General features: G+C 30.6%; 11 protein-coding genes across 11 annotated transcripts; 5 read left to right on the top strand and 6 right to left on the bottom strand.

Moving 5' to 3' along the window:
* Positions 1-1,871: 1,871 nt before the first annotated feature.
* Positions 1,872-16,795, top strand: LOC124532550 (putative carbonic anhydrase 3). Its single transcript, XM_047107501.1, has 7 exons — positions 1,872-2,093; positions 14,356-14,400; positions 14,521-14,685; positions 14,795-14,933; positions 15,240-15,345; positions 15,746-15,973; positions 16,112-16,795. The coding sequence occupies exons 1-7, from the start codon at positions 2,048-2,050 to the stop codon at positions 16,355-16,357; spliced, it is 975 nt and encodes a 324-aa protein (XP_046963457.1). The 5' UTR covers positions 1,872-2,047; the 3' UTR covers positions 16,358-16,795.
* Positions 16,796-17,073: 278 nt separating this feature from the next.
* Positions 17,074-18,558, bottom strand: LOC124532551 (coiled-coil domain-containing protein 12). Its single transcript, XM_047107503.1, has 3 exons — positions 18,177-18,558; positions 17,981-18,101; positions 17,074-17,345 (listed from the first exon to the last, which is right to left on the bottom strand). The coding sequence occupies exons 1-3, from the start codon at positions 18,323-18,325 to the stop codon at positions 17,133-17,135; spliced, it is 483 nt and encodes a 160-aa protein (XP_046963459.1). The 5' UTR covers positions 18,326-18,558; the 3' UTR covers positions 17,074-17,132.
* A 3,106-nt stretch (positions 18,559-21,664) lies between these two features.
* Positions 21,665-35,176, bottom strand: LOC124532622 (putative uncharacterized protein DDB_G0271606). Its single transcript, XM_047107610.1, has 2 exons — positions 35,046-35,176; positions 21,665-25,198 (listed from the first exon to the last, which is right to left on the bottom strand). Exons 1-2 carry the CDS (start codon positions 35,052-35,054, stop codon positions 23,459-23,461), a joined length of 1,749 nt encoding a protein of 582 aa, XP_046963566.1. The 5' UTR covers positions 35,055-35,176; the 3' UTR covers positions 21,665-23,458.
* A 7,906-nt stretch (positions 35,177-43,082) lies between these two features.
* LOC124532457 lies at positions 43,083-50,330 on the bottom strand. Its single transcript, XM_047107360.1, has 8 exons — positions 50,163-50,330; positions 48,745-48,867; positions 47,477-47,657; positions 47,204-47,277; positions 47,049-47,141; positions 46,448-46,968; positions 44,686-44,761; positions 43,083-43,360 (listed from the first exon to the last, which is right to left on the bottom strand). Exons 1-8 carry the CDS (start codon positions 50,328-50,330, stop codon positions 43,196-43,198), a joined length of 1,401 nt encoding a protein of 466 aa, XP_046963316.1. The 3' UTR covers positions 43,083-43,195.
* Positions 50,331-55,815: 5,485 nt separating this feature from the next.
* LOC124532272 (all trans-polyprenyl-diphosphate synthase PDSS1) lies at positions 55,816-89,691 on the bottom strand. Its single transcript, XM_047107083.1, has 8 exons — positions 89,460-89,691; positions 79,306-79,494; positions 73,626-73,765; positions 71,331-71,472; positions 60,222-60,311; positions 58,965-59,096; positions 58,490-58,684; positions 55,816-57,241 (listed from the first exon to the last, which is right to left on the bottom strand). The coding sequence occupies exons 1-8, from the start codon at positions 89,607-89,609 to the stop codon at positions 57,020-57,022; spliced, it is 1,260 nt and encodes a 419-aa protein (XP_046963039.1). The 5' UTR covers positions 89,610-89,691; the 3' UTR covers positions 55,816-57,019.
* A 268-nt stretch (positions 89,692-89,959) lies between these two features.
* LOC124532395 (39S ribosomal protein L32, mitochondrial) lies at positions 89,960-93,195 on the top strand. Its single transcript, XM_047107292.1, has 5 exons — positions 89,960-90,115; positions 90,369-90,459; positions 90,549-90,788; positions 91,313-91,443; positions 92,994-93,195. Exons 2-5 carry the CDS (start codon positions 90,375-90,377, stop codon positions 93,129-93,131), a joined length of 594 nt encoding a protein of 197 aa, XP_046963248.1. The 5' UTR covers positions 89,960-90,115; positions 90,369-90,374; the 3' UTR covers positions 93,132-93,195.
* On the bottom strand, positions 93,185-94,879 carry LOC124532394 (protein spindle-F). Its single transcript, XM_047107291.1, has 2 exons — positions 93,998-94,879; positions 93,185-93,773 (listed from the first exon to the last, which is right to left on the bottom strand). Exons 1-2 carry the CDS (start codon positions 94,737-94,739, stop codon positions 93,424-93,426), a joined length of 1,092 nt encoding a protein of 363 aa, XP_046963247.1. The 5' UTR covers positions 94,740-94,879; the 3' UTR covers positions 93,185-93,423.
* A 977-nt stretch (positions 94,880-95,856) lies between these two features.
* On the top strand, positions 95,857-98,183 carry LOC124532417 (major facilitator superfamily domain-containing protein 9-like). Its single transcript, XM_047107319.1, has 5 exons — positions 95,857-96,089; positions 96,374-96,505; positions 96,936-97,065; positions 97,137-97,355; positions 97,419-98,183. The coding sequence occupies exons 1-5, from the start codon at positions 96,048-96,050 to the stop codon at positions 98,117-98,119; spliced, it is 1,224 nt and encodes a 407-aa protein (XP_046963275.1). The 5' UTR covers positions 95,857-96,047; the 3' UTR covers positions 98,120-98,183.
* Positions 98,184-98,621: 438 nt separating this feature from the next.
* Positions 98,622-99,025, bottom strand: LOC124532418 (protein PET100 homolog, mitochondrial). The gene has a single exon (XM_047107320.1). It carries the CDS (start codon positions 98,917-98,919, stop codon positions 98,701-98,703), a length of 219 nt encoding a protein of 72 aa, XP_046963276.1. The 5' UTR covers positions 98,920-99,025; the 3' UTR covers positions 98,622-98,700.
* Positions 99,026-102,455: 3,430 nt separating this feature from the next.
* On the top strand, positions 102,456-104,036 carry LOC124532563 (tRNA-specific adenosine deaminase 1). The gene is made up of 2 exons (XM_047107518.1): positions 102,456-103,558; positions 103,713-104,036. The coding sequence occupies exons 1-2, from the start codon at positions 102,633-102,635 to the stop codon at positions 104,020-104,022; spliced, it is 1,236 nt and encodes a 411-aa protein (XP_046963474.1). The 5' UTR covers positions 102,456-102,632; the 3' UTR covers positions 104,023-104,036.
* Positions 104,037-114,709: 10,673 nt separating this feature from the next.
* Positions 114,710-125,692, top strand: LOC124532548 (ras-related and estrogen-regulated growth inhibitor-like protein). Its single transcript, XM_047107498.1, has 7 exons — positions 114,710-114,876; positions 114,912-115,069; positions 121,961-122,017; positions 122,710-122,786; positions 124,118-124,299; positions 124,422-124,608; positions 124,783-125,692. Exons 2-7 carry the CDS (start codon positions 115,006-115,008, stop codon positions 124,849-124,851), a joined length of 636 nt encoding a protein of 211 aa, XP_046963454.1. The 5' UTR covers positions 114,710-114,876; positions 114,912-115,005; the 3' UTR covers positions 124,852-125,692.
* Positions 125,693-140,335: the final 14,643 nt, after the last annotated feature.

Genomic DNA, 140,335 nt, shown 5'->3' with positions numbered 1-140,335 from the left:
CTTCTCGAGTACAGGCAGTTTTATATAAAGGTCCTATCCAATCGAAGACAAAGAAATTTAGACAGTAAAGTTTAATATTTTTTACTGATATTCCTAATACATAATTTTGTATAAACTATCGCGTAAGAATCATTAAATGAAAATTAATCTCATTAAACATAATTTAATATATAATACCTATCAACCTAAATAATTCATTTTTCTGATTAAACCTGGGTTTAATGATATCTTGCGACTTGTATACCCTACCCAGGTCACTCCCACCTGAGCATTGTGGTGGGTAATCTTTGATGCTGTATCATTTGTACCTTTATGTTTACAAACTTTTTTAAAACGTGTCAGATTTGTCTAACTATTAGCTCTCTTGGATTGGCTGATAATCAACTGTGTTGTTACATTTTTTTTTAAATTTAGTTCATTATGTTTATAGTTATTGTTTACAGTTCATTGATTTTAGTCTTGGCTATTACCTAAATATTAATTATATTTACAAATAAAAAATGTTTCAAATAATGCTATTTCTTAGTAGGTACTATTTTTATGGGTACACTACGCCGAAGTCTCGGGTTCGATTCCCGGCCGAGTCCATGTAGAAAAAGTTCATTACTTTTCTATGTTGTTTTTGGTCTGGGTGTTTGTGGTACTGTCGATTTTTAATAACACAAGTGCTTTAGCTAGCATTCGGATCAGAGTAATGTTAGTGATGTTGTCTTATAATATTTATTTATTTATAGGTATATATGAAGAACGCGTGAAGTTATTATTCTATTTATTTAGTTCATTTTTACATAGTACTTGAATACGAAAATTGCCTTCTGAGCGATTTCTAAAATTAACTAATTGCGCAGAATATTAATATTATATTATAGAGCACGAATGTGTGTGCGCAAACAAATTCTTATTATATTTTTTCACTCATTTATCACTCACAACAACCTGAAACGACCGGAAGAAGTTCAAGTGTACGGCCAATGGATTTATATAGTACGGATTGTAAAACTGCCAACTTTATAACTCTAGGATGGATAGGTCTGTAGAAAATAAAACCTCTCGGCACGACTCGGAATTCGAACCCTCCTCACCAAGCCTATAATACAACTAAGCATCTACGAGACGGACCGGTTACTTAGGACTCTTATAGGTACGTGTTTCAGATAACTTAACCTTTACAATGATAAAGTATATCTATCTACAAGCCCTTCTCAGTGAGTATCACGGTTTCACGGTCTCTGAATATTTTACCGCAACAATACCTTGTATTGTGTTGCGATCACTTCCGAAGGGAGTGAACTAGCTATTTATAGATCCTCAAGAGACCTAACATTTTAGGTTTGGCAGCGTTGAAAATTTAGTACCTAAAGGAATGTTTATAGTATTAATATTATAGCTATGGACAGAAGTGATCGCTATGTATGTATTTTCTTATCATTTAAAATTGGTTCTTAGATAAGTAAGGGGTCGGAGAGATTGTAAATATTTTCGTACCATGATGGACGTTTAAGAAGTGATTTCGGAAACCAACGGAAAATAATGTTACATATATATATATATATATATATATATATATATATATATATATATATATATATATATATATATATACACACATTTATACATATACGCCTTATGTGCCATATCGAATGTAATATTTTTATGGAGGGGCTTTAAATTAAAATGAAAGGAAGTGTAAAAACAACATTAAAAGTATTGAGGTAAATCCAACAAAAAATATCTTCTGAATCGATATACATGTGAACATATTAAATGTTTAATTTTTTCACCTATAAAGCATTTTACAACAAAAATAAATCTAATATTCTTTTCGGAAAATTTCACTTCAATAACATCTGTCGACTGTATAAAGACAGGGCGGTTATAAAGCAGGGACATCGTTCGTCACACACAGTTGTCTGGTCACGTAGTTGAGTGTTGTCTCTTTACCGGGTAATATGTTTTATGCGAAATACGTTTCATAAATAAACAATATAAATCAATTTCAGTGCATCTTGGCCTTTGACGTCAAAATTATTTGTGTAAAAGTGCCGTTATGTGGTTTTTAATAACAATTATTGCCGGTCTTGCACTTTTTCAAGGTATGTTTAAAACATTTCTTATTTTATGTAGCTATAAAAAATATATAACATGTATTACAATTATAATAACAGATCACTGATCTTTCATTGTAATACAAACAATGTTATATGGTATAGTATTTTATAACATGATGTTATTCATCAGTATTCAGTCATTAGTAAAATATTCTCTTAACTGTTTGTATTTATATAAATAATAGTTTTATAAAAATACCATCTGTGTATGATATTTTAAAATTACATAAATATAACTCTTAGAAAATATGTTCTATATGTATATAAATATGTAAAAAGTATGCGTTCAAATAAATTGTTAAAATTTGCGATCGGTAGAATCAAGCAGTGAAAGTTATTATATTTTATATTGCATTTATGATTTCGTTTATGTGATTTGATGTAAAATGTACACAGGTTTTCATGCACTTTTTTAGTAATATATATAGAGTAATTATATATTATTTTTTTATTCGAAACATTTTTTTTTCATTAATTATTAATTTAATTTAATATCTAAAATATAAACTAGTAATAGTCTCCTTTCACTAAAGTATAACATAAGTGAATTCCTGAGTTAGTATAAAATAAAATAAAAACATATAATATGAAGAATGAATTTCGTAATATTAACAACAAAAGAAATATTTTACGTAACATCGTTTTTCTTAATTCTTGGTGGCCATGGTAGAGCCGGAGCTAATTTTTTTTGTTATGTCTTAAGGCCCGTTTCATTTTCTAATTCTCTTGTTAGAAGTTAAATACGAAATCATAGTTAATGATAAATATAATATACTATATTTATCGCTATCAATTATGTTTGAATGTCCAAATCCAAATAAATATTCAAAAATAAATAGATAGATGTTATGGTCCGTTCAAATTTTCCTTTAGAGTAGTTAACAATGATCCCATATTTTTTTAACGTTTAAGGAAAATATTACAATGCATTCCTCTTATTTCAATATTAATTACTAAGAATTATAATATGAGTAACTGTGAAATATGCTTTTATTCTCCTTTGTAACTATTTTTTATAATTTAAGTATATTTCGCCAGTTCTAAGTTTGGTTTATGTATTATGCAGACATTGGGAAATAATGTTAACTTTCTAATTTCCAAAATTAAGTAGTTTGTTTTCAAAGTAAGTTAAGGAAATATCACAATCAACGTTTTATCTCAAAGTAAATTGTCTGTAGCGACTATTACTTAAACAGGATATCTAGGTCTAAGATCGCTGGCGCAACAATACGCCTCTTTAATCTTTATCACAGGTACGAACTAAGCCACTTTCACTCGAATAAGTGGAGAGATATAACCAGAAGTACACTCTATTAAACTCGCTTTAGCGTATCTCGTAATATTATTTGAAAATCATAGGTAAATGAAAAATATACATTAATTCAACAAAAGCGTTATTTTGTAAATTGTATCAATTATAAAATTCTAAATATAACTTTTGACAGTTCGATAATTGAGTCTATTTGAGTTTGTTTGTGTGTCTTTTACATTATACGTCACACGACAGCTCATTGTAATTTATTTAGTTATATATTTGATTGTAATGTATGATTAACACGTGTCTTGATAATTGGAAATTCGTATATTATGTACAAAAAAAACTTGCGTCTTTTCTTATAAATTTCTGTAGCTAGGCATTAGGAAACATGAATTTATAATTACAAAATAAAACGTTCTTTTATATTTCAAACGGTTAACGCAAAAACGATTACTCGTCTTTATAGTAAAGAAAATAAAGATTTGAAGTGTTATGCACACAATTGATTTAAACGTTTAAGTTGTTCACGATTAAGTGGAAATTTTAAGAATTATTGAGTCACTTTTATTGTAGACCACTGTCGAATGTCATGTTAGCTGTCTAGTGGCTAGATAAAAGGTATTGAGTTTTCCGGACAATATACATATTGCCGGGATTTACAAATTGACAGTTCTCACTCTTCCATGCCTCGAAAAGTAAGTCTGTATCGGAACAATTAATTTATCGAGTAGGTATTAAAATATTGGAATATTGAGATTGCCCTTCTTATTGCGCAGCCACTTGTCCTACGTAGTTGGCTAGTCCCTTGAGAATAGGCACAGTGAACGTACTCTATCAGGAGGACAACAATAATACTATGTAAAATTGAGCGACCTTAAAGGCCGCTAACTCTGTGCTAACAAGACTATCTTGTCTTGACCATTCATCCTACAAAAAACAGCTCGAAAAACGACCCAAAAAATCGTAAAATCTTATGCTAAGGCTTAATAATGTTATAAAGAAATTATTATCTTTTTGTAAACATAACAATGTTTACATATTTTATATTCTCTGGTATATAATTGGTCGAGCTAAAATAAAATTTATTTGAACAACGAATTTGAAAATCAATTTAAAGTGGTTATAAGTAGTTAAGTAAAATAGTGTTAGATTTTAGTTATTACACCATAAAAAGGCATAGATTAAAATATAAATTGCCTACACTATATGTTACACTAATCAAGAACTGTTTGTAGTGCTGAATATAGCAAGCTATTCGAAAATTGCGTTGTATACGTAAATCTTAGGTTTGTTTATTCTTCATTCATTGTTACATTGGTCGATAGGTCTGTTACGTTTTCTCTTTTAAGCTTACAATTCCGCCAACTTGCACAAAATAATTGTAGAAATCACCAGCGGAGGACGGACTTTCTACAGTATTTAGGTATTACATTTTGAAAATCACTGGCTAACAGTAAATGATGAACGGAAACACTGCTTTATTAAAAATGTACACTTAAAAAAATCGAATAACGTTATGTTGACATGTACTATGGTATTCTTTTTAAATGGCTATCCTGGTTAGTGTATCAAGACAAAAATATTAAAATATTGTTTTCCTGAAAAATGGCGCAACTATGTACATTGACCAATGAGATAAAAATTATTTAATATTTAATAATATACCTGAAAAATGGACGTATGTCCAGGTAATAAAAGCGTGTTAATAAGAGTAATACCGACATATTTAGTAGATTGTATTTTAGAGTACCGACTGAATAGGAGAATAGTGAATAACGACGACGTCTAACTTCTTAGCTTTATGAAGTATATGTCAATGACCTCTTCTTAAAATTCATCGTAGACTGATTATAACGACAGTCTTTAGTCAATGCTAATTATACCGGATATTGTAGAGAATAACTTTATGAGTAACAAAGCCGTCTTTGTATCGACGAATTCCATCTGTGGCGAGATGCAGTTATGACCTGATCCTCGGTATAGGTATGAGTAATTTGAATGTATCTACTAATGATATGATAACGAGAGTTATAAAGTTATTTCGTCCAGTATTTGTTCAGATACTTGGTCCTACGTTTTTATTCACCATTAAAAGTCGTTTAGTTTCCATAATTAAATGAGTTCCAATTTTATAGAATAATGTATATAACTTACAACAGATTATATGCAAATAACAATCTTTATTCAAATATAGAAGGATAAGAATAACTTATTGAGTGTCAAAAAACTATTATCGGTTCGGTCAGAAATTATTCAGAACTCCCATACTCAACAGGATTATATATTTTTATCCACATAACATAAGTACAATTTTTATTACTTGAAACGGAAGAGGTGATCGTTCTATTTACAAAGTGTGCTATCGTCTATAAAGTCTTTATTATTCGGCAGGACAAAAGTCTTTTTGATATCGATTGCATTACTCCAAAGTAAAATACCGTAAGATTATATTGTAGAAATAACTGTCAAGCGGATCTACATCAGTTACAGTTACAGTCTATTTTTAAAGGGTGAATTTAGAAGCACGTTTTAGCACATCTCACGTTTAGAGCAGTAAAATTGATACATTGTATTTTTACTGTTTAAAAGTAAGTTATTGACACTTAACCAGTGTACTGGATCACCAGATACATCAATGATCACATGCTCATATGTCATCAGCAAACAATACTATCTCATGCAATAAATATTATAATTTACAGTATTGAATTCAAGGCTATCATTATATTGTTTAAGATTCGGCGAGGGTAGGAAAGAATGATTATTTCTGTTATTTAGCATTTGAAATTAGAGTAGCATTTTTAAATCTTCCAGCTCCACAATGAAGAAAAAAATATCTCGTCATTTTCATAATAAAGCACTTAGACAATCATTGCCGGAAGCAATATTTATATTGATATTATATATACTTAGATGTAAATAAAAGTAATCTTAATTACTTATTGTCATGGTAGGAAATAAAATGAAATATAGTCAGTCCGAGTAACGCAGATCGCTTTGGTAAGACTGATAACACAAAGATATAATACAATGTCAGGATAAAGCCTGAAAAAGAATAATTTATTTAAATTTACCTTTAATGATTTCTACGTTTACAGCTTGTTTATTAATAGAATAAATAACTTCTTATGCCTCATGTTATACTTATTATTTGACATAATCTAAGCATACATCCCAAATCTAGCCGTTTGATGATTTTCTGAGAAATACTTTTTTTTTCAAATAGATTTATACGTTAACAACAACGGTCGATAGAAATTCTTGGCTTGGTATTGACGCTTTGTTTGGTTCTAACAAAATTTGGAATAGAACCAAGAACGTGTTTTAATATTATGTAAGTAATATATAATGTAGAGACTGGATTATAATAAAATATCAACATTCGTACTGAGATAAAATCGAAATCGGAAATTTAATCGTAGAAAATCTGCACGAAGTCGACAAGAAAACGCACACGACCATAATTTGCATAATGGAATTTTTTTGTGTAATAATAGAAAAAGTAGCGTAATTCATCGTTATCATGAAGCAGGGGCATGATCGCTCCCTCCGCATACGATACAACGCAGTACGTACATCATTCAAAATATATTATTTAAAACAAACATCTTACCAAATTAGACTTATTAAGTTTTATTATTTTATTTGTATATGTATATGTACTTTTATTAGGATTTGTGAATGCATGGCTATAAATATTACTTTATACAATTGAGTTATTTTTTTAATAATTGTTGAAAGTAAACAGCCCGTAAATAACTCATTGTTGTGTTAAAGTTTTCCCTTCTCTTTTTTACTCTAAGCCGAGAAGGTTTGGAGCTATTTTCAACACAATAAATTTATATTCTACAAATTCTACAATACCTAATATTCATCACCACCAACGCGAGATTTATTCAAATTCTGTGGTGATTGCCTGGATTTTAATCTGCGATCTTTGGTTAAGAACCTACGTTCTATCCACTCGACTCAAACATTGAAAACATAATACTACTTAGTACCTATTTAACATAGTATGATGGAAAAATATACTTTTTTTACTGTCAATTTGTTTAGCCGGATATAGCAACCGATAATAGTGTTAAATATTGACAAGTATTTAATACCTGGTTTATGACTTACTAATTTATTGCTTGCAAGACGTGCTCTACTCCCAGTTTATACAGCACGCTCTATCGACACATTAAGTCGATTATAGTTTAAACATCAATGTCTTACAGATAAGGAGATAATTATCAGCGGAACTGCAACAGTTACCCTAATATACATTTATGACTCAAATAATAAATGAAGGATGTATAAATTGTTAACGGAATATTGTATAAAAATGATATGTAAGTCCGAATTCAAGAATTGCGTTTTATTCAGTCGTAAATAACTATGCGGCTAATTATTAATGAGTCGACTAGTATTCAGTATTAACATCAATAAAATTTCATTTTAACGTAATTTCATCATCAACATCAACAGCCAGTATATTTCCCACAGCTGGGCTAAGGCCTCCTCTCTCTTTGAGAAGAAGGTTTGGAACATATTCCACCACGATGTTCCAATGCGGGTTGGTGGAACATTTACAATAACATTAACATAATTAATTTTACTAAAACTCGCCAGCTTCATGCGCTGCCATTTCCTAACCTAGATTTTTTAAATTATACCGTTCACTATTACGGTTGAAATAATTATAATATGTAGTTGTTAATAATTTGCAAAGTATTTTGTAATATAAAATTTATAACACTTTAAATTGTTTGATTCAGGTATAGCGCAGAAATTGTTGACACAGTTAAATCAAACTATTTTCTGCTTCAAATATTATGATTAAATTTAAAAACTGCATAAAAAAAACTTATGAAAAATAGTCGTTGAATACGACTTACGAAACTAGGACTCCGTAATAAACTGAAATCAACGAGGCCGCGGGTATAAAGGAAAGCATACTTTACCTACTCTCAATATATTCTAATTACGTTCAAATACGGCTTGATATCCGCGAAGGCTATTTATACATAATTTTTTTGCCAGTGAGGTGAATTCATCGGGTTAATTTCATCGTATTTTGTAAAAAGCCTTTCCATGTGATTGTTAAAACAGTGATAAACGTATTGCATTAATATATTATACCTCACCATATTTTCTGTTCGTTTGTTTAAATATAAAACAAGAAAACTAATCTGTATCCACATGCAATTAAATCAGCGCGCTATCCGTGAGAAGCTATCTGATCTTGACAATCTTATCCATTATTATAACATTTGTAGTACCTAACAAAGACTTCATATATCGCTAATTCAGTTTAATAACGGAAACAAAAAATTGTTTCCTTTGCTACAAACGATGTTATATTATACGAGTTAATAAATTTACTGAAGATTTGATAAATGAAAATATTAAATGTAAGAATATTTTTTTTATTTTCTTTTGTAACATATAAAATCTTAATTAACAATGAGTTAATTTATACAAAAATACGCAAAATATTCAGTTTAAGGTTACCATTGAAATGATTTTCCTAACTACATTAATACAATTAATATTTTTGACGTCACATCTTGATTTTATCTTAATAAGTATGTACTCCATGTTTCCATAAAAACATATCAAAGAGAATGAGTTGAAAATTCTAGAAACATTTACTGCTTATACAATAAATACATACATTATCAAATAATATTTTTTACTGGTATTATATATATTGGGAGGTGTTAAATATAGATACAATATATCATTTTATGTATAAATTTTCACGAGAAATCGTTATCGAAGCCGGCCGTTCTCATTATGACGTGAATAATGAATTGTGCAGCGAGTATGTTTCATCGCATGTGCCATTGCTATTTTATTCAGTGCGGCCTTTTTTCCTGATATAATTATAAATAACTATACGTTATAAACCGTATAACTGACTTATAATATTAAATACTATAGGTACTTCTTATGTTTTTATAAGAATCCAATTATTATTGGTAAAGTTAATTGGCACAACGAACGTGATCTTTGCAGAGATCAATGACTAAAGACAATATTGTCATTAAAAAATACGATTATAAAGATCGATAGTGTATATACTCTAGGTACATGATTATAATACAAATTAGATATAGATTATTCATTACTATATGTATTTAAATCGTAAGGGAATTGAAATTAATATTGTAAATGTTAATTTCCGGATACATAGTTAATTACGTATTCTTCTCTTTCTGATATCATTGGTTTTACCTTTGCTCAGCACTGATTAACGAACGCCTAACCATTATAGGTAAGTTTTGAAGCCACTAAAATCCATTATGATAATGATTAAAAATATATACATTAAATAGGTTAGGTGCATGTGTCTAATTTTATCGAAATTCTGCCACATGTGCATTCCAACCCGCATTGGAACAGCGCGGTGGAATATGTTCCAAACCCTCTCCTTAATGGAAGAGGAGGCCTTATCGCAGCAGTGGGAAATGTACAGGCTGTTACTTTACTATATCAAATAGGTGACTAAATAAAAAAATAGTTTAATAAATTAGTCTATCAGTTTCCATTTCAAGGTAGGAATTTTTATAGTTAGCTATTTGTGTCGTGTTTGTTATAATAATTATGATTAAATTAGCTATCCGTACCGACTTCGCCCGTGTATTGTTACGTTACGAACGAGATATTTATAGTCAAACAAATAATTATATAGAAAGAAATATTACAATATTTACCCTGCGATATCTCCGCCTGTAATAATTCAACCTACCTAATTCTAATATACCCAAGCACGGCTTACTTTGTTCTTATTGGTTTTTTTTTCATTAATCTTAGAAAATTGGTACTGCGTAACACAAATTAAGTTACGTTACGATTTTCTAAGATTAAAAATGCCTTCCGTATTATATATCTTTTGTCATAACGTGAAAAATACACTGACAAAGGAGATCGTTTTTATTTCATTATGGTCGGTTTTGTTGAAAAAATGTTAAACGATTATATGTACAATTCGTGGAACTTCTAGTAAGTATTACTAATTACTCTACAACAAAATTAACAATTTTATTTTCAGGGTCGTTTTATTATACTTATATGTGAAAGTATAAATGATTATGTAATACAGCTGAGTAATATTTTCGTGCAAACTGCCAATTAAAACAATTTTAAGGCTTCTAAGGAGTCGAAAGAAAAATTGTAGTTTAACGTCGTGTCGCAAGACTTGATACATTCATTATACGGTCATGGTAAAGTATACAATAAGTACTACAAGTGCTATTGTGTTGTTCTGAGATTGTTCCAAATTAACCTTACTTCCGAATTAAGGTCTTACGTTTATTAAGTACCTAATTTGTTTTCTCATTAATGTCATGGGACCTACTACAAATCGAATCGATTACTAACAACTGTCGAGGCTATTATTGTACACAAAGTTTATGTAAATATTTTATCGACAATATATAGTTCGATGAACAAATTCAACAATTATTAACACGTTAATACGTGGAATTTAAAGAAAATTTTAAATAAGCAAATCTTGATGATTGAAAAATTAATCAATAAAATGTGAGTACTTATCACGATACAGAGCAATTGTATAGGATGTCGTGACCGGCAAATATATTTCTTATAAGATTATGATTTATTTGTTAAACGATATAGATCTTATCACTATTTTAATAGAGATTGTGATGTGATGTATTCAAGCTTATTTTTTAAATTGAAGTTTCATATGACGGTAACTCACAAACTTTAATAGAACATACTTCTGCTTATCAATATGGATTAATAAATCAAAACATAGATATTTGTTGATAAATAAATATTAATTCTCTTATTATTATAATAAACTGATAATACATAGTAGAGCCTTATATAGCATACCGCTGCACACAAGGGAGGGAAAGCGGCGGTGTAGAAGGTGTATAAAGGTAATAAACCTCGTCGTGCCGTTCGCCGGCACGATATACGAATAGATCGTATCCCGGGGCGCACTAATTATAATTTAACTTAAACAAAATAATATAATACATGCTAAATAATAGTCATTAGAACATTATTTTTCATACTATTCAAAATCTTCTCTAAACCATTCAAATATACTAAATAAAACCCTCATTTAAAGTAAATTTGACAAATGCTATACTTAAAAAAAATTGCTCTGTTCCAATAATAATATGTTTAGTTATGTACCAAATTGTTACGCGGTCGTTGGCAAGAAGAGAAGGTCAATGTAAAATTAAATTACTCTTATTATTTTTATCAATGAACTTGATACGCTTCGTTAAAGCGAGATGGCTCAATATTGCTCTACTTTTTTTAAGCTATTGAGCCTTAAAATAAAAACAGCCGATAAAATGCTACACTTAGGTTAACATAAAAAATATTTTTTGTAAATATGAAAACAATTTAAAGTTCTACATAACAATAAATAACATTTTTAATCTTTTTGAACACAGCATGTTTTGATTGATACATGGGAAGGATATGAATAAACCTTTGATATATTAAGTAAATAAATTATAAAAAAAAATTAAAAGCTCTGGAGCATTATATTATCGTATCTCTTCAACTTTCTTCAAAGAGCTCTATTCATAAGTAGGTAGCTATCGACTTGTCTTGTTTTACAATAGAACACAACTTTAGTACTACACCGTATAAAAGAAAAACTAAACTCAATAAAAAATTTACGCCTTGAAATATCGACTCAAGGTGACAATATATTACAAAACCTTAGATTCGAGTAACTTTGTTTCAAGTTTGTCATTAAAATATAGAAGTGTTACAAGTGGAATTGTACCTGCAGACTCGTGAATGATTGCTTAAAGCAAATAAATATGTTGTGTTGAAAATAATAATAAAAATATCGAGTCATCGTGTCATACAATGATAAAAACGCAGAAAAAATACATACAGAGATACAATTTATAGTTAACTTATGAGAGATTACTACGTAAGATAAGTATGCAAGTTATGCAGTAAAGTAGGTATAAAAATATGAATATTTAAAGATAATTGCTTAAGTTATACCATACTACATACCCATACATAAATAAAATCTTAATTTAAAAAAAAAACCTGGGAACAATTTAAACGTTACAGATAGTAGTGAACGCAATGAAAATGAAGTAGGTACTTTAAAAGTTTAGAATTTCAAGATGGACGGAATATACAGCGAGCGAGAAAATGTTATGTGCACAACTTGTTACTATAAAACCAACTATAGTGAATAGAAGACGATAAATAAGGAATAACGTTGAGCAGATGACAAATTTCTTCAAATTAGAGAAATAGAGCTTTTGCTATTTTTGTAAATATTACATTAATATTTTATGCAAATAATTTTTATCATTCGGCATTTTATTGTATTTAAATATATAATTATTATGAATTAAAATAATGAAAATTTAATCAAACGAATGTTTTAAGAATTCCTTACATTAACACGTTTCTCATGGAAATCTCATTTTAATTTGCATATAATTAAAAAAAATGTGTTGGGAATTTCATAAGTAAAAATAACAAGTTTTAGCGTGAGATTATATTATCATGAAAAAATGTTTTTTGTTTTTATGTAAAAAAAAAACACTCAAATATTTTTTTTAAGCAAACCATCACAGATACCTAAGTCAATCTAATATACACATATTTAATAGTTTTATCTGTAACAACGCGTCATACAATTAATATAGAACACGTTTTTCTATTATATATATGTATAGTTGCGTAATTCAAGGGGGAATTTTCCGGTGCTAGTCGAATACAAAAGAACATGACATACTTTGCTAAATTACATGCGATTCACAGACTGGTCAATTCTGCAAGATAACAGTACAATAATGATTGTGATTTGGTAAATGTTAATCATAATATATCGAATCGAATCGAATCATAGTGAGTAAAACTACTTTTATACGACTAATTAATTGTCTGATTCGATCAATATACCGCTTCGGGATAAGCCGGGAGATAAGAGATAGTCGACTAGGTTCGCTGAGAACGTAATTTCACAAATTACGGTCATCATCTCATTACCTTAAAAGATACTATTATCATACGTCTAGTTAAGTAATATGGTCATGATCAGATGTGACGCGAGCCTTACGGTGGCTGAATAACAATTTACACTTAAGAGCATAGATTAAGAGGTAAACTTCTTTGAATTTTACGGTTAGTTGGTCTCTAATATTGTTTAGTTGACTTACTAGTAACTACTGGTCAATAACTATTGGTCATGTTTAGAAAACTGTCTTAGATAGGTAACTTCGTTTTTATTAGAGGCAAACATCGTATTCGAAATTAGAGTAGGACATTAAATAAATCCTGACCAAGAATAAAATTCTGTTTAATATTAGAAATTCGTAATATTAAATATTGCAATAAGGCTTTAGCAATGTCTGTAAACCTACGTATTCAATCAACTATTGGGACATTTGCACTTTCTGAAGGCGGAATTTTGCGTAATATTGACTTTTATTATAAATTCGTCTAATAGGCGGGACGTATTATAAATGTGTTTCTACCTAAAGATAGGCCATGTGGTACGCATATTTATAATATAAGAATGCAAATGCAAACTGCATTCTTATATTATAAATGTCATCGCAACGATGTCCATCCGTTACGCTTCCATGGCTAAGCCATTAAACCGATTTTTATAAAATTTGGTGCGAAGTAAACTTGATCCCCATTAAAGAGGTCATTCACCCCTCGTGCTCTTAATTTTTCTCGTTTCGATATAGTTCTATAAATGTCGTTCGGATAAACCTAGCACTAATAAATACATTAAAGTATTTTTTATTTGTGTTTAATAATTCTGACTGAACTGTACTTTGAAGCTTTTGCTCAACCTCTCATTTTTAATTAATGTCATAAATGGGAAAGTGAGGTACCTAGTGTGTATTGTTACGCTTTCACCTCTTAACTACTCAATCGATAATCGTGAAATTTTTGATGCGTTTTGTCAGCGTTACATAAAAGTCGAACAGAATCGAGTAGTTTATAATGAAACTTATTTATTTACAGTACCCGAGCATGCGTGCGAGGATTTCGGCTACGATGGAGTTATTGGTATGGTATACCTACTTACGAATTTATTTCTTTAAGTAAACAACTGATATTTAAAATTACACAATTTTGACGTCTATTGTATTTGAACTGTGATCTTTAATTTTACTTTATATATTTTAGGTCCCACGTACTGGGGAGATAGGTACCAGGAATGTAGAGGTAAACATCAGAGTCCGATTAATATAAATGTGCTTCGCGTTAAGCAAGTGGCGTTGCCGGATATCGCGTTCGTCGGCTTCGATGACTCCATAGATGACGTACACATCACGAACAATGGACACACAGGTAAAAAACAGTAAATGATCTATATCAAAATAACAATCTACATACACAATTCATATAACCCATAACTATAGTCTTTTAGGTAGGATTTAAAATTGATGTTTATTCCCAGTGTTAATTGAAGTCGAAAACGAGCCTCACCCACGGGTTAGCGGAGGCCCTCTGGACGGTGCCTACGTGTTTAGTCAGATGCATTTCCACTGGGGAGACAACGATACTTTCGGTTCAGAAGACAAAATCAACCATCGAAGGTTTGCAATTTTACTAAAATTATTTTGATTTATTTCTCCAAATTTTTAGAAAACTTTGTTAAATAGAATGTAAATACAAAATGTATTAAAAAGATACGTACGATATTTTTTGAACAGCAATATTACAAGTTCAAATACATTTTGTTAATTCTCTCGATTACGCTTCACGCCCTTTAAAATAGTTCATAACTTTGTTTAATTTATAAAGAAACAAAGTCCATATACTTAGGTAAGTTGTGTATTTTCACTGATAACAAATATTCGCCCACAGATGATCTTAATGACGACATATATTGTATTTTTCAGTTTTCCAATGGAATTGCATATGGTTTTTTACAAAGAAGAATATAAATCCGTGAAACAAGCAATCAAATATTCAGACGGCCTTGCAGTTCTCGCTTTCTTCTATGAGGTGTGTTCTAATAATATTATCTATACATTATATGTAATGTATAACAAACATTTATTATGAAAAAAATGTTTTATTTTCATTTACAAAACAAAAAGATTTCAGAGTTACTGAGTATTAGAGTATAGATAAAGTTATTCGCTTAAATATCATAATAATTAAGCACTTGCCAGTAGTAACGAGTACCAACATAAGTGTTTACACTAGTGAAAGTGTTTGCACTTGACTAATACACTTATGACTCCTCTGATTAATTAAACGTAGGACTTAAATAGAAATATGAGTGATGATTTATCATTTAAAATACATACATTAAAGGTGCAACGAACATTATCAAAGTGTTACAAAGTGTTATTGGAAGTTACGTAAATTATTATTATTTTTTTTATTTAATTTTTGACAGTTGGATCGCCACAAGCACCCAGCTTATGATGATATAACGTCTGCTCTGGGTAATGTGACGGAGCCTCACACAACTATCGTAATGAGTCAGCCATTCTCATTTCTCAACATTTTACCTTTGGACCTGCGGAGATATTTTACTTACAGAGGTTCCTTAACCACTCCACCTTGCTCTGAAGTGGTGATATGGCTCGATTTTGAACAACCAATCAGATTGGCACATGATCAGGCGAGTATTATTATTATGATTAAATATAGATTTTATTTTCCCCTTATTATTTTGGAGTTTTAAAGCCTTCCTTACTTTATATTTTTTTTATATAAAATATGAAATTATATAAATATTTATTTATTTAAAAATTTACAGATTGAAGCATTCAGGGAATTGCGTTCAGCGAATGGAAAAATAAGGCATAACTTCAGACCAATACAACCGATCGGCGATCGAGTAGTGTTCTATAATGTAGACAATAATTACTTTAATTACAATGAGATTGATGATCCTGATGAAGCTAATGCTGGAACTAACCGTAGGAAAAAAGGTCATAATTACGGTAACATTGTAAGAATAAATCTGTACATTTTCGTTTGTACATTGTTAATAATGTGGTGATTTTTAAATGGAATCTTTATTTTGTTAAAATTTTGTGCTTTATAGTAGGTGTAAAACATTGTGTATAGATTCCTGGATTTCCATAGAGGATAATCAACGACATGTTTTTTATAGTGATGTACTGATGGTATTATTATTTGAAATTTATTTTTAAGATGTATATAATATTATAACTTAATTTTTAATGAAATTAGACATTTACTTTGCTATTTCTAAAGCTGATTTGTGAAATGATAAACTGTGATAAAATGAAACTATGTTTTTTCTTGATTTATAGAACAATTATTTAAGTTAATTCTAGATATCATAACATCCATAGTACTGACATATGTTATTATTTTTAAAAATGCTACGCTAATAGCATTTCAATTAATTTTAACTGACTACTAATGTATTTTAATATAAACCAGTGTCATTCATTCATTCATTCATGGCCGATAAAAATCACCAATCATGGCAACATTTTTCATCAATGCTGTAGTAAAATGAAGACTGTCATTAAAATGCTGAAGTTTAATTTACCCTTTCAAATTTTACACATCATACAAAATCTTGATCATGTTTTGTTTCTATTATTTAGTGACTTCTAATTATAAAATATTAAGATGATTTTGCATACTAGTCCCCATATATTCATCTATTTCAGTAGTGTAGAGTTATATATTTGTATGACTGTATGTATTGAATGGTGATGAAAAAGTGAAAAACGAAAATTCTTATAATCTAATTTTATTTCTTATTTATCTCAAAATAAATTTAGTTATAGTAAAAAATTTTAATCATCATCTGTAGGTTTGTTTTCATTCATAGTAACCATAGCACTTAAATTTTCTTCATTACCTTGTTTAAGTCGCTCCCAAATTAATTCAGCTATTGCTTTTTGTGTCCTCCTCTCTAGTTTTTCTAACTTCTTAGCAACATCTCTTTTTAAATCCCAGTCTGGTTTCCGTGGAGCTAAGCTTGATATATCCAAATCTTGTAATATTACCTGGAAAGTTAAATTATATTTTAAAGCATATATAAATACAAACTTAAAGAGTGCTGAAATGTATGGGCTTAATATTTATTGTTTTAAATAGAAAAATAGTTTGCAATAAATATACTGTATAAGTTTTAATTATAATCAACATAGTCAGCCAAATCAAAAAATATGTTGCAAGGGCTCTAAGATCTTAAAGTATTTTTAAAAGAAAAATTTTATTTATCTTAGTCAAGAATTTAAATAAGAAAGTAATCACTATTACCTTCTGTTATATTATTTAAAAATTATACCAGGTATGGAATTTAAATTTAGGTCAGGACAATAAAAATATATTGGCTTTTTCTATCAAAAATTTTCAGTAGTAGCCTAGTCTGGAAGATGGAAGTATACCTTCAAAACATGCTCAATGCCTTAAAAAGCATGTAAATTTGCAGACTCAGCACTAGAACTATTTGTAGTCATGTCAGATTTGCCTTCCCATCTAACTTCTATCTTTTTTCTCTCTCATAATTATTAGATATGAGAGAGAGGGAACAGAGAGTAAGCTTGTGTTTTGAACACTCACTTGTGCAGTATAATACAAAACGCATTTTAGAGTTATGAAATTCAATTTTTTAAATAAATTCTAGTCTTCATTTTACCTTTTCTTTGCCCGCTTCAACTAAATCTTTGACCTCTGCTTCAACTAAAGATGGTTGTGCATCCTCTATTTTTTCTTTTTGTAGAGTTTCATCTTGAGGTTTATAGCTCCTAAACTTTGGCCTGGAAAACATTATTTATTTTATGAGTATTGTGAAATAATATGTTAAGACAATTATGTTACAATTAAGCACTTACTTGGGAAGCACAATTGGTTCATTTTTTGTGGTATTACTTGAAGCATCTTCGTTGGGCAATTTACGTTTAAGGTTCTTTAATCTTTCTTTTCTTTTAAGTGCTTGTTCTTCCAAATTACCTACGCTTTCCATTTTATTTAAAACTACCATAATAGAATTGCTACTAAGTAACTGTAGTAGGGTATTGAAAGATGTTGATAGATCTTTCAATACATTCGCATATTCATCAGAAATGTTACTCAAAATTATATTTTTAGATGATTATGTTTTTAATTATAATTAGCGATGTACCATATTAAGGTTTTATTGAAGAAATTCAATGTATACAAAGCACGCACAATTATTTTTGGGAAGCTTATGATAGAGCTGTCAATGTCAACTGTCAAGTTTCGAGGCATAGATAATACACTTATTTTCGAGGTGCGAGTTCCTTAGAAAACAGAGTATTGTCAACCTATTGACAGAGGCCATAAATATAAAAAATTGAATTGAAACAGAGTATATAGACCTCTCATAAAGGCGCGATCAATGAATAATATACAATCGCAGTCATAATCAAGATCGATTCCCATATGTATTAAATGAGATTTTATTGAAAAAAAAGGAAATACTTATGAGAAATAAATTATGTATAAAGTACAAAATTATTTATAAAAACTTGTTATTGTTGTTGGTATATCATCCAAAAATAACAACAATAGCTTTTTAGTTCTATATAATACAATCACTGCTAAAGTATTTGTTAAGATATACTAAAAATAATATGTTTTTGAAATAAATAAAGACAATTTAATCTATTATGAATAAGATGTTTATTTTCAGTGCTACTTTAAATTTTTCTCAGTTGCAGAATTGTTTTTGAAATTACACATCCACCATGTAACGTATGGCAACAATTGGGTATTATTTGCTGTAGTAAAATAGCTTTTTATTCGAATAAGTAAATAATAATAAAAAATAAGTAAAAAAATAAGCAATTTTTATATCGATTTACCGATGAAATATATCGACATATATTCATAAATAACGATGACATTTCGTCTTGATATTATCACATTTAAAAATATATATTTTAAATATAATTAGCAAGCATCTTTAAATGTTTAATAATAGTATTATTTATTTATTTGAAAAATAAATCTATTTTTAGTGATAGTGATTTAAATATGTTTCATAAAGTTATTCGTATCTTTAATAACTTTTAAATCAAATCCTGTAAATAATTGTAATTTATTAAAGAACTAATCACAATGATTATTAACAAATATATTATCTGTTGTCATTGTTTGTAAATTCGGCAACAATCAACATTATAAAAAAAGAACACAGGCGTCTGGCGCGGGAAACAAAACTCGTTAAAACGTTAGAACCGGGAACATTGTTATAACTTAATTTTTCATTAATATTTACTGTATCTTTTTCTATATTCCTTGCTTAACTTTAATAAAGAAGAACGTTATTAATTAATATCGAGGGTGATCCTTCAACAATTAATTACAAAATAACTTTAACTTACACATGTGTTATTTTAAAGACAAAAATTATATGTAAGGTAATGTTACATACATTGATAAAATAAATATGGATACTACCGAAAATCAAGCATTAAAAGATTCAGGAAAAATGTTGGCATATTGTTCAATTCGATCCAAAATATTGTACACTTCGTTTATTCGGATTATTTATAAAGGTATCATAATTTTGTGTATTTTTTTTATTATTGTCAAACAACGTTTGAATTGTCACTTCCTTCGGTCATGTCATTACTGTAACATCAGGAGAGACTAAGATTTATGAGTTCAGACTTAGTGTGTGTGTCATAGGATAGGAGGCAAACGAGCAGGCGGCTCACCTGATGGAAAGTTACTACCACCGCCCCGTTGTGGGCCTTTACTTTATTTATTATGTTAAACCTAAGCTCTACTATATATTTAGATTAAGCTATTTAGCTTAATTTATTAATTAAGCTACCTATATTTTGACACAAACTTTTAAAATGAAACTCCGAAAGCTGTTGACAACTACACTAAAAAATAAAATATTGTCTAACAGTCTATTTCACAATGCGAAAAATACTGTGATGCGAAAATAATACTTATCTAATTAATTTTTTGAAACGTTTTCAAGTGACACAAAATACTCCTGATTGGTCGGGCTTATTATGAAGTCACTTGCTTGTTAACCTTGCTCGCCTTATATTTGTACCATAGATTAAAATACAGGCAAGTGACGTCACCAACCCCATTAAACTCAAACTCAAATTCCTTTATTCAATATAGAAGCATTACACTTACTTATTGATTGTCAAATAAACACTACCACCGGTTCGGAAAAAGGAACACCTGACCTGAGAAGAACCGGCGAAAGAAACTCAGCGGGTTTTTTTTTGTTATTTTTTTTATCAAATTAATAAGATACATAGTAGTATATGATTAGAAATAGCCAGGAGGCGATCGTTCCATTCGCAAGGTGTGCTATCAAACTTAAACTCGCTAATTGTATAGAAATCTTTTGCACACAAGCGTGCCTTAACAATTTTTTTAAATTTGGCAACAGAAGCATTTTGAATGTTATGAGAGTCACATTTTCTCATAAAAACATTAATATTTTTCCGTACATACAAAACATTACAAAGTATGTATTGAGAAGCGACAGTTAATATCTTAATTTCTTTAAATCTATACCTTAATGATTCCTTGGCGCGAATAGCCCTCTTCTGCAGCACAAATATAGTTTGGATAGCGGCTGCGTTACCCCAAAGCATAATACCGTAGGATATTATACTGTGAAAGTAACTGAAATATACTAGTCGAGCCGTATCAACATCAGTAAATAATCAAATTTTTTTGACCGCGAATGCCGCAGAACTCAGTCTACCCGCCAATCCGTTTATATGGGGGAGTCACTGCAGTGCTATATTGTCCAAGTCGCGAAAACGCGCGAGCTATTTAAATATGATATTTTTCGGCAAATATTTACTAGAAATAAAAAATCAACGTTTACTAGGTTCCTTAACCTCTACTAAATAATATAAAATGGATTTTAAAAACCAGTCAAATAGCCTAATGTAAATCACTTAGTTATATAGGATTTTTGTATAGGTAGTGTAATGTTAGATAGAGTACGTGAAATATTTTTTTTGTCTTGAACTTAATGTTACACAACAAACCATGTTTATATTCAGTAAATTTTAAATTTTAATGCAATTTGAAACGAATATTTAAATAAAACGAATGTCTGTTAAAATGAGCTTTAATGGTTTCTAAAAATTTTTTCAAACTTTGTAAATTTACTCCTATATATGATTATAATATTGATACAAAGTACAAATACAAAAGTACTAGACTATTCTTACTATATAAATATATAACTATAAAAATATGCCAAAAAATAAAACTAAACTACTAAACTTGCTATTAACATGCTAAATGTTTGTTTCATATAAGATTATTGACTAAGTATAAAGACGACAATTTTTTTTATGGAAGCTAAGTAGAGTCGAAATTTTGTATACATTATGCTTTCAGTATATTAATTTTACATAATATAAAATTGATATGTATATAAATCTAAACATTAATAATTGAAATTATTAATTATATATTTATTCTTACTCTTACAATCGAGTTCTTATTTTATACTTGGTACAATTTTAAGATTTACAACAATTAACAATTAAAATCTGATAATTATGTTTATATATACCAAATTCAATCGGACCTTTTTGCGTTCTCATATTCTAGTATTTTTTATTTTTGTTTTTATTAGACGGAAAGCTGGAAAACACCCGGACTAACCGATATGTTACCTCAGTCCACAAGCAATTTGATAGCAAAAACTATAGTCTATTAAACGTTCCAACCTTAAGAGGAATATGGAAGAGTTAAAACATTTGACACTGAATTAACGCAATTTTACTTTTGAATTAAAATAACAGTGACAAAAAGTAGTTAAGTGGCACAGTGACGATTATAAATAAAGACATATTAATCAAGAATAGGGAGCCAATTTAACTAACTTATAATGATTACGTTCCCGATTTTGTTCCAATCCACATTCGAACCGTGACTGGATCTTAGTAGAATAGGAAAACGACAACGACTAGGTTTTGATTGCGATAAAGTGATTTTTGTTTCGAATTACCAAATCAACAAAATCAAGCAATACAATTTAGCAAATAACATAAAATTCGCAAATCTTCTTCGATCAGAATACGCTTTATATATTATACAGATGGCTAGTGCACTTCTATAATAACTAATGTAAAACATTAATTTAAAACTATGACTATATGGTTACTTACTTAAATTTGACATTGTTAAAATCAATATTTACTGCAGTATGCAGTATTATAAGCTTCTGTTACAGTTACTTATGGCAAAAATTACTATTATAAAATAAATAAATTCTTAACTTAAACAATTATATAATAATTTGCTTTTATTTCAAAAATTATCTTATGTATAGTTCAATCCACTAAACACGCCGGTCTTTTCGCAAGGTGAAAGCGTAGTTTGCGGAGAGTTCAGCTTGAACATAAGCTTCGGACAGAGCCGCCAACTGTCGGGGCAGTTTAGGACCGTAATGAGCAGACATTCAACAATCTATCTATATATTGTGAAAAATATAATCTTCACAAATATTTATAAAATATATGTAGGTATCATGATTCATGACTTTTAGTTACTTTCGTAAGTTTATTTTGATGGCAACACTTTCCTAATACAATATTGTTTCGAATTGATGCTCTATAATTTTGATTTTAGCTTACAGTAAGAGATTACGCGAACCAGTTTAATAAAGTGGAGAAATATAAAAGGGGGAAACCGGAGAATAAAGACAACTTGAGAATGTATATTGACGTTTTAATAATTTATCGGTGTAACTATCATTGTCTTTGATTACAAGATTCAATTAGACCTTAATCAAATCAAAAAGAAAAATACGTTTCCAGTTGCAGTTTTGATAGATATGATACTTTTATCATATGTTTGTGCCTAACATCATGCACTATAGCAATTGGAAAATAGGGTTGGGTGCGTCATCGTGGATTATAATGTCTAACTTTACAATGTAAGTACAATGCACAAAGTCACCTTGATATCTTTGGGTTGTGTCTCATGACTTACTCAAAAATAGCTTCGTGTTCTTTGCACATAGGAAGAAACTCTCCTTGGTAATCTGTTGATATAATGCGTGTACAAAAGGTACACAACATTTTAAAACTGAAAGTTCATTTATCAATAAAATTAAATTATTTCTACCTCCAAAATTTTAGTATACTTACGAGGAAGTTCTTGTACGTCTTCGATTATCGAAAGACAAACGATTTGGAATGTTGTGAAATGGAATTCCATGATTCAGAGATAAAACTTTTGATACAATATTAAGATCTTCCTGCGCTCGTGAATTAAGATTACTTTGAGCTAATAACTGTTTTAACTCGACATCTGGACTGAACTGGCTAATGCTGTTTGATGTTGAGAAGTGGTTTGTAAATGGTGGGTCAAACGTATTGAATCTATTATAATTTGGGATATTAATACCTAAGTTCCCAACTCCACTTTCATGTCGAAATACTCGAGTACCTTGTTTTTGTCTTGGGTCATCTGAAGATTTAATTTGATTATTTAGTTGGAAATTTAAGCCTTGATTAAAGTTTTGGGCTGAATTAGGTTGCAAAAAATTGCTTATGCCTTGAGGGAGATGGTTGTCTTGTAGAGGAAACTGATTTTGTTGTTTCGTACGTAAGTGAATAAGGAAATCAACAGCTTCTCTGTTTGGAAGTTGCTGCTGAGCAGCCAGGGTATTGGTTTGATCTAAAGAAACGCTTGGTTGAATTGACACTTGTGATTTTTGTGGTCTTTGGTTGTTTTGACTTAAAATTTGGTTTTGTTGAAAGTTTTTATGTGCATGAAAATTAGGTAATTGTTGTGTTGGAAGTTTTTGTTGTTCTAATAGTAATAATTGCTTCTTAAATTGCTCTTGCTCAAACAGTGACTGTTGTATTCTTTCAGCTTCCTTCTGTTGCAAAAGAAGTTGTTGACTCCTTAATAACTCTTCTTGTTGTCTTTGCTGTATTTGTAGGAACCGTAGTCGCTCTTCCAAAATTCTTTGTTTATCTTCTAATTGTTTTTGTAGAGTTAACTGTTGATTGATAAAATCAGAGGAAGTAAAGTCTTGTATATAGTTGACTGGGTTATTTAGGTTTACGTGTTGTGGAATATTCGTTGGTAAGTTCGATATTGATGATGTTTTTGGACTACTTTGAATATTTGTATGCTGATAGATGGGTATAACTTTTTTTGGTACTCCGTCTGCATCTTGATGAACTGTAAAAGCCGCTACTAAGGGCGCTTGAAATACCTGAACATCCTTTTTATTCACTTCTTCAATATTTTCGCCATCTTCATTGTGCGTTGGTTTTGGTGTAGTAGTCGTAGTTGTAGTTGATGTTGTAGTTGTTGAAATGCGGCGAGGTTTTTCTGTTGTCAATTTATTTTGGGCGAAATTGCTGTCTTTAGTTTTAGATGGACTCGGTATGCTTCGTACTTGTTGTATATTAATGCCAGATTCTCTTGTTTGGAAAATTTCATTGTATGGGGTTTGTGTCGGATTTGCTATATCATGATTTTCAACATTACCAACTGTTGTACTTAAAATTGATATATTGTTATCTATGAACATTGGAGTCACGTTTGATGTATTATTAAACGCAGATTGCCCATTAACAACAAACGAATGAATTTGTATGTTTTCTTTCTTAGCCTGTGAAACTGTTACTTCCTCACTAGTATTTTCCGAGAAAAAAGGTGATGTTCCATCGGTTGTTTCAGAAATGGTTACATTTTCACTCTCTTCAAGATCACTAAGTGCTTTTAACAATGCTTTCCTTATATAGGGATCCAAACGAACCGAAGGCGATGGTTCTACGTTGTTTGTTTTAACATTAGTATCATCATAATTTGTCGTATCTTGGGCAGCACCAAGATAAAAGAGAGCGCAAAGAATAATTGCCGGTACCTGAAACACAAGAATAAAAATAATTAGTATTGTTATATAACCAAAAATCACTCAAAGTGAAAATTGTGTTAGTTAATGTGATTAAGAGATAAATACAAACAAAGTACAAAATTATGGTAACTTATATTCATCAATGTAAATCGTCATATTTTAAAGTTTCGACAAGTTAATTAAATTATATAACTATTGTTTTATGTATATTTGTATGCACATAAGTTCTAATTTAAAATATAAATCATACGGCTTACGAAAAACTAAAATAATTCAATGAATGCATAACAATTACCTGTTTCTCTGTCACATATTTGCATAATTCGTCTTATCTTAATAAGATTGCGAGAATTATACTTGATCTTTGATTATGTATTTTCCTACATCTGATACATATTAATTTTATGGTGTCTACATTGTTCAAGAAACATTGAAATGACACATGACATCGAGGATATTTAACAACAATGGAGTATATTACTAAACCAAATACGTGACTGACGAAATACTCCCATCATGCGCAACGTGAATATCATTTATTAATAGTATCTTGGATTATTATAACCGCTTCAGAATATTGTAATAACAGCGCATTTGTATTAAACTTTACTATTATATATTTTGCGTAGATGCGTTAGCGTTATGTGTATCTAATTAAATTAAAATACTAAGATTTCTAATAGAAATAAAAACTGCGGTCAAATACAAACTTTGGTCTTTATTATTACTTAGAAAATAATATCTTTTGATTTAGTTACATTTTAATCAATTGAAAAAATATATTTCTAATTCATTAATTACCAGTATATAAATTAAGTATTTTCAAATGATAACAGATTGCAGTTTTCCAATATTAATGAGTTTGTTAGAAAAGATTTATTTGTTTTCAATCTACTTTATGCCTACTATTTTACTAAAATTATTTTGAAAGTAGGTACTGAGTACTGACGTTGAGATCATGAGAGATTTTATTCGTTACTCGCTCAGATATTGACTATTTATTACATAGTTTATAATACAGCGTTTGCGTACTTAAGACATAAAAAAAATATTTTGCAAGATCTGATAACAAACATCGGTAGTCGGTACAGGTGGAGCTACATAAAATGCTTGTAAAAAGATCGTGAACTTTGATTTTCAGGGGACGTCTTTTTACAGCGGAATCTTATATTCATTTTATCGAAATCCATTGTTTGTGACCTCTATGGTGGTTGTAAGGTATCTTATAAGGAATATTTAGTGTCAATCTGGAGTCGGAAAGTTAGGAATGTGTGAGCCTACTTCTGAACTATTTCCAGTCGTGTCGGGTTTGCCGTCCCATTGCATTATGAGGATAAGCGAATAGTTTGTATATGTGCCCGGCGTATTTGGCTAGTCGTCTTTGAAATCACATGCAGTTTCCAATATCGATCAGGTCAAGTGATGAATTCCATAATGATCATACACTTATTTATATTAACTAAAATATAAGTTACAGATATACTTCTGTAATCTATATTAATCGTTCAGGTCTACTGTATCTATTGTATGAAAACCTATCTACAACTATAGATGGGTAAAAATTTTTAGTCGACAACATACATCCGCTAAATTCGTATATTTCGATATTAAATCCAGAAAAATCAACACGGTCATGTTTTACGTTGTGTCCAAAAACGTGTGCTCTAAATAATAATTCCCTGCCCCTGCACGGTACGGTAGACTCTATAAAAATATTCGCAAAAAATATAGAACAACATTTATGAAAAAGTTATATGTTATTTAACCCAAGCGCAGCCAGTTTTTCAACTAGTAGAATATAATATTGAGCACGCACCTTTGTGCATATGTAATTAAGATAAGCTAAGCAATATTAAGCAAACTAACGAGACGCTTTCACTATTCATAACTCACGGCTCAAAACATGTCAAAATCAATAAAGCACACCTACGCCCGGAGAAAAAAATCATGAGTGTTTATTTGCCACATATTTGTATTATTTTGTATTTGATCCTTGACTGATGGATATACTGATAGATAACTATAATAAAATAAGGATTACATAATTTGCTATGTGGGTTTTCCTAAAAAATATATATACTTTCTTAAACTTTTTAGCGTCAATATATTACAAAAAGTTTACTATGCGATGGGATTTTGTATGTCAAGGGTTATGTAGGTATCTATTTAAGCATACAATTATCACTGAACACCAAATAACTTCGTCAATAGTTATGTAATGAATGCCATATTGACTGTATTGTGAAAGAAAGAAATTTTTTCATCAGTGATTTAAGCGTAGTATGTTTAAAAATTATATCAAATAACTGACGAATGTGTGTTACTAAAAACACAGCCATGACCGACGACGTATGATGAAATGTTTCACATGAGGATTGTCAATATCTTACCATTTTTAGTATGGGACCCTAATTAAGAGTGAATATCTCATATTACGCAAGTAGGCACGATCGTGCGTAAGACATTACGCGAAGAAGATCTTGCTCGAAGCATTCCGACGCTTGTGACCCATTGATTCAGCAACAATGACCGGCCGAGCTATGATTTATAATCTTTACTTGTAATTATGTCCACAGTAAATTGGCGGGTTCTCTACACTTTCACGCTTTAAAATTTATACAGCCATTAATGAAATGGTACTTTTTACAAGAATTTTGCGATTGTAACGTTTTTTACTGTTTTGATCAACTTTGCACTTGTAGTAATCATGAATTGGCTATAATATATTAAATGGATGACATACATCGTAAAAGTTTAAAGCGAGAATTACTTAACATAAGTTTAACATAAATTTGGAAATATAACCACATGAATGATATTTTTACGATTGAGTAAGTTTTTAATTGAAAGATATTTTGCAACGAGTAGGTATATATGAACGATAGTTATATATTTTTATTTCATTACATACTATACTTCATAGTAATTGTTTATCGAAACTTCGAAAATCTGGCGAGTTGGAAATTGCTCTCTACAATTTGCCGGTGAAACTTAAATTGAAACCATTTAGTTGACCTGAGGTCACCTTTCAAGCGGAATGTGTTCCCAGAGCAAGCTCTGCGCTTCTAAACACGTATTGTTTATACTTAGATTTTCCTAAGTGTTGTCGTAGAATCTATCTTCTGAAGGATAGATTTTAAACATTACGTAAAAAATTAAAGTCATGAATATTGTAAAAATATAAGTTACTTACGTTTGCTTTTTATGTGTCTAGGTAGCAGTATTCAAAAATTGTATTAATAATTTCATGTCGTCATTTCCGTATTATAAAATTAGTGACAATTTTTTTTAATGTTATTTTGTCTTATTAATTTCACATCTTCAGTAATACCTTAATTTGTGATGGATTTTTTTTGAAATGAATACTGCTTAATTTTCATGTAAAAACTAAAATTTACAGTACTTAAGTATTCGTTACGATAACAAACATATATTGATGTAGGTATAGATTGAATATCATATTTAATTTGATGGGCAAGCTCGTCGCTGACAGGACAATACTTCTCAATGAGTTTACATTCATACTACCTCAATTCTTAATATCATTGTAGATATTGTAGGTGGATTTGTTAAACTACGTCTGACAACAGTCATTTATATACACACAATGGGACCAATTACATAAGACGTTATTGTCAACAAAGGAGGAATTTCTCTTTCAAAGGTGAACACTGATTACTTTTAACACAGTAGAGTTTGCATTCGTATTTCATACGAATCAATCATTCTATGATACTCGCAAATTAATCGATTGGATTGACCGTTAACTACGAACTTTGTATAGGCTTTATATTCTCCGCAAATTATTTAATAGCGCGAATCTTTTATTGTTTGAATAAAGCGTCAAGTTGAAATCCAAAGGTTTAGTAACTTTAAATTACTCAGTTTTAGTATAATCGGAATAATAATTTTGGTTATCTTCATTCATGCAATAACATTTAAAACATTTGCATGTAACATTCGTCATTTATACATAGTAACTTTTTTATTTTAATTATGAACCGAAAAAAACTTAATAGGTACGATCGTTTTAAAAGTTATAATGTGACTATTACGGTCGAAAATTTCATTAATTCTTTTGAAATATGTAGGTATGCTGTACCTATTAGATAAGGTAATAACAATTTTACATATATGTTAATTATAATATGTAACCTATAATAAGGGTCAATTGTTTCACAATTTATTTTTGTTGGCGCCTCGTATATTGTGTAAGAAGATAATATCAGTCAAAGATCGAGGAACTTAATACAATTATAAGAGCACCGGTCGCCCCGAGGTCCGTCTGACGTGAACGCTGAAATATTATATCCGAATCCGACACTACATTAATCTTTTATGGTGATTTTATTTTCATTTTTTACAATCAAGAGCAGTTCACAACCTGATTTTGTGCAACACATAAATAATATTACATTAATTTATATCATATAGCACACCAATAAAAAACAATGAATTCAATGCGTACAAGAAGAGCATTAAATCAATGTAATAGGGAAGTGAGTTGAAATAGAAACATAACGATAAAGAGAGAGAGTGTGAAATATTTTCCACAGTCGTAACAATTGCATGGGATTATAAAATAAAATGTGGCCAAGTGAGGCATGGTCGATATAAGTTTTCGACATGATTATGACGTGATCTTAAACTGATGCTATAATCTCGACATGGTAACATTCTGATTACGTTTTGTTGCGTTCGATCTATCTTTTAGTCCACGATGCTAAGCAAAGAGATTAATTAAGCCGACACGTGAAAACAATGAGTACACTTGCATAGTAATCAGTTAATCAGACAACACAATAAAAATATTGCATATATTTCTCTCGTAAACAATGCTCGTGCCTCGTCTAATGAGATGTTGCAAATAACCATACACTTGTTGAAGCATATCTAAATTTAATGAGCACTTCTCGGAAACATTACCTAATTTGTTTTATTTTTTATTATATAATTATATGAAATAACTTAAGTTCTTTAGACTTCAATATTAAAATCTTACGTTTCCGTGCGGCGATGACGAGTAATCTGTGAAGCTACTGAGTTAACAATTTTACTTTGAATGAAAGTAAAAGTGATATGATTTCATTTCATTTACGTCTATAGAAATCGATTTTTGTTTAAGCTTTGGATTTCATATAAGTTGTAAGTCACGTTATATTACATAAGTTTAACCAAAAGTTTAGTTTAATATGCAATAATTATAATTTATAGATTGTGATTTGAAAGAAGGTCTTTTATTTTATTATATATTTAAATGTGAAGTTTTGTATAATAGCAGATGTCCTATTTTTGTTTAAGTAAATAAATATAAAATAATATTGTTATCGCACAACATAAATGAATAATAATTTTAGCTTTTGACGAGTTATTATGTTCTAAGTGAAATCAAGCGCAGATCCGTTTGCAAACATCTAAGCTTTTGCTACTTCTGATGTAATTAAGAATTGCAAAAATAGAACTTTACTGGCCTGAATCCTTGACCGCCAAATAATAGTAATACTGCCCAAAAATTTTAGCTAACGAGGCAGTTTTATAGATCGAAATAGCATTAACAAATAATATAAGTTATTTTTTCATTAATGTAACATATTTATACTTTTTAATTACTGGAAGCTACTCGAAGCTACTCCAAGATATTCATGGACTGCTTCGTAACGTATTATTATAAAATTACATATTCAGAGCACTATATAATTTGTTGAAAGTAGATTAAAATACAGTTATTGTATTAATGTTCGCGGAACATTCATTTCGAACATTAAATACCATTTGAATAATTTATTACGCGTGTTCTTAATTCATAAATATAATTCATTATTCAATTGCCGTAATTGGAGAAGACATAATGTGCAGTGGTTCATACTCATATTATTAAAATTTAAATAAAACTAACTAAAACTCGTTAACTAGTAGTTGAAATTCATAATTAATATATTTATTTTAAGTATCATATTAATATATTTAATAAAGAAAATTAAAATACTTGAAAACCGTATGATATGATTTAATGTTCACTTATGAATATATCAAGCAATTGTTACTTTATGCAAATGTATATGTATATGTGCACCTTTATAACTTACGTTTCCCTTTTTCATTTATAATAAATAAATGAAAACAATACTAATGTACATAACGTACTGTACGTGGAAGATAATCTCAATTAAATACATTAGGTACATACAAATTTTAACATCAGATTTGAAATTACTTATGTCGAATTGAACATAATAGTATTTTTGCTATCGTTCACCCGATCTTCTCACTGAGATTAGTGTTTTTATTTCAAAACCAGTAGTAGTAGTAGTTTTTGTTGTTAATACAGATAGTCAAAGTTATGTAAAAGGTTATAATTCCACGATACAGTGTTGAAATATTATATCTTATACTAAGTAGAAAGTAAATAGATAGATTATTCTCAATTACAGTCGTTTTGTTAATATAAATACATATAAACATTTTCTCACGGGTCACGAGTGAATAAGAGGAATAAGGAATTGTTTATCTCCAAATAAGAACGGATACCGCCAACGTGAATCGTAAGAGCATGTCAGTATTATCCTTCAAGATGTTTCGTGATATGCTTTCTTAGAAAGATTTATAAGTGAGATACAACATTCGTTACTTAACCGACCCGAAACATTTACTTGGTATGATATCACGATAAAAATAGCTAATGCTGTATGCTTAACTGTTTTATAATAAATTAGTTTTGCATTTGTAAGAGTAGATAATTATAACAGTAATTTTAAAAGTATTTTTGTACTGTAGTCTTTTTTTCTCGGTGCAGTACTATCTTCTTTTCGGGGGCCTGGGCTCATTAGAATATTATGGGCTATTTACAATTGTTTTGACTGTCTGATAAAACTGAGCGGTTTAGTGTGAATATAGTACCCGCAATACGGGATGTATTAATAAGTTGATAACACTAAAGTTTGTGGGAACATGGAACCCTCAATGCGTGAATCATGCCTGTTTTTTTTTCAGCAGGTCCTTATATTCGTGTCCTAGAGCCCTAAGGCTCACTCACAGGTAGACTGATAATTGGTAAAAGTTAGTAATTGTTAAAAGCATTAAATGTATATATGACTGTGATCACTTAACAGATATAATCGTATTGAGCATCATAAATAACAATTTTATAAAAAGTTCGACTGAGTAATAAGTTTAATATAGGAAGTTAGACGAGCAAAAGTATATGATATAAAAAAAATAATGCTGTTAATACTTCACTGTCAATACGCCTACTCCTATTGTATAAGTATCCTATACATAATTATGGGCACAATGAAAGTTCCTTGTGCCTATAATTATTATATTAACTAACTGACTCTTCAAACCGGAATACAACAATACAGAGTAAATATTATGGTTATCCCAAAATTTGTCTTTGTTAATCTAAATACCATCACAATTCATAGACAATCATATAAGACCGCTTTAATAGCTTTTTCCATTAAAGCAGCTTAATGCCCCTTGTCAAATTCCACACCGTTTATTACCATCACGTTAATCTATAAATATATTGTACGAGTATTTCATTCTATAAAAAATAAGAAATATTTTAATTGATGAAGTCTAATCATTTCGTATTTTTCTGTGTGATTTATATATCTGTTTTAATCATATCAAATGTTTCAATAATTAAAGTTATTACTTGCATCTCCCATATTAAAAGTTACGTTAGATTTTTTCGTTATTTTGTTAACAGCTTACAATATATTACAAATTATTTAAAAATTTTGAACTTAAACTTTAAGCATATTAACGTTAGTAAGTGTGGTTTTTCACTTCTACAGTTATATACGGGAATGTGATATGAATACTCAAAATTGAAGATAAAATAAATCAATAATATAATAACCAAAATAGCCCAGAACTATAGCAATGGATACACAAGAATTTTATTAGAAAAAATATGCATTTGTCATCTATATTGTTCATATACCTGCGTGGTTCCATCCCAACCATCAACCCACATGGAGCAGCTTGGCAGAATTAACTTGAAGCTTTGCCTTCCAACTACTTCTTTAGGTTGCCTTTATTTGGTAAATTTTAAGGTCACTTCTAATAAAACGTCTACTATGGTATTTACACATAACAAAATTGCAGAAGCTATATCATTCTGTATTAAATTTCTAATCATGAGTTACAAAGCGTCTTCATTTATTATTATTGTTTTTGTTTACTAAATAATTTATGAACCATTAAAGTGGTCATCGTTATTGTATACATCTTTGTTTGTAATATCAGTAGATGGAGCGTTATCTAATAGACATTAAGACTTAAATTGATATATCTTATTCTAGAAAATATTTGAGTAGAGAGCATAGGTCACCGTTGTGAGTCGACGACACTTATTACTAGTTTATTACGCAACAGATGGATCATCAAACCGGTAGAGTTTTTGATATATCAACATTTCTTTCTCATGTGTTTCGTAAGAACAGGATATTCTAATTATATTTCTATGCTAAATTGTGTATTTCATAACAGTGCAAGATTTTTCACATGAACGTAGTATTTTAAAGATGAAATATTCCATTCATTAAGACTAATATTGTTGTTATACATATAAATATCATCAATGGTACCAAAGTCTGAAGATAAAATAAACATATTAAAACGAAATATTTATAAAATATACATAATAAATATATTATATAAATAATCAATGTATATTGTATAAATAAAGTATTTTTTAAAACATAAATAACAGGAGTAAACTAAGCTCATAATAGGGGCTGCAATACTTTCAATTTTATTTATGCCTTTAATTTATTTTTTAAAAAGATACGTATGAAAATTACCTAAACTTTTATTATTTAACAAACAGTTTGATAACTTTTTTTAATTTTATTACGAATATTGATTAATTCTCAATATTTATAATAATTGCTTTCTTAATATGTGTATAGAAAATAAGTTAATTATAAGATTAAACGTGAAGCAATGTATTTTTTTCTAAATTTAGTAATAATTATTTAAATGAGAATTAGGCAATTATTATTTAAATAACATAAAATATTCTCATTACATAACTATTTCGTTTCGGAGCTTTTGTATAGAGTAATTTTAATTGTGAAGGTACTTTAAGTAGTACCTATTATTATAATTTCTTGCATAGCCGCTAAGAAAGTAAAATTGTGAAATTCCTTGGATGATATAATTTTGTTTACAAGTCTGCAGACGTCTCGTTGAGTTATTCGCACACAGAATCCTTAATAGCCGTCTTTTCCGACTATTCGCTTTAATTGTAAAGGAACAGATCGCATCATCACGCATGCAGCTTACGTCACTTGGCGAAAGTGCATTCAGTTTACATCAAAGACATGTTATATTTATTTGTCACTGTGATTGTTTAAAGATATTCAACATAATTTGCACTTTACTTACTGTAAGTAACTGAAGCAAGAAACGCTTTCTTTGTATAAACTTATGAATAATCTGTTTGTACTTGTATCTGAGTATTCAGTGTAGTACTCATTAGAAGGTTTTTAAGGGTATAAATAATTTTAGTAAGCGATGAAGTACATAATGTTAATCATGCTGTATTATATACCTATTAATACAATATAAACTAGCCATAAGAAATTGGAAGTATAGTAGCAATTTTTAAATAATAAATTGCATTTAATTGATTTTTAATAAATATTGATAAACGATAATATTAGTTTAATAAGTTAATATTGTATAATTTGACGCATATAAATAATAATAAATATGAGTTTTTAAATAGTACCAAGCATAACAAAACTCGAGCTTTTTGAGGTGATCATATAAAGAAATTTATAACAAAGGGTTATATAAATGTTACTGTGATGGATGAAAGTAAACAAACACTGGTACATACCGGGCGCATCGTGCGGAGGCTTCGTCACTGCACACGCGGCTGGTCAAAATGAAAGGTTTCACACAACACTAGTGGCTTCTCTGCTGTGTCGACGAACACTGTTCAAGTCTAAGTCTCTGAACACCGAGCCCGCTGTCCCCAACACCAGCTTGTTATGATCATACCCCGACACTTGTTTACAAAATTCACGTTGAATGTCGGTAATTGTTTCAAAATTAGCTATTCGAAACCAAAACTGAAATGTTTAAGCAAATTTAGCAACAATTATTTAACTGTTATTACACTGCAATTATTCTATTATAAGCTTGTTATGTTGTTACATTATTGTTTTAAATACGTCGGAATAACAAAGTTCTTAAATAACAAGTATATTCTAAAGCCATATTAACTTCATATATTTATTATGACAAAGTACAAGTATATAATGTGCCATATAATATATTGAATAATAAATACAAATAATTTGCTTCAAATAATATTTGTAATTGTTGAGATCAATCTATAAATACTTATATTCTTAATTTAAAAGTACGAAGAAATAAAAAAATCATTCAAAAATAAGATGAGTCGGATTCTTGATAGTAATCGTCAAATAAATTTGTACTAATCCGTACGTTCTCTGTGCATGGATGTGCTGTTTTTACCAATAGCTTTTCGCATGCCTACGTAACGCCATCGAGTGCGACTTCATGTTTTAAAACGAGCAAAAAACATTAACACTAAGGCTGAGTACAGATATGATTTCTAATTTTTTTTTGTCATTGTCATTATTTATAATTATATTTATGAGTATATAATATGCACTAATGTATGCTATTTGTATGTAAGCTTACCATATTATTATTAAAGTTATTAATTTGTAGATAATGTCGAAATATCGAGCTCCACCGAACAAAAATAAAAAACATGGTAAATATCCCGGAATTAATAACATTAATAATAAAAATAACCATGTAACTCTGTTAGTTGAAGATTGCCTATAACAAATTGCATGCTGTAATTACCTGTAAGTAAAAGAACAATTGAAATGTATTACTAAATATTACTGCTGTACACGAATTATTGTATCTTTTGTTGGTAGTTTTAAATAAATAAATAAATGTTAATTTAAAATTTTAACTTACAATATTATTTCTTAATTAAATTATTTCATATTCGAACAGTCTTTACTTATATTAATTATTTTAAGAGAATACATTTAAAATAAATATTTGGATCATATGGTTATTCATAAACGAAAAAGAAGTAAAATTTTTCAAGTGAGTACAGACTATACAGGATACACAGACTGTAAAGTGATCGTCTGTAGTAGGAAATAGTTTTGTAACCTGAATACACCCAATTTGCATTACTAAACATTTATAACTTTACATCACACGTATAAAAAGTTTAGCATGACAAATTAGACTAATGTTTATTATCCTATTTTATTGCGTATTAATGCTCAAGTTTATAATCTTACCGATTAAGTATTTATTAGAATTTTATTAAATAAACTATAAATTAGGAAATTGTAAATTTCTCTGTCCAAAGTAAAATCTAAAAATAAATTTTTATTCTTATTATTTTTTTTAGTACTATTTACATAAATATTATCATAATTTATAATTTTGTTATACATTTATTATTGGACTCTAAATGACAAATTTACATTCCAAAAATATAAAAATAAATCCTATAATAAATGCTGCATAAAAGACAAAGACATCAACGCGCTTTCATCTCGCGATATCCTTTAAATATATAAACATCCAATATTATTAATCCTACCTTCATTATTCATCGTATATTATTTACATAATAATATGAAATTTAGACGTAAAGAATAATATAGTAGGTATATAATTATAAAAAAATATTGCATTTATAATCTACACAATTCATATAGGCGTTTAAGATAATAAAATAAAAAAAACGGTAGTTGCGTATTTTAATAACCTTATGATTAAAGTTATTTATGTTTCAATTACGCAGAATAGATATTGAATTGTGATATTAATAATATTTAACTCCCATATGATAGCAATATTTAGGAGCGATAAGATGATAGCAGATGCTTATCTGTAATTAAATTATTTTTTACGAGTACATGCCATTCCATAATATAAAGGTTTTATTATACCATTAATATAAATACGATGAATGAAGAGATTCGTGGTTTATTGTAGTGGGAGGTCAAGCGCCGACCGGTCTGCTCACAGTTCCCAACGACTAGACTTTCTTTTCCGACAACTATACCCGTGTCTTTGAACTTATACGTGAAATATCAGAGACGTTCAAAACAAATATTTTACGGTAATATATTTACTTGACCAAATTTTCGAGAAATCTTGTAATTGAATTAGATAATCATCAATATAACATGAATCCGAGCAGTTACCACTAAGAAATCATTGAACTTTTAATATAAATATTCTAATTAATTGCATGAAATAAAATGTTTATAAAAAAAAAAACAACATTTGTTTTGTAATAAATGAGGTTTTACAGATTCACTCGTGATGTGGTATTATTTAAGATCAATGCGGTATTTAAATTATTTTCGAATAGAACGTCTTAATAATTAATCATTAGAATGTACTATTCGAAATATTGATTTAAATACAACATAGTTCTTCGAAAACAAAGGGTCTAATTGTGAATAATTACGACAGCAAATGAATCTCTATGATACGTAGAGCCAACTTAAGTCAGGGTTTCGTAGATAAAGATAAACAAACGTACCTTTAAAGATTAATGGGCTCATTGTAGTGTGTAACCTTTGTGGCCTTGTTTTCAGTTGTCAATTATCTGATGGATTGGGTCAACTGGGGTCAGTGAAAATGACTCCTATAGAAATAATTAAAACAATATCTTCTCACCAAATAACAACACGATTAAATTATGATTATTATGTAACTGTTTTTTTATATATATCTTTATAAAAGCACCTTTAAACCGCCTTTTCACAAGATTAATATTAATGTAAAACTACCACCGATTTGAAATGTAGATTCTACTGAGACAACCAACAAGAAAATTATCTTTATTTTTCATAGATTAATACATGTATATCTGATAATCACAAACAGATGTATTTGTATATCTAATTAACACAGTAAATACTAACTCCAACCATATATAATATCAGTTGAATTCTAATTGAATATCTTGTATAATTAAAACTATTGATTAAAAATAGGATGAGTGTACACATAATCTTTTTTTGCGTGAGTTGCATAAGCTTAATGGTCAGTAACAATGTGTGACAACGTGACAAATTGTTGAAATTAAAAACGATGCCGCACCTTCGGTCGGCGATGTCTGTTTTTACCGCTTTATGGTTGTTTCAACATGATGAGGCTTTCTCCTCACGTCATTTACATATACTTACGCACATTTTCTGTTTGCTTAAAAAATTTCACCATCAATAATCATCTACGGGATGCTGCTTAAGAGTTAGGCATTAAAGATTTATAACGCCTTTGTATCACGTCATAGTAACAATGATCTCAATGATGTGTTGTAACATAAAGTTACGGATACGCACATTTCTTTAAATACGAGCGGATGTGTAGAACTGTTTCCTTATTACCAATATATTGTCTTATGTTACACGACGTGTTTTTTGTAACTATTGTAATGAAATCCACTAATACTTCCAAGTGATTATTGTATACTACAAACAATTTAAGAAGAAGTTATATTATATTATGATATATGAGTATTTCGAAATTTACTTCTATTTTAGTCAATGCGATCGAAAGCTATGTTTTTCGTCACTTCTTGCCTTGGTTTTGATACTTAATTATCATCTCTATCTTTTTTATGTATGTGAATCATTACGAATTTCTAAAATAAGTCAGTTTTGCAGTTTGAATGAGCGATTACGCGCCGTTATTTAAAAAATAACTCTAATTACGTTGCTTATTGCGTCAATTTATGAATGTGAGTTGAAATCATGGATAGTGTCGAGGAGTGCAGACTTCGGACCTGGCGTGCATATTGATAATAAAAGTTGTATTGTAACACCAGATTTTCATATTTTATCATTTTTACAAATATATAGTAGTAAAGACAATTGTATTTTGTATATCGAGCTAGATACAACATTTTATCAAATATAATTAATGTAAAAAAATAATGTAATTTGTTTTACAGTAATAAGTATAGACGGCAAAAGATGAGCTTCTTCTTGTCTATTCCCGTATACTGGTTTCAGTGGGTAGTCTGTTAAAGTTATACCATAAAGTTGCGTGTTTAAAAGAGCAAGAACTACTTTGTCTAAAGTCTATACTCATTTTAATATGATGATCTGAGATATATTTGGTGAAACTAATTATGCTTTGGAAATAATGAATTAAAATGAATGATTTTTTATGGCTTCTTTCGATTATGATCATCAATTGATTACCTTGTATAATATTTGTAATTTAAGGTGAAATCCAAGCACTTAAGTAATGAAATGATCATGAATATGAGTTGTATAGCTAATGTATTAGACTTTGTGATTGACTACTCTATTTGATTACACGCATCGAAACGATTCAATATAATAAATTTAGTAACAATATAACTATAGCATAATGTCTGATGACGGTTTCGTGTGCAATATAAAGCCTATATTAATATTTCGCTCTTTATTTGGTTTCTATTATAATTGTTTTCCTTCAACAACAAAACAATACATATTTAAAACATGTCTCCTAATCGTGGGATTTTTAGTGATAGGTCTTGGTTTTTATTACTGGGCATATCAGTCAACAAGCCTTGGAATATTAACAGGAATAACTCAATATATTGTTTATTTTACCTGTTCTTTGTACACAGAAGAAAATTATATCTTGAATTACTACAAGTTTGATGCTTTACTTGATGACAAAAAGCAGAAATATATTTATTACAAATTGAAGCTCTATTTAGGGATATATACTCTTTTAAATGTATTTGCAGGTCTTTTTTTACCTTCAGTGACTTATTTAAATCACGACAATTGTCATTGTGAACCCTGGAGATCAATCTTTAAAACGTTTCTACATTTGGCTAATGATCTTGGGAAAGTTACAGTAACGATGTATTTTGCGCTATTTTATTGTCGTATTAAATTATTTTGTATGCAAATACGATCTGAGATTTGCCAGAATCCGAACGCTTTGGAATGGCGAAAATTTATGAAAATACACATTCAAAATTTAAAATCATTGCAAAGCGCAGACTACCCATTGAAGTTACTGGTAAGATGATTCATATTTTATCATAATTGTTATTTTTATTTCTTATACTTATAATAAATAAATAAAAAGGCCTTTATTTCCATAACCTTACATTTTCCAATTCTGATGTAGGTATTTGTTAGTAGATTGTTAAATTGTTAGTGATTTACTTATATCTAAATGTTAATAAAAGTTGTTATTGGCTATGGACCCCTCTTTGGCCGAAGGCCTCCTCCAGTCCTCTCCACTCAATTCTGTCCTTGGCGATATTTTTCCAGTCCTTTCCTGTTAAATCTGTACCTTTCTTTTGGAAATTGACCCTTCCTACATTGTAGCATTTCATATACTTACTAATACTAAATTAACTAAATTGATGCAAAAAATAAGGAGTTTCGATTGTTCTTTGAATAAATTTTCTTAGAGGTGATCGCTGTGAAAGAAAATATCGTAATATGTATACCTATCTATACGAAAACGTAGAGATTTATTCATTGTTTTATATTTTTGTTTGTCTCAATTTTAAATTAATTAAAAAAAAAATTACGTCACATTTTTATAATCAGACACTGGAAAACTTAATAAATGTGAGTTATTTTTTTAAATAAATGTTTCAGGCGCTTACCCAGATAGTTGTTACTGCTATAGAAATTATAGATCTACACTTTAATGTGGTGAGTATATTTAATATATTGTACAAGTTTATTTTAAAGTTTCGTAGAATTACAATTTTTCAGCTATTAATATCCGGAATTTAAAAAGCATACAAAACCCTAAGTCATGTGCCTAATTTATTTTCGGTCATGACGATTTAGACGTCTCATCGGATTATGAGAATGCATTTTTGTTTGAAGAGACCAAGTTCGGTACAGTTGTCTCTCTTGGAAATGCCGTGACTGAAATCAATACGAAGGATAATATTAAACATATTATATAATGTTATTAATTCATATAATAAGAAAAATATTTTAAAGAAATTATCTCACCAAATATTTTTACTTTAGTTTACAGATTATTCTTTCCAGAAGTTGGGCTTCTTGATGGTTGCTTCCTTACACAAATGTTTATCTTTATTCAGTCCAATAATAGTAATGGACATGGCTGTCAAAAAATTAAATAACTTGAATATTTATGTCGCCGGCAGGATGTTCACAAGCGCTGGTCAATATTTGTTACTTACACGTACATTGTATGTTTGCGTGTGTGTGTGTGTGTGTGTGTGTGTGTGTGTGTGTGTGTGTGTGTGTGTGTGTGTGTGTGTGTGTGTGTGTGTGTGTGTGTGGGTGTGTGCGTGCGTATGCGCGTGCGCGTGCGTGTCTGTGCATGTGAAATAATTTAATCTATTATTAAATTACACATTAATTATATCATACATAATTTTGAATTTAGAATATTATTAACTGTTCTAAATGATGCCTCAATATTTTACTTATCTTGTAGTATGATTAATATCTCGATTATAAATAAAATATATTTTCAGATGCGAGGCTACGTGCCGAGTACAGGCAGTTCCTCAATTGTTTAAGAGAGCGTCCACTGAAGTACGTCGCATTTCGTATCATGCCATTGGAGTCACGTTCGCTATTCAGATTACTGTACCTCGCTGTTGCTTACCTTATTTGCCTACTACAGTTTTCAAAAACATCTCAACCACCTGAAATTGACTCTAAAAGTGTCTAACAAAATTAAATACTATAAATATTAGTTATAAGAGCATTATGTAAGTACACTGAGTTATTTTATGAAGAAAAATTAATCTTAAGAATTATAAATTGTAATCACTATATATATATTAGAAGTTTTTTAATATCAAATTCGAATTACAAAGTTGTATCTAATGCTAAGGTAGAATTAAAAAACCAATGTTCGTCTCTCTACGGTATGTTTTGATATACAAGATTGATAGTTATAACTCTGAATACGCATAATTAACAAACAAAAGCGCTCAAATATTGTAACAGCGGGTTGGATGTCAATGCAGCTGTTGTGCAAGATAAGCGATGCAGCCATGGCGTCGAATCCGGCAGAAAGAATGCGTGGCGCAACTACTCTTGACAACTGCAGTTCAAGGACGGCTGCATACAGAACTTGAAAGCGTCGATTTTTATGCCTCAATACCGAAACGACCAGTCATAATAGCTAGTAGTAGTATCCATAGTGTTACATGAAACCTTTTATTAATTAGTCCTTTCCATAACATATATATTACTTGTTTAACCAATCATAAAAATAATAAACGTAATAAATAATTTCAACATTTAATCTTGTTTAGAATTCCTTATCAGAATTTATAAATTATAAGTCTTTCTTTATTATATATATTAATATAGAGACAAAACTTAAGTTATAAATGAAAAAAAATAACTAGCCCAAAATTTTTGATCTAAGATTTTATTTTTTTGAGACAGACGCTACAAAATGATTTGTTTTGCAAAAATGTTACAACAAAAAAATAGGAAATGGTGTTTATACTTAGAGTCTTACAATAATTATTAATGTATTGCATTAATTCTTTTTTTATTATTCATTATATTTCGGGAAAATCAAAAGCTTGGAACGGGTATGTATGTATTGATATTTTTCAATAATAATAGGTACAAATTTTTTTGATGTACAAAATAATAAATATAAGAAATTGCGATATTAAGCTATACTATGTTTCCGGTGAAGTATTAGAGTTGCCACATATTATTCTTTAATAATAATTAACAATATTTGTAACTAAACGAAAACGTTTTGTAATGCTTTTTACAATAACTGTTTATTCCTTACAAATTAAGTTGCAGCTAAGTTTTTTTGTAAATAAAATCGTTCGTAACATATTGATTTCGATATTTTTATTATCAGTATTTTAAACGATATTAAACTCAAATATAAGTACATTTTAACGGATATTGTTGAATGTAAACGAAATGTGACCATAAAATGCATCAATAATATATTTGATGTACAAAAAAGGAATTATATGTTTGAACTAGTGAGATGTGGAACATAGAGTAGTTGTGCGAGGTTGCTGCGCGCGTACCGACCGCGCTGTTGTGGCGCGCCGTGCCCGGGACGGCCCCACAGAGATGCCCATGTCTTGTGGTGGCGCTGTACGCTCTCTGCGGAATCGCGGCGACTCTCCTGCAATACGAACACGAAAATAAGCATGAAGTTCAATATTCGATGAAGTAATATGGGAGAACAGTCTTAGCGTCATCAAATTTAATACTTCAGAAAATTAACTTCCATTGATCGATATTTTAATTTTTAAAGCTATCCCTACAAACTGGCGATTTTTCTCAGATGGAGAATGAACCTCTCTGCGTCGGCACAGACTTCATACTGCATCGTTGCAAAGCACGCACCTATAGCACATCTAGCTTCAACCTTTGACAAGCATTGGGCTCATGTGTCAAATCCCGAAGCATCTTAAGTAGCACCGCTGGTTACGGCGGAGTTTGGGAGAAGAGGCAGAAGCGAAGGAGCTAGCTACCGGTGGTACCACTGCAGAAAGGGCAGACGATAGGACTGTCATGGTCACTTTCAAGTCAATACATCAATGTACAATCAATGAGCATCAATTCTACTCTCAGGTTTCCTACGGCCTGCAAATAATGTGTCTCTTCCGCCTTAGTGCAAATGAAACGAAGGGCCTCAGTTCCAATTGTTTTTGGCTACTATGACGATTACGGCTACCTGCAATCAGCCACCGTGAGGATGGACGGCTAGTAGCCGTCTGCACGTGCCTGCAGTTTGTTCCCGAAGGCAGCTCCTATGCTTTGAGAGACGATGGGTCCGCTGTTTATTTCGTTCACGAATAACCGGTGTCTACTTAAACCGGTATCGAATAGGTCTTCAACGTCGTAGCTACCTAAGAATTAGTCAATGGAAAGCGATCCTTTCCTCTTCCTCTTCTCTTTTAATTTAATATTAACCTCAGTCAAAGCGCTTTTTTCCGCGGTGATCGGTTGGAGTAGTCAGTGCATTGGCCTCCAATGGCCAGTTTGATTCTACTAGTCTTAATCCGATTTCTATAGCACGATCGATACGAATATTGGGATTGTATTATTGGGTAAAAGGTTAGTGATAAAATTTTATGTATAAGTAAAAAGCACCCAATAAAAAGTTATTGAAGAAAAGAACACACATAAATAGTGGATAAATAGTGACTTAAAAAATTTGTTAAAGAATAAAAACAGGATATATCCCTAATGGCAAGGTAGTTAATTTATTTTATTTCCGGTCCTAAATCTGGGAACTATCTGATCCTAAATATGTCCTTGAGCAGCTCTGCAGGAGATACAGGTTACTGGACACAGCATCCTCGAGACTCATTTTTCCCAATATCATACAAAACATACCTATTTAAAAATGTTATGTTAACATTAAATTTCTAGAAAATAATTGGTGAAAATATGTATATTTTGAATAAGTTTTGAACTTGCAAATATTTGTATCAGTCTTACCTCTTGTTTTTCACTTTTTACACGAATTTGATGTTTTAGTTCTCTTAAATAGTCAACATCCATAAGCTCCCGCCATCTGATTAAAAAAACGCAATAATTAATTGGAAAAATTTTCTGTATATAAACTCGTTATATGTTGACAATTTGAAGTCACAGGAATATTTAATTACATATACCTACTTAATACTAAAATAATTTTAAAATATTTTCATTGAGATTTAGGATATATTTCGAGTAATTGCAGATTTTTATAGTCAAAAAACAATTTAAATATTATTATTCAGATATTATCTTCCTATACATACAACAAACAACAACAGCCTGTAAATTCCCACTGCTGGGCTAAAAGGGAGGCTGGCCTAAAGGCCTCCTCTTTCCTTGAGGAGAAGGTTTGGAACATATTTCACCACGCTGTTCCAATGCGGGTTGGAAGAATACACATGTGGCAGAATTTCTATGAAATTTGTCATATGCAGGTTTCCTCACGATGTTTTCCTTCACCGCTGAGCTCGAGATGAATTATAAAGACAAATTAAGCACATGAATCAGCGGTGCTTGCCTGGGCTTGAACCCGCAATCATCGGTTAAGATGCACGCGTTCTAACCACTGAGCCATTTCGACTACCTATACATAACGAAAGAAAATTAATACTAATAAATAGCACTCTCGTACTTTACGACACTATCATTTTTAATCAATAAATTACTTGAGATTTTATCAATATGTACTACCATTCTTCAGGGCGATTAATAATATATCTTCCGAATGACATGACCTTTGATAGAAAGTTGTGACATCATCATGAGTTTAAGTATTATTGACATCAGCAATATTATTAAGCACCAATATGACCCCAATTTGCGAGTATAAAACCATATCAAATATTTACAGAAAAAAGTAAAAATATTTACTTTATATTTTGAAATATTAACTATGTTGGGTAATAATAGAAAAGAACCCTCTGAATAATAGTTAAAGTTATTTTCTAAATTTTTTTGGGAACACACTATGACATCATGGAATCATGCCAAAATTTTAAAAATAAACTACACAATTTTTTTAGGGAATTTTATATTAAAAATTTAATTATATATCAATTAATAAAACTAAGTTTTTGGTAATGTCAAACAAGGCGTCACTATGGTTATGAAATATAAAACTTTATAAAACATGATTTTTATATAAGTTGCAAAACTCGTATGGAAACAAATATGTATTTCACCACGACAAAGTCATCCTCATTTTAAAATCATGTTATGAAACGTGGCTAAGGCAAAAATGAGTTATTTCCAATGTGTTAGTTTGAAAAATTAATTAATAGAGTTTCTCTAACATTGCAGGTTTGCCTACTCGTGGCCTTCACGTGTCCAATATTAGAATATAACATAATTTTTTTTCTTATTTATCAAATTATGAGCAATGAATTGCTCCATCCAATTGTTTCGGGTGAAATTTTTCTTTACTATATATTCAGATTTTTAAATTACATAATATAATGGAGAAAAATCTTAAAACCTGGTTACCGATCGTTTGCTAAGTATTCAACTTACATAATACTTATACCTACTGAATGTAGGTATACATTATGTAAGTAATGTGCTTATTGAAGTTAATAATATAGTTATTGAATTATATTAAACAAATGAATTTGAACTCTTCCAGTCAAAAACAGTTACGTCACAATCACCAACAACTACTTATATTAGATATCAAAATATAGCATTGAACTTATAAGTTAGTTATTGTTTATTTAATACATACTCGCATGGCTGGTCCGGAGGTCGTGTGACATCGCTCGATGGCAGAGTTCGAGCACCAACGCGCCTTCTTCTTGCTAACAATGGAACAAGTTCTATGCCTCCCGTCACACGTAATATTGTAGCCTCTGGTGTTAGTTTTTTGTTTACGACATTACTTTCTCTGTTGTCCTCGTCATCATCAGGAATTCTGCGAGTTACTCTTTCTCCATTAGATAACCTTTTCACGAATTTACTCTTATTCTGGTTTCGTTTTTGTCTACCGTTTTTATTAGAAGTATATTTAATTTCTTTGTCTCCACTTTTAAATTTTTCATCGGTGCAGTCATTATTACTTGGACTTAATTGTTTACCGGGTATGTCAGGTAATTTTTCAACGCTGGATGGTTTTATATTTTCTTTATTTGGTGTCTCATCTTCATTGGGACAGTCGTCGACTGTCTTTACTTTAGGTAAAGTAAGCGACGACCTATGCCGCTTGTGTTCACCCCTTAATTTATTAAAAATTTCATTATTTGTCCAACCCTGAAAATTATTAAACCAAGCTATTTAATTCACGTATTTTAACATATTTGTCGTTCACAATATTACATAACTTGCTTTACCATAGACTTAGAGAAATTTAAGCCAATATCTCGAGGGTTCCTCCAAATCGTCCCACCAGGTCCAGGCTTGCCCCAAGGTCCATCCATCGTGTGCTAAACGTAAAAATAATAATGTAAAAAAGGCTAAATTTCTAAAAATATGACTTTTAATTTACCATTTTGCGCTCGTATTCCAAATTGCGTCTTAAAGATTCCTTTATTGATTTCTGTCTCTTTTCAACCATTTCATCTGAAACACATAACAGTTAAAGCTATTTACAGCCATCTACTTATTGTGTCTCTTTCTGTAACTAGTTAATTTCACGTGATTTTAAGACACATTATGAATCTATAAAACTAAGATTAACAGTAAATAAAATAGATAAAAAATTAAATACGACATTGTGTTTGTTACTATAGCAAGACAAATGAACGTTCTTCTGTAAAACCTAGTATTTGTTTGTAGGCCTGTTGTTGGTTTGGCGTCTGCTTATATCTAATATCATTGTCAACGGTTTGTCGTAAAACATCGGCGTAACAAAGTTGCGGATCTTCGCGGAGACGAAGCGGTGTGCATCTGTGCCGACGGGGCGATGACCACCCTCGGCAAGGTTCGTGTGCTGCTACGCCCTGCAATTTTAAAGAATACAAAAGAAATAGCTTTATATGTGTTGATGGAACGAATTAGATAAAAAATATTCGTAATTATTGTACTAAAAAATACTAAGAATTAAAAATAAAAATATGGTTTTAATCTGCAGATATAAAAACTTATGTGTTTTTTATATAATGAAAGTTGGCTTGATAGAAATAGACGATATGTGTAACTTTTCGAATTATATATTAATCGAATTAAGCGATGGAAATGCCTTTGAAACTGATCAACAAATCTATTTTTTAATAAAAGTATATGTAGTGTTTGGTTACAATGAACTTAAACATTGTTTAAATTCTTTACCGCGAAAGTCAGGACATATTCAGCACACTTTTAAAGTATTCGCGTTATGTCACTGTCATCCGTCGGGCCCGCCTTGCAAACGTAATGTGACCCTTGCCTTATACAGATTGATTTCAACGCTTGCTTGATTACAATCATTATAACCCCAAGCATTGACGACGAGGCACGATGCTTGTTTTCGAAACATTTTTTTTATGCCAATAAATCGGCGTAAAGTTCAAAAGTTGAATTTGACTTTAATCTAATAACGCTTAATATGATTAGCCAATAAAGTTAATATTTGATAAATTCCTAATTTATGCAATCATCTTAAATATTAAAATTATGATATGTTTCGTAATTATAATTTGTTTCATCTTAAAATAGACTTTAAGAACGTATTTTTTTAAACATTTGGCCTTGGTAATCGTCAATATAATATATTTACAATAAATTAAGCAGCGAAAAATATTTCCAATATCAAAATATACAAAAATCTCTGTTTTGATTATTCTCCATTTAAAAATGTTATTAATTTCATTTGCTCAAAATTCATTTCATTTCGGAAAAAAATATAACAAAGCCTAATCAATAATTAAACTTGTGGGTGTGGTACCAACCGCCCACGAAATATTTTTTAATCGCCTTTGGCCATTGTAATGTAATGTAATGACTGGGGCCGTCATATTAGAAAAACATCTATGTTTTGACATGACGTTTTTACTTATCAAAGGAAAGTGAGTTAATTTTTAGCAACTTAACAGTGCCTAAATGAACTACCTTAAGCTCATCTTCGGGGTAGATACCAATAGCACGGAGGTTGCAAAATCGTACGCTCCGAGGGTTGGGCGCACCGCCACCTGCGCGACCCCACGGCTCGTACGACGCCAGCTCTAATCGGGCCTAAGAAATTGATAATCGTAATTTTAATTAAAATTATATGTATTCATTTTTGATGCATAAAAGAACACAAAAATAGAAAGCATTACTGAATGTCCATTTGTTATTTGCACTTATTTGTATTAATAATTTTCCTCGTAATATAAAAACACATGATGTAAAAACATCGCACAGAAAACAGTGTGTGTTGGATGAAATTCTGCCATATGTGTATATGTGTATCTGCCAGCACTTATAGAAGCGTCACGGAATAAGCTCCTTTAAACATTTTTCTCAAGGGGAGAGAAGGCCTGTTGCAGCACTGGGTTATTTAACAGGATACTTTACTCATATTGCAATACCAAACCTTCAATAATAATGTGTTCAAGGATTTAATACAATTTATAAGTACATCATTATAATACTTGAAATTCACCTTCCTTTTTTATCATATCAAAACCAATTGTAACTTGTGAGATATAAAAAATATAAAAATTATTTCTCCTCGACATGATTTTGACTTTCTCTGACTCTGGCAAACAATGAACAATTGGTGGTTATGTGAATTTCTTCAGCATGTCCATTTCATCTAGTACTTGTCATAAATTTTGCTGTCTGTAGTCTATTTCAACCACACGAGGACAAAAGTCAAATAAACAACGTTCGTCTTCGAATCGATTTCGAAAAAATAGTGTTTTGAAATTAAACGAAACTTTTTTTGCAACTTTGTAAGTTAAATTAAAGCATTAGTAGTATAAGTATTATAAATAAAGATGTATTAGTCAAGATTGTCAGTAATGCGAAATATAGCTGAAGTATGAGGAAATTGCATATGATAATTTCTTCTACAATTGGAATAAGCTAAATGTAATAAAAATGATAGGCATTAAATCAAAATGTGTGACATGTTATGTTGACGTATGATTAATGTTACATATCGGTAAAATTGTCTATATATCCATATTTTAACTCTCTCATCAACCTCAATTTTGATTAATTGGTTGAGTAAGTATATAAATAATATCCAACACTACACATTATTTAGCTTTGTGCAAGTGACAATGACCAAAAAATGTAATATAATCAATAATTTATCTCTTGTAAAATGCCACAATAGACTTGAAAATTATAACAAATAAAAACTGTTTTGTATAATTTTCATTCACCAGCTCACCAAAACACATATCACCACACACGTCTAGGATTCAATTAATCGGCGGAATTTTCATGTCTTTATTCGCCGAAAAAAAAATTGATAAAGATTTGAATAATGGTTTTGTAAAACATTTGATACCAAGTTTGAGATAATCTGCGCATACCTGCTTCTGCTGTTCAAACTTCTCTTTAGATCGTTGTTCACGTTTTTCTTTTGCGAGCCGTTCGCCCTCAGCACGAGTTTGTTCGGCCCGTAGTCGTTCCCTAGCCCGTCTTCGCGCCGAACCAGAAGACAGAGCACTTAATCTCCTACGAGTAGGTAGTACCAACATTATCCTATTATTCTAAAATATACATAATAGAAAAATAATTTAAAATATAATAACTTAATTGCTCAACACTTAGGAATATTTTCATGATTTATTTCCTTACCTAATACCTTTAATATTTTATATAATTTATATGTCATATTTAGTTTAATTAGTTTTGAGAAAAATCTGCAACGTTCACTTAGTGTTTCCAAATATTCTTTTATGAATTTGAATAATTATGAAAAATATAAAGGATTTTCATAAATAGAAAAAATAGAGTGTAATCAAGGGTTTGGAATCAATATAATATCAAAAGAATTAATATCGCGAGAAGTTTGAAAGCAAACATAGTTTTATTTGAACGAAATCATCAAGATTTGTAAGTCCAAATGTAACTACTAACGGTCAATACGACTAACAAACTCAAAACTAATTAAATTGGAATTGAAATAACATCGGAATAACTATCGATTTTAATTTAATTTTAATAAAAAACAACTTTGGAATATTGATAAAATGTAAGCTTTAGAATAATATAGCCGTGAACTTTAATAATACAGCAAACTGTCTATTTTCTCTCAAGCTAATTGGACGGTAATCCGACACAACCGGAAAGTCTTCAGGCACGGGGCAAGATTTACGAGTTTTCCAAGACACGGAAGTGCAATCACTTAACTTTTCACCTCCGAATAATTACTAAAGATTAAAAAGCAAACAGTTCATATAACTTTGAAGCCGACTTTGAATTTCATTCTCCAATCCTATTCCGATCAGTTAAGATTGATAAATCAAACCACTAAACCAACGAAAGGAACAAGTCAGTTAACTATTACTGAAGTGCATTTTATAATCAGCTAATCAACTTTTGACAAAATATTGATCCAATAAACAAATATTAAAAATATATGTGATACAATATCTTACCTTCGTAATCGACGTGAATGCAAAGCAAACATTTACACATTAGTTAAGAAAAACTGTAAAAAATTAAAATATAGAGAAAATATTTAAAAAATATCCACAACATATAAATTACATAATGAGTAAATTTTAAATAATTATTAATTAATTTGTTTGCTCTGATGTTGTATTAGAAATGTTTGTAAGTATGAATTTTATGTTAGTTTTTGTATGCAAAAAGAAGGAAGTCACTAAAAGCACTGATTGTAACTACACGAAATTTGCCTTCCAACTGCGAACTTGGTATATGGAATAAGTAAATATAAATGTGATGGCTGCACGCTTCAGGAAACGTTTCCATTGTCCTCGTCGAGTATCACGGTACCTATTAAAAACTTATTACTTTTGTCTACTAATAATTATTTTCTAAAGTAATGTAAAAGCAAAAAGTATAGGACGAAATGTGTCGAGTTTTCAGCGTTAATACTATCAAAGTCACCAAATACATATATTAAAAGACCAGTTGTGGGCATTTATTCATTAAGCTATGATTTCTCATTAAGCGTCGCATAGTGGTATTAAGGAAAGAGATTAGTAACTAGGTTTGTCAGTCGATATTTATTACTCTTGATATCTATTATTGTAATTTAAAAAAAATTACATTTAAACGTCGTCGTCAAACGTCGTAAACGATTATGAACCTACAATTATCGATCTTAGGTATAATAACTGCTTGTATTATTATGACTTTAAAGTTATTGTCTCTTTAATTGTTAATCATATGGATTAATTACTATATTAATTAAAGAAAATGAGATAGATATAGACAGTTTTCAAATTTTTACTAATTGCTATATTTCTAATACTACTTAAGTTGAAAATTACGATTGTAATTAACTTACAGTTCACTTCACAACACGTTCGTCTTGCATGCTACCTCGTTTAATTTTGATTTGATACGAACCATAATGAATTTAGCAAATCATCAACCATGATGCTTGAATTGCGGTTCGAACGATGTATAGAAATACCAATTCTCATAAATCGTTTTATATTACTGTACAAAGTATGTCAAAGCGCCTAGAATAAAAATATATTATTTATTCGAACCAAGGCTAGCAGACTAGTATACTTTTTAATTCAGGCGTATTCTTGGTAGTGGATTTATCGCGAAAGCAAATTGATGTTGTTCATTCATTTTAAGGTATGTTATTGTAATTAATAAATATTCTTACATTTATATATTTACGTGGAGAATATTTTTCATACATATTGAAGTAGTTTTCAAATAAATATAATGTTTATTACAGAGTCTAGAGTGGGTCAAATATTTTATATTTATTAGTTCTGGAAGTGTTATATTTACAAGCACGAAAAGTATTTTTTATTTTACTTAGACTTACATTTTCCATTATTTTTTATTTGCCAGAAACGAATTAAAAAAGATAGGATCTCTTACATGAAGTATCGATAAAAAATATCGTGAATAAAAAAGCTTTCAAAAGGTTTTGGCAAGCAAAAATTTTTGATTTGCATATGGCGATGTCACGTTACCTTTCTGAGTTGTCTTAAACCTCAAGTACGTAAATTTGCATGAAATTGGCTGAGTGGTACTAATATCAATTACAAGTGTAACGATATTTTATTACAATTCAAGTGATTACATCTCTATAAATAACTCTTAAAATAATCGATACACAAAATATATTTACCACAATGCTTTGTATGCGTGTAAAATTACTAAAATATCTACGAATAAATGTAGTCTAGAGTACCCATATTACGTAAGAAATATTAAACATTCCTGCTTGGTAGTAACTAAGATGTGATGCATTTGGTGCTTATGCACTCACACATCCTTCAAACCGGAATATAACAATTACTTAGTGCCTACAGTTTGGCGTTAAAATATCTCATAAGTGGGTGATACCTGCTGAGACGAGGTAGAACAAACTCCACACATTTTATTCGTTTAGAAATAAATTAGTCCTATGTTTATAAAAATGCAATTAAAACTATTGATTTTGATTACAACTGCCATCCTAGTCATCCATTATGCTATGAGGGGATACATTTAAACCGTTTCGACTAATATTATGGGAAATTCTTATATATGTAATAAATTCAAAACAAAAAATTAACAGTTCATGTGTCAATATTTATACCGTCAACATATTTCCCGTCTCCATATAAAATATCATAATAAATAAAAGTATATGCTACTTGGGAAGATTATCAATTTTGCCCGTTCCTATAGGGTGATTACATTTTTCATGTCATTTTTCAGAAGGCATTCGCTTCGTCCTGGCGGTACCAGGCGCGGCTCGATCGATATCCGCAAACACGACACATTGTTATTGTATTCATATAGTATGATGAAGTAGAAATGTCTTTTGTATTTATTTAAAGCAGAGTATGCCCTAGATTTCGTTAAGCGTTAGCTTTAAACATATCAATTGATTAATAATATTTAGTATTTAGCCCTCAGTTATTACGTAAGTAAGTAAGTCATTTTATTATTTAACATCAGCCTATAAATTTCCCAGTGCTGGGCTAAGGCCTCCTCTCCCTGTGAGGAGAAGATTTGGAGCGTATTCCACCACGCTGTTCCAGTGCAGGTTTCCTCACGTTCTTTTCCTTCACCGCCGAGCTCGAAATTAATTTAAATACCCTAAATTCCCATGCCTGCTTATGGGCCGTTTTTGATCGGTAACATTCGAAAGCGATTTTTGCGGTTATTCCGATGCTTCGAGTCATAAGCGAGTCCCGCGAACCAAGTGCCCTCACCCCCCATTTCAAGTGGGGGAAACGTATAATTCGGCAGCCTGCTCTATCTTATGAATAATCTTTACCTGGTATTAATTCCCAATTACCTTCTAGCCCGCCTTGACCAATCTTGTCTTTTATACATTGAAAGTCATAAAGTTATGGCATATTTCTGTCAAAAAATTCTCTACAGCACCCTAGAGTATACGTCAGTAGTGCCTGGCAAGCACGTAAATCCTTTGGTCTTGGTGAGCTCTTTCCGATTGTGTCAGATTGCCGTTTCAATAGATATCGAAAGGGTAAATAGATGGCACCTGTGTTGTAAATGCGCTGGTTTACTTCTGCACGTTAATAGCGCTTTGAAAATGAAAATGAAAATCCGAGATCTTAATCGGGCAACAGTTTTGATCATAATGCCAAGTTAATTGGAATTCAATTGGAATGCTTTGCAATTTGAAAAAAATAACATCATGTATTTTACGGCCACAGATTATCGCAAGGTATAGATATGATATGACAAGATCATAACGTTAACTAAATTTGGAATAAACACATCTTCACATTTTTTGTCTCATTTCTCATATTTTATTGAACTAACATAAAACCATAAGTAGTGGGCCTCCTGCGAAAGTTCGTATATTCAACAGATTTTTAGTAATTTCGAAACCTGTGACAGGATTTGTTTTAATTTTATTTCATTGTAAATTGGAAGTACACACATCTTGGCGCCAAAGTAATAAAACCTTTGTAAATGAGATTTAATATCAAATAGTCTCAGTTACAATAAGAGTTTGTCGGTAATAATTAATTTATTTTAGTTACGTTTCTCATTTTTTTCTTATACAGTTTTAGTTCCGCACTCCGGCCTGTATCTTTTTCCGCTCTCTAATATATTTGTTAAATAGCAAAAAATTAGTAAATTGCAATTAAGAATTTTATTTATTTTTCTACACATCTATGGCTGAAGCTCTTTAAAATGAGATGATACGATTTTCTATGCGTAGTTAGCTAATCGTCCATTTATCAGTGGGACAAAAAACGGTTTACACTATTAATGTATAACATAGTAATGAATACATATACACCAAAATAATGTGGTACATTAGTTTTGTATTATTACTCGTAGTCTCATGTGTTAGTAGAAAAACAGCGAAAAGACAATTCTTTTATTTGTAAGTAAACAGAATTTCCTCTTGAATATAGTAACTAGACATAACCAATATATCCTAATACTAATAAAATAATATGTTGATATTATGTTTCGATTAAAGCAACATGGCTTGTTAAATCTAATTTTTTAATAGATTTTTTTTTAATTTTTTTTATTTGCTTCTTATATTTGTTAACAGTGTGTCGAAATACTTAAATTTACTAAAATTCATAAATAAGAATTTTAGAGGCCCTATTTGATGCATAAAGTCAAAAATATAAATAGGTACATCAGTCAACCTCCGCATAGCGCACCGTAAAGCATTTTCAAGAATAGAAATAGAAAAAAGTTATTAAATATTGAGGAATATTAAAATAAAACAATATTTTTTTTAAGTAATGTTTATAAAATTATTCGTGATTTACCATTTTACAAAGTTAATAAAATAATATTTACAATCAATAAAAGCTATGAATATGACTACATATACATATGTAAATAAAATTCATTGACTCCCTTTTAACATTACAATGTACATATATCATCTGTAGTACCTCAACTCCTAGCTGACACAATGACTAAAATAAAAGAATACGTAATAACTAATAACATTATAATTATACATTTCTAATAGAATATTTTAATAAATCGTAACAGGTATGTAATTATATATTCCTTTGTCTTTTATTATTTTTACTTTTAGTCATTAAGTCGGCTTATTTTCGAAATAGCTAATAATTATTTATGTAAAATAAAATATTACTTTTATACAATGATCTTTAATCTTTATTTCGTTATTTCTGAATAATTTCTATGTCATCGTATTATTTACAATCAACAGCTAGTATAACTGTTTTATTTTTATTTATTTTCGTTACTTAAGCGTTATCGACGACGTCGCCTCATCGACGCCGTGCACATTCGTACAACACTATCAAATTAATACTATATAAGAACATACATGTACATGTACACCTCTACTACGCGCGTGTAAACTAAAGAATTTGAGGTAATTGGTTTCGAAGAGAACGCGGGTAACTTATCCAATGACTCAGTATTTACAACGTGCAAATTAATATGACATAGCCAGGTCGGGAAATGTATCGCTGCAGTCGCGCATATCTATAACGCTATACTTAAACAGAAGAATTGCACAAAAACGAAGAATAAAAACATGGACGTATATAACTAGCATATTATATCTATATACAAATTCGTCTACGTTATATAAGTAGACCTGCTTTAAATTTAACGTTGAGCATGATATTGTACACTTATGTACAGCGGTATCCGGTAACGAGTTGTCACAAACACGCTCGTCCAGTGGCTTGTATCGGTCGCAGGCAGTTTACGATGAACATGACATCCAAAGGAAACTTAAAGTAAATCAGGTCACATAAGTGAGGGAAGAATATATTTGTAACAAATAATAAGAGAATTACACATTAAATAAATAAATCATTCACGTCGTGCGTTCTCGGCGTCGAGTTTTCGATTTACATACGAACTCAACTCGACTCGCCGACTATCACTCGACGGAAATATCTACGACTCTATCGACATACCATCTCACACACTTGACACTGCACACGCACACATCACCGCAGTGTCCAAACACAACTAACCCACACACTCATATCTTAATCATATTACAACTTTAACGTCAATCTACCTTCTAAAAGGTATCCAAAATTCTGTACTACGTCTTACGAACCTTTAACCGATTAAAGGTAACGGGTAATACGTTTCCACTTCGAGAGCACTTAGAAGTTCACGACGACCGCACACGTGATGGAAGTACTCCGAAGCGTTGTCGACGAAGAAGGTTATATATATACATACACGCCGGCCGAGAACCGTGGATGCCTTTCGGTTTCGTGGTGCGCATGCGCGGCTACTTGATCCTGTTGAGCACGAGGTCGGTGGTGACCACGAGACCCTTCTGGTAGGGCGAGTCTGCCAGCTCGGCCGCCAGACGCGCCGCCTCCAAACCGTGCTTGCGCGCCAGGAAGCGCGTCTGCTCCAACCCGCGAGACTTGTGCACGAGCTCGAAAGCCTTCTCCACGTCGCCGGCCTCTTGGAACCGCCTCATTATCATCGGGTTTAGCTCTGGGTACTGGAAGTTTTAATGATTCGATTTAGTCGGATAATATGCTGCGCTACGCATCTATAGTTTGTTCGCGTTAAGAATGCAGTGAGTTGTCATTGTTTACCGGCTTTACTTCGCCCCCTGACCAATCAAATCTTTTTTAACAGCAGGTCGAAGGTGTATGCATATTTGTGTTAAAATTCCAACAAATTATATTTGTTTTTAAGACTAAGTATAATGAATTTAAAAAATACACATTAAAATAAAAAATCGAATCGGGGTGTTTAATCAACAAAATTCTTAACACTATATACAATCGTTTGCGAATGTCCCCATCGCGATGTAGAAATTTACATATTTTGATATAACGTCATCTAGTAGGTTACTTTAATTATTACGTGTACAGCTTGGATAAATTAAATATAAATATATATATAAACAAAATTTAAATTATAAAAATAAAAATATCAGTTAATAATTAATTAAATGTGAACTTGACTTTGTAATTTGAAAAGATTTGATTGGTCAAAGGGGGCGGAGTCAGGCCGGTAAACAATGACAACTCACTGCATTCTTAACGCGAACAGACTATAGTTTTGTTTTCGAACTATATTTTTAAATTGAGAAGTGGAAACGATTTCTAAGCTACTTTACTCCTTTTGTTGTCAAATATAATATAAATACATCTATGTTTGTCTAATTGATAAAATATCCAATTTAATCGAAACGAATAATGCCTTTAACGTCTAAGATAATGAAAATCATCCAAGGTACAGTCATAACTTTTATTCCTGTTACCATAATAGAATCGACCTCCTTGCTCTGACTGCGTATGACAAAGCACAGTCCTATTTGGGGACAACGCCCAAAGAGATAATTATGAGATAAACTAATATCGTCATGTCACAAACGTTTATGTGTATAATACGTGTAAAATATTGAGCGACCACTTAATTTATAATCAGATTGCTAATATATCTTGCCGCACCCATTCGCTGTTTACTCACGGTAAGATTATTTACATTAGCACTCTTATTGGATATTTCATAGAAGTTGATTTTTGTAATTGTCAGTTAACAAACATATACCAATCGCAATAGTCATCATATCAATTACAAATTATGAAACTTGACGTTTAAAAAGCAAAGGCTATAAATATTTCGCTTTTTCTCAATTAGATGTCCTGAACTAGAAGAAGTATAGCCATTTTAGTATTTTGATATTAAAAAGGCTTGGAAAGTAAGTAAAGAGTAAACAAAATAATAACTTAAATACCTTTTCACATGCGAACAGGACAGGCGCAGTGGCCAATCCGAGTCTCAGATCGGCAGCGGTGGGTTTGCCCATGGCCTGTGCGGAGGAAACAAAGTCCAACAAATCATCGACCAGCTGGAAGGACAGACCGAGGTTCCTTCCGTACTGGAATGCAAGCTCACAAGTATTTTCGTCTGCACCACTCAGGAGTGCCACCTGGAACAATGAACATTCATTGACATATTACAATTACTCTTATATGCTCATAAAATTTGAAATAAAACTAGTTTTAACGGATTTAAATCGCGTTTATTAATTATTTTTATCGTCCCGACGTTTCGAGCACTTTACAGCGTTCGTGGTCACGGGTAGACTGTAAACGTAGTTTTATTTCAATGTGTAATAATCGTAATTCTCATACTCACTCTCATACAAACTCATAAAATCTATTATTTTTTGTATTGATAAATTGTATAGTATAGTTCATAATATTTACCGCTTTAACAGAATTAGCGATGAGCGATGCAGTTTTTCTATACGTTTTTGTTAAGTAGTGCGCAAACCGTTCGTTCTCAGTCTCCTTGCTGCCGAGCTGCATGAATTCTCCTTGGACCAAATCTGTGACCACCTGAATTAAATGATTTATATTGTTACAATACATTACATTAGCTCATATTATCGTAGAATTTATAATCGTTACAATATTTGCGTTTCGAGGCAGATGTATCTGTATTATGTACCTATTTAAGAAAACAAAAAATATCGTCGATTATAACAAAACAAACGAAAATCAGTGATCTCGTGACTACGGCTATACATTTCTGTCCAAACTTCGGGCGATTCTATTTCTATTCTAAGGAAAAGTGAAACGTAAAGTACATTGTAAAGTTTTACGACTAAAATGAATGATATAGAATAACAATATTATTTTAATTCCAAGCCTTTATTTTATTTAGCGAATACTTTTTCTGTAACGTAATAAAACTTTGTCATATTCCATTGGAATTCAGAAAATATAGCATTTTTTGAAAACGACGGACAAATCACGATATAAATTAAATAATTCGGTGCACTTGCAAAATGTTAATTCAAAGACGTCTTCGTAAAGGAAAACATAAACCTACGATAAGTAGCTTCGGCAAAATTATCCAGAATATCTTTGTTCATATTCTTTATTTAAAGGGTAAAACTTAAGGACAGGAAGAAAGAAATGTTTGCATTATTTAGTTGATTTATATGCTAACATTCATTTATACGCTAATTAATCATTGTAACATTGAAATTGCCAACTTAAGTAATTCGAGCGAAATAAAATAAATAACTATGCCCAATAAAAAGCGTTAGATGTCTTCACACCTTTAATGTGCGTGAACAGGATGCATCGCAATATAATGATTTAATAGCGCTAGTAGACTTCAGAAGGTAAAGCCTACTATGTATACGCAAGAGGAAATATGATTTAAGAAATAAGTAAAAAATAATTTAAAAGCGTATTTACCATTAATTACTTTTGAATGACTTGACAAGTAAAAGGGTCTTTTTTTATATTTATAAAGCAAAGCAAGCAATTATTCAATCTAGGTTTAGGTCAGTTAATTTGTTCCTTAATAACTTTTTACGTGTTTAAGTAGTGTAATTATTTGTGAAGCGGCAACAAGTTTTGCAATGAATGAATATTCAGATCAACGAATCTATCAGATGTTTTGCATACGATCGATCTTAAAAAATGTGATAACGTTTCGTTTGTAAGTACCTGACTGAGTACAAGAGTGACCTCGTCACTTCGTAAGCGAGCTATCATCATCGACGCCACAGCGAGGATGAAGTCGCCGGCCATCGCTACCTGAAATATAGAAAAATAATTATAAATTTATTGTTTTGTCACATACTTATTGTAAACCAAGAAAACGCAGAACATTAAATTCGGCAATATTAGTTTGGTACCCATATAACAAATAGCTAAAGTTACTTAAATATTTTAAAGGCTTCTTCTTTGCGGTAGATTCTTTAGATTAGATCTAATTTTATTGGCACAATATCCTACATAAAAAAAAAGTTTTGTACATAGTTTAAAAAAGTTAATTGATAGTCTAAAGAGGTAAGAATCATTTCAACAACAGATATCTATATCAGCGTAAGTTTACAGTCTCTAAAGACCGTTATCATAAAAGTTATTGCCGTAACATAATATCTTAAACTATTTTATCACCCATTTCCAGTCAAATGTGTCAATTTCATGATAATTACGTAATAAAAATCATTGATCCTGAGGTTTTAATGTACTTATAAAACTACAATGACATACATTTTGAGCTGCTATGTGTTTTAAGAGGATTCTAAAGAACGCATTGTCAAGACGATATGTATATATTTAATATACAAACTTGCAAAAAATAATCATAAGCTTAATACAATTTGTTATTATATACCATCTTATATTGTGGCATAAAAAAGACAATAAAAAACAACAAAAAATTAATTTATTAAAATAATAAAATAGTTCTAATTAATCATTGGTTTAATAGTAATGAAACACAAGCCAAAATAGATACTGAAGTCATTAGATTAAATTATACTATCAATGATTATTCTGTACACCGGTGGCGCTCATTTCTCCGACTGCCACCAAGAATGTGTAGAAAGTCGTGGTGCCGTCGCATACTAATACAGAGCGGGCGTTTCGCCGGACGCTCGGCCGGTGACTCGGCACCCGGCTTTCGGAAACACACTGTCCATTAACAAACACTGGACACTGGTTAGCCTACATCCATTGACCGGCTTCGATACACCTATATATAAACCTGGGTGCGACCGTGAAGAACGTCGGAACGAAAACACGTTCATTTTATACAACCATTTGATGTTTTAGCCGCTTACCGGTCGAGACCGATTGTTTGTCCTTGGATACATGATTTACTATCTAAACATACACCGAATAACAGAATATAATAACCGTTACAAATACTATATCGTACGAAATAACATTACAAAAAATATTGTATATATTATACTTTCCAGATGCCTAATAAACACTTTTTTATAAAAATGTACAACAGGTGAAAGTTTGTCGAAAATTATTTAAAAACTCTTCATTTTAATATCTACGATTCAAACTTTTTATTGCATTAACATTTGTATAATGTTTATACAACGATTTGAATATATAATTCTTACTTTATTTTTTTATACTTTATTTCGGAAATATGTTTTTATAAATTAGGTAAACATTGTACAGACTCTGATGATTTAGAAGTGGGTTTCCGGAATATAACGGAAGAACAGGTTCCAGGGGGATTTTATTTGTAAAGTAAAACTTTTTTCGAAACATTTCTATCAGATGTTATTGTAATCGGTCTAATTTCCTGTTATGTGTGCTTTGTGGAGGAAGTCTATGTTTGAATGTAAACAGAACGCATAAATGTCGATATTTACTAGCAAACCTACTTTAACCGACGAATAATTTGCATAATTGATCATACGCATTGCCCTTTAGGGTCAGTTCAAAACACTGCAATAAATTAAATTTGGCAACGTTTTATGAACGTCTGTTTGTGTGACTAACTCTCAATGCTAAAGCGTAAGTCATAATAATATTACGAATGCTTTTTCAGCTTTTACATACAGTCATGGGGTTGCTCTATAATACAACTGAAAGGAACGAACAGAGCACGGAATAAATAAGTTATTTCAGGTTAGTTTATAGTCTAGACTCTAGAGAGATGTAATAATATGTGTATATTTTGTATTTAGTTGCTGTGAATCGTAAATTCTTAAGGACAGATTATTTAGAAATAATTTTTTGTTAGATAGGCTTGACAAAAGCTTTACAGATTCACCAATCCACCTCCACTAGTCTCACCACATATTCAATCGCCAAACGTCATACTTTGTACAACCAGTATGTACGGTGTACATATATTTTAATGGATGATTGATTCGATGTTATTTTAAATACAAAAACATAGCGGCTTACAATTCAAGGTTGGTAGCGCATAGACGATGTAAGAAGTGGTTTACACTTCAAGCAGTTGCCAAAGGTGGCCTCAAACATTGGCTACTACTAAGCTCGCAGTCAAAGCCATTTATCATCAGGTTTTTCTTAAAATAAGTATACGAATACAATTCGAGAGATTCTAAAACATTTTGAAATAAATGTTACAAAATCATGAAAACTAATGACAAAGTTTAGCGATAGAACGCGGTTTAATAGAATAACCGTAGCCGTTTTATTTCTAAGTTAAATCGAAATAGGTTAATGTTTCTTGTATAATAATGAGAGTCATTTGAACATTTTTTTTCTCATATGACCTGAATCTGCACGTCTACGTCAATGCTCTCGAAATAGTCGACTTCACTATCACCGCACCCACTTAACCTATAACGTCAGCGGTCAAACGACGAAGCAATATGTCCTTGAACCCTGTGGCCTTTTGAGGTTTACCCAAGCACTCGAAGAACTCGGTTGTTGGGAAACAAAGCCACACGAACGGTAAAATACAACATTCAAAGATTTATTCGTAACAAATTTTGAGAATAATTTCAAAGTGAGATCGTCCGATAAGGGTGTAAATATATATTTACACCATAGTTCACAATTATTAGGGCAAGGGAGGAAAGTCATTGTTGTAAAACTTTATTCTTTCTCATTCAGAATATTAGACAAATGCTTTAAAATATTTAATAACATTTTATGGTGCTAAAGTATACGTGGACAACGGGATCGCTGACGGGAACGGTCAGTGATGCGGCAGCTGACGGTGGTGGCGCGTGTCGTTCGTGCTTCGTCGAGTAAATCATGTACATACATATTAACACACTTTCAGCCGCTATCCGAACTAAAAACGTATCCGTTATACGTACGCTCCATCGCCGCTGACAGATACGCGAAACTTTTACTACAAAATCAATTAAAAAAACAGTCCGTATATTTAATCTCATCATAACGGTATATTTCGTAAACTTACAGACAATGTATAATGCCAAAGATGTAGTGTGTATAAAGGAAACTTAATTAAAGTAGTTTTATATAAAATTAAAAAATGATTGTTTGCGATAACTAATTTGCTCGTCATACATGCATACGGAAGAGACTAAGAGTGAAAGGCTTTCTAGCGAAGTCTTCGAAAGTATACTCATCGCCACATGAATAATTTACCAGAAAAATCTCTACGATTTCACGCCAACTGTATTCCGTATGCGTTTGAATTTCTATTTGCAACTCATTTACACCAACAACTTCTTATGCAAGTGTGTCCAACGTTTTATACGACTCAAAAGTTGCTTTTTTTTCCTTATAAAATCTGTCTCAACATGTTGAGCTAATTCTTAATCGACTTAAGGTCGATCAGTTCGCCGCCAGGTTTTCAACATTTGTGAATATCGTGACGCGTATTCAACTATATTCTATCATTAAAATATTTAAGATTGCGCCACAACGTTTGTGAACTTGAAAACGATATTGACATGATGAGAATAATCCATTCAATGGTAAATTGCGAAATGAATTTTTACAAGTGGGTCTCGCGTAAACTGAGTTCTTCGCGTGTATGTAGTCGAAGTGTTCTTTCGCAAGGCAGCCTTGACAGTGGTGGTGGGCAGGTGGCGGACGGAAGGTGAATGTGGTGGGATGAATGTATGTCACGCGGACGGCCTTGAATCCCCTCTTAATAGTCCACCACTTACCGACAACTTTTCTATTTAGAATTAACTCTTAAAAAAACTTTAATTTATTTCATAGTTTCTGCCATGTTTTATTATAATTATCTGATTTCTCACGGGTGCATCAACAGTTTTAACGTTAGATGAATACAGACCTATTTTTTTGTAAGAAAAAATATCATGCTATATCTAATTATGATATCTACATGAGTGAATTTCCGTTATTTTTATAGTCATGATATTAGGCTACGATGTTCTACGGTGAAGTAACTAACCGTCCAAACAAAACGGCCTTTATCTTACGACATTAACAATTTATACGTATAAAACATTATTACGGAAATAATTGAAGATTAGTATTTTTTAAAGCTATAAATCTTAATTAATTTTAAAAATATAAACTCTTTTTATAGCTGATGTCGAGGCGGAAGTTTTTTTTTTAAATTAATAATCTCTACTAACCACATCGCGTAACTGTTAACATAACAATATCCCATATATTTATAGCGATTTTGTTTCAATCTATGTTTTAACTCTAAATACATCTTAGTCACAGTAAATTACATGACAAGATCTAACATTTAGTAGAACTGGTACTACACTGTAATCTTAAAACTTGTTGTATTGGAATGATCAAGATTTATTCGAATTAATGTCGATCGAAGTATTTCGCATCGAGTGAGTGGTCTGTCCAGTGATTGCAACATGCAGGCATGTTGTGGCGATTAGTAGCCAACGAGTGGGCCATCGTTTCAACACACCTGCCTAGATGACGAAGTGGCACGTGTCTTGATAGAAATTTGGTTATTTTGTGCATTCGTTACACCTAGAAGCTAAATATCTGTATAACATTTAATCTATTATTATTTTATATCAACAGTAAACGCTACTTTACCATAAACAGTATTCTCACAACCAATTTAATATTTGTATAAAGCGTTAAATAAATGTTATCGAGTTTTACTAATCTTTACAATTGTAGGCATATTACCAAAAATGAAACGTTGCTAATATTTATATACACATGTACATTATTCGACTTTCAATGTTTTGGATTTTATCGATAGAAGAACGAGTGACGACGATCGTCCCACATCTCCGCTGGAGCCACGCGGTACTGTTATGAAGACCAGTTTAACTTCGCTCATAATTAAACACAGGCAGGTCAGATGAAAGTGTTGAACGAATTTTGCTTTCGACGAAAACTCATGTCACACGGTATTTCAATAGAAAGTGTTAGGTTTACGTTTTTATTTACATTAGAAACCTGCTCGGACGACTTTTCTATCTTAATTTCTCAGACGTGAATTATGATAATATTTCTGAATAATAAACATCCAGGAAACAAAAAGCGTACAACTGTTTTGTGTCAAACAAGTATGAACTTGTAAACATAAACAGATTTAAAAACCATAAAAACAAAACCAGACATTTATGTTGTATCTTAAAATAAATGTAATAAAATCATATAAAATTTACAAAATCTGTCACTACTTACTTCGATAAAATGTTTTGAACTTTACTTTTTCGTTTCGAAATAATGTTGTAACAATGTCACATTCAAAAATAAAGTTGATTTAAAATAATCTCTGCATTCGAGTACATATTAAGTGTATTTTTATTTTTTTCTTAAAAAGTTTTATGAATATACTTTTATGTATGTTTCTGTCGTGTCTGTAACTTCCAAAGCACAGTGTCAATAATACAATAGATCATTTTGAATAACACTTAAAATTTGTTTAATTATTTAGCTGTCACAATTTTTAATAAACGCAAATAAAGTAGAATAACATTTTTGAAAGTTATAGAGCTAAATATTTAAAGTATATAATTATTTCCTAATTATGATAATTTTAATGCGTCATTCGTTTTATCCAATTTTCATTTAAACATACTGCGATTTCATAAAAGAAACTCCGAAGTTGAATTACACGAATTGTTATTATGAAATAAAGTGAGATGTAAAAAAGTGACAGACTATAATTAGTAATGATTACTCAGTATTATTGAAGGAAAAAGAGAATTTATTTAAATGGTCATAAGATAAAGGGCTGAAGAGAAAATTTATTCGCGCCAATTCTTCGTGATTGCAACATACTAAAATTAATTACGCGAAATTAAAAAAACTAAAAATCATAATAATTGGACCATCTGTTAAAGTGCAAAGTATATCGCAATTAAAATATTTTTTACCTTAACAGCGGTTTATTTCTTTATTATGATTGTTGGGTTCTGTAGAAAATGATTTCTTTTTTTAAATATCAAACACTAAACATTTGTCATATTAAATTTAAAACTCAAAATCAATGTTATATACATTTATTTATAGTTATAGATCTAGTCTATAGTTTTTATTAATTACCTTATTCAAAACACGTATAGCATGTCCATACCAGGTGTACACCACGACATACAGATTAAAGTGACACAAATTCTTATATAAAATAGACCTACCTTAATTTACTTGTTAAATATTTATTTAATATTTAAAAAATAAATATCTATTCAACTCGAACGTGAGAATAATGTCGTAAGCGTTAATTTGAAATATTCTGCCGGATAACCCTCATAGCCATAAAAAGCGGTGGTATGGTCAATATTAGTTCTTACTACGACAAAGTTATTTGACTTGCCAACAATGTATGTATGTGTATTTTATGTAATTTTTGCCTCTAGATCCGTTAATAAAAACTATATGGCCAATATTTTCTTACAACGACAACAAGTTCAAATTTTAAGAAAACTAGTTTTTCCTGTAGCAAAGATTCCCAGGAGTATAGCACAATAGGCACTGTAGTCGAAGCTATTTAATAATATAAAGAATATATAAATATTCCAGACGCGTACGGTCCTGATTAAAACTTGCAGTTCTACGGCGACGACTTCGAAGTCCAGCGAACAATAACTTACGAGACTTATTCTGAACAATGGTCGCAGAAATGATAGGAATCGCCAATTATATTAGACGCTGACGTTGTATTTCGCATCCTTGACAAGCGCTCCTATTGTCGCGGCCTATTATGCGCACGTTACAAAGCATTTGTAGAACACATATTTAAAGCAGAACAAAAGAATGGGCTAAACAAAAAAACCAAAGTCAATAACCGTGGCTTTAAACTTCATAATATTTTCAGGGTAATACACACACCATTCTTACGAGCATACTTACATTATAGTGGGATAAATTTATTCAGTTGATTCGCTACTAAGTATGTAGCTAAACGAATAAATCTTTGTTTAGAAAAAAAAAGCAATTTATATGTTCGACGTGAATATTTTTCTGCACATTAGTCTCTTTTTTGTATTGATACATTAAACATCGCGTTGGACGTATAATAATGCAAATTAAGTCATGAATCTCCCAAATGTCGTAACAGCACATAGCCATGCCCCATGTATGGCAAGTAATAAGATCATTAACGTTTAAATCAAACAGACACACCCTAATATACAAAGCCATCACTAAGACAAAGCATATATGCTTAATATAAGCAGGATGTTGCTTAATTATAAAAAATATATACTTCTTGTTTTGACTTCATAATCCTTTATCAATATTATTTTAATTCAGGATATGGATAACTTTTTTTATAAACATACAATTTAAAGTGTTATATTCAATTTATGCAATTTTTGATGATTATTATCTATTCTTTTAAAAGTTTTAATATCTGAAGGTATAAATTTTACTAAAAATATCCTTTTAATTTTATATATTGCATAAAAGGTAAAAAAACCGTAACATTAATTCTTGCATTTGAGTGACACTAGATGCTTCTATTAAAAGTAAAATTTTAACAACAATTTAACTACCGACCGCTGAAGGTCGTATTTAATTGTAATGATGGATTTATGTAATTACATATACTGCATACTAATAAAATATTTATATGTGCTTAATGTTAAGTATCACATCGCCGGAAGATGTAATGGACATTTAGTGCTTTATATGTGAAGGACGGACAAAAACGCGCAATGCATACAAGTAGTATTAATAACATAGTAAGATATGAATTTACAATCTCTCTGCGGGCTCTTGTTGCACGGGTTACGTTACTTGTTTTCAATCAACCGTTTTTGTAATTGGGCCATTTAAATACAATTAAAAACTTGACTATTTTAATATGATACTCTTATAAAATAATGATAATAATTTGAAATAAATAGGGCATATACTTTTTTTAAATAGTGCATTAAGTCTGTATTATGCTCGTTCGTTTACTAATGTTCTAAAGATAGACGATCAAACAAATTCCCAGATGATTAATGTCTACTTATCATTCGGGACCTCTGCCCTGTCAGTATAATATACCAATGACGCCAGCCACTTTCACAAAAGGTATTTGTAATTGATATAAAAATATATGAATCGACTTAATCTTTTGATTAATGCGTAGTAGTAAAACTATTACTAGTACGATAATACGTAAACACGAAATACAGATTGAGACTGATTCCGCAGACAAGCACATATCGCAAATAAATAAAAAGTAGAAGAGCTAATCTTGAAAGTTTGATAACGACATACAAATTGTAAATAAATAGTAGGCGGCGCTTAGGGAGTAGACGCCGAAGTGTCTGCGGTTTTGTTTTATCTCTACATAGTAAAAACAGCATCGCTGCCTGTCACCTGTAGATCTTATAAGCTAAGCAACGGATTTTAATGAAAGATCAAGACTTTTTTTGAATTAGCTGAGATAGCCCAGTGGTTAGAACACGTGCATCTTAACCGATGATTGCGGGTTCAAACCCAGGCAAGTACCACTTTATATATGTGCTTAATTTGTGTTTATAATTCATCTCGTGTTCGGCGGTGAAGGAAAACATCGTGAGGAAACCTGCATGTGTCTAATTTCATCGAAATTCTGCCACGTGCATTCCCCCAACCCGCATTGGAACAGCGTGGTGGAATATGTTCCAAGCCCTCTGCTTAATGGAAGAGGAGGCCTTATCTCAGCAGTGGGAAATTTACACGCTGTTACTTTACTTTACTATACTACTTTAAGATTTTTTTTGTGTTCTTCTTATATCTAAAAATTGTATATATTGTACTTATTGGAACCGTGTGAAGCTACGACGGGTGGCTAGTTATTTTATAAATACGTCTTTGTAAGTCATAGCTTTGTAATTTGCAAGTCATCGTTACAATATGTTATCAGAATAGCATGCCTGATATTGTGTAAAGACTTACGAAAACTACCTTGAGAAAACTAATGACCATAATACGTTTGACAAATATATTCATATAAGGGGGAAATATTACACAATACAGAATTTATAAATATGTGCGTTGCTCTCGTATAGTTTTGGTTCTAACATATATTACACAAAGAGCAGGTTATCTGACCCCAAAAATTTTATGAATGATTTGTCAAGAGTTGATCTTCAGTTTTCTTATGATAATACATTGAAAACTTGTTTATTCGTTATAAACAAATCCCATCGATTTTCTTAAGAAGATATAATTTCAATAGATGAAATATAAGAAAGACAATGCATCGGTCTATACTCTATTGTTTATAGATAATACATTTAGTAATAATGTTAATATTTAAAACCTTAATTTTTGTTATAAAAGGAACATATATTTTTATAATTCATGGTTGAATATTTGTAGCGATACGACACAAAATGATGAAGTATAAACGAGGCGAAATCAAAAATTATAAAACGTGAGGCCGCAGGCCGCGGGCCGCAGGGCACTTTCACCGGAGGTCGTCAGCTTTCGGCCCCTCGCTGGCATCTCGAATCTCAACTGACCACCTCTCGTGGCTCACTACGTATCGCGTTGTTTACGTACGAAGCCACTATACACCTCCGTCACTATCTCCGTCTCGTTCTTATAAATGTGTTAGTGAAAGGTAGCATCGTCTGTCTATATCGTTAGGTGTAAGCGATGCGGACTACTTCCCACAATTTGTATTATTCTTTTTTATGTAGGACAAGAACCTGAACGTGACTTAATGATCTAAATTCTTTAACTCTCTTAAATTTTGATACAGCGATGCTATGACGATAAAAAATATTATTTTGTTACCTTTGGGTACGCAGAAATACCTTTGATAGACTAGATTATTAAATGATTTCCTCATTCCGATCTACAAATAACGTACTTCACGTTAAAACCCGCTTTCTACATTAATTTTAATTGGACACGACTATTCCACATATTTTAATATTTACTGAAACGGTTAGATAATGAGTGAGTATATGTATGCAAACTTAAATATTGTTATGTCAATATATGTTAATGATATTTGAGCGAAATCGTGATACTTTTCCAATTTTTTAGTTCTATCGTACCGAAACCTCGATTGAAGCGGATATAGAAAACATTGTAGGACATTACCTTATAGAATAAGGACAAGTAAAACGGTTTGAGATTATACACTCATCGTAAAAGTATTCCGAGATGGCAAGGAATCGAGATATGAAAGTGCCCGAACCACAAGAGATTTATCATCAGCTCTCATTTAAAAACTGTATGAGTAAGAACAAAAAAAATTGGCTTTATAAAAAAACAACCTTAGGAAATATTGACATTATTTATTTGTACACATATCAGAATTTCGTAAGTATTTTTGAAATCAATATTTACCTCATCCATACATAATCGTTATAACAGTCTCGGTATTTTTTGCAATAATATATTTTCAAAACTATGCGCTGTATGTAGTTAGTATATAAATGTTTGCTGAGCGATTGTTTAAAGATCCACCTTAGCAACCGACTTAACACACATATCATTATATCAACGACGTCATTCATACCATTTGATTCTTAATGGGAACGACGCTATATACATACATAAATAGTAGGTATTTTTGGGTTATTCCAAGACAAAGAACTATAACTAGGAATGTGTCTTGAACGATCATGCCATATTTAATTTCGTACGGAACACACAGATATACGTGATTGATTTATTATTTAAAAATATTTTATTTAAGGCCTTGTTCGATTTCAATATATCTTCATTTCAATGAATGACGAAGTTATGACCTATATTTAAAAAAATAATTAAATTGTATTAAATAGTTTGTGTAATGATTTAAAACTTCATACTATTTGTGAAGCTAACATCATTCATATGAATCAGATAAGTGATGCACTAATCGTGTAGACCTTAAGATAATATCGTTTCATTGTTGCACTTGTGAGTGATGGAATTGCGCAATCGGACGGTGAGATAATTGACACATACCTTTTTGTGGTTCCAGAGCACGTTGACGGAGGGCTTCCCACGTCGGAAGTCGCTCTGGTCGATGACGTCATCGTGGATCAATGAAGCAGAGTGGATCATCTCACTAATCATGGCCACTTGCCGCTGCGTTGGCAGTAGGGCACTGGTGAAAAGAACGAGTATTTCAATTTCAAATTTATGATAGTCTACAAATTAGCTTAATTAAAGTAGGTAAATGGAAACATATAATATTATTGCACAATATTAAGAAATTTTTGTGGCATAAATTATATTATGGATAGATTAATAGGGATATTTCTTGGTGTTAAAAATTAAAGATTAAGTACCTAAAATCCTGTTAAGGATTAATTAATAATTAATCCTGATAAGGAAAATTTATTTTATTTGATATCTCATTAAACTGTTTTTTTTTTAAAACAAAATGTAAAAACATATATTAATAAATAATATAATTTGTTTAAGAGTTCATATTCAAAATATATATTTCAATGAATTATTGATTTCGGCAATAATGTCAATAAATCGTGTTTAACTTTAGACGTGTTTAAAAGTGATATTATCGCTTAATAAGCGAGTTGGGAAAACATTACGTAATTGTATCTATATCCTTAACTAGCAATTTAAAAGAATTTTAATGATATTTGCATTTTTTTGGTGATTGCAAACATCAATTTGCCTTTTTTATGAGTTTCCTAATAATTTGTTTAGCCTATCGTAGTTTTTGGAATTTGATAGACTAGTAGCACGTGCCTGACATCACCCTTCCTTGCGAATAATTTTACGAGTATCCAAGCATTCAATCACTTATTAAAACTTTCGTTTTTATTAATAGATGTGTTAAACAAAATAACATCAGTTGGTTCTTACAACATCCACGGAATTTCACTATTCTATTAGGCTTTGTAGATTCAATAGAGAGATTCAATAATTCCACAAACTTATAATTTATTTCAAAACGATTTGATTTCAATTTCAAAACAGTCTGCACCAATCTAGCTTAGCTGAGTTTGTACAAATAAAAGTATGTAAATATCGGGTTAATGAGTGTACAAAGTATCGAACGAAGATGACAGCCTCCCTGATGTATTATGGAACACAATGGTGTTATTATTTATACGATTATAAATAATTCTAGACGCAGCTAGTGCGCACGCATCGCACTTATCATGTTCCTTACATATTCTCAAAGTGTATAGGGCAGTCCGCGGCGAATCATAGTGACGACGTGAACATACTGCATAATTAGGAGATTTATTACTTCTGTACTGAATTCCTTTAGTCTTATCTTTAAGGAATTCCAGAGAACCAATAACGTCATGAAGGACGATGTACTTTATACGCTAAACAATTTAATACAAAACAACAAGTCCTAGCCGCATTAAAATGTGCATTCAAGGAATCTATTTACATATTGAACGTTCAGTGTAAATGTTAGATTAAACATCGCTATTAAAAATAAGGAAAACGCTGAAAATTTCTCTGTGCTATATAAATTGTACTAATATTGTGTATCGAATAACAAATAATAGTATATTATAATATCAGACTTGTATTCTTTCAGATTTAAGTAAAGCAGCAAAAAGATTTTCTGTTTACATATTTTTGTCCAAAATATATTTAAAGCTACAAAAAATAATCTGTATGGAAACAAATGTAATGAAATATGAGAATAAATGTTAACAGACGGAATGTCTAGAGAGAAAAGGGGCCAAACAATTGTGTCCCCTTTTTCACCTTCAAAGTCTGGGTTAGAGACATTGAACTCCTGACCTCAATCAGAGAATTCATTCGTATAATTTAGCAACCGACATTAGAGTGAATGGCGCGCTGAGCCTTAGCTGCTGAAAAGGCCAACGATAGGCAATTAAATAAAACGTAAATACGAAAAGTCACACATAAATAATTCAAGCGAGAAAACTTGTAATCATTCACCACAAATACATTTACTACGTTTAGTATTATAACTCTGGTTTTTAATTGATACTTTATTTCAGACTTGTTCTTAGCATCGCCCTCAATCCGCTTCACCAATAGTGGGGGTTATTCGTCTACAATATCAAACCAGGTGATCATATTTTGCTCACTTTGAGTAAAGATTACAAAACTAACAAACTAAAATTCGATCAAGTAATAAAATTATATGTAACCATTTCTACTAATTACAAAAAAATACCTACAAAAACAATTCATTATAGATGCTTTTCCCAAAATTGAACTGACATGGTTTGTCAGTTCAATCTTAATTGATAAGATTCACAGTGTATATAAATATAATGTCAAATGTAGAGCCCTTACCTGTTTTCTCCATATACATGGTAGTTGACGGCTCTTGCCATAAGTGTAGTCACCATCGGCCTGAGTGCTTTGCCCTGTCCGTCGAAGTAGTATGTAGCTATGGTGTTTAGCTCGGGCTGGTTTGTGTTGCGTTCCAATTCCTGTGAACCAAGAACACTACAGTCGAGTTTGCATCATATATTACTACAGTTTTACAGTTATTACTCATAATCTAATTTTCTACCAATTATTACATAACAGAATCAAATTAATAAATAATAGAGTCATTTATATTATGATTTATTCATACGATGCTGGACATCACTAATCTCATTTTTGCTTGTCGTAATCCCTGCATTCAATATTTCAATGTTAGATTTCAAAATTTTCGCTCACACAAACCTAAAGAGATAAATTATAGCACATCAAAATTTAATACACATTTTTTATTTCGACATCAAATATTAACCAATGTATATTAGTTGTGTTTGAAAACGATGTATCGAAAGGTCAGTCGTTTTTGTGATAATCTTTATTTTATTTCATAAATTAATAAATATTCGTATCTGTATATCAATGAATTGTATAATCTTTTACCACACACATTAGCATATTATACAATAACACTGTTATACGCCCTTAGTCGAGATATTAGCAGATAAAATTTAAAATAGCTTTATTATATAACACAACTACACAGAGAAGAAAGCCGGAGTTGTCGTATCGTTATTGTGTCCACACATATGAACATCTATATTTTAAGAATTTTACACTTTCGCTCGTAGCTCCGCGTTGTGTACATACGTATTACGTTCATACAGAAATATGGAAACTGTTTATGATGCAGCATGCATTCGATTTTTATTACATTCATGTTTTATTGTGTTTTAAAATAAGATGGGGTCACTGAAACCCTATCATTTTAAACAATTATTGTTTAAAATGATAGGGTTTTAAGAAAATGAAAGACATATAAACAAAATACGAAACGAAAGCGTAATCATTACCTTAGATTATAACTTATAAGGCTTGTCCTTGTGTCTGATGTTTTTGGTGTGATGATGTATGATGACTTAATTATTATGTAGATTGTAGAGGTGTAAATGTATAGATACTTGTGTTCGTTCAGAGTTCGAAATTTGAATATTATTATTATTATCAATTGGAGGTAAACAATTTACTTATATGCTTATACTACTCTTGTTTCCAAATTTTATTTTTAACAAATAAAAATAAAAAAATCGGCTGACATAGAAGAAGACTTGGTACTGAACAGTTTTCTCTTTGCCTGTTTATGATAATTATGGCTTTATTGGAATCGTTATTAATTTATCAGCATCTTATTTAAATTATTGATTTTCTATTGCAACTTTCAAGTGCTTACTTCAAAAGTCAATGTTGAAGATTTCGATCCGATCCAATTGATTTATAAAAATTAAAACAATCAACGAATGCTTAAAGTAAGAATGTTTCTTGTGATTATCATAGATATATGATGGAGGTTTCGTCCAAGCGTTTGGTATATCTTTTTGTATTATATTAGGATTTCGTAGTTCCTACGGTATTCGGAATGCCAGAAACGACCCAGATGATATTTAACCCATTATTTCATGATTGGGTCGTTCTAAAAGCAATTTTTTATAGTTTTTGCCAATTTAATACAATTGTAAATTATACGTCTCACATTTGGTGAGATATAACAACAACAGGAGCACCGAAAGAAAACCTTAATATGACATTTATATTGACAATTATACTTTAATTAAAATGTTTTAATACGATCTACTTTTGCATTTTCAAATCCTTATTTTCCTTCTTTTCTTTTTAAGACTATGAAATCACAGATTATTATTCATGAAATCGACCAATGACATCACGCCAATGCATAGTCAACATTATTTATTTTTATATATTTCTCACTATGCATCACATATTGAAATCAGGATAATATGAAGAAAAATAAAATAGTCTGTTTCCCTAAATATAATCTCGTCATATTCTTTAGTAAGAATTTATAAACTGCAATGTACAATAAGATAAGGCTGCATGTGGTGAAACCTTGTATCCTGGATGTACTTTTATTATCACAGTTATAGATCTTCTTAATATAGTAACGAGTACTTCGAGTAGTATTTAAACGTCGATAATTAACTAAAAAATAAAGTTAAAACATGACATGAACGTTATTCTAGTTAATTTCCGATAAGAACGGTCCAATGTCATATTTCAACACTATTTATTTAGCACGCAAATGTGTTGATTAGTTGTTGTCGCACTGAGCGCATCACAACTGCTTGAAAATTAGACGAGAAGGTTAAGATTGACTCGGTTAAGGAAATATAACGGTAAAACCCTATTATTATTTACAAAATTTTCGTAGAATTAAATTACGCGTTACCATATTCATGAATACGTAAATGTTGCCAGTCATTATTAGCCTTTTTTAATTTATCTATGCAAACGCGCTGAATAAAGAAAGTGTTGTTCTTGGCGGTTTTCTTCATAGCATTTAGCCCCGAAAGAAGGTCAAACGCTCAAGTTTCGCGTGGTTTCACACGCCGCACTTTCCATCGTTCGTTCTATCGCAACATCCATTCAATACTGGGATATCATTAATGCAACTAATATTCATCTCTCAAGGTTTTACTTTTAAATTTGTCACGTTAAAAAACTAATTAAGTTACAAAAGACTTCAAACATAAACCTCCCAACGGTTGCAGAGCTATATTAGTAAACATCGGAAGCATTTATTTGGTTTTTATTAAGTAATAATAAAAAACCTAACAGACAGTCAGATATATAACTACATACAAAAACATTTACCTTATTTGTAATATATAATAAATATAATATATAATATATATAAGACGAGTGGACATGAGCTATTTTTTTTTTCATTTTTACCTTTTATGTATATTTTACTGTTCTTTTTTTCCGATATGTTTAACATTTCTTTTTTACACAAAAACCTTTTAAAACATAATATCCCTCTGTATATTAGTGAAAACCGCAGGAAAATCCGTCTAACATCCCCGCGGCTGGGTGACTTTGTTTTATAATATATAGTAACAATACTACGACCCCTTAAAACTGGGTAAGAAAACATTACTTATTAACTTTAAAGACAAAAGTATTAACACACTATCAATTTAATATCGTTTTAGTATTATCTGAACATTTAATAAAACTGTTAAATACCTATACGCAATGATCACAGTTAATTGGAATTATTGTGTGTACGAGTATAATCATTGTATAGAATTTTATTATGCTCTTTATCTTCTTTATGAACTGTTCTGTCAAAGAACATTTGAGTCAAGGACTGCAAAATCAACATCCGAAACGGATTTTTGCAACCATGCTATTGCAATAACATGTATGATCATTACTAAACGACAAAAGACTCATTATGTGTAGTTATCTAAATAATATGTCAACTCTTTATTTTACTGAACTTATATTATAAAGGCTTTTGTTATTTATTCATAGAAGTTCGGGTGACAAGTGGATATTTCAATAATTTTGTTTATATTATTTCGTATCACTTGATGTTTTGTTTATGCATTTCAAATAAAATATCTGAGGAAATGATTTTTAACACTTAAATTGACATAATACGAATGACTCTTTAAAAAAACATATACGACTTTAGGCAAGTTAGATACCAGTGTAAGTGTGGCAAGAACTCATTTTGAACGTGATAAATGATATGAAAGATAACATAGTTTGACGGATATTTATAATTAATAATAATAATAATTATTGATAAAATAGTAAATCTGCCAAATGAAACTTTATATCGAACAATATTTGAAAGAAAATATTTTTTATTTAACAAAGAAATCGATCCCTTAAACCGTCTTATTGAATGGATATTTAAAACAGCTGTAACTTTCATCTTGAAATTATAAGCAGTTTTCCACATCTTAAATTTCGAAAATGAAAAGAGCTTTCATACAAACTTTTATCTCCAACTTGAACATACAACAAAATTGAGTCTGGTGATGAATTATCAACAAAAAAAATGATATCCTGTACTCTATAACAGTAGCTTAAAACCGGCTTCCATATCACTAATATGAAAATGACGAATTTATATCCAAACTTTCTTCTTTCAACAAAAACCCTCAGAAGATGATTTTTAAAAGACCTTTCTTGGTTCTCGCACGTACGCTCCATAAGGAATTTCTGTGCAAAATTTCATCCTGCTAGAGCCGCCAGTTTAAGCTGTGCTTTGTATAACAGTCAGTAATTTTAAAATTCTATTAAGTAGATTTGGTATACAATTACTATACGATATCTATAAGCAATCACCAGTGATGAGCGCGTTGCTCAACCCTCATCTGCTCGCGTGTTGGCACGTCATGACTTTGACACACTTAGCGATCAATGGACACCAATGACTGTCGATCGAGAGTAATTTACCTGACACAAAAATCCACGTAGTAAATGCAATTACGTGGCCCAATAAATAATTGTACATTTCAAATTTGTCCTTACATATTCATATTTATTACCTATTTACAGAGTCGGATTTAAAGGTGTGGAGGCCCCGGGGCCACAAAGCAGTGACGGCCCTAGACAAACAGAAGGATGGAGGAAGGCATGTGGAGGCCCCCTCTCATGTGGAGGCCCCAGGGCAGTTGCCCCGGTTGCCCTCCTCTAAATACGGCCCTGCCTATTTATATAATATAATTATACGGTTTTTAAATTAAACATTTCAGTCTGAACGTGTACTCATTATACATATGACGTGAAAGTTATATAAAATTAAACCACTAGTTTCTAATGATAGATGACGTACGAATAAATTCTGTAGAGCCTATTCCAACCATAAGAGTACAAAAGCAAAATAAATAACATATCTCATGCAATAGACGCGACATCATGGGTCGAAAGCTTGAATAATCGAAAAACGTTGAATTTAACTAAAGTTGATATTAACTACATAATATATGCTATGTGGAATAATGTTAAATTATAAATAAAGATATATTCAAGAATAAGCCGAGATAGTACAGTGGTTAGATCGCGTGCACCTTAACCGATGATAGCGAGTTCTAATAATAACCCAAGTAAGCACTACTGTATTTTAATGTACTTAATATGCGTTTATAATTCGTAGCGTGTTCGGTGATGAAGGAAAAAATGGTAGGCCGGAATGTGCCTAATTTATATTTTAGGCGTGTGTAACCACTATGCCGCGTTGGAGCAGTGTGGTGGAATAATCTCTAAACGTTCTCCTCAAACGAGACGGTTTAGCTTAGCAGTGGAGGATTTACAGGCTGGTATTTATTAACCAAGATAAGTAAATCTAAGGTTTGATTAGCTTGACAATTTTTTCCATTGTTCAGTAAACTGTTTAGCTGTATGTTCGCATAAAACCATTAATTATATATAACCTCCCTGAAAATCGATATACTCAATGCAATTATGTCTTTTATATCGTTGCGGACTATGTAACGATGTGGCAATGGTGCATTTATTTCGTCTTTAATATATTTAAACATACTTTTAATTATAATAAATAATTATATTACATATCAAATTATGGTTGTGGATTTGGTTATAGGTCAGAATATACTACCCAGGATGTATTGATTTTGCGCGATCAATTTGATGGTATAAGTAATGTCTTTGATCAATTTCATCGTAATTTAATTTCAAAGTAATTTTAATACGTGTTCGAAAAGCAACTTACTGATCGTATATCTTCGTATATTCCATTAAGGTCGTCTTCTAGCAAGCGATATGGATCGACTATTTGTGTTCCATAGTCTGGTAGGGATCCTGTGCTTGTGCTCTGTAGGCTTGAAGCGAGGCGCCGCGCTGCGCCCGCCACTGCACCGCCGCCCGCTGACCCGCAAGCTGGCCCGCATGTTGTCACTCGCTGAAAGATATATTAACCATTATTTATCTTATAGAACGCTGTCTTAAATTTTCGCGATTATTACACATTTAAATAAAACTAGTTATAACGGATTTTAATCGCGTATATTAATTATTTTGGACATCCCCCAAATTATTGAAGTCGTGATTGAGATCGTGATATTTGGGATGTCCAAAATAATTAAAATACGCGATTAAAATCCGTTATAACTAGTTTTATTTTAATAGAACGCTATCAAATCTACAAAACATTGTATGAAACGTAAATAGATGTCTAGTTCATTACACAGTTCACACATGTATATTTCACTGGATTTCTGAACTACGTATATGTTTCGATGAAACATTTCCAAATTGGTTTAAAATTAAGAAATACACGAGCATTTATATTGGACATTATATTTGTAAACTAAGGCTTTAAATTCATTTATTGAAAAATCCTTGCAACGGTGGGTAAAACTTATGATTAAAGCAGTTAGTTCGTTTTATTTGGGTTGCAGATTGTTATATATATAAAATAATTTAGTATAATTAAACTTAAGTACTTCTAATAATAATTTGTAAAGTGTTGCTAAAAGTTTGCACGACCTAAATTCTTAACGATACTTGTGTCAAGTTATTACAAAATATTTTCAAGGCATAACAATTTTCCATTTAAAATTAAAATGGTAATAAATCTATTAGATAATTGCATCGGTAATATGTTTGTCTTCATAACATTCCATTCATAGACTTCATGAAAATGTTATGAAACAAACAAGTAGTGTGGCCACGAAGAAGCGCAGAGTTGTAAACTACCACATATATTCGCTTTCAAGCCCCCTTGTTATTTATCATACATCATAAATCATCATTAATAATTTATATGAGAACGTCGTCAATCACTATTATTATAACATTTAAAACGTCACCTGGTTAGCCGTAAAAGGTAAAAGTTAATGACTTCTTTATATTTTATAAACATAAGAAAAACCTTGGTTATTCACCGATAACAGATCTAATTATTTTTGATTAAGACTTTTTATTAAATAAATTTAAGAACAAATGAACATTTTTACATTGAATCTATTCCAATTGTAGTTTACTCAACTTAATACTTATACTTAATAAATAATAAAAGTTTAATCGAGTTAAGTTTATGCAAGTGATTATAAGAAATATATCTCATTTATTACTAAACATACTGTTCTTATTTGTATACCTTTATAGACGTTATTAGAGAAATTATAAAAACCGATCATATCCCTCATGTGACAAATATTTGAATGATTCAGTTACGCCTGATAAAGTGAGGGTGCGGCAGGTGCCCTTAGCTCAAAAGCGGCAGTGACCGAGATCCGCGTTTCGCAACTGTTTATGCAACTACATGCGAGTGCAGTCCACACCTGATGGGCTACGACCGGCCGTTGCAAAACTCACGAGCTACGACCGATGCTCGATGCACATATTCGTATGTGCGGCGCGTATTTTACGTACCTACAGAGTGTTTTTATGCCTTTTAAATACGGAAAATAAATTTATTTTGTAAGAACGTATATTTTTTATAAATCAGATTGACAATAAGTGAATACAAAATGTCTTTTAACGTGCTGAAATTACAGACACACGAGTGTGTTAGAGGCTGAACTATGAATAAACAAAGTGAAACAGTCATATTTACATCAATATTCAAACACATTAGCAAGATAATTATCTCTATAGAAGTACTAAATCTCCTAATGGTCTACGATTAACAAGTTAATCAGAATATTTGCATTTATCCGTTTTCTGAAAACAGTAGTGAAAATTGTTCATGACTCAAGATATAAAGGTAGACGAAGTCAGTTTGCACGTTCCAAGTTATAAGTGACAAATTACTTGTTCTACTTTTCGACTTGTTCAATTTATAATGGGATTACCGTGTACCTTTACTTTACGATCACGGCAAGCTATGTAAGCTCACAATGGTTATTATGACAGACAAACAAGAAAAAATCATTTTTAAGTAATGAAGACAAACATGCTGTCATATATGTATCTTGAAATTATATTAGGATCTTTAATAACATACTTTTGATTATACTAGTAAGAGGATATTATACACGGACATGGGTTAGAGCTTATAGCGGCACGCTGCCCCAATGCATTTCCCACCACCGAGCATTAAAACGATTAAAAATACATATCAATCATGTGACGGAGCTGCTTTCCTAGGTTTTATTCCATAACTTACGGTTAAGGATCACGTATGATGTACGCAAGGTCATCTCTGACTTTGATTAATATAAAATAACTTATATATTTCACACTGATATTCGAATTCAAATGAAACAAAACTTCCGTTGTTTAATATGCAACGTATGACTCGTAACACCATTCATAAGACACCGCAGTCAAAACTGGCACATTTGTAACGTCATTCACATACAAGTTAGGATGATAACTTGAACTAGAGAATTGAATTATTTTCTTTCAAATGAAACAATTAAAATACGACTTACTGTTAATGTTAAGTAACACACCTAAATCAAAGTGACACCCATGCGTAGCATAATAATTACTTCCATTTGATTTCACGCACGTCATTAAAATTTGAATCATTTGTACAGTAAAGAACAGACACTAAGCGAGGGGGTTTTTTAAACGGAATAGTTACTAACAATATACATTATATCTCAGTGTTATTTATTTTTATATCAATAACAATATAAATAATAGTACTATATGTATATGTAAACCGATTAAAAATATAAGCATATCGTTTTACATTTCAATATTGTTACGATACGTTATACAACGTAAAACGGGAATATAATAGAGTCAGTTCTAATAATAGACGTAACTTACTCGTATTTCATCGAATATTTAATAACGAGATTATATTTCCTGCAATACCTATCTACCTAACAAGCCGTTAGAACTTTCCAGATAAAAATAAATAATATATGAAAAATATATATAACGATTTATATAGTTATATAATTACAAACTTTGTTTGAATATCGTATTATATATTATCGGTTAATTGTGTTATATATTAAACATACGTCCTCAGGGAAAAAGAGTAAGGCTTACCAAATAAAGAAGCAAATTGATATTATTTTCAAACTGAACAGAATTTACTAACAAAAAAAAAACCATTTGACAGTCAATATATAATATCACGGTAGAAATAATTATAAATATAATTATTCATCGTACGTAAACCTCTATTTACATATTTTTTTTATAATCTATTATTAAGCTTCCAAGTTGTATGATTGTGTCAAACACGCAGTTTGTTGCATTTATAATTATCTTCCGATGCCGACTAATGTATGAATAAATTTCCTGTTTATTTATTAATTACTAATAGTTACTTATCCTGCAGTTTTACCCGAGTTATGTTTTTTATTCACGGAATGATATAAAATTGTAAGAACGTTAGTTAACAATGCAAAACATTATATCATACATTGGCGAAACATCAAATTCTGAAATATTTTTTTTAATAATATTAATATTTTTTTAATAATAAACAAATATATATGTTTGCTATATCTATGCATAATATGTATATTTATAGTTTAGTTGTTGTAAGTGTCGATAATCTGAATGAATTAATTATCTCATGAAAATTGAAAAAGAAAGATACATATTATCCAATTATTATCAACAATTATTTTTTCAGCCGGTTTCAAAGAACATCTCGGAAAATCGGGAACAACGACACTAATATTAATAACAGTTTTTTTTTAGTTTTGGTAAGAAGCCAATTATCAGATTAGCTTAAGGAAGGTATTTATTTTGAAATCATAGACAGACACACATTATTTATTCGTACATAGATGAGTGATTAGTACACGTACCTAATGCATACATTTTTTGCATAATAAATATCATAACCATTGCCATTAACCACCAATCCACAAAATAATATTGCTATGTCAATATTGCAACTTTTGTAGTTGCAGCACCTAATAATTTACCACGTAGATGTTAATTTAATTGTATGCTGAATTTTAATTGTTAAATTATTTATTATATGTTAATAGAATATTGAGCGGAACGGTACTGTTGACTACCGCCCTATAATAAAGCGTGTTAAACCACAGTAAGCCCTAGTATTTGGAAATAGCAATACGTTAATAACGTAAATGACGACGAGCATTGCCGCACGTAAAATTGCATGTGTCAGCCTCGACCGCACATAACAATTATTATTAATACGAGGTAGAAAGTGAGCGTACCAAATGCCCTGCGCTTCTAAAAATAGAAGTCAGAACAATTGACACGTCCGATTGATTGAATTAAATACTGCCACGACGTAATCACGCCAATTAGGACGTCGATAATTAATTTTCAAGACCTGATGTATTATCTTTTTGCGGAACCATACTTTTGAAACAATTTCGTGGCAATATTTAACAATACACTTGGTATAGCTTTATTATTACCATCAATGTCATTTTTCCAACACAAAGGTCAATGCTGTTAGAATTTACCAATTAAAAAGGGAACAAAACTCCAGGTCAAGAATTACTTAAAATGCATTGTTAGCTTGTCGTAACAATAGACGCAAATGTGGCTTTAAAAATTTGTTTAGTTAAAAAAATAAAAACTTAGAGAAACATTACGTTACAATGTTGCGCACAACCTATGCCGCGAGAAAAAGATTTAAACGAGCGCATGCGCCAACTCAAATCACAAATTATTATGGAATTTATATTTTTGTATAAGAGTTTTGTGTCAAAAATCCTTGAGCAAAATCATAATAATTGAAATAAAAAAAATTACTCGTTCATCTAACAAATAAAACATTACCAAACACATGCGCAATTAACAAGAATACTAATTAATTAATAATACGCAGTGTTGTAACCGCATAAGTAGTGACAAACTTGCATGTGAGATTAGATACTTCATTCTTAAAAATATCAGGAGTATTTGTCGAAGGCCTTTAAGAGATAGAAACAAAGTTCAATGTACTCTTATATATACTTTTACTTAAACACTTGGAACAGTCTTGTTAAAATTTAGAAAACAAAAATGTTATAAAATTTCATTATTTTCATTTGATAATTTGTATACAATACAAAATATGTTTGTAATTTATTTTTATATGATAAATGTGAGTGACTGATAAATATAAAGAGTAAACGACAAAAACGTTGAGGCAAAATATATTATGGAAAGACGACGTTACAAGAGCTATAAGCAATTTTTTTTCTCTATTTTTTCATTCATACTCGAAATTCTTGTCTGATAGCCAATATTTATGCAGGTCCATCTCTTTATAATAGTGCATCATAAAAATAATTGTTGGGCCATAAAAGGATGTGCTTTTTTTAAACTGCCATTGCGGTCTTTATTTTGCATACCTGAATTAAAGTATTATTAATTTCACCGTGTGTAAATCTCTACATAGGTTCCGGGTAGGATGATGGAGCTGACATTTAAAAACATTCTTGTAAAGAAAAATCCCCTTACACTTTTTTAAAAAATAATCGAACCGGCGAACATAATCGTGAGGAGGAACGTTAAAGGGACTTTACATGCTAGGCATAATGATGAGAAATATAAATTCCTTATATTAATTAAATGATTTACATGTACGATAAATTACCGGAGTTGACATGAAGCATTCCTGTGTATTGCTTTTTTAGCCTTTTTCTTTAATAACAATCCCGATATAGATATTGTCGGAGAACACATAAGGACATAAAATATACAACACACAGAAGTTATTCAAAAACTAAAAACATATTATTTTAAAATCATGACAAGGATAATTTTTTGTTTATATTATTATTATCTGCATTCGAGCAAAACTAACAATCAGTCTGAAATGGAATTTATAACGATAGATTATATAATGAAATATTATAGCTTTATTGATACATAATTTCATTAATGTGGCAAATTAGTAAATAGTATTCCGGACGCTTTATAAAAAAAAATAGACCTCGATTTTTTACTTAAAAGTCCGTAACTAGAAAGCATGTATCTGTATACAAATAAACAGTAATTTATTTACGACAAATATATTAAGATATTTTATGCATTATTGAGGTATGGTTAATTATTTTATCCATCGTTATATTAATGCAATAAAAATGAAAGTTATTCTTTAAATCAATAAGACAACAAAGGAGGACAAAGACCTACCAACGCCAAGGGTCAAAAATCAAGGCCGGATTCATCGAAGCCAACAAAATAAAGAAATAGTATTTTATGAAAGGCGCAAATAATATTGAAAAACCAACACTTGAACACTTCTTCGATTCTTTACATTTCTTACAAAATATTTATTTATATATTTGACGTTAAACATTTATAATATTTATATAATAAATAAAAACGTATGTTTACTACATTTTACCTGTATTTCAACATTACCATCCCACATTAAACAATTTTAATATTCACAGCGTCATTATTTATTCTTTTACGCAAATAATATTTATTTATTTGCCGAATAATGTGATGTTTTAGTCACTGAAATACATTTGATTTTTATATATTTTTGTTCATTATTAATTTACAGGATTTAAGGAGAATATTAATAAGTAATATGTCTGTTATGGCTTTTTTAACGTCCGACGCAAAAAGAGGGGTGTTATAAGTTTGACGTGTCTGTCTGTCTGTGGCATCATAGCTCCCGAACAAATGAACCGATTTCAATTTAGTTAAAGTGGGGAAGAAAAACCGAAAGTCTGCAAATATGCTCAAGTGGGGTATCAAATAAAAGGTTATGACTTGTACATCAAAAACTTCGCGTTGAGGGACCGAGCGCTATTGTACAAAATAATAATAAGTGTTATATAAAAGATATATATACATATAGGTACTTTAGGATTAATTTTCTTTTATTATTTTTTTACTTTTTAAAGGTAGCTTATGTTTTTTGTGGCGGGGGTTTCTAAAAATTTTAATTTAATTTTTTATTATCTTAAGAATCTTATTGTGTTACTAGAGGATATTTTGTTTAGTCACGTAATTTATACCTTAAATGATATTATATTTGTATATGAAGACACAAAATACAACAATGTTAGTAAAAACAAATGGAGTGTAAGCTATTACGTATTAGTAAAAATAATACGTTCTGTATAGTTACGTTAAAGTAAATCTGAATCAACATATATAGCTTACTAAAGCCAGTTAGCTGCAGTGATATTATACATTACAAAACATGGAACGGTCACGCTCTCAAAATTATAAATACCTCGTTATAATACCTTTAATTCATATATTAAACCAACAAATACAATCATCTTCCAAAATTAAATTTATCTTTATTTCCTTAATAATAAATACATACTATACTTTTATTCCACTAACGCTGTCATAATGTCGAGTCCTAATAAATAATCTTGCACGATATTTTAACATTAGCTTTAGAAAAAACAATACAATTTTAGAATGAAATATTACATTTTACACTTTGTTAATAAATAGAACAGTGTATATATAACAGGTAGGTCCTTTACGAAAGAATCCAGGACAAATCTCTAAAAATAATATGGATAAGGCACGCACAACTTGAATTACATGTTTAATTTTCACCTTGACGATGATACAAAACATCGTTTGAAAAACGATCTGGAGCAGCGTCGTCTTATCAACGTAAGTTCTCGCTATTGTAAATTCACAGGATATTACTGTATAATAAATTAGAGACATTTCAGCAACAAAGTAAATATAATACTAGTTACACATATAAAAACAATAGCTGCAGATATGAGAAACGAATAGAGTTAATCTCACTGGCATCATAGGCCCTGTAAACAGTAATTAATATTGTTTCTACTGACACTGATGAGTTCATTGTTTGCAAGAGACGACCGAAGCACTCGCTTGCTCAATTATACCAGGCTAAACATTCTTGATTTCAAGGACGTTAAGTAACTAGTGAATTGGTGACCGCTTCCGAAGTAAATTCTGCGTATTTTATTCAGTTTATTTTGTTATGAATTAGATTGGCAATTTTAATTGAGATGAAATTAAGTTAGTCTGCAAAGACAAATCAAGTAATTAAATGTGTCGAGGTAGGTAATGCGCATATTTTACTTTTACTTGTTAAAATATGATTTTATACCAAATAACTTCTTGTTTCGAGACAATCGCGTGAAATTGGAATAAGTTTTTCATATGAACATAACCAGTAGTTGCTCTGTAAGATTTACGTAAGTTATATTTAATCTATTCTTGGTCGCGATTAACAAACTGAATAATGTGATGAGTTATTGCGAAAATAATTTAAAATTTTGATTCATGAGGCAATAGAGAAACGCATCGACTCGCATATAGATTGGGATTCATTTGCATATCACAAAATTATGTCTATAGAATTATACAAAGTAATTTTCTATTAAGTGCGTTACTTTTACATTGTAATCACGTAATTTGGGATCGAAAAGAGTGTTGTAAGTCCAAAATAACATATGCTACGACGTCGATGTTGCCGCAAACTCTTATACAATGATGTCGACTGGACAAATAGTTATGTGTTCCGCATTTCTAGTAAGCATCATTTACGCAGGATGTTACGTGCTATACGATTTACTCGACCAATTCATATAGTTCAATAATAAACAAGTTAGTATTACTTGTACAACTGTACATGTATTACTTGGAACATAAAAATCATAACTCATTGGTTCAGCGTCTTTAATAAATCGTTAATACGAATTTTATTTACCTTAAGAGTTTTATTTTCATAGATTTCGAAGACTTCGAAAATTACCTTATTCTTAAAGAGTCCTCCTTTTAATAATAAAATATAAAAGATTATTTGATTATAAGTAAGTAAAATTTATATTAATATGAAATGCGATTCGAAATTTAATATTATGGGTGAATTTTGTTATTTTGGTAAAAGAAAAGGATTGTTTTAGAATGATAACTCTAACGATCGATCGACGGAGATAGATTTTAACGTATAGAACGAGCATTAATAAAACAAGTTATCAGTTTAGACCATTGCCATTTTTAATTTTACGATACCCACAACTTTCACTAACATATCGCTAGTGAGAACTACATTTTTTTGGTCACAAATAGGTAGTTTCACTAATTTCTACTAACTACTACATTGAATTGGGGTGCGAAAGTTTTGGTTTTAAACGTTAATTAATAACATAAAAAGAATTCATGAATTAATTTGACTTCTATTGCCAACGATTACATTAATGTACTAAACGAAAATAAGAACCCAATTCTGAAAGAAAAAACCATTTTCTTTGTGCTAACTATAAACCGAAACTTTAAATTTTGGTAGTTTACAGGAAAACTTTCATAATGGAATGGTGCTTAAAGTAGCGAAATGAAATATTAATGTCATACCCACATAATTGTTGCTTAGAAAGTTTTGTGTGACTCGTCAAGATTTTACATTGCATGCTCGCACGCTGCGCGAGAAAGCACGACGCGTTGCGCGGCTCATGACCGCGCCGTCGAATCTCACGGCGCGGCCGCCTTCCAATAAACTAGTAATTCGTATCAATTACGTACTTTGACTCATATTTACAACCGTTCAGGAAATTGTAACAATTATTGACTTAAATTCATTAACGTTACAAAGTAATTCAAAAATAATCTAGTTCATAAGAATTTTTACTAATTATTTGACGAAAGTAAGAGTTATGGGGCAAGTGAAATTCACAGGGTAAACCCAACAAACCTGTGTCGCGGAATGACCTACTGGCCTCAGACTTGTGATGATTTCACTTTTAGTATTTTATTTATCGTATAAGATGTCGATGCTCTTTCAATTTATTTAATAATAATAAAAATTGTATATAATTCAACTATATAGGTGGAACAGATCAGCTGACTTATAGGTTAATGTCATGCTGTTATGTAAAAAGGATTGTTGATGATGTCAAATTAGAAGCTCCTAAAAGCTTGAAAAATACTCATGTTTTGAACTTATATTCAATTTATCATGTAATTTGATGTTAAATGTGGAAAAAGAATAAATAATAAATAAAAAAATTATCTAACCTGACAGGTTTTTCCAAATATCCGCAATGGAGATGGTCCGGGAGGTTTCAGTTTCACAAATACAGTCTGCCTTCGAACTTTAGGTCCGAATTGACACATTAACTTATCCTGTACACGAGCACAAAGCCTACTCGAACTTAAACACGCCATAGCTACAACTGCAACGGATCGCTTGAAGACATGAACTACATAACATACTTAGCACATAGCGATCGGCCTTTTCCTCCCCACTTTCGACAGCTGATTGTCAATCTTAGAAATAAATTGGTATTGCCAGGTGATTTTATTTTATACTTTTATAGTAGACTTATAGCAAAATTTTTGCAAATGTTGAGTATAATATTTTGTATTGGTTTCTATTTTCTAGATTTAGAATTTTTTTTGGATCAAATTATTCATAAATCTGTTATTGCGAAGCGATTAAAAAAAAAAAAACAATCATTATAATAGCTTCTCACACAAAAAAATGACAACACCGTTCATTTCAGGTCAAAATCATAGGTAACTCATAACCTAAGAGATTGTTAGATTTTATCAAAGAGTATATAAAGTATTTTATTCTCTTTGGATATAATATATAGGTTTAAGGTTATGAATAATATCTTAAAAATATTAACCGTATTATACTGAAAATTGGTATTTTCCTAAATTATTAGGTAAGGTAGTTTTTAAAGTAGATTTCTTATTGTTAATGAAATTAATCGTTAATCATATTAGGTTATAAAGCTTCTTATTAAGTTTCTATTTATTTGTATCTTATAATCATTAATTTTTTTTTAATTTATTTTTATAACATCGCCGTTAAATAATTTATTTGATATAATTTTATTTGCAGTTTCCGTAAATGTGTTCTTTCTTATAGCAATGAAAAATCAAGTCTTGTTTTCAAATCATAAATTACGTTTTCAGATCAAAATGATTCCTCGTCTCACATACGTAATGAATATTTTGAGGAATTTAGAAAGAAACATCATACAATCATTTGGTTATCCTCCAAAAGGTATGACATTAAATCATTATATTTATTATTATTCGGGTAATCGTAATTATAACAATAATTATTGTACTCTTCTTGTTACTCTCTTTTAGAACTGGCCTTAGCTTACGTTCAGCAGAAGCAACTACCCCGCCAATCCACTAAATTTACTCTTAAAGATCTGGTTGGAGATGGTATTTTACTAGCAGTACCAAAGTTTAGACGGACCGTAGAAAAAAGGTGGAAAAGGAAGTTTGGAACCCCAGAATATGTTTGGAAAATGCTTGTACCAAAGACCAACATAGCAGTGTGTAATGAATGTGGACATCATCATGAGCGTGGACGCCTTTGTGGTATGATTATCAAATATGATTTTAAAAACAAATCTTTTAACTTCAAAATCAAATATATGTAAAGAAAAAGTAAAGTAACAGCCTGCAAATTTACCACTGCTGGGATAAGGCCTCCTCTTTGTTGAAGGAGAGGGTTAAGAACATATTCCACCATGCTGTTCCAATGCGGGTTGGTGGAATGCACATGTGGCAGAATTTCGATAAAATTAAACACATGCAGGTTTCCTCCTGATGATTTTCTTCACCCCCGAGCATGAGATGAATTATAAATACAAATTAAGCACATATATATATATGTTATGGTACTTGCCTCGGTTTGAACCCGCAATCATCTGTTAAGATGCACACGTTCTAACCACTGGGACATCTCAGCTCAATCAAATATTTGTAATAATCACATATAAAAGTATGTAATAGATTTGAAAGAAATGTGCATGTTAGCAAAATCAAAATCTATGTTTTGACTATCTTTATATTTGTTGGCATATGATTTTAGCTAACCAAAATCAAATCTAATTTTTCAGGAAATTGTTACAAAAGAATAGAAACAGAAACAAAGGAAATTCAAGCAAAAATTGAGGAGAAACTGGGCAATAACAAACCTATTGAAAATGATGTTATTGTATTATATAATGGAGAGAAACTTCCTGATGAGGTAATTAGACTTACATGTTTCAGTTAGAGCTTTTAAAAACCTAAATTAAGTCCATTCAACAATTTATAAAATAGTATAATTTCCCCAATAATGATTACTAATTGAAAATTGTTTGAACCTCTTCAATCAGAGGAGTAGTAACCCTTAGATTTATATATTATGTATTATATGTTCTGCTATATCATACTCTACATACTGTTCTTGTTTAATATATCTTTATTTAAAATAGAACACTCATTCACTAGTTATATCTACTTAAGTTTCACTTTCAAAGTTTTAATTGATAGCAAATCTTTAAAAGTATTATTTTAGTTGGTGTAATATACATGAAATATTATAAAAGGTCTTGATCCAGGATATCAAATATATTTAATGTCGAAGTTACTGTTTGCCTACTCCTTTAGTTGATTTGGAAGATAATCTTAAAAAATAGGCTATTTGACTGGTTTTTAAAATCCATTTAATATTATTTAGTAGATGTTAAGGAACCCAGTACAAGTTGAATTTTATATTTCTAGTACATATTTCCCAAAAAATATCATATTAAAAATTCCATATTTAAATAACGCGCAAAAACGCTACTTGGACAATATGGCGCTGCAAAGGGGTCGGTGACGTCACTTTCCTGTATTTTAGTCTGTGGTACATATAGTAGAAAAGCAAGGTTTACAAGAAAGTGACTTCATCATAAGCCCGGCCAATCAGGAGCGTTTTGAGTTTTTCTTTTCACTGTCTAGAAGAAAAACTTAAGAAAACTTGCATATTATTGTAATAGGCTATTTGACAATGTGAAAAATAAATTGTGAATTATTGTAATCAGTGTATATTATGAGTTTAAAAATGGTTGTTTACTAACGAAACTTGAAAATAATACTTAATGTATTCAAAAATTAATATATAAAAATGCATTTTTTTAAATGCTTGTCACGTGACACAAAAGGCTCCTGATTGGCCGGGCCTATGATGAAGTCATTTTGTTGTAAACCTTGCTTTTCTACTATACGTACCACAGATTAAAATACAGAAAAGTGACGTCACCAACTCCATTGCAGCGCCATAATGTCCAAGTAGCGTTTTCGCGCGTTATTTAAAGATGGAAACTTTAATATGATATTTTTCGCCAAATATGTACCAGAACTATAAAAAACAACTCTTACGGGGTTCCTTAACTTCTACTAAATAATATAAAGTGGATTTTAAAAACCAGTCAAATAGCCTATTATGTACTAAATGTATTGGGGCATTATGGTGGAATAAGTTCCCAATATTCTCTTCTAGTGTAGTTCTTTTTCCAAAAGTAAAATTCATAAAACCTAGTAAATGTCAAATTTTGAAAATCACATTTACTTATGACACATATTGAGAAGAATTATGTAAATAGCAAATTTATTATCAGCTTTTGAGCTTGAATAAAAAAATTTATAATAAAAATTAGGTTGCCTTTTTTTTAATCTGAATAAGTAGCAATTAATATTAATTTACAGGACATATATGTGGAACCACTCAAATGACTTATTTTTAAAACAAGTTTTATTTTTGTTCTTTTATAGACTAAAGAATTCTGGCAAGGAAAGAGAATTGTTGAAATGAAGAAGGAAAGACCACAATGGTTTAGTAAGAATCTTCTCCAGAAAACCACCCAGCAGCCTTCAGATTCTAAAGATGTCAAACCTACAGACTTAGCTTAGTTTTGTCTTTTACTATAAATTTGGAAAGACAATAAATAAAGTATTTTAGCACCAGATAAAACAGTGTATTTATTTTATTTTTGAAAATTATTCCTCTGAAGCCAGCCTTCTTCCAGATACATGAGTATTTTCAAATAGTAAGCATTATGAAAGCAATAAAAATCTTTTAAAAAGAATGCAGACATCAACTTCCTCGAATTATTAGATTATTAATAATTTGTAATTTTTATGTAAAATATAAATTAAACAATTATTTACATATTAATATGATACAAAAAGTATAGTGGAATTATTAAATAATATTATCAAATGAACTAGGTAAAGTATCTAAGTTATCAATAGAATCGGCTTCATTATCATTACCAACAAAATGACTTTCTACATGTGATTGAAAATCTGTAAAAACGGTTTCCTTCTGAAATTTTTCTCCACACATAGGACACATCTTGTCGTATGGTTCTGAATTGATTTCTTGGCCAGAATTTATTTTGTTAACGGATGTATTGTCATCTTCGAAATCATTGTTATATGATATTGAATTCAATTGTTTTTCATATAAAAGACTTTCACTTGTCTCTGTTTCTTTATTTGCATAACTTGTTTTTGATTTATTTTCTAGACATGTTGGGCAATTGAGGCCATCTAAAAAAAACAGATATTTGCTTCAGATTATCAAGAAGTTGCCATACCATAAAAAGTAATTAAGAATTTTAATCTAAAAAAAATTTAATCATTACATTGGATATACTTAAGTATATCTAATGTAATGATTAAATTTTTTAATGATTAAAATTTTACATACAAAATTAGAATAATAGTGTTTACAAATATATTTAAAGAAATAAAATACTATAGTATCCGCTTACCTTTCATTAGAGTTTCTATTCTTGCAATAACTATTTTTAAATCTTTTTCTTGTTGAGATAGTTCTTTTTTGAGACTTTGTAATTTTTCAGTTTGGCTATGAATTTCCTTAAGTGAATCTGTAGCAGGATCTTCCATATAAGTAAAGCCTATAGAGTCCACATTCAAAATATTATCATCTTCATCTTGAAGTTGAGCCATCTGTTCATATTGCTCGACTAATTGTGACTTTTCTTGAATGTAACTATTTATCAACTTCAAAGATATTTCTTCTAAACTTGAATCTGAATATTTCTCTTGAGATTGAGAATTATACTTAGGAGTACTATGGATATAGGTGTTAGTACGAACTAGAGGTTGTTTTGTATGATCATTTATAGCTTTATCTGAACCTTTTAAAGAGGATAACTTATTCCACAAATTTTTATTTTCACAAGAAACCATAAATACATGATGAAGTAATTGAGACTTTTGTTTGTTTAGTTCTGCAATTTTTAATTGTAGTGACAGTTTTTCATCTTCTTGCAAAGGCGTATAAGGTGATTTATCTCTGACTTTCGCTGTGTCAAGTTTTAGTCGCATGTTATCAGTTTCGAGAGTATTTATTCTACGTTGAAGCAACAAGCACCTATCTCGCATAGCATGAAGCGCTAATTCATGAACACTAACATTATTATAATCGGCTTTGATTGTCGTCTGATACGTCGAATCGTTGTTAAAGCTGACTATTGAAGAAGAGTCCATGGTTATATTTTATACAATGTTTGGAATAACAATAATTGTAAATAAGATCAAACCATTCCAAGTATAGAACAACAACTTTACAATTGTTAACTGACAGTTTAACTTGCTATTGAGTGCTGACACCTGACAATGACACGCTACTGCATTTCCAGGCAGTTGAAATAAAAAATAAACAAATTTTCCACAATATTTTTGCAAGATATCACCTTGAAGATAATTCAAGGTAATATATTGCTAATTACTTTTCGCAAGAGATAATTTAATTTGCATTACAAATTTAATGTTTAAGTAATTTATTTTCTGAGTTGTTTGAATCTGCATTTGTAAACGACTTCAAAAAGGAGGAGGTTATCAATTCATCTTCTTTTGTTTTTTATTAGTTATTCTCCGTTATTTTAATAAAATATATAATATAATAAAAAGTAACAAAAGAAACAATTAGATCGACCATTAAAGAACAGTTGAAATAAGTAATAAATTTATAAATATATATACAAACATTCGCTAGTGTAACGAGTAAATGGGGCTTACTATTTGAAAATCACTTTTGAGGCAAAAACTTCAACTGTTGCAACACTAATTATCAATAGATACATTATAATCATATCACACTAGCAGTTACCTGCGGCTTTGCTCTCCTGAAAGATATTTGAATTAATTATTATTAAGGATATGTTTACAAATTAACTTAAAATTTTACGTTCATTTAAGCACTGTTTGTATGCATTGGTGTGTAAAAAATAAAAGTAGAATATCCAAAACGCCTAAATATGTTTTTACTAACTACATTTTAAATAACTATCCCGAAGAAAAGTTTCATGTTTCTAATTTAAAAAATGATGAACTTCCATATAAAATTTCAAGTCCATTATACGTCTTATTTTTAAATTAAAGAGAGAAACTTAAATTTAGTAGAGACCTAGGGAACGCTCTATGTCTCGACTAAAGAAAGTTCCTTCTCACCATTCCATGGCCTTAGCTTCAATCGTTTTAAATATTTTAGGCTTGGCGATAATTAATCAATCAGTCAGGACATGTCAATTTTTATGTATAGATGTAAAAATTGGTATTTGCCGAACATGATATGTCAAAATTTATCAGAATGAAAACACTACACGTCACTGTCAACGTTGAATGACAATTGAATCGACGAATAATAAATTTATAAATAATAATGATAACACTTTTTTTTACCAAATTTAGTTTATTGAATTGAATGCACAACATTGAACACGTTTAAATGTCAGCACATGCATTGGATAACACCTTACTTATGTCACAAATGTGCTTTAATGTAATCAGTTAAAGATGTCTTATTCAATTCCTCTTTTAAAATTTGTGGCCTTTCTGGTATGCAAAGTTTTTTTTTAAATAAATAGAAATTTGAAATAAATACAAAAGAATAAGATTTTTGATTTAATTTATTAAAGATTTTTACGCTCAGATTCTTCTCAAAAACCTAATAAAACAAATGTTATATTAAGTTTGGAAATTGTATCCTTAAAATGCAAATGACTCACAGTTAAATGATGAAAGTTTTAATCTTTTATACTAAGCTTTCTTTTGAATAAAAAATGAATGTTATACTTATTTTAAATTAATTATGGTTTTATATAATATAAATAAATTTTCAGGACTTGCTAGCAGTAGGTCTGATAGTGCCATTAATTCCTAACCATGTACGTCAAATGGGTGGTAATCACATTTACATTGGTCTTCTTGGTTCTATTTATGCAGGTTTTCAGCTAGGGTCAGGTCCCTTAATTGTAAGTATTGAGATTACTATTTAAATTGTTTTAAAATAATTATAAATGTATATAACCAAAACAATTTGTTAGTTATAAATTAATAAAACTTGTCTTGTATTTTTTAAAATTTATTTAGGGTATTCGAGTAAATGTTTCACAGATTTTTTAATTGGTATGCTCAAAGGTTATATAGAATATAGGTTTTCTTTTCATAGGCTCTTTTTGAATTGTTGAATTTTAATGTATTACAGTAAAATTATAAAATAGCTGCTCATAAAAATGCCCATATACCCTGTTTGGAGTACTAAAAAACTTTGATTTAATTCAGTATGATAAAAAATTTAAGAAAATATATGTAATGCTTGTATAAATGACATATGTTTGCAAAACAAAGATTAATTATTTATTGTTTTAACAAGCTTTTATTTTCAATATATTTTGCTTTCAGGGCAGTCTAAGTGATATTAGAGGCCGTAAAGAAATACTTATCTTAACATTATTGGTATGTAGTGTAGCTTATTTGATACTAGGACTTACAAATTCAATTGCAGTTATCTTGGTAGTAAGAGCAGTTTTGGGTAAGTTTTATTTAAATATGCAGGTATAATTATAATCAATCACCCATTTCTTTATTAATGTAATCTTTTAGGTTTATTTAAGCAAACACAGCTGTTGACAAAAGCTCTAGTACCAGATTTTGAGAAAAATGAAAGAAAGCAGTCAAATATTTATGGAAAAATGGCTGCTATATCAGGAATGGGTATAACACTAGGGCCTGTTATTGGTGGACACATTGTTGAAGATTACCCTATTCATGGATTCAGTTTTATTGGTGGAGTTGTGAGCATATGTTTTTTAATTAATGCAGGTCAGTTGTTACTAATATTGAATACATATATCAATTCTTGTTTTAATAAAAACATTGTTACAGGTCTTGCAATGTTACTACCAAACGTGAATACACCTGCCAAAAGGAAGCCTGAAAAAAGATCATCACAAAATGTTATTTCCACTTTGTTATCTTGTACAAAACAATCTTTTGTGGAATTATCAAAAGTGAAATGGTCAAAGTATTGGACAATATTTATGTTTCAAGCTTCTAATAGTTTTGCTATGGGAGTCTACTATTCTAGTTATGCACTCTACTTAAAAACTCAGTTTGGCCTCACTCCTAAACATATTGGCTATGTAGTTTCGGTACAAGGAGTCATAGGTGCTGTATCTAGCTTTCTCATTGGCTACATAAACAGTTTCTATGGTCATGATGAGGGCTACACCTTAAGAAATTACCATGTATTTCTCCTTACTACTTTATCATTACTAGGAATATGTTTATCCTTTAATGTTATTATGTATTCTGTTTTATTAATTCCATTAGCTATAGGTAATGCAGTCGGTAGACTGGTAACCCTAGAAATGGTATTAAAGAGAAGTCATGGGGATCACAGAGGAACTTTAATAGGTGCCTCAAACAGTGTTAGGTCTTTGTCAGGGGTAGTTGCACCAATGATTGCAGGGATGGTTGGGGAATTTCTTGGTGTTGAATATGTTTTATATCCTTCATTCCTTTCTTTATTAGTAGGACTAATAATAAGTTATCAGTACAAAAACAGACACATAAAAGTAGATTAATTTTTTTTAACATTTATTTGTGACGGCAATTTAATTTTTGTTATTAAAATGTTTATAACATGTTTTTAATATTTTTATTTAATTGGTTTCTCTTATTATAGTCATTATATGAGTACAAATTTTTTATAACAGTTGTAATGTCATCTACATTACACTTTTATTTACCATAACCTAGTTAAATAATTCTTGTTTTAAAGTTGAATCAGAGAAGTTTATTGTTATAGCTTATAAGTGGCAATAAAACCTTGTTTCATCTTTTCAAATGATTGAAAAATAGTAATTAATATCTTTTTTATTTTAAGATGATGAATAATTATGAAATTCTGTATCTAGAACAATCACTTGCAACATATTTTATAGATATTTCAATTCTAGAAAGAAGAAAGAGAATAAATGAAAATACTTAGCTCTTTTTATTACATTTATGCAAGCATTTACTGGTGATACTGCCATTAATATGGGAAAAGAAATATTTTTTAATGGTAATTAAAATAAAAGAAAGTTTGCATTATTAATTACTCTAATTAAATATTTACAAAATTACCTATTTTCATAAAAGTTCAAAACAATCATCTCAACATTTACTCTCCTTCAATTGCTCTCAACTGTTTCCTTTTCATATCCTGTATTAACTTCTGTATAGCTTCTCGATCCTGCTTATTTTCTGGTGGAAATATTTGGCGTTTAGTATTAGTTACCCATTCCTCAAAATAGGTTGGTTGGTTGAAGAAAAAAAATAAAGCAACTGGGAATGATGTGTACATTGCCATTCTTCCGACTTCTAATTTCCAGTTTCCCATTTTAATTTAATGTTATAAATGCTTTACATATATTTTTATAACGTATTAATATTAATTTTACTATCAATACTTTAAAATATCAAAGTGACGTTTCAGAACATTAAAGTTATCTAATTGTCAACTTGACAAATATTTTTTTTTATTTATTAACAGCTATGGATAAAAGTCCTAGACTCTCAGAAATGACTAAAATTAAAATTATTTTATTATTCGATGTGTTTATAGAAAAGAAACGAAAAGAAAAATATATTAAAAAAAAACAAACCGTGAAATACATATGAAGGAAAATAAAAAAAACATTTGAGTCAAATACTTAAATAAAATAAATACAATTTTCTTATTATTATAAATAATTAAGCAAAAAAGTATAGACACCACTACCACCACTACCCATAGACATCTGTGAAACTATTAGCTTGGAGGTAGATTTAGTACGTGTATACTTTATTCCTGAAAGCTTCTGGTCGGTTTTCGGTAAAATTTTCTTTTTAACCGGTTGTAGCTTTCATTTAATTTAACACTGTATCATGATGATGAAAATGGCTTTTTTTAACCTTATTGAATTAAGAAAATTTAGATTTTACTCAATATTAAATAAAGGAAGCTAGTATAATATTGAGGAATACGCGCCTTAAGTTGCAGTAATCATTTAATCAATGTGCCTTGATTTAGGTGCCGAGCGACGTGAAGTTTGTCTCTTTTTACTGAACACAATCAGCTTTTAAGAAGCTCCTTTAGCTTTATCCCACGGAACGGAACCATTGAAATATCCACAGCTTGCAGAGCTGGTCTATAATATGAGACAAATATGAGACAACATCACATAGATTACTCTGATCCCAATGTAAGTAGCTGAAGCACTTGTTTTATGGAATCAGAAGTTACGATGGTACCACAAAAACCGAGACCCAAGACAACATAGAAAACTAATGGAAATCTACATCGACTCGGCCAGGAATCGAACCCGAGACCTCAGCGTGGCGTACCCATGAAAACCGGTGTACACACCACTCGACCATGGAGGTCGTCAGGTCTATAAATGAGTTGATATGACAAACAGCGACTTTTTAGATCAACGCGCAATCTTATTAGTGCGACTGCTATATACGGCGGTAGTGCTAATGATAACAACAAAATTGGCCCCTTACCAGTACTAGGAGGGTAGCTCGGGCATCGCTGCATAGGTGGTGTAAATAATTTAAGCCAATTGGAACGCGTTTTTGTTAAGTAGTACAGTAACAGCCATAACACTGGAATATAGGTAATGAGTAATAATAATTCACTTTGTTTTTAATGCATTATTTCAGCAACCAGTGTCTTCTTGCTTGAAGCTTGAAATACAAGCAGTACTTTTGTATCAATTCCACTAAAAATACTTTCAACTTTCCTTTTTCGTTATATTTCAGTACCTATCATACTAATAAGCATTTAAATAAAATAGTAAAATAAATTTAATTTGGAAAGAAAACTTCATACGCCTAGAGAAATACGTAATAATGTATGGGTTGTGCGGCTGTGCGCTAAGGGTATTTTAAGGTAAGCGCTTAGAATACCCGTATCAGGTTTAAAATTATTAGAATGAGTCAAGTTTTAAGTTGGAGTTAAGTATGATATACGAGGTACGGAAAAGGTTATATGACCGTTAATACGATATTGAGAGATGGCTAGTCTACCACCAAGTTCATGCATATACAACCGTTATCAGCGGACACATAAAGATGTCCTTGTAAGTATGGAATTAATTGATCACAGGCTAGGGTAGTGGTTTTAAGACCGGTCCGGCCTTCGGAAGCCATGTTAAGCTCGCTCGTAAATTGTTATAAATATTAAGTAGTTCTTACAGTCTTCGTAGTTAAGATTGATAGCTTATGAGGTAATTTGAATAAAATAGTTGATAATGTGAAAATAAATAGCAAAGTCTATTACAACCATCCGATGTCTAATGACTAAAAAAATAATTAACGATGGAATGCCGCAGCAGTTATTTAACAAAAGTTTCATAAAAATAAACTTAATATAATTTAAGCATATTTCGTAAATAGGAACCTCTTTCCATTTTTACCTACCAACGGAAGGAACGATTTTGCGATCTTTGTTGATATCACTTGTCTACGACAAGAATACTGCTAAGCAGTAATAACATGAAATACTGAGAGAGCATTACGGCTGCATTACATGGATATCAGATGCCGTGCGGCCGGAACGTGCCGCGTGCTAATGTGAGTCCGGCACGATTTTGATTCGTTATCATCACCATTGAAACTGAAAATGTATAGATGCTTTTATGTTATTCCGTATATTAAAATGTTATTGCATTTTCCATCTATTACCTATTATCTAGTGCAGTTTGGCTCGAATACATATAAATACATATATCTAATTTACCCGCTTTCCATTTCAATATAATGTTTAGATTTATAATTTGTTTTTGATCATATATACTCATATACTTATTATCCTCAATTTTCGTTAAATACCTAAATAAAGGCAGTCTATAAAAATTTAAAAGATCGAATAAAACAATCCAATGATTTCAAAATAAGATAGATATAGAATATATAATCAAATATATATATAATAGAATATATAATATAGAATCAAATACTAATTAACAACTCATTTACACATTGATTTTGGATTCCCTCGGAGTGGTGTTTTGATGCTACTCTTATTTATTTTATATATTATCTAATGATTTACCTTATATTTAAAGACATTACTTGTATCCGATTCCATATCCATATTCCATCTGACTAATATTGATTTCATGTTAATATAACTGACTAATTTTTGTCTTTGTTAGAATTAAATTATTTATGTGCCAAACACAACACCAAGTGTTCAGTATAGAAATTCGAAAAAAGGTATAATGTAATTTAATTCTGCTCTTCGCTGACTGAGACGTATTTCTCATTGTATTATGCATATGACGTTGATTCCTTATTAAAGTAGGGTTAAAGTAATGGGGTAAACTTTTACTTTATATATATCTATAGAATAATTATAGATTTATTTTGTATATTATTCATATTTATTTGTATATAAAGGTTGAAGTATATTAAATACATATACAGGTTAAAAAAAACGACGTGTTATGCAGGTATATGTTTATTATTATTAGAACTTTAACAAATTATATAAACAAACCATCCTTATTGATAGCTTCTTTTATTAGAGAAAACTGTATCAAAATTTGTCGAGTAACAGGCTGAGACCGAAACGACTCTGTTTAGTACTATTTATTATATTTAATTATTATTATTTATTACATTGATTATATATAAAATATTCAGGTTCTAATTGCCATTTTACGCAAAAGCAAAGTTCCAATCGGGTATATTATGTCAATATGGGTTGGTTCAACTTTGTTTCTTCAGAATATTTATGATATTATTTGTTATTATTAAATTAACTGTAATCAGTAGAGTTATAACGAATACGTTTTGGTCATCACTAAAGTAATGTAATCTGTGGTCGTCTGCAAAACTACAAAAAAAAAAAAAACATTGGCAATAATATATCTGTCAACTGTCATCAGTTGCAACTGTCAAGAGTAATTTTACACTTAACAATTGACATTGTTTTTTAATTTTAATGGTTACCTATTACCTATTATCATATAATTAACTAAAATTACAAGTTCTAAATAAGTAACAATATTCGAAAAAAATTAGAAATTTTCTTGAAATTCATATTTATCATATGGAACTACAATGCCTAACATATGTGCCGATACCATTGCCGAAAAATGCATAAACTTGTACGAAAAACTTCCAAAATCAGGTAAACCTATAAACAATGAATGGACCGTACTATCTTGTGTAGTACAATATGATAAAGTTAGTGCTACTTACGAAGTTGTTTCATTAGGCACTGGCTCTAAATGCATTGGAGCCTCCAAAATGTCTCCTGCAGGTAATATTTTAAACGACTCGCATGCCGAAACTTTTGCACGACGCGGCTTTTTGATATACTTGTATGAAAATGTAATGAATACCATAGAAAACAAACAATCCATATTCCATAAAGAAGGCGAAAAATTCAGATTAAGAGATAATATAGAGTTTATTTTTTATTCATCGCAGATGCCATGTGGGGATGCATCAATAATGACCAAAATGGGTGAAGAAGACGATATTGGTTATATGATTATATCTAGTAAAAGAGAAGCTCAGGATGATAATTGTCATATTGAAACTAAAAGGCAAAAGCTGGATATTCATAGAACAGGAGCAAAATGTCTGCCTCACACAGAACAAGATCCAAAATTACCAGGAAAAAACTATCATTTACTTGGACAAGTGAGAACTAAACCTGGAAGAGGTGACAGGACATTATCAGTTTCGTGCAGCGATAAAATGGCTCGGTGGATACATGTTGGAATACAAGGAGCTTTACTGGATATGCTCTTATACGAACCAATCTTTATAAGGTATTTTATATTTGGTGCTGGCGTTCCGTACTGTGATATATCATTACAAAGAGCTCTATTAAAGAGAAACTGTGATGATGCTATTGATAAGAGACTTTTTTGTGTTCCTGAATTCTGTAGATGTTCAAAAATATTTCCTGATATTAGAGGGGAAGATAAAAAGAGGCCAGCTGCTGGAAGTATTGTTTGGATTAAAACAAGTCAAAAGTAAGTTTGACAATTTATATCTTCATACTTTTGGTCATTTGGACCATTTATTTGAACAAATCTGCTAGTGTAACAAAAATTTTAAAGTTGTTTTACGAATTGTTTTGTTCATAAACGTAAAGGCATACTCATGATGCAATCTTTTAAATTTCAGTTTTACGGAAGTAGCTGTTCACGGTCAAAAACTAGGAGTAACAAAGAAAAAGGCAAATTCTCTTAGTAGTTCTTTATGTATCAGCAAATACAACATTTATAAGAAATTTCATGAAGTTTTACTCAAACAAAAAACTTTGTGTAGTATTGTCTGTGGTGAAGAGTTGTTATGTAACATTGAATATAACAAAATGAAAAGAAAGGCTGTCAGATATCAAAAAAATTGGCTTGAAACAAGAGATACTTTCTTCAAAATATGGACATCTAAACCAGATATCTGGAATTTTTGTTTAAATAATAAATCAACTTGACATTTTTAATTTTATTTACCTAAAATTTCTTATCTATAATTTATTAGCTAAGTAAATTTAAGAACTATCAATAAAATATATATAAGTAAAGTGTATTGAATTGCTGGTGCATTCATAATTTTCGAGAAGAGATTCTATATTTCTTACTTAATACCTTTCTATACTTCTTGTCAAGCATATTGGTGGTGAAAGTTTTCCTTCAGGGGATCCATTTGTTAGTACCCTTATCTATATTATAAAATATTGATATAATGTGCTCTATAGTAATAATTAATCTCTGTGTCTGGTGTCTCGCATTCATATTATTGTGCCGGCATAAGATTTGAACTTTCTACCACAATCATTTATTTTAAAAATTAGGGTGATGATAGAAGATCTTGTGATAACAGCTTTGTTGCTGTTCCTGACAATGAGCCGCCGAGAGAAAGATCTTTTGCCCTGTCTTTACGGCGATTATCTATTTTTTCTCCAATAGCACAAATGGGTCACGCCATTGCTATTGCTATGCATGTGTATATGATATTTTAGCAGTTTATTCCTACTTTCTATAAGTTCGTTTATTCAGAGTGATAGTGAATTGTACTAAGAATGATGGAATATAATTAGCATAGAGCAATTGTATTGGCTAAGAGCAGGGTATACCTACTTGCAACTACAAATTTCTTTTTATATCTTTATTTTAATAGAATTACAACTGAAATAAGTTTTAGATTAATCGGTACAGTGATAATAATAACAGCTTTTATTTATTTTTATTATATATAGATGATAAAAGACAGGCAAACACATTCAAAGAAGATTTCTAAAATCGATAGAGTGATGGCATAAGTTCCTATGGATTGACTTCAGAATTATTTTGAGTCGTGGCCCTGGAGTGAGGGACAGATACGCCCAAGGCAAATTCGATTATAATATTTCATTTAAAAAAAAAAAAACTTTTAATAATTCATCCATCGTGTTTTTGGTCGTTCCCTACCTCTATATCCATCCACGTCTATGCTTCTTCATGACATCGTCCTCATTACTCCGTATAACGTAACGAAAAAATATAATTTATTTTGTCACATTACACAATGTGATGCGGATAATATTACCTAGTAATCCTAGATCGTATTCACAATTTTATTTATCCACTCACGAGTATACTTATTTATTAAATAGCATTACTTATTAGATCAGTAGGTTTATTTTGTAAACGGGATTTGTTTATCATGAATACCTTTGAGACTAGGTTCATAAGTTTATATTTGCTGTTCGCTGTGACAGTACAATGCCTATTCTAGGACATAAATCATAGCAGGTGAGCGCATGCGCAGGTCGTCCGTAATCTTTGTGGGTACTATCATATGTTGTTTGTGTGGCCGATATAGCATCTTAAACTTATATAACCAGGTTTCATAACGGTATTGGGTTTATTTTTAACATCGCACATTGTTTTTTTTAGTGGCGGCCATTTTGTATGTAGAAATTTTTTATTCGCTAATTTGATTTATCTTTACAATATAACTAGCGACCCGGCTTTGCACGGATGCAATGCCGATATTATATATAGTTATTACTACTTCCTTAAGTACAACACGCACATTTTTTTCAGTCGGGTCATTATTTTAATTAAATGTACAATATGTTTAAGGTACCTACTTAATTGGTGAAGGATTAATTCTGTATCGCTTAAAATCCCAACATAATCGCTTCGTAAAAACATGGGTGTTTTGATTTTTCACTAACATAGATAGATATTGCGGACTTTTTCAGGTGTATAGATCAGCCAGCGTTTGCAATGTAAGCGCAAAAAATGTATTTATTTAGGACATCACATTAGAAATCATTAAAATTATCAGAGATTCTTTGATATATTATGCATATTATATTATACATACATATAAACCTTCCCCTCGAATTACTTTTTTTATTAAAAAAATCCGATCAACATCAAAATCAATTGCCCAGTTTAAAAGATCTAAGCATACATAGGGACGCGGGAAGCGATTTTGTTTTATACAAAGTTGTAATTAAGCTAACACTATATCAGCTTACACTTACTTTAAGATTATGTAACTTGTGTGACTATATCATTGGAAATTTTTAATGTGGTAAATATATAATTACCTACTTTGTTCTATTTTATTTTGCAAATAAGTATAGGAAAATATTAACAGTAGTTTTTAATAGATAAACTGTCCATTCTGTTTTTCTCCGGTTGAAATAAGAATTTTGTTTAAGCACTAATCGCAGCGCCAGCTAGTTCAATCTATCCAGGGTCTCACTTAAAAATACACAAAAAAAATCATCGAAACCGGTCCAATTGTTTATGAGGAGTTCCGTAACATACATACAGAGCATTGTAGATTATATTAGATTTATACTTTATAAATAGTTTACAAAAAATACTAATGCAGGGTAGCTAATTTTAAATACATAAACACTTCTTTATGGTATCGGTAGGTCGCAATCGCCCATAGACTGCTACAAGAAATAAGAACCATTCCTTACATCGGCAATGCGCCACTAACCGTTGGAACTTAGATGTTATGTCCCTTGTGCCTGTAGTTCGACTGGTTCAATCATCCTTCAAACCAGAACACAATAATATTGAGTACTGCTGTTTGGCGGTAGGATATCTGATGATATCCTGGCTGGTAACTACCCAGATGGACTTGTACAAAGACTTATTAACAAATAAAATACCAAAACGATTTACAAATATTTAAATATATATACATAACTATGGTCAATACATCGAAATAATGCTTTTTAATAATAGGCGATGTGGTAAAAGCAAAACGTTAATAACATTAATCAATTAATTAGTGCAAAATATCTTTGAAATTGTAGGTTGAATTTTAATTTTGACAGAAATATAAAAAAATTCTGTTTAATTTGCAAACAGATTATTAGGAGATAATGTCAGTCATTGATTGTTTACAAGTTACAATAAATTTCGATGTTAAAGAAAGTCACAACATTGTCATGTATACTACTATGTGGTAATTATCATTATTCAATTTATTGATTTTCAACTATTGAACAGCAACTTGTTTTAAAAAAGTATGTGTCACAAATAGTTCATAAGATATAAATTTTAAGAATATGCCCAATTATTTATTTATTGGATTGGATTATTTTATTTCTGATAAAGTGGTATCCATAAGTCTTAACAGTGCCCCAGAGTGCTTTAAGTTGGTAGGATTTTTTGGCCAAATATCTATAGTACCTAATTTAAACCTAATCGAAACTAGAGAAGGTTAGTGTGATGATATAATGAATTTATGATTTTTGTATTAAGAAGCCGAGATGACCCAGTATTTAGACATATATCCTAAGAGCTAATAGCGGGTTCAAAGCTAGGCAAGGGCCCCTTTTCAATTTTCATGAGTTTAATTTGTTTTATATTTCAAGAGAAGATGAAATTATACATCGTGAGATAACCAGCGCGGTGACATAAGTCTTAGTTCAGCTGTGGGCTTTGGTTGGTTAAAACACCATTACTTTACTTGTGTGATTAGGCAGATACCAGTTTTACAAGCTGCATAATTTCAGACAGGATGAAACACTGCTATCCTATCTCAACGTGGGTGTCGTCAAAGCCGATTATGGGGAATTTATATCTTAATTTATTTTGGTGAGACCAATCCGTAAGGAAACTCATTTAAAAGGAGGAATTACAATTTACATTAGACTGCTAAATGCTTTCATTGACACTCACTGTGCCAACAAACACAGATTGCAACCGAATGATATAATGAGTTTCAAATTTTATTTTAGTATGATAATATTCTCATAATAGTTTAATAAACGTGTAGAGATAGAAATATAAAGTGTTTTGGTAAATAAAAACTATATAGATTATCACTATCACTACACATTACTCATAAAACAAAGTCCCCTAACCGCGTCTGTCTGTCTTTATGATCGCGATAAACTCAAAACTACTAAACGGAAATTCATTCTGTAATTTTGGAGTTTATTGTGAACATGCGGTTTTCGCTAATAGTCATCGGGATTCGTAAGAAAGGTTTAGGTAAACAATTCACAATGGTTTTTGTATAAATAAGTTTAAATAGAACGATCATTGTTAAACGGTCGGAATAAAGCAACAAAAATAAATACATATAGGTAAAAATATAAAAATAACTTAAGTCCACTCGTGCGAAGTCGGGACGGTCCGCCATTTTTGTGCATACAAAATAAATTAATAATAAATTCACGCTTGAAAATACAACAATAGGTTGCATTAAAAATTCAATCTATGCTACAATTAATTTTATTAAAACATAGCCTTTTTAGGGTTCTGTCCGCACAGAAATTTTTAATATATATACTTTACCTATTCATTTTGCCTGTTGTACGAACCAGTACCTACTAGGGTATTTCTAAAATGTAAAAAATTAGGTTCACAAGTTCTATGTAAAAGTAAAGAAGTCCAGTCGGTCTCAGTCCATGTAAGTTATTTACAGTTACATTAGTGGCCTTTGCTCAACGGTTAAGGAGGATCAATATTCAATACTATCGGGCATTTCAAGTTGAAGGAGAAATTTAAAATATGACTGGGTGTAGTCATCAGTTTGGTTTCGTGTACGGGTTGGCACTTATAGGTCAATGTAAGTATAGCTGATAAAAGAAACGTGTACTTATTTGTGATTAATTCTTTTTACGATAACCATAAGAACGAACGATGTTCACGTGTTTATAATATAATACTTAGGTACCTAATTGTAATTTTTATTGATTTTGAAATCATTTTTAGAAAAAGTATAAAAAATGTATAGGTACTGCATATGCTAATGTTAGGTAAAAAAGTATTGTTTGCTTGGTTGTCTCTGGAACTAACGACGCATTATTCTCGAGTGCTATAGAATACAAATTGAAATTGTATTGATATGATATAATTTTCTTTATTGGTTATTAAATCCGTACGAAGTTGAGGCGGGATCGCTAAGTATATAACGCAATAACATCTTTCTTTCTTCTCAGCAATTACCTAATTGCTCATTTTTTTTGTTCGGCTGCCTGCCTGCTAAACCACTAAATCGAATACTTTGCTACAATTAGGTATGAAACAAGCTTAAACTCCCAGAAGTTCTTCCTCGGAGTTGGGGCTTGTTTCAAGCTACTTGTTATGTATCATCTGATGACCAATATCTTAAATATAGTTGTGACCAATTGAATTTTTTATATATTGTGTCAATTTTTGAAAATATTCTAGACCAGCCTGTATATACCTATATATATGTAATAAGACATAATTTACGTATTTTATCTGTAGCCGTCGTTTATAATTCTTTATTAGTACAATAAAAACTTTTTTAGTTCTTCATAAATGTCCAAGAGCCAATAATAAGGTTAAGTATGTAGATAGATATGTTATTTTAATCGGAGAATGGAAACTATAAAAAAATATACAATGAATGTTTGTATTGCATTTACACTTTATATAACAAGGAGAAAAACGACAATGTATTTGGCACTCGGCTCAATCACCGACAGTAAGTTATACTTGCTTGACGATTTCAAAATAAAAATATTCGTTACATCAAGGACATTGTCATTATAATTATTTTACGATTTTATATTTCCAATAAAAGTTTGTTTATTAATAACTGATATTAATTGAACAATTTTAAAGCACAAGAATATCGTAATAACGCTTAAGATCCCCATATTAGGTGTTGCTGTTTTCCATATAAAACTTTGATTGTCACTCGATACATTCACAATTTTGAAATTAGACTGAGAGGTAGAAGCGATGATTTTGTAAAATAAATTATATTGCTACGTTATTATGAGTTAAACTTATTGTTTTCGTGTTGACGTGCTTTCAGATGTGATTTAGATATTATAATAGCATTCATACCAATATGTTTTATGATATACCTATCATCATATTACTATGTTGAATGTCGCTGCATAATATGCACAAAAGTTTTTCGGTCTGCAAATACGAATTCCGAACAGAAGTAATTAAAACATTATAATTGACTATTTAGGTACTAGGTACATTGTTGTCACATATCATTAATCACATATCATAAGTCCAAAACTTAAAGTAAAACTTAAAGTAACCATCGCTCTCTACGCTTTTGTTTACTACAACTGGCTTTGCCAGCCATTTTTGACTAATTTCTTACCGAATATCTTATAGTTTATAATTAAAAACGTTAAAAAAAAGAAGTTTTTAGTAGATCATTTAAAATAGGTACATGTCCAGTAATATAACTATTAAAAATGTTATATGAAGCGTGCGTAGTGTAGTTATTCCGTTCGCAATGTAGACAGTAGACACTCACTATAAAAGGATTGAAAACTATTCTAGTACTGGAGTACCTCCAAGAAGTCGGAACGAAGAACTATTAAATAAAACAAATATAAAATACTACAAATACATTTCACTACATATACCCATACACATACCCCTTAGAAAAAAAAGGTATATCAATTATAATTTGATTTTGAAATTATTAATTAAAATATTCATCTTATACAAATGATACATATTACATTACATATTTTTTATTTATTAGATTACATATTCATATAAATGATAGTAATTTTGGTAATTGAATAAATTGTCATCCATATCATCTTATAGTAGTTTACTGAATTTACAAGAAAGTAAGATTTTTCTTTTTCAGTAGGTAGGTATAAATAAATTTTACATTTATCAACAAGTGATGTAGGTACCCTAAAATTTTCACTTGCCATTTTATAATTGCATATATGTACCTTTTTAGAGTAGAAAAACATGGCCAAATTAATCGGAAGATAATGCGTTTCGATTTGCTTTTGATACGATAATGATCATTTGGTGTAATAAAATAAATTACCTTACACAGCCTTGATGAGCTTTCGATCAAGGTAATTTAAAAATAAGCAATATCTTTTTGTAATCATCATTCATTTGTTTATGGAAAATTAATCACAATGTTTGTTACGAAATATTTCATTTAGATAATCAAGCAGGACAAAGAAGGATATAAATTAATCTTGAAATATTTTACAAATTTAGTTATAAAACGATAACGAACTTAAAAAAAAATGAAAATGTAAACGCTAAATCGTTCACGTATTTCAATGAACTTGATTTTGAAAAGAATCGTAAATTATGCCCGAAGGCTATCAGCTGACCCAATCTCATTCGTTTTAACAACGACGTTCTCATCTCTTTGCGACCCTGTGAACTTTACAAGCTTTTATGACAAGTACCGAATAAAACTGAAATCATTCAGTTCTATTAACGCTTTCAAAAGCAAATCATAATAACACTTAAGTCAACTTGTATTTGAATAAATTATTATTATAATAATTAAGTACATAAAGTAATGATAATTCGAAATAACTATAAACCAGCTTTTTTCATTGTCTACGGCTTATTATAGTTAGTTTTTTAAACTTTTATTATTTTATTTATGTTTCTCCCTGACCGAAAGTGCGTTCTCTTCTATTTCCTGTAATCTTGGAAAATTTTCATTCAATATATGCCTACTAAAACCTTTTACTCTACTTAGAGTGACATATTATGCTAATACAGGATGATGCGGGAATACGGGACCTTAAATAGACCACAGCGTAATCTATCGGACAACCGTGCATTGATAATTCTCAACTCAACAGGTAGCATGTCTTCCTGAAAATTATATGCCTAGAGATATGATGAGATGTTAACTAACCTTGCCAAAAATGACATCGATTGATGTATAAGTACATTTTTAGTTTAATATTTTAACTTAGGTTTTTTTTCAGAATCAAGATTGACTTGTAAAAATCGCCCTTGAGTATTAAGTCCTCCTTACTAATTACATTTCTCAATTAAAGTTTAAAGAAATAAAGGTACATAGCAAATAATTTACTAAAATTAACATAGTGAGTCTAAAATCTAAATAATTTACTATATATTTTCGTCACCCACCTCCCAGTTCCATCATCTGTTCAGAAGAAGTAATTAGCTCTTATTAAGACGAATCTAATTAGTTCAAACTAGTTGACTTTCTTATTGACTAGCTTTTCTTGAGAAGTGCTCCTAAAGAGCCGTATAATAAAAATTTAAACCTCTTAGATATTACAGATTTATAAGTCGTTAATATCTTAACTTAAAAGTTAAAGTTAAGCAAAAGCCCAAACAACCATTTCTACATTCAAATTAAAAACATAACTAGCTTCCACAAAACTGTCATCCTTTATTTAATCCCTTTATGGAATGGAATTTCAAAAGACTGCCTTTACTAATGAAACATAGATTTCATGCAAAATGTTTAATTTCCAAAATAGAAGATGGATTTTGAAAAGTTTTCCGAGTGCTTCTCCTATATTCCATAAAAATGCCTGTGCACAATTACAACACATTGAACTGACCAGCTTAGCCGTGCATTATACGTCAATATAACATGTTATTAACTAGTCTATTCGTAATATATTTAATGGTAACCGTTATTGTCAGGCTTTTCCTAGAACGTGGTTGCGATGAAAAATTTTAAAACACCGTCGTGTTGAAAAAAGGGTCCACTCAGAGTCTAGTTCTGCTCGACTTAGCAGGGCCTTTAATCCTAATCAAGTGCATTATAATTTCATATCGAAAATTATTACGATTCTTATTAAAAGTTTTCAATATGACAACCTGTATCACAAATAAAAAAAAGATCTAGTCTGTATAATAGAAATTTTTTAATCCTAATAAAGATTGTGATCAAAAATGAACACTATTTGATTATTTATAACCTATTGCATAATGTATTCAATCTGTATACAAAATACCACATAAGGGCATAACCATTGTGTTTTACTGTTAAATTACATTTTTGTAACAGGTTTCTTAATAGTGACATAGTATAGGTGCCGGTGCATGTTCTAACTAAAATAACGCCCCTTAAAAGGTTGAAAGATGGATAGATATGTATTGTTTAATGGGTGAGTGTGAACGTTGCTATTGTTGAGTCAAATAAACGAGTTTTGACACGCGATTGTATTTACGAAATGTTTAGCTCACGACTAAAATAAATAGCCACTTATTAACATTGTTATCTTTGCCTGTGATAAATAATTAAATTAGAATGATTTTAATGGAATATTAAATGTGCTGAGATAATAAGTCTAATATTCAAAAATAATCAAACACGATTTGCGTGCACTTTCATTGCTTGTGAACGATAATTGTCTTACGAAAGAGTACGAAACATGTTAATAAAGGTTGTAAATTGCGATAAACGGAGGTAATAAGGCCAAAGTTTACATTAAAATGTGTAATAAACGTTTTGGCGTCATAAAATAGTTAAAATAACTAGCCTACAAAAAATATAAGGTCATATAGTGTTTTCTGGTAAAGTACATAATTAAGACACCATAACTATTTTTTGTGTTTCCCTTTATGCTATTATAATATAAAATAACGAAATTGCTATCGTTATAATGGTAACTCTAACTAAAAAAATATTTAAAAAAAAATTATACCAATTCATAAGCGTAAAAAAAATATTACGTCGTTCTATGACGAAACATGAAGAAGGCAAGCTCGTAAAAATAATATGAGTACTGTAGCTATAAATATCCGAGACGGCTCAAAAGCCAGTTCATCGCTATGGCGACGATTGCATAAATACAGCGAAGCCTGTTCGAGGAAGTCTTAGTAATGAGCAATTTGCGCCGGGAAGCCGCCACGACGCATTTTTCCAATTCAACTTACCGTAATGAGCTGTGAAACTATTCACTAACCTTTTATGCAAGTCTTATGGTGAATACGTTTAGGCAATAATAATCATTATCTCTATTAAAATTGTATTACTAAGACAATTAATTTGATAGGCTCGTGTATTTCTTAATACTCTATTTACGTATTAATTAGGGCACATATCGTATTCATACCTTCTAACATGTAATCAAAGACATTAAGATGTCCCCATACACAATTAGGTATCATTTTTAACTAGTTACACATCTTCCTAATGTGTTTTTTTATAATTTATTAATTACAGTAATATAAAATATTCTGTAACTTTTATTTCATTTAAATTTTAGACCTAAGTTAGAGAGAGTTTGTAATTTTTTATTAATTTTTACTCAGGATTTTTATTCTGCACTTGCCTCTAACCTGCAACATTTTTCTTTGTCACGACTTAACTGCTCAACAAATCGTAAGTAATGTTAAAAAAGACCAAGCGTGTACGTCTTAATACGTGCCTTTCGTGGAATGTAGAGAAGCTAGTGTGGGTGGAGCGGACAGATCCAATTACATGGCAGCGCGAATTAATTTACAGCAGAAGGCGCCGCGGCGTCGCTCTTACCTTGACATGTAGACGCGCCCAATATGAAGCCCGGACCCTACGACAGGTTTGCGCAAGCCCTTAACGCGGCTTAAGGATTAGCACTCGCGCTTTCGCTCGCTTTCATTTTCATCAACCTCGTAAACTATTTATTATATTTAATTTTTAAAGTACACGAAGAATAAACTTAAAAACGAACGTTATAAAAACGATCTATTTAAAATCGTAATCTGTTATTTGAAATTGATACGTACTTACTTAAGAAATTATTAATATGATGTCAGTGGAATCTTAAACAGTACTTCACGTGTGTGTTTTACTAACTCAATACGGAGAAAATGACATGATTAAGTTTGATAGAGCGTGGTAATATTTATATGAGATAATGATAATGGAATTCCGCACAACATACGCATTCGTGAAACTAGAACGGAGGCTGTATAATCGGAGGCTGCGCACGCGCTTTTGATGCAGCGTGCGCGCAGATGCCGGCAGTCGCACAGGTAACGTTGCGGCAGATAGTCGAGTCAATGGTACGCCCACCACCGCTATCGGACGCTTTCTCGAACGCATTTACGATAATTTTACGAGATTAATCCAAATTTTATATATGAATTTATTAGTGCACCGTGAAGAAAGTGATTATAAACTGATGTGTTAAATGATACGGCTATAATAACCATGTCCGGTTGAACCTTTTGTTTTATTGTGTTATTCAAAAAAGTCAGTCCAAATGAAGATGACTGTAAATCGTATAAGGGTAGTCGTGCTTGGGAGCCCTCGGAGTGGGAAATCGGGTTAGTATCTTTATGACTATATTTTTAATATATAATTTTTATATTGTAATTAATTAAAGGATGAGTTCAAAAATGATCACAATAATCGGTTTAATATGTTATAAATGTTCTAATATAATAATATAGAATGTTTTTTAATCGAATAATAAATTATAAGTTATTGTTATATGATAACATTAGTAATGAGCTTTTTCTACTTCTTATAATTTGATATAAATATTATTTATTATTAAATTTGGGAGCATAACTAAAAATCATAATTTTTTATTTTTAAAATAATATTTTTAGATTTTAACTAAGTTTAACCTCTCTTTATGTACCTAAGTATAAAAGTACTTCAATAAGGATATACTAAATTATATAATAATCTATACGGTTAAATATTCACTTTATATTCAAATAAGATAATAAACTGACTACTTAAGTTATTATTAAAAAATACATTACTTTTACTCGAGCCAGTGGAAACGATTATATCGTTCGTTTTACAAGTAATATTAAAAAAATGTTTGTCAATACCATTAAATGTGCAAAAGTTATAGCAATTCATATGTTTTGCTTGAGAAAATATAATAACATATCTAAATAACATGTCTTAGATTTGCATTGTCTTGCTGTTGATATGAATAAATGTTTATTGATGTTATCATTGCATTCCATTCGGAGGCAGACTGAATTGTCATAACCAAACATAATTTGATCATGACGCATTGTAAGAACATTTTAATCACAGCCTCTTAGCGATCTTAATTTTAAAATTACTGTGTTTTACATTAAAATTAACAAGATAAATATAATTAACAAAAAAAATAATAATTATATTGCTATTAAAATGTAAATCAATCCTTAGCGACCTGTTATTTATTTACTTCATTTTTCTATTATAAGACAAAAAATATTGTGTATATATTTATTATATTTAAAAGGTAACGTCCAAATATATAAATTAACATAGGTACTTACATTCTTGTCAGTCAAGGTTAATTTCTAAGATTTAAGAAATTTGACGAAACCGAGTAAAGATTGTAATAAAAATTAAGACATTTTCTTAAAATCAAATGTATAATTAATACCAGTTTACAATTAAAAGTTACATCTGACTTGTTGTACTATGACATTTATCGTTTTTCTTACTGCACAGTTTAAATTGTAATACGTTGTAGATAAAATTGTCTCTTAAACGTCTTTCAAGCAATTTATTTACTAAGCGCACAATTTAACGATAATATAGGTAAGAAATTACTTCTACTATTACGCAGTTGAAATTTATTTAGAAATAGAATTCTAATAATATTGGTAATTATTATGCATAAGAGTCAGACTTTACTTATAGAAAACAATACAGGTCTTTAAATCTGGACGTAAAATCGCATTTCAAATGCAACTTAGAATGACTTTAAAATAAATCTTGGACATAGAACATGACGACAATTTTGATGCTTAGTTGGAAAAGGAAGTCATAAATAAAGTGATCACGGCGCCTACCAACGTTACTTAACAGATACTTTATGGCATAGGTTTATGCTTATCTTGTTATTTATATTGTATGTTTTTCATTTTATCGGTTTTGCTATTAACAATTACTGATTTAATTTTAATTACATAGATAAGGTTAACGCTCATTCAATTTTTACTAATTTTATGATTACGATAATAATTATGTATTTTTGTCTCGATGTAGGCTAGAGATGTAAGCTTTACTTTCTTTTTAATTAAATCCTCGAATAGGGAAAATAGCGTTGGGTGTACAAACAAACTCACAATATATAATTCGGCAGTAACCCTTTATGGCATCGCTGTTGTTTGACGAGATCGAAATGAGCACTAATATGTACGCTTTTCGCTACAAAAGAGAGAGAATTATTTCAAGGATTTTTGGAAATGTACCAAGTAGCCACCAAGTAGGGTAATTTAAAAGTTACGACGGCAGATTTTGAACGATTTTCAATGCAAACCGATTGCCACGAAGACGATGTCGCGCGTACAGATAGTTATGTTGTAATTGGAATTTTCGCCTAATTCTGTAAAAAACGGTTACTTTAGATATTTTAATATTTTAAAATTATATAAATGAAAAAATAACAACATAGAGCTTTATTTTTTAGATTATAAGAACACTAGTATAATTTAAATGACGGTTTCATCTTGGTTCTTATAAAGTCTTAAGGCGAACAGTAGTAGCAGTATATGTAGGCGCGCTGCGATCTGCAAATTCTATGCATACATGTAGATCAACGACCTCGACTGTTAACGGCTGAACGGACGTTTAAGTTACACAACGTGGTCTGCTGGCGCCAGGCGTTGCTGCCGTCGGGAAATCGCTTCTTGACCCACCGGCCGAGTCGCCGGCGACTGGTTGTAATTGCGCCGCCCTAATTGTACCCGACTGACGGACCGGCCTCAAGAAGCATGCGTTTGCAATTCATTACAGCCGTAGATCCGACATGCGAAATTGTTTTTAAAATAGATCCTGTCTGCGTCTCCGGTAGGAGTGGCGGCCTTTTCACGGATGCGGCCGAGTAACATGGTTTATCTTGTTTAAAGTAACTACGCCATTTAAATGTATCTTCTTTTTATGAAACAAATTAATCGATACTTCCAAGTGCTATTATAATTTATTTGGTAAAATGATTATAATTTGCAACAATCTATAATAATATATAAAATCTTTTAGACTTTATAATTTTTTTTTGTTAATTGGATTCTAAAATAGTTTTTAAATATCTATCAGACACAAGTCGTTTATACAAAAAATACCAGTGGTACATTTAAGGTGTAAGATCACCCAGACTGGTTGGGTATTCCATTCACCAATTATTCAATCGTCAAAGAGTCACAAGTCAAAAAAGTTAAGCGCCATATCTACCAGAAGGAATACAATATATATACAGGTATTGCTTGTGACTTGCCACGTCACTATGTTTATATTTATGTATGTATTTGGACAATTATGCTGTTCTATTTTTACACAATTTTGTATCAACCAAAGATCCAAATAAAAACTTCGTTAATTGATAAAAGAGAGCTGTACATTATGGTCTAAATAATGTAACAGGATAAGTGTATGTTTACCTGAGATTCATATATGGCATTTCTAATGTGATCAAAACTCGTAAGATAATATGACCAGACAAATCCTAAAATCAGACTCATAATTAACAATATGTGTAATAAAAGATGAAATACGAAAGAATAAGATCTACTTATCATGTCTCTATTAGCCTTGTTGAAATAGATTAAAATGTTGAATGTATCAATTTTATAATTAATACAACTATTATTATCGAATAAATATTCGTAAGCGGTAAAATCTTTTTTAAAAAATGATGTCAAATAAAATACTATTGCATATAGGACTCGACTTTTCACGATCAAACAACTCCTTATTTTTATTAGTTTGAAGTTACAGATATAAGTATTCGTAACATGTTCAAATACGTATATATTCGACCAATATTAATATGGAATGGAATTGTGATTTTTTTAAGTTTGTTAAGTAGGTAACAAATAAATGTTACATTTAATATACTATGAAAATACAAATAGGCAATTAACCACGCAAGCATAAAAATCTAGGCTTACACTAGAAGAAATTAATTGAAATATTAATTATCGCCTTCGAGAGAAACACTTCTGTTTATTTTTTCTATTTGTTTAAAAACTTAGAAGCTAACGGACTCGGCTGGGAGACGAGTTTCAAGTGTGATAATTATTGATTATATGAAGCAATATTAGATCGAAAAGTACTTCTATTGGCTATAATTTAAATAAATATAGTGCTTAGGCCCATTTTTTCTGTAATATATTATTATGAATTTATGATATGGTGTGAATATTCCAACTTTATGTAGGTCAAGTGATATGCATCTCCGTAGGCGCTCTGTGGTTAAATATTGATCGTGAATTTTATTAAACATGAAAGCTTATGACAATAATTGAGTCTGTACACAATATTTTTTAATTGTAGAGTCCTTTGGAGGCCACTTTTGTCGCAATACATGCCGTCCCTTTAAAGTGGAACGGAAGATCAATTTACACGTTTTTCATAAGCGTTAAATTAATTGATTTTACAAATATTACGGACCCTTTTAACGTCATTCAAGATTTCGTGATAACATGGAGTATTTCAAATTAAGTATCTATTATAAGTTTACAATTCGTTTTAACAGTGCATAATTTAGATATTTATTCATACATAACAGTCGCCATGACTTTAAATGGAACGTTAGTTGATGGATGGTACTCATAATCAATTAATTACTTATAGATTCCTGGAGATCCGACACCTATTGTTTCTTTTCCCGGCGGATCATTCATCACCTCGTGAAGTGCCATGTTACTTGACCACGTTAATTTGTCTTCTGCTTCAGTGACCATAAACTTTGATGATATATTCTTTTTTAACAAGATGCTTTGCTGTACAATATCAATGATCTAATATAACAAACAAGCAAGTTTTTTATTAATATATTTACATGTAAGTGTATCGATATAATTTATAATGATTACTTGAAATGAGTTTTGAATTAAAAAATGACACGCGTAATCTGATCACAGAGAAAGTATAAAATGTTAACATTTTAATACCTACTTATCGGAGGCGGAAAAAAAAGGAATGAATCGAAAACGAGAGTGTGGAATTTGACATGCATTTCATAAACAACGATTACAGTGTTGTAATGTAAAGGTATTTTATAAAATACCATTAAGATTCAAATTTTATAACGACCGCCCGTACATTCAATTTTATTAAGGCGATAAGAAACTTCTGAGTAGGTGTTACGGCTACTGATCTTTAAATTATAGTATGCTTTCACTAAACGAGATGAAAATATATTTATAGAACTTTACAGCACCCACTATCTGTATACTAGCGACTAGATTCGAATTCAGATAACGTCATCAAAGCGATGACGTTATTAATATTATTAATGTAATAATGATCAACAATATCTAAGTTATATTTATAAGACTACGAAACCTATTAGAATTAAGAAACGAACGAGCTTCTAGCCAAAAAAAATATTTAGAAATGTCTTTCTTTTGTTCCATACATATTTCAATATGAAAACAATTGAAGTATATAAATACATTTTTCTATTTTGCATTTTAATATGTACCGAAAATTCATAAAACATCTTACAAATATTATAAATGATCATTTGATATATTGAATTACAAAACTTTCACAAATTTGTATTTCAATACTCGAACGCAATGAAGGATATAGATTAAAATATCATAAACGGGGCTTAAAAGAAATTGCCAAATTATTTATTTAAATATTCAAAAATTAAAAAAATATATGAATACAATCACATTATATAAATATTACTTGTTTAAAAGAAGTATTTTAAATGTATAATTATGCAGAATTAGTTTTTCTCTTTAAGTTAAATTTCAAAGTTTCAAATTAAACTAAGTCGTGTTTAAATCGGTACCTAATACAGAATCCAAAAATTATGATATAATCGAATATTTCTTGAATCTATATTTAAATATTACTATCGTCGTGTGAAAATTGTGTTTAACTGCAACATAAAAATAAACTATTATCTTTGTTTGGGTGATTATGAAAATCACACAAACAAAGAAAATAGTTTATTCGGTATATTGATTACTACATTCAATAAATTTTCATTTAGCATATCTATTTTTCATTTATCTTGTAACGTGTCCGTACGTACCGATTGAGATTTAAACATAATGCGTATGGAAACCATTTCAAGTCCATTGTCATGCGGTGATTGGCCTCTGTTGCATAATATAAATAATATTGTTATGGCATTAGTTTGATGTAGGCCCGATTTAGCTCGTGGTTCGATTGTCAACTTGAAAGCTGAACGCTAACAACGGCTCCCTCAGGAAATATTCCTAGTGACAGTTCATGATTCATAATAATGCTTGTATAACCGACCAATGTTCCACCAATCGCCAGTGTAATGAATTAACGTGCAATGGCTTTGAAATTTATTATTATGTTTTGCGTTGACTGTTATAATAATACAGGATTTATGTGTATCTCTAACCTATCTACGAACCTGTATAAACACACATAAACGTGCACGACAACTACACGTATATATGTATGTTTATAGGTACTTATGTTTATGTTGTACTTTGTATTTTGGTACATTTATACTTAGTTTTATAGTCTGTAAATAATAATGATTATTTATCAAACTAAATATTTAACAAGTTATTTAAACAAGGAGATAAAAAAGGGGATTTCAGTTTAATAAAAGTATATGACATTATCTAAAACATCACGTGAGGAAGTGTCAATAACAACTTCAACCTGTTCGAAGTCGTGACGAGTAGCAAGTATAACATCATGTAAACGACAAATAAGAAAGTACATTGCCACAAAAAATGGGCTATACAAGTATTCATTTATTTGTAAGATATGTACTGGATGCTGCATTACATTTAAATTGTATTCAAAATGTAAGTTCATCATTACGAAGTACGTTACGTCCATGTAATCTATCACAAAGTCGATAACATTTCTCAAGGTGCTCAAGGCATTGTCAGAGAAGTAATCACCGTCTCTAATACAGTGGGTCCTTTTGATGTTGCTAGGATTCCACACTTCGTTTTGTCGGTAGCCTACGCGGCTATTCATGTAACTTGCTTCGTCATCAATGTTGATTGTATGTACCCTTAAATGGGAATTCCAGGAGTGAAATAAACTACGTGAAAAGACTAATCAATGGCACTCCAGTAGAAAGTTCGGTGTATTGACCTCTTGATGACTTCTTTCTAACATAATGCTGTCAGGATGTACCTACATTATATTTATAAATAAGTTGGCATTTTGGATATTTTGAATTATTTTTGAGATTTTATTTTTAAATATAATGTCTAAATGTTCGTTTCTTTTTGTTGCAGCGGTGGTTGTGCGTTACCTTACAAAACGCTATATTGGCGAATATAGCTCGACTGGAGGTGAGTTTTGAATAAATATTACTTAACTTAGAAAACTTTAATCCGTTTCCTGTGTTAAAAAAAAATGATTTTTCTTAATTATTCGGAAAAAGACACCGTGGTTTTAGCCATAGCCAGAGCGTAATTTACCCATTTTTTGCAGAATAATGGGAAGGGAAAGCTTTGTTGTATTTTAAATTTCACGTTATATTATTAATTATTTAAAGTTTTTATTTTTAATAATTCATTATTTAAAATATTTTTTAAATGTAAATAATAATATAACTTTATTGACGTCACTTTGCGTACTTACACCAGTCTTTCTTTGTTTTTATTTGTAAAAGGTAATCATTTCCTTCCGACCTTATGAAACGATAAAATGCTACGTAAACGCAATGACGTATTTATTTATTTATTAAAACAGTAGCCAATAGAAGCAAACTTGTTTCCTTATAAGTGAATGACTGAAGGTTGACATTTTCAGTTGTAAAAGATATACGGTAATTGTTCTAAGGTCAATAATGACGTAGGAGAAAAAGTATTCTAATTATTCGGAAACAATTTCTTTTATTTATTTATTTTAAATTAATTAAATATATTAAAAAATGTTGCTGAGTCCAAGTTTAATTTCTTAAGCTGATTTGATTGAAAAGATTTTTTTTATATACTGTTTTTTTTTTAAATTATTTTAATGTTATGCATGTTTGTTTTAGATTTCCTCTACCAACATAGAGTGGCGTTCGATGGTGCTGTATCGGAAGTAGAAATATTGGATACTTCAAATTGCGCAGTAAGTTTATTTAAAATAGTCTCTGTTATTAGTAGGTTATTGGATCTTTATAAAAGATAACAATGACAATGTAAACTGATATATAATATGATTTAGTACGTATATAATGTATACTAGGTCTACAGAAAATCTAAATATACTTATTTAAATTTACCGTAAGAGGCTAAATTTTTTATTTCAAATATACGTATATATTGATTATATTGTGTGAAACAGAATTGCAATAAATCGCTAATTCAAAATTAACCTAGCGGGAGACTATAATAAACTCACAATGTAATATTTACATTAAACAGTACATTATTTAGTTAAGGGAGATTTTATTACTTCAGATAGGAAGTGCATAATCAAGAGATAGATGGGATAGAACTTAATTAAACGGCAAACAATGAAGATGTTAATCTGACAGCCTCGGCTCGCGGCGCCGCTTGAAGTACTGCGTACGATTTAATTGCACCAAATTTATTACACGGTCCAAGTTGTGAGTAGTTCTATGATAAATTCTATGACGGAACAAGCCGTAATTTAAAACAGATTAGTAAGCGCTGCATTGCTTAAATTATATTAGCTGAGAACAAATGAACTTGTTTTTTTTTGTTGTTACATTAATCATAAAAATGATAATTTAGGGTCAAAAGTACCAACGCCGTTACAAAACAGCTTATCCGCAATTTCAGCCGCCTATTCTCTTATTATTTTTAATGGTCTGTTTGGTAATTTTTACATACCTCGGGTTAAAACACGTTTCAATTCATATTAGTGAAACCATTTGACAGTCGGTCAAATATGATTGCGACTTTGTATTCAAATATTAATATGTGTATAATGTATAATTAGTAAAACCAGTTCTAAATTTTTGTATACACATTCCATATTCGGTTGTTATCAATAGATATGTGTATGTTTGGATAAAAAAACATGTGTTTATTGTTTTTACTGCTAACATTCCCGAAGCTATCATAAAAGTGCGGAAACCGATTATGGCTACCAACATATATATCACAATAATAAATGTTTCGCCTGTAAATATCGTGATATTTTATTAGTAATAGGTAATATTTTTGAGTTAACTGACATATAAGCAATAAAGGCACTCATATGATGATATTAAAATATGATATATAAATCTTGGCCCTTGGAATAGTGGTGCAAAAAGCTTCATCAAAAGTATAACGCCTCCACTGGTGCCAGGAGGGCTGGTTCTTTTTTTGCCCAGTGGATCGGAATTGCGATTCAAAGGGGGAATGCTGTTAGCATTCTTGCCACAATTCCAAGATTTATACAGTTAATATTTTTAATTCATATATTATTAAATGTTTTTTGTTTCGTAGATACGCGGCTGTCTTGGAGATCATGTGCGATGGGGTGACGCGTTCGCGGTGGTGTACTCGGTGTGTGAACGTCGCTCTTTCCTGGCGGCTGCTGAGCTCCTCTCACTCCTCGAGCGGACTCGGCTGCCAAGTTGTGCAGCCATCACTCTCTTGGGCAATAAACGTGACCTCGAACACGCCAGGTAAAAACATGTATAATGAACAAATCTTACATCATATTAGGTATACTTGTAAGATTTAAGAAATAATTGCTTTTTAAAACAATAGCATTGTAACGTAGTGTTAATTATTATTATGTATGTAGGGAGGTCCACGCAGAGGAGGGTCAAGAGTTGTCGCTGCGGTTCGGCTGTCAGTTCTATGAGGTATCAGCTGCGGAGTCGTGCGCGGGCGCCGCGCTTGCATTCCACGCGCTGCTACGAGAGGCGCGTGCTCTCGCATTGCTATTGCCCGCGCCGCGTCGCAAGCTAGCCGCCTACTCCGTTTCGAAGGTATCTTTCTACAATTATAACTACATTACCAATATACCGTCTTTTTGTGTATTCGTAATTGAAAAGTAATATGTACTTATTTATCAATTTACGAGCACATTCTACGCGCGGTATTCGATTTAATTTAACCTGTATTACAAATAAGCGTTTATTTACGTTGATCATTATTTACAGGTCATTGGTACGATATTCGGCAAAAACAGCAAAAGCGTTCGAAAGAAACGACCATCGCTTAGTATTTAAGGTTTATTTATTGTATAATTAATTTAAATTGATAGACTGCTATATGATATATAAAATAAATTAAGAAAACTCTGTATATATAACTTTCGAATTAGAGAAATTGTAAATATATTGAAAGATGTTCAAGCGATTTGTTTAAAAATGAACGGTAGGTATTAGTTTAAAGGTATTCTTTGTTTTAAATATAAATAATAATTAAAATTTTCAGTATTAAATAAATTACAAAACATCATACGATGTTAAATTTACTGTGTTTTAATTGGTAGTTTTGAATGTTTTTAATTCAAAACATCAATAACGGTCTTACTTATAAATAACTAGTTTCAGCTCGCGGTTTTGTTTGCGCATGACGTTTGAGGTGGGTTGCAGGTTTTATAGATGAAAAGTATTGTCTTTTGTGCAATTTCACTCGAATTAGTTCAGCCGCTCTGGCGTGATTGAAAAACAAACATGCATCCATCCAAAATTTCGCATTTATAATATTAGTAAGATATAATATATTTAGTAAGTGGTTAGTTAACACTGATTTTCTCTTTCTGTCATCGTTGATTTGACATTCGAAAGAAGAAGACAAAGCATAGTTAACTAATTTCCCCTTCAACAATATTTATAAGTAATTCCGTAAATATTTAATGAAATGCAGTATGTAATATTAAAAAGATAAGTGTAAATAATAATAACATCGACTGTAAATATAACGGTTTATTTCATATGAAGCCTCGCATTAAAGTTGTTAAGATTATGTATTAATCTCTGATAATAACTACTATCTTGTAAATATTAATTTTATGAAACGTTAGCTATAAAATTTAATAAAGTTAAGCCTAATAAAACGGTTTATTATTAAGTTTATTGTTTTATTATCCTTTCCACTCAATTAATATTCAACGCAATTTTAAATTATACGATAAATAAAACTACGTTGTACTATTTATAATGCAAAGTTTGTGTCATACAATTCTATATCAATAATTTCGTGCAGGTTTAATATAGACCCGATCGAAACCTATTCAAAATTATAGATGGTTAAAAATAATATGATTTTTTTAGTCGATAACACATATCCTGTTTTCGTTCTTAGGTCCTATCACCAAAGGTTGTCTGTGAGAGATCTCTATGAGCGATAAGACTGCCTTTCCGCGCCATGTATCTAATACTTTGTATTTCCCTTATGTTTATATATGAAATGCAATAAAGTATTTTAAATAAAAATAAATAAATACACAAAATTGGTATTATCGAGTTGTTTCGTTTCGTCGTGTTAAATCCATGAAATTCAATGATATTAAGTCCAACAGGTTACCACCAAGTTTGACATTACATTCAGAAAGTGCGTTTCATATGATAATTTCGTGCAAGGGTACGGTAGTTAGTATATTTATATTCGTTTAGTTTTACTTATTTTAACCGAGCGAAACTGGTTTTTCACCTAGTATTTTAAATTTATGTAAATATACATTCAAATATCATAATACAAAACATAAACTTATCATAATACAATACATACCTACATACCCATTTGTAATGCTAGCAATGTAGAGATGTACTTGCAACCCAATGAATCGTGTTCGAACACTGTATCAAATGACACAGTCCTCCATATAACAAATATACATCTTTTTAGTTAAGACTTACCTAATATTTATTAATTACCATCATTTATGATAGGCAGACTGCCTTATTTACCTGGCGTTAATCATCATCAACACAATATTAACAGAAATATTAACTAGTCCATACAGTTTCAATGCGCCACCAACCTTCGGAACTATAATAACGTCCCTTGTGTAGTGCAGACACAATCACCCTTCAAAACGGAACATACTTAGTGTTTGATGGTAGAATATAGGCTGTTGGTGGTACCTCTCTTGGCTTGCTCAAACCGCTACCATCAAGAAAAAAATATTATATATACACAAAAATTTGTATACACTAAAGGTACTAAGCAATAGTATAAAATGTTTTAGTTACAATATCGTTCGCCTTGTCGAACCTTGTTCGGGTGGCCAGTTTTGAACTCGAAACCGAAGGTTCACTCTATCGTGTATAGCGAAGGCTAGATAGGAATCAGTTATTTATAAGATAGAGAGTATACGAATTGTGTCGAAACGAAGGTACTAATTGAATAGCAAATGGCCTTGAAATGTTATTAAGAGCTAAAGTAAGTACCAAGAAAACCATGATAATGCATTGACGGCCTTAACTTAGTTTTAACATACATTACTGAAGGTCGAATGCGCATACTTCTTATAAAAAATAGTATAGTAACAGCCTGTAAATGTTCCACATGCGGATACTCATATGGCAGGTATCCTCACAATGTGTTCCCAATAATTTACAATCACGGGACCAATACACCCATTGTACACATGAAACGGTCTTACGCATGATTGAGTCAATCTCCGGTTAAGATTTAAGTAATCTGTAATCTTAGGCCATGTCGTGTTATTTTTTATACATAGGTATATTTAAAAAAAACTACGGAATATACGGTTTATTATATTTAAAACAGTCTGTGCTAAACAAATAACCAAAATCTGATGACACGTTACTGGGAAAAGAGACAAAACTGGTTGAATTATTATAACTCTGTAAGTAAAACGTAAAACGAGTTGGGAGTAACGATTTGTAAAACTAACGATATGGTTTTAAACAAAGCGAGAATCGGACAACTATGTATTTGCCATCGTTAAGGTGAAATACGATAGGAACCGGTGACCCACAGCGCCCCCGAGATTAGCGCCCCGAGCGTGGGCACCTCGCCCCAGATACTACCCAATACATCTTTCAAAATAGACACTAACAAGGTGCAAGTAGACAATAAAACGGTGCAATACTTCTAAGCTTTGATAAACGGTTGTTTTCATAGGCGTGTCGCCGAATGGCTAAATTTGCTGGATGTAATGATTCAATAGTATGTTCTTTCATGACATTATTTGGTGTTTCCACGGGTTTGCGCCTATTGTTATATGTTTGTAATAATTCTTACAAGAGAGAGGGAGAGTTTAAGACAACATTAAAATCTACTATGAAAGTACATCATTATAACTGAAACAAATACTACAAACGCGTAAGAAATGTCACATCAAACCAAGGAACAATAATCAATCATAAAAAACTAATGTTGTCTATATCAATAATACAAGCGGATACATTATTTGCATAATGTAGATACTCAATTAACGTTATCAATTAAAAGTTCATTGACATTTCCTTAGCGTACATTTCTTTGAAAAATATATCTAGTAATTTCGCAATAGATGATTAGTTCTGGGAATCGAAGACACGATTATAGTTTCCAATAATAGTTAGGTATGTATTTAGCTATTCCTTTTCTGAAGCTAGTTTAGTATGGCTTCGAGCACCCACACCCACTCGCCATGCGATCCACTGATAACTTCCCACTACAAACAGAATGTGACGGTACTAGTTCACAACATGTGAAAGCTAGCGACAGGTGCAAATTTTAAGGCGTATCAGAGAAATTTCGCAATATAATAAATGGTTAAATCGCAAAAGTGGGCATATTCTGAATGCTGCTTGGCCGTCGGTAATTTGTTAAAACAGCGGCAAGTTCAAGAGCAGGTCGATAATTAACAGGAGCTCTCCAGATGAATGGCCACATGATAGCAGATATTAATTAGAGATTGTAGGTATTACATAAGACATTCGAAATTGTTTTTTAGTAGCAATGCATAAAAAACTAATAGCATTTATTCAATAATTACATTTTGCATGATATATCAATTCATAGAAATTTGGCTCGTTTATTTGTACGACAACCAATTTGTCGTAGAAATGGTTTATCTGCGTAGCAAATTGGCAAAGGTCTAGAGTCCAGACCAATAGCAAATATATCTTTACTTAGCATAAAGCAAAATCGCTTTTTCTGTCCCTATGTCCCTTTGTACGCTTAAATCTTTAAAAGTACGCAAAGGATTTTAATGAGGTTTTTTAAAAATGGATAGTATAATATAGCATAGACAACATATTTAAGTAACTATCTTTAATCTTCTAAATCTAATCTTTAAAATTACGCAACGGATTTTGATGCTGTTTTTTTAATAGATAGTGTGATTCAAGGAGACGGTTTTTGTATATAATAAAAGAAGTTTGCAATGTGATATCGTTAATAAACAAATTTGGAGTATATTTAGTATCAGTATTGCACCCGTGCGAAGCCGGGGCGGGTTGGTAGTTATGTATACAAAACAATATTGTTCGCCTCTGAGCTCAACTCGAACAACCAACTTTCGTTCACTTTTCTTACCAAATTTAATTTCAAACAAATAAGACGGCTTTCTTTTTATCCAAATGGGATTATCTAAGAAAGTCTGTCTGACAAATTGTAGTCTGTATAGTCGTCGTATTCTTTAATCGGATTCAATACAGGTGTATCAATGATAAGCAAGTAACTAATACCCGTAAATCCAATACTGTGATCGTGTTAGCGGCGCCAGAGTTCCGTTCGTTCTTATGTCAGGCCGTGAAATGGTGCGCAGGAAGAGAAAATAAATCTAGTTTTCTTGCTTTTATATAGCTACTTGACATCGATTAAGGCAGTAACGGTATAAGTCAATAGTAAGTTACGAACAAAATGATTCTAACAAGATATGTAAGCGATACGTACATTTGTAAAATACGTACGCGTAATACACATAACAAACATTCCATTATTTGCTGACAGGTTATGAAAAATATGACACTAGAATATAATATAAAAAAAAACATACGCGCACAAAACATCATCATCACAATGAAGAAAGCGTATTTATAATATTCAAGCTTTGCTTATTGAATCAAAAGAGGTCAAAAGTCTTATGACCTTTTCCGGTATTCGCGAATACCGGAATAGTGTCAATTATAGAATATAATGAATCATTATTGATTGGTCAGTGAAAGCATTTAACATGTAACCAGGCAGGATTAATCTTATAATTGTGAAGTACTTTTGATGACCAGCCACGATTTAATGATCAATAGATAATCACATAATAGATAAAGCTATTGAAACGATATTTGATCGCTTTTGTATCTCGTGATGGCTCGGGTAGATAGTAGACAACTTCCAGATATCATTCGTATCATGGGTCTTTTAACAAAACACATCCGATGACCCGAAGGATTTTGCATTTGCATTCATATAAAATAACCTTCATATCTCCAACGATAAGAATACCCTATAAGGAAATGACAGTACGTTAATAGAATCATAGAATGTAATACGTCGTAAGAAATGGCAGTGGTGAGTAAGAGATGTGGTGCAATGCAGTGACAGGAATATGACATGCGGAGATACATCTCGGTGCTCGTGGCGCGTTCTTGACGGATCTGATACAGTCTCTTATCAGTCACTTTCATCTCTCGCTCAGATCAGTGATTACCAGTGTCGTCTAATTGCTCGTGTTTGTCTCGGACGGATGAAGGCTCGCGCATGACTGGACGTAACGCACACCCGAACGATTATCTAATATAATGTCTTCTAATGTTTAGTGACAATTCATTATGGCTAAATTTACGTTTCATCTTAAGGAAATGTTATATTCACTTATAAAATTGATATGGTATATAATTTATTTTTCTATAAATACACTGTCAATTCTAAATAATTCATATTCATGATATATAATAATAAAGCTATAAATAGAATGTTAAGTATTGATAGCTTGAAGGGCGCACTATTAAAATGACATTCCATATAATACGATCATGTGGTCAATTGGTTGAATCCGATAGCTAAGGTAACCGCAGCGCGCCCTCACATCCACCTTGTCCGCAACTTATGCTCAGTTACGTAAAATAATAAAAATATCAGGTTTATGTAAAACAAAGTAACTTCTATGTTGTATTATCTTTGTATTCATTAATTGTTTTTATATTCATTTCGCACTCGTATCCGACTTCGCACGTAAAATACGGATTCATATCTCGTGGTATATTTTAAGCAATGAGATATAAGCACTCGTCTACCGATCAATTCAGCCGTATTGCGATAATGCATCGTACTCGTGCTTCATAATATCCCATTTTACACTGTTATTTAAAAATCTCGCAAATTTTCTACAACCGGCTCTAATTGATGAGAGTTAAAAGCAATATTTATCTCCCAAAGGTTTTAAATACTACACAATACTTATATTTTAAATGATTGATTATAATAAACAATAACCTCTATCTCAGTAGTCGCGTAGTGTGTACACCGGTTTTCATGGGTCCGCTACTTCGAGGTCCTGTGTTCGATCCCGGCTGAGTCGATGTAGAAAAAGTTCATTAGTTTTCTTTGTTGTCCAATATTTATTTATTTATTTAATAATAACTTATATATTAATTCCTACTATATAAAGACACCCAACCCCCCTACGCAGTTCTTCTTTATACTTCAATGATTTCTGCATTTCTTTTTGATAAAAACAATGACAATGAGTCGATTGATTAAGATTTTAAGATTTAGGAAGCGCAGCGCTACCCATAAAGTCATAGTTAGTGGCAGTCTTTATTACGCTTATTTTGTTTTCTTTGTATACTATCCTTCTACGTTACTAAGCCATAGTTGATTCCTCAGCGAATCTTTCTTAAATATTATTCAGTAAATCAGCGGTTTATATGTGAGACATTTAATGTCTAAGCGATTTATTAATAAATATTAGTAAGAACATAAATTGCAATCAGAAACTAATTTGACCATCGAATAAAAACAAATGCAAAAATATATTATTTAGATGTCCCCCAATCCAGTCCTGCAACGTAATTGTATAACTGCAAACAGGTGAGTCAAATAGTATCGAGTTAAACACTAATGGAGCTTAATGTAGATAATCAAAGATCACCTGTCTAATGGTTGACGAATGAGAAGTTGTGGGACAGACTCATCGGGGAAAGTGAAATAATTATTGAGTTAGAGTATCTAGAAATGTTACCGCATCGCGTCCATGTGTGCAGGAAAATAATTAAAGACAATTTCGATATTCTATCGCGGGTCTTTTTAATATCACTATAGACGATAATTAAGGAGCGCCCCAGGTGTTATATAGTAGAAAACTTGTTTCGCTTCTATTCAACTTCGATGTCTAAAAATGTTTTAATTGCTTATATTGCATTGAATGCGTTGATTTATTTGTTTAAAGGCTATTAGGTTTTCTATGTCCGATAATCTAATTAGATAGTAACACGATTTCTACACATCACGATGTGAGAAATAAATTGCTTGAAGGACTTGTTTAACTATCTATTAAGCTTAATGATAATTTTTAAAGTCATTTCTAGGCGTATTAAGTTTTATATCTTTAATTATATAAATAGCGTGTCCATCACTTACAGTGAGCTCGCTGATAACACTAAATGGCTAATTTGTATTTGTAAGCCACATATTGCATAAATCATGTCAAGTTACGTGCCTACCTACAAGAGTGATCGGTAGTTATGATTGAACCCGCTATTTTTTATGTAGTCATTACATGTGTGACGGTCTATAATAAATTACGGTAAATATGAGCGTTGCATGTGATATTTTAACAATATTAATCGCAGTTCTAACATTACTGATGTTTAAGAAATAATATCAGTATAAAATAGTTTAGTAATCTCTCAATTAGATCTGGTGATGTCATAATATACAACACCCGCAAAACTGAAGATGTTGTAAATACGATTAGTAATTGAGAGATCTCATAATCAGAGTTATTATATTTATAAATGTATATATGTATTCACTATGTAAAATATAGTTTGATAGAAATAAAAGTCCAAAGTAACCTTTTCCAATGTAGTTTAAATCCAATAAGCCTTTCTTCCTATCATGGTAAATTTCCAATTATTCGGACTCATAATTTCCAAACATCTCGTTAGGAATGTTACTTCCCATATATGCATGTATTGATGTACATTGTTAGCCAATATTCAGCGATCATTTATTTTTAGATTTTTACCCATAAATCAAAAATGTTTACTACTTCGTATCAGCAATTATATCAACTCTTTTTGTCCTTAAGGTTTCTTGTGAATTATTGATAAGCGACTAAATTAGATCACAAATAAAATATATTGATTTTTAAAAATTCAGCCCTTTTTTGACATTTGTTCCTTTGTTCAATTGATGAGTGGAAGAGATCGCTGCTTTAGCTAATTACGTTAACAGATTCAGTAACTCATTGTATATGTAAATGATTTAATAATTGTAGTGCAATAAAGTATGGATAAATAAAAAAATAGATATCAAGCGTCACACGAGCGATTTGTTAAACAGAGGAAGCAATAAATCTCCAGAAACATTGAAAAGTATGATATAAGATAAACCGGATCTGCATTCGATAGTGATAAAATATGAACTCAAGTGCTATACAATTTCTCGTCGACACCGTTGTTCAGCGGTACGATTTCTTTCGAAATTTCTCTTAATATTAATAAAGAAAAAAATTATTTTAGTTTATAATATAGCGCGACTTGTTTTTTAAGCTTAGACCGATCGCTACAAGCTCTAACTCAAAACAATAATAATTGTTTTAGTGTTATTCTTACTAGCCGCTTTGTTATATGAATTAATACTGTCTATGTTGACATATCTAAATTAAATGTTGAAATTAATAGCAAATTGCCCTAATATTTGATCTGTCAGTATCTAAATACCAAAATGATTACAATGTTTTATGTTATAAAGTAATATTAATAGGCAAGAGTGATGTTTTCCATGCTGTACTAACGATGTAAAAAATATATACCTACTATGGTAAGAAACAGTATTTCTATTAAACTATAGTATCATATATTAAGTAAGTAGTTAAGTAAGTATACATACAAACACTGTCATCTTAAACGCCCTTTAATTTTTTCCTCTATCTTTATTCTTTTTGTCAGCTTTTATAAAGGAAGAAAGTGTTTTTCCATAATAAGAAGTTTAAGCACTACCAATCTGGATTTTGTTGTCTTTCGTTTTGAAATGATTTTGTTAAAACACAACTGTTATAGTATCTTAATGAATGGTGGTATCAGAAGCAGCACGAACCTAAAGTGGTGCTACGAATATTATGTCTATTTTATAACAATTATAACTTGGTAACATGTACAGGTAACTCTCAACGTCATTCATTATATTTAAAACCTTTTTTTTTGGATTTATGGTCGTATTTATAGTATTAACTATCCCATATTATTTAAAAGAGATCCACCCACGTATACGCCTACAAGCCTTTGAATAAATCTGTGAAAACGTAATTAATAAAATGTATAGGAAATAGGTGTAAGTGGACAAAATATTTGAGATCTAAATGAAAAAATTCTTAAATAGTGGGTATAATATGAAAATTACTCTTTATATTCGCTATAGATCTTGGGTAGAATATAATATAATGTTTGCGTGACGAGAAAAAGCACTCAGTTGAAGCCTTGAGTTGAAATAAATCCTTGGAAGACGGCTTCAAACAGTTCTTTACTTAGTGTGTTTGACTTCTTAATGGAACTATAATGTTTAAGGCAAATGATTACGAAAAGGCTAAAAAGAGAAGGAACATACACGCAATAAATGGAATTTTGTTCTAATAAAAATTATCCCACTTGCTAAATTTATACTCTATGACTGATTCAGACATAAGTAGGGACTCTACTCATTCATTCTATAAACTTAGACGCTCCTTTGACTTTGATTCATATTGTGTGATACAGAGATACACCTCATAATGCTTATCAAGAAATAAGCATGCTATCTTCAAAGATAATATATATTATAGCTTAGGATCGTACGCAAGATTCCTGTCAGCTGTGATGCTATTTTCAGGCATAAATTATATTTTAATAGATGAGGCCACAATTTGTCATATCAAATAGGATTAGAGGATTATTATTGAGTATAATTTAAAATAGCCGCAGTCCGTTGACTAGACTTAGATCTTATCGGGTGTGCGTTTAAAATGGCTGGCGCCAACTTCTATTACCTGTATTTATTGCATGTCTCTTCTGAAGAAGATGTAAATTCAGCTTCTATTTCAAAGTTTATAAAGGCTTATTTTGACGCAACTTTGTACCTTATAGATTTCTCTCGTTTTGATAAAATGTATTTGATACTTCCCTAAAATGAACCTTGTCCTTACCATGTAGAGCTCATTTGAGGATGACCTAATATAATATTATAAATTATGCTCACAATTTTACTATCGATTCCCGACATCCGCTCATTACAAGGTGCTGGAATGTTGTCCATCGTATTTTACAATATTCATTCCTCATGAGGCAATATAAAAATAACGGTCGAGTTTAAACGACTACCGTCCGACGCATGAAAAGTTGCTTAATTATGAAAAAATATCACTAAATAAAAGAAAAAACCGAACTCTGGATTAAATGGTAGGTACTTGTAATGTTTCAGAAACAATTAAATTTTTTATATTCAATATTCTTGCAGTTTAATACAAAACTGTTATGTTAATAATAATATTTGAAATACATAAGAATTAATACTATTAAGGCCTTAACAATATACATATATTAATTAAATATAGTTTTTGTATTCATTATTGCGTGGAATGGTAGCAAGAATGCTTGCAGCATTTCCCCGTTGAATAGCTATTCCGTTTCTCTGAACAAAAAATGAACCAGCCCTTCTGTGACCAGTGTAGCAATAGATGGATGAATCATTGCAGATAAATATGAAAAGCATCAATCTCCATTTTGATTCTATCTCTGTTGTTGACCCGTAAAATACTGTCCTTATTTACATAGTACTAGCCTATATGGTGAATCTAACATTATTTCTGAAGTCTTTTACCTTTTATGAAAATTTCGGTTTCGAGATTTGATTTTAATTATAAAAACGTTGATTTGTATTATTTAGCTTTACTTTCACATTACTTTTATACTTGGTTAATCTATGCTAACTATAATAACTTGTTACTTAACAATCATAGGTCTAGGTTTTGGAACAAATAACAAGTGTCAAGAGATTGCTATCTAAGCTTCTTTGTGTGACGTCTTTAATGAAAAGTTTTCTATCTGGTATTTAAAATCATAGTGTATCACGCGATGTTATATATAAAGTTTAACGTGTATATTTACATATTTTTATAATATCATTATTTCTGCACGTTTACATTATGAGAGTCGAGATGGCCCAGTGATTACAGCGCGTGCATCTTAACTGATGATTGCTGGTTCAAACCCAGGCAAACACCACTGAAAATTTATGTGCTTTATTTGTATTATAATTCATCTTGTGCTCGGCGGTGAAAGGAAACATCGTGAGGAAACCAGCATGTTTCTAATTTTATAGAAATTATGTCACATGTGTATTCCACCAACCCACATTGGAACAGAGTGGTGGAATATGTTCAAAACCTTCTCCTCGAAAGGGAGGGGATGCCTTAGCCCAGCAGTGGGAAATTTACAGGCTGTTGTTGTTGTTGTTGTTATTTATGCACAATTAGTAATGGTCTTTCCTGCATTTCGTAAGGTTGGCTGGGAGAGAATGCCCACAGATAAATTGTATATTAGACAAAATAAAACCACCTTGTGGTTAATTTATATACTAATTTATTTGTGATCAATAATAATGTATTAGATAAACAAATAAATTAGTAACGTAGACATCGATACCCTATAACAAATGTTACAATGATAATACTAATGTTTCTTTTTTTAATTAATATCTGTATGTCTCACATATATTACGTAATTTCATTTAATATAGATGTAATAAATATATCCGTGTTAGTGACTGTGTAATTAGAACGTGATTTATGAGTCGCCGCACAAACTCGGGCTAAGCGAATGTGTAATTAACATTTCGTTCATTAAGTAATATGTTGTTATTTGTTGTTCAATTACTTGAAATTATTTCTATGCTACTCATAAAAGTTTTCGAAATATTACTGAAATGTTATATATCTACTAAAAATTCGCGTACAATTAATTTAAAAAAAATTAATAGTATTGCTTATGTATAAGCATACATTTACACGAACTTTTCCTTAAAGCTCTTTATCTAAAAATTTACCGGTGTTCGGATTGTATACTTCTAAAATCTACTACTAAAACATAATTTGAATATCTTGTGTTCTTCAAATGGCGGTGAAGCTTGTAACAACAGACAGTTTTGTTGTTAGAGAAATATAATCAATCGTCGACTAGGCTTATCGCAATCAACTGCTAGACAAAGACTTCTTACAAGAAGCACTATAGCTGCGCTACAATTTTTACATTAACTTGCTATCATCACTTGCTTGAAGTCATCAAATTACTTTAAATATAAAATATAAAAGAACTTTTTTTAATCTACCTGTAATAAATTAACCTAATGTTATTTTTAATATTAGTTTTTGTAACTTGTATACTTGTTGTAATTTAAGAGCAGTTACTTGCTGAAATACAGTTATCTAATTCAGTAGATAGGGCTACATTGTTCTACACATAATTGGGCTTTAATGATAAAGTTTTTATTATGATATTTTAACAAGGATTACATTCTATTATTTGATCTTACAAAGTTTTCACGTAATTTTGATCGTTGTCGAGATATCAAAGGAGAAAGTAAAAAAATTAGAGATTGCAATTAGCTATTTGCTGTTTCCTTTCCTCGTGATTCATATCGAAAAAAATGTAGATCATGTTAAGATTTGCAATAACATGTTTTTTTTTTTTACTTTAAGCCGTTTCGTTAATTCAGATATAACTTTTTACTTGGTGGTAGGGCTTTGTGCTAGCCCGTCTGGGTAGGTACCACCCACTCATCAGTTATTCTACCACCAAATAACAGTACTCAGTATTGTTGTGTTCCGGTTTGAAGGGTGAGTGAGCCAGTGTAGCTACAGGCACAAGGGACATAACATCTTAGTTACCAAGGTTGGTGGCACATTGACGATGTAAATAATAGTTCATATTTCTTACGGCGTCATTGTCTATGGGTGATGGTGACCACTTACCATCAGGTGGCCCATATGCTCGTCCGCCAAACTATACCATAAAAAAAACTTTAATAAATATAATTTATTATATGATATCTCAAAGTCACTACTAATACTTATAAGAAAATTAAATTAACCGGCATGTCGCCCCTTTCTCTTACAAAAGTAAGAAAATAAGATTTAAATAATGTGGAAATTACACGAAACCTTCTATAAAATATATACAGCGCATTCAATAAAATATCTCTGATAAGATAGGAGATGCATATCCCGATGAACAGATACGGTAGCCGTGGGGTAGTAAATATAGATCCGTATCATTCGGTCATTTGATAGGCCGTTTTATATTTTTTATTAAATGTACATTACTATATAGGTGACTTAACATGGCGTACTGCAGGCGTTTATTGATTTAATTTTTATAAAGTAGCTATTTCTTTTTTGATACTAGCAGAAGGATCAAATTCAACGATGTTCATCGTAAAATGTTTTGTATCTCTGTAAAATCACTATATAAAACAAAGTCGTTTTCTCTGTCCATATATCACTATGTAAGCTTAATCTTAAAAACTACGCAACGGATTTTGATGCGGTTTTTTTATAGATAGAGTGATTCGAGAGGAAGGTTTATATTTATAATATGAACATGGACAGTATAGTAAAGAAGAACATTATTTTAGAAGTTTCTAATGTGATCGTAAATAAGCAAATTCTGTGGTACATTTAGTATCAGTTTTGCATCAACCACGAGCGAAGCCGGGACGGGACGCTAGTAAAGTAAAGTAACAGCACGTAAATTACCCACTGCTGAGCTAAGGTCTCCTCTCCCATTAAGGAGAGGGTTTGGAGCATATTCCACCACGCTGTTCCAATGCACATGTGGCAGAATTTCGAACAAATTAGACACATGCAGATTTCCTCACGATGTTTTCCTTCACCGCCGAGCACGAGATGAATTATAAACACAAATTAAGCACATACATATATATAGTGGTGCTTGCCTGGGTTTGAACCCGAAATCATCGGTTAAGATACACGCGTTCTGATCACTGGGCCATCTCAGCGGGTCGCTAGTTATATAATTTATTAATAGGTATCATATAAATAATGTTTTATTACTTCTGATAGGTTTTCTTTCTATAAGATAAAGACATAATATTAAAAAATCCTATTAAAATTTAAATCAATTATTAGAAAAGATTCGATATCTGATAACAATTTAGGTAAATTATTTATATAGATATCTTCTCACGTTAATCAAAAACATTACATTCACAAAGGTCTAGTCGGCAAGTGAACGGTCAAGGTTTTGTTTGTAAGTGAAAACGTAACATGTTTACTGCAAAATATAATTCAACAGCTTCAAATGTAGTTGTGAAATTGACTTGTTATGTAGATGAGAAAACTGTAACCCTTACAGATACGATTTGCACGTTAGGTTTTTCCAATGATGTAACTCCGTCCATAATCTGAATGTACTCATTGCATATTTTGGCGTACTGCGAATGTTAAAATGAACAAACGGCTAATGAGTAAAAGGAAAATCCATTTAAAAATATTTTTTTTCCTTTATTCGATATTTGAAACGGTTTGGGAGAGAAAATTTGTAACTTTGATTTAAACAAATTTATTACGTAATGACTGACATATAAGACGACTGCAGATTTGTGATTATAATTTTTGTGTTAGTCAGTTTGCTATTGGTAAATATTTAAACAAAATCGTGCATTCGGGACCTGATTAACCAAGTCCGCTACCTCCCAGGTAACGCACTTCTCAAGGAAAATTTTGTAATTTTTTTGATTATTCTCTTCCTTACCACCATTCTTGGAAAGCCTTGGGGCTCCTAGGTATTAGCTAGGCTGTTGCCTACACTGCCTAATAAGTAATTTGGTGATGCTCCTTAATCAATTGTATAAAAAGTCAGTTGTTTGATTTAATTGTCGGTTTTAGGATATACATCCGAAAGATAAATACTATAATAAATTTATTTTAGTTATGCTACTAAAATCTAGTAATAACCCATAATTTTAATTTATTTATTATTAAGGAACGCAAATAGGACTAGTTCTTGAGATTATATAAATTTCACATTATATAAAAATAAAACAAATAGAAACTTGAAATACAGTATTAACATGTGATCTTACCACATATACACATTCAAACTCTTTAAGACATATGAATATAGATGGACCTGTCTTATATGTGCGCAATAACGAACGTTTGATATTATATTAATGTTAAATTACTCTAATGAATAAAAGCCTCTCAGTCATAACTCGTAATTGCGACAAGCATATAGAGCGCTGATGAGCTTCAACATTGCATTAGTGTACCGTTGAGACCTTGTACCCATTAAAGTATTGTCTATAACTAGGGTCCGTAATAAAAACAAAGTTCTTACACTGTACTGTTTTGTAAGTGTTGATGTAGATGACAAGAATAAATTGAAAATTATATTAAGCAACTCTAATAAATGTTCAGCATAAGACAGCGGCTTTGATAAAGCTTTAAATGTTAGATTTACGCAGCAACTTCTGTAATATTTCAAAATAGTTCAAACTATAGCCGCTACATTCAAACAAAAATATAATTTC

Source organism: Vanessa cardui, chromosome 9 (assembly GCF_905220365.1).
Source record: "Vanessa cardui chromosome 9, ilVanCard2.1, whole genome shotgun sequence".
NCBI classification, from domain to species: domain Eukaryota; kingdom Metazoa; phylum Arthropoda; class Insecta; order Lepidoptera; family Nymphalidae; genus Vanessa; species Vanessa cardui.
Note: the sequence above shows the minus strand (reverse complement) of the source record. Positions and strands in the feature narration are given on the sequence as shown.

Excerpts from the sequence above, each read along its gene's own strand:
- LOC124532563 (XM_047107518.1), top strand. The coding sequence starts at position 102,633 with ATGCCTAACATATGTGCCGATACCATTGCCGAAAAATGCATAAACTTG. Across the intron at positions 103,559-103,712 it reads TGGATTAAAACAAGTCAAAA|TTTTACGGAAGTAGCTGTTC; the intron begins GTAAGTTTGACA and ends TTTAAATTTCAG.
- LOC124532548 (XM_047107498.1), top strand. The coding sequence starts at position 115,006 with ATGAAGATGACTGTAAATCGTATAAGGGTAGTCGTGCTTGGGAGCCCT. Across the intron at positions 122,787-124,117 it reads TGGATACTTCAAATTGCGCA|ATACGCGGCTGTCTTGGAGA; the intron begins GTAAGTTTATTT and ends TTTGTTTCGTAG. Across the intron at positions 124,300-124,421 it reads CGTGACCTCGAACACGCCAG|GGAGGTCCACGCAGAGGAGG; the intron begins GTAAAAACATGT and ends TTATGTATGTAG.
- LOC124532394 (XM_047107291.1), bottom strand. The coding sequence starts at position 94,739 with ATGGACTCTTCTTCAATAGTCAGCTTTAACAACGATTCGACGTATCAG. Across the intron at positions 93,774-93,997 it reads AATAGAAACTCTAATGAAAG|ATGGCCTCAATTGCCCAACA; the intron begins GTAAGCGGATAC and ends TGTTTTTTTTAG.
- LOC124532550 (XM_047107501.1), top strand. The coding sequence starts at position 2,048 with ATGTGGTTTTTAATAACAATTATTGCCGGTCTTGCACTTTTTCAAG. Across the intron at positions 2,094-14,355 it reads CGGTCTTGCACTTTTTCAAG|TACCCGAGCATGCGTGCGAG; the intron begins GTATGTTTAAAA and ends ATTTATTTACAG. Across the intron at positions 14,401-14,520 it reads CGGCTACGATGGAGTTATTG|GTCCCACGTACTGGGGAGAT; the intron begins GTATGGTATACC and ends TATATATTTTAG.
- LOC124532272 (XM_047107083.1), bottom strand. The coding sequence starts at position 89,609 with ATGGCGTGTTTAAGTTCGAGTAGGCTTTGTGCTCGTGTACAGGATAAG. Across the intron at positions 79,495-89,459 it reads TATTTGGAAAAACCTGTCAG|CGAGTGACAACATGCGGGCC; the intron begins GTTAGATAATTT and ends TATATCTTTCAG. Across the intron at positions 73,766-79,305 it reads TATACGAAGATATACGATCA|GAATTGGAACGCAACACAAA; the intron begins GTAAGTTGCTTT and ends CTTGGTTCACAG.
- LOC124532457 (XM_047107360.1), bottom strand. The coding sequence starts at position 50,330 with ATGTTGGTACTACCTACTCGTAGGAGATTAAGTGCTCTGTCTTCTGGT. Across the intron at positions 46,969-47,048 it reads TAAATTTCTCTAAGTCTATG|GGTTGGACAAATAATGAAAT; the intron begins GTAAAGCAAGTT and ends AATAATTTTCAG. Across the intron at positions 43,361-44,685 it reads TAAAAAGTGAAAAACAAGAG|GAGAGTCGCCGCGATTCCGC; the intron begins GTAAGACTGATA and ends TTCGTATTGCAG.
- LOC124532418 (XM_047107320.1), bottom strand. The coding sequence starts at position 98,919 with ATGGGAAACTGGAAATTAGAAGTCGGAAGAATGGCAATGTACACATCA.
- LOC124532395 (XM_047107292.1), top strand. The coding sequence starts at position 90,375 with ATGATTCCTCGTCTCACATACGTAATGAATATTTTGAGGAATTTAGAA. Across the intron at positions 90,460-90,548 it reads ATTTGGTTATCCTCCAAAAG|AACTGGCCTTAGCTTACGTT; the intron begins GTATGACATTAA and ends ACTCTCTTTTAG. Across the intron at positions 90,789-91,312 it reads TGAGCGTGGACGCCTTTGTG|GAAATTGTTACAAAAGAATA; the intron begins GTATGATTATCA and ends CTAATTTTTCAG.
- LOC124532551 (XM_047107503.1), bottom strand. The coding sequence starts at position 18,325 with ATGGTAGTTTTAAATAAAATGGAAAGCGTAGGTAATTTGGAAGAACAA. Across the intron at positions 18,102-18,176 it reads GAACCAATTGTGCTTCCCAA|GCCAAAGTTTAGGAGCTATA; the intron begins GTAAGTGCTTAA and ends AATGTTTTCCAG. Across the intron at positions 17,346-17,980 it reads TTGAAGCGGGCAAAGAAAAG|GTAATATTACAAGATTTGGA; the intron begins GTAAAATGAAGA and ends TTAACTTTCCAG.
- LOC124532417 (XM_047107319.1), top strand. The coding sequence starts at position 96,048 with ATGTCTTATTCAATTCCTCTTTTAAAATTTGTGGCCTTTCTG. Across the intron at positions 96,506-96,935 it reads TAGGGTCAGGTCCCTTAATT|GGCAGTCTAAGTGATATTAG; the intron begins GTAAGTATTGAG and ends TTTTGCTTTCAG. Across the intron at positions 97,066-97,136 it reads GGTAGTAAGAGCAGTTTTGG|GTTTATTTAAGCAAACACAG; the intron begins GTAAGTTTTATT and ends GTAATCTTTTAG.